Below are 122,500 nucleotides of genomic sequence, written 5' to 3'. Positions count from 1 at the left end.
TGAAATAGCTGACGGATGAAATTCTATGAATATTTCTTGATGATAATAAACACAGGAAGATGGCAGCGCTCTGGCCCTCAGGGATGTTATGATGGTGCAGAGAGAAGAGGACAGTTGTTTTCATTCATCAGCAACTGTGCATCTGTGAGAAGAGATCAATGGAGGATTCTGATATAGAGAAAGTGTAATATATATATATATATATATATTGTAAGTACAGTATGTATGACATAGGAAGTGTGTGTGTGTGTGTGTGTGTGTGTGTGTGTGTGTGCGCGCGTGTGCATGTGCGTGTGTGTGTGTGTGTGTGTGTGTGTGTGTATGTGTGTGTGTGTGTGTGTGTGTGTGTGTGTGCGCGTGTGCATGTGCGTGTGTGTGTGTGTGTGTGTGTGTGTGTGTGTGTGTGTGTGTGTGTGTGTGTGTGTGTGCGTGCTTCTGTGAGCTGGATGACAATGTAGAGCGTGTGTATATCCCCTTGTTTAGTACAAACGGTGCTGTTTAAAGCCATGTGCTGTGAAGTACTGACGCTTGATCTTGGGACAGACAGTTCTTAGCATTGTAGGTCTTCCTGTGTGGATGGTGAGGTGACGGCTTCCCCCTCCAGCTGCTTGTTTGTTGTTCGGTGTTGTCACATCCTTTGGTCTGGAACAAAATGGTGTTGTGTAAGTAAGGACTTTGAGTACCTCCGCTATAGGTAAAACCTTTGCAGGAAAGAGACAGTTTAAAGGGTCGCCAGTTCACCATCAAACAATGCCGTCCACACTGAGAATGTCCCGATAACAGTGAGGCAACGCAGGACGCGGATGTGAGTAGGGGTAAATGCTATGATGACCTTGACGGTTGACATTGGGAAGGCTTCGCAGGCGCGGGGGAGAAGCGGAGCCAGCATTGTGTTCTGTAAGGGCCGAGCGGGGCGGTACCGGCGCTCCAAGGTGAGCGGCGAGGGCAGGGAGGAATTCTGATGTGACAGGAGAGTCCGGGGGCTCAGAGCGAGCGGAGGCTCTTCCACTGGAATGCAGTGTGTACGCACTCACTGCCAAGTCAACATCACTCAGACTCTCTCTCTCTCTCTCTCTCTCTCTCTCTCTCTCTCTCTCTCTCTCTCTTCTTTCTCTCTCTCTCCCTCTCTGTCTCCCTCTCTCTCTCTATCAATCTTTTCTGAAAGCCAGCAGACATGGAATAGAACAGAACAGAACAGAACAGAACAGAATGCTTGCTTCTGAAAATAAACCTGGAACACTTCATTTTGATATTCACTCTTAATAACCTTGGGATATTGTGGTCACAGTGCCCTTGTTGCTAAAACATTTTAATCTCCAAAATGTCAGCTTTTCAGCAATGAAGAAAAGCAGCTGTGTTGTTTTTTTTAAGTTTATCTAACTTTTTTTTTTAAAGTTTCATGAACCCAATGCCAGAGAGTTTTCGCAACCTGTGAAGGAACATGTAATCCTTAGTTGAAGTTCGAACAAAATTGTTATGAGTTATTCGTTTTTCTCCTGATAGCAATGATAAGAATATGGTGAAGTAGGTAGGTTGGATGTGCAGAGGGAGTATGACTATAGTATAACATTATGAAGTATTGGGCTACTATTGACTACCGGTAGCTTACCGTACTTAATGGCCACAAATACATTGTGACTCAATAACCATCGCAATACAATTATTACAATTATTAATTGTTGTAGAAAAACCGTCGACCTGCACTTTTAGTGATTTTCATTTTCTACCTTTACATGAAGATTTGCATGATTTACTTATATATACTTACTTATATACACATATAGAGCGAGTTTCATGACTGCAGAGCTCATGAAAAAAAAACATAAAATACCCTTTAAAACCCATAAACTTTCAATAATGCAACAATCGACTGCTTTTCTAAATTCCAGCCAGCTTGACTTTATGGGGGAGCATAAATCATTCACAAAGAGGCATCCGAGATAGCGAGCTAAACGTGCAACAGATGAGTTTGGTCATTGCTGCTTCTTCTCATGACTGCTGCTTTCTCACACAGGAGGCCAAGGTGAAGAAGATGAGGGAGAAGAAGATGTTCTCTTCTAAAGATGACGAGCTCTTCCTGCTGACCGGGGTCAAGCTGGCAGACCGCAGAGGGTGAGCTTACACACACAGGAGGGTCTCTCTTCCTTCCTGTTGGCATTACAAAGTTATTACGTCTTCCCATGTTACAGCCTGTTGACAGATAGATAATGTTAGTCGACACGGTTAACTTTGACGGCAGGATGAGAGAAAAATAATAATTGTATAAATAAATGTAACATCTATAAATGTTTAGATTAGGTTCAACAATGATCTGAAACAACAAGGTTTGTATGGGGATTTATGAGTGGAGGACAGGTTGTATGTGTTTATCATGTCTTTTATGCGTGGACAGAGGCCAACAACTAGCCTGGGTAAACCCAGCCCCCAGTGACCTGCTCTCAGGCTTAGCAGGGTAGTCACAAGGTAGTGACTGAGAGCAGGTCTGAGAGCAGGTCACGTGGCGGCTGGGTTTACCCAGGCTAGCCAACAACAGCTTGTCAGAGCCATTACTTATGCACACTAGGGTTAGAGCGATATATTGATTTGATCAGGCCTTTTATTAAATATCAGATATCAGTGGGTCAGTGTGGTCCAGCTCTGATGTGATGAAGGTAACGTTACATTACATTACATGATGTTATTTAGCAGACACTTTTGTCCAAAGCGACTCTTATAAGTGCATTTTGTCAACAGTAGTGAAACCAGCTGTGTATAACAGCCTTCATTATCTAACTTTTTTAATAGGAAGAAGATTAGAATATGCTCACAAATGTATACAGTAACAAGGTGTCATGTTCTGTTGACATGAAAGAAACACTATAAAATCTTTTAAACATGTTTTAACCTCCAAGTCGCAACATTATAGATCAGGTTCCCCTGGGGCTTGAACCCAGGACCTTCAGACAGACGTGATGACTGCTACACTATGGAACCACTTAAGTCAGTGTAAAACCTGCAATGATTTTTTTTGTACAGTTTATTTAATTAATTTGGATAGTTCAGCATTTTTTTGTAAATTAATAATTTCTTCATTTAAAACCCAGAATTGAATTAAATTAAGGAGCTTCTATTTTTTTTAAATTGCCATAATGACTGTTACAGAGGCTTTTTCACCCTGCCATGAACACAATTCCAGGTGGAATCTGAATCCTTGTAATTTGGTCAAATTTAAAGATATTCAATATTGGTAGAAAATAGTGGTATTGATATCAGGGTTTGCTTTTAAAAACCCATATTGCTCGAACCCTACTGCAAACAAATAGAAAGAGAGGCAAATGCCTTCAAAACGTTCAGTAATCTTTCTAGTCTCTTGTCCCTTCACAGTGTTCACAGTGTTCAGTGTTCACAGTTGCCTCCTTCTCTGAGTGTGTTCACTGTGTTCACCATTTCTGGTTCACATCATGTTAATGGAGACATGTTCAGTGGCCATTACTGGTCAAGTGGGTGTAGGAAAAATATTTACACCCCTGAATGGAAATAATGGCTGCACGTCCAACCACTCATATTAGTTTACATACTGTATAAGATAGAGCTGCGTTCGCCAGCCCTCATCAGCTCGCCGACCCCCTTGAGGAAGTGGAATGTGTATGGAGAGGAAAACCCAAATAAATCACCCCACTGGGAATTCCTATATAATGGCTCGCTGTGTGTTTAGATGTCTGAAACACACCCGCTTCCCCTCCTGTCTCTTACGTCTTCACATTCCAGTATCCTGTTGTATTGAAAATGTGTGTTCCCACTTCCTGATTACTGTATATATGGGTATGCTGCAACTTTATGTTGCAAATAACTTGGACTATGGATCGGTCTCCATTCGTTTGTTTGTTTGTTTATTCGTCCGTCCGTCTGAAAAGTGAGTGATGACGTTCCACCGTTGGTCGGCCATGGCACACCCAGAGACGGTGTGAGTTGGTGCATGCGCGGTCTCCCTACTGATCTGGTGGAACCCCAGTGGTTGGACCAGACACTGACAGGGCAGGAATCCGTGCCAGCCTCAGACAGTGCTGCCTGCCTGCCCTGTAGGCTGCACATATAACTTTGCAAATAACATGCAAAAAATTGCAAAAAGATATATATATATCTATCTTAGTTTAATGAAGATGCAAAAAGAAATATGATAGATATGGCTATGTATGTATATGATATGATATGATAGCTGCACTGAGGACAGGCCGCCCACAGTGGGGCCGGGAACTGCCAGGGGATTGGCTCTCTCCTGGGGACACCACCTGTACTGTAGCCAACTACTATAATTGGAGAGTGATAATTGGAGTGTGTCCTTGAGTGCTTGGTTCATCATCTCCAGAGTCCCCACCCTAGAATTGAGCGCGCACATCGCACAGAAATTCTGTTAATCTTAATATACAGTAGTCTCAACGCCAGACCCATGAGAGTTCTTACGCTGATACACTACGTTACGGCATGCTGCAGAGCTCTCTCTGGGTCTGGAACACTTTCCCTCAGAGGGCTGGTTATGGGAGGGAACCGTTCACTTGGCCAGTCATATGCCAGTGATGGCTTCAGTCCTCTCCAATCGGTAACGACTTTGCGATCAGACAACACGGGAGGTGCAGCCCATTTTTCGAACCGCTCTCTCATCGGTGCTACGACTTGTCACTCATTCAATTTCAACCCGCCTTCAAAACCAGCAGTGGCTTTGAACTGGCACAGACTCATATGTAGTATGCGGAGCGCAGCGATTCAACGTAATATTTGAGTCTGGGGAGAGACTAATCTTAATATGACGTGAGGTTCAGTTAGCTTTGCACAGAAACAGCCAGTAGAAATACTTTTTACTTTTATACTTGATTGCATTTCAGAGCCTTGATTACATTTCAGAGAGTAAACAAGTTGAATCAGTAATTCTACTTTTACCAGTCTTTTTATGTCTCCGCCAGCGATAGCCAGGCCGGAGGCATTATGGTTTCAGGTTGTCCGTCCGTCCGTCCGTCCGTATGTCCGTCCGTCCGTCCATCCGATGTTCGTTAACGCGATATCTGAGGAACGCCTTGACCTCCAAATGTCGACTTGGACTCCAGGATGAACTGATTAGATTTTGGTGGTCAAAGGTCAAAGTTAAAGGTCACTGTGACCTCACAAACACCATTTGCAAGCTTGTTAACGCGATATCTCAGGAACGCCTTTACGGAATTTCTTCACATTTGGCTCAAACATCAAAGTATGGACAGCCATGGATGTCAAGTGCTCACTTGTTGGCGGAGGCATATATCCGCGGTGCAGTCGTTGTAGTTTTAGACAAGTAACTGTACTTCTATTTAAGTAAAGGATGTGTGTACCTTCCCCATCTCCGTCTCTTTGCCTGTTAAAGTGTGTACCTCTCTTCCTTTCTCTGCTGTTCTCTATTCATGGTCAAGATCTCACAAGAAAATCAAGGACGACGAGAAGGACAAGGAGAAGGAGAAGAAGGACAAGCCGGAGAAGAGCCACTGTTTCTGGGAGAGCGTCACCATGACGATGAGGCAGATCTCGCCTGCCAAGAAGCTGGAGAAGATGGAGGGCTGGGAGCCGCCACAGCTCGGGGACGGGACCGAGACGGTGACCGACGAGGCCCCGGAGGCCGAGAGCCAGACCGGGGATTCGCCGGTGTCCTTCCCCCAGTCCCTGGGTCCCCCGCTGGGCCTGGCCTCCTGGGCCGGCCGGGGCCTGGAGGAAGACTCCTCACGCTACGCTAACCTGTCGGACTCCAGGAATTCCACGGCAGTCAGGTGGACGGCCCGCGCCAAAGGCAAACTGGCCGGCATGAGCAGGCGGGGGCGAGGGATTGTGTCGGAGAGCTCGTGGGAGGGGTTTAAATAATAGCCACGGCCCCTTTTTAAACCTGAGACCACCGCCCCCTCCCCTTCCTCTGCTCCATCAGTTCAAGAGGAGGGAGAGTTGAACCAAATACCTGTTTGTCTCCATAGTTCCTGACGAAAGCGTTATTACTGTCAACTGTGTTGAGAAGCTGTAGCGTAGCCCTGAACGAGACACAGCTTTTTGCAGTCTGTCCTTACTTTATATACAGTATATTATATTTTTAACTTTACAGAAACCTTGAAAACAAATGTGTCAGGTTTATCTGTGGGCTTTGAGCTGACAGTTTGATGAGACAGTTGCCATCTTGAATCAATAAGATAGAAGCCTTACATTACTGTACCATTTAAGCTGTGATAAACACTGGCCTTTAGATATTTTATATTACCTACCAAGCAATGAGAACAATGATTTTTTTTATACTGTTGATCCAAAAGAGTTATGCAAACCATGCAAACCTACCAGCCTGCTACTGTCGACTTTATATTAGAATGATTTTCCACACTTTTCCTTCTATGCAGTTAAAGCCTGTGAACGAAGAATGTGAGTCTGAAGCCTTAACTTATACATGGGCTTACTGTAAGTGCTTTGTGCAATCATTGAACATCTTATGGAATCTTTGTTGGGCACTGGACATCTACGTGTGTGTGTGTGTGTGTGTGTGTGTGTGTGTGTGTGTGTGTGTGTGTGTGTGTGTGTGTGTGTGTGTGTGTGTGTGTGTGTGTGTGTGTGTGTGTGTGTGTGTGTGTGTGTGTGTGTGTGTGTGTGTGTGTGTGTGTGTGTGTGTGTGTGTGTGAGAGAGAGAGATAGAGATATGGGGGTGTCATTGAGAGGAGAGAGGGGATTTATGCAGTTGTGTTCTGAGGTTCCTCTTGATGTTTTGGGAGCATACGGGGGTAATGAATGTAATATATGTCCACTTACAGTATGTGGTCTAAAAATTAAGCCCCCCCCCCCCAGTGTCATAGATTGATACTCTTATAAATTTGATGCTGTTATTTATATAAACTGTACTGATGAAAAGATTAGAGCCAAATTCTGTTTATACCAAGACTACTATTTGTCAAGAACGCCGTGAAATTCTTATCAGATGAACTGCATCATGTGTTTTCTGTAAATTTGACCAAACTGCCTTCTCTGACCAAACGCCTGCCATGCGTCCTCCCAGCATGCACTTCTGCTGCGGCCGCCTTGAGACACTCCCCGCGTCGTTTTCAGGGTGCCGTTTGCTTCCCCAGCAGCAAGTGCTCGAGCAGAAGTTTGAAAGGACTGTGATTTGTGTTGAAAAAAGCTGGTAAGATATTTTGTGCTGCCTCTGTTCGAGTATTTGAATAATCCTATTATATGACTGAGATATTGAAGTGTGATTTTCTTTTCTGCAATGATTGTTTCGGATTTTTAACGCTTCCCACTTGCAGGTGGCCTTTTCTTCTCTCTTCTCTTCTTTTTCTTGGTTTGAATCTGTTTTACTGAGTCTGTCTGATACTGAAGTCTGCCTCGTCGCAGCCAAGAGTGTGCACAGATATGGTGTATTCACAAAAAAGCAGGTTCACATTTTCTCAACCAGAATAAAGATGTGCCCTGGACAGTCTGGCTTGACTTATTTCAACACCTTCCAGTCTGAACTGAATGTAGGCTTTGGTTTAGCGGACGTTGCTTTCAACACAGGGATGGTTTACACCGATACTGTGGCCAAAACAGAAAGAGTTTACCTCAGTCCATCATCACAAGGCCTTTAAAGCCAGCCAACCTCTTCCATAGCTTCAGACCATTTCAAAAAGTAAAATGGCCGAAAATGTTACTTAAAGGGACACTGCTGATTTTCAATGCTGATTTATTTTGCACAGAATCTCACACATATCCGAAAGGTGTAAACAGTTGTGTAAGCATTCATTTAGTTTGACAGTTATTGAGAGTTGATTTGTGTAAAGTTGTGGACCAGTGATGTCATTCATGCACAAATGACATCACTGGTCCACACCGTAACTGTGTGGACCAGTGAGGCGGAGTGTCCCTTAAGCATTATTTTTGCTAACATTTCTCAAGATTTTGTTTCCTGTTTAAAAAAAACATATTTTACCTGTACCAATATTAAACATACATGCTGTGTCAAAATGTCTAAATATTTAACTTAGTACAAGGATGTGACTGCCACTTTTGTCTTCTACTAATTAGTAAAGGGTCAACTTGTGGAGTTCAATTTATAGTAGCTTACTGTGCAAAGGTCTTAGGCACAAATAAGAAAAAGTAATTAAAATAAATCAATAAAATGAGAGGAAAAAAGGCCTAAGACACTTGCACAATATATATATTTTTAATTATCTACAGTTTGCTGAAGTCAGGAAAAGAGTCACAGCAGCCGCTCCAGGCTGCACTGGTCTGATAATGGCTCATCATCTTTCTACAGCAGTGGGTTTCAACCTTTTGCGCCTGTGGTACAAGACAAAATCTCAAGGCACACCTCTATATCTGTGCAAAATAGCCTCTATAACAGTCATTCAGGAATTAATTTGAAACTTTGTAAAATTACTATCAAAGCAACAACACAACCACTTTTTGTATAGTTTTAGGGTATATTTGCAATGATAATAATAATAATGTATGGTTGTCACAAAAATCCCAAGGCACACCTGGACTTGCCTGCCTATAGGCACACCATTTGGGAAGCACTGTTCTACCGGATAGAGTTGCCCTTAGTCACCAGTGCAGAATGTGTCAGAGGCCTTAGGAAAAAATATTAAGAAATTGATATTCTCATTGGACTGTTCACATTTCTTAGTTCCTATTGTCCACCCAGCTCCTCATACAATAACCAACAAAAGGTCAAATAATCCCCCCCCCCAAAAAGAAAAACAACCACACACATGGGCAGGTTTTTAGAAATATTTAATCATTATATAGCTAGATTCTGTCCCGTAAAAGTCATGACAGTAGGCTACCATCGAGTAGTGGAATGACAAAGGAATGTTACAAAAGTTGAAGACAGGATAGAAAATATTTTTTCCATAAATAAGGTTTTACATTTCTCCTGCCTGCCCACTTGACAGTTCTGACAAAAGCACATTGTAAAAACGTGTACGGCAAACACAATTTTGTACATTCTTTTCTTTTAGTGTAAATGCCTTTAATGTACACAGAGCACAGCAATAATTCACAAAGGACAATATACACTCACCAAGCACTTTATTAGGAACACTTTACAAATACTTGGTAGGTATCAGCTTTCAGCTCAATGTCAACCGGCTACGAAAGTGAAATTGCCTCCAGGTTTGACATGTTGCATTCTGAGATGCTTTTCGGCTCACCACAGTTGTAAAAAAATTTTTTTTTTTAGCTGAGTTACTGAAGCCTTTCTGTCAGCTTCAAACAGTCTGGCCATTCTCCTCTGACCTCTCTCATCAACAAGGCGTTTCCGTCTGCAGAACTGCCGCAGACTGGATGTCTTTTGTTTTTCGTACAATTCTGTGTCAACTCTAGAGACTGTTGTGTGTGAGAATCCCAGGAGATCAGCCGTTTCACAAACACTCAAAGCAGCCCGCCTGGCACCAACAACCACGCCACAGTCAGAGGGACTGAGATCACATTTTGCCCCATCCGGATGTTTGATGTCAACATGAACTGAAGCTGCTGACCTGTATCTGCATGATCTTGCTGCCACACGATTGGCTGAATGGATAATTGCATGTTCCTAATTAAGTGCTGGGTGCATAAACAGAGACTTGCACTTACACTTGACATGCATTCAGTTACTGCAGAAGAATATCACCAAACAAAATAGACCGACAGGCAGAGTAGCCTCAACCCCCTCAACTACACAATCAGTGGACAAATGGGTCCAATTCTTCTCCCAAGGTATAAATGCACACACCCTTCCCCATGTCCATCAAAACCCCAGATACACTGTTTACCCATCTCCAGCATACTAAACATCCTTTAACATTTTTTTTTTCCTTCTTTCCTCGGTCTTGAGTTGCCTTTCTTCTTGTCATGGAGACAAACATTTGTGCGTAAGGAGCAAAAACACGAAAAAGTCACTTTTCAGTTGAAGCCCTTTGTACAGTAATTGGGTAAAAGACATCAAAACCTCAGACACACAGTTCACTTGGGCGTGAGGGGTAAACGGCTCCTTAGGACTAGAACTGGAAGAGGTCGATAAAGTGCTGGGGAGAGACGGGCATGAGGCAGTTGTCTGGATCTTCGGCTGTGCACGGGTGGCCGCAGTCCTGGAACACAGTCAGGAACCAAATCATTAACAGGAAAACAGAGGATGTCTTCAAGTTCAAGTAGTACATTGAACATTAGAAACATTTGGCAAAAAAAATGGCGTTAGACAAAATGACAGTGGACAGCTTCTGTCAGACACATGGACTGAACGTTCAGAGGAATTTATGACCCAACAAAAAACAAGCTGTTAAATGTTTTAAAGAACGCAGTTAGAGGCCGTTAAAATGTCAGCAGAGAGGATGGCAGCGCTTGCTAAACATTCCTAGAACACACAATGAGGCCATGACGTGAAACACGGAGAGAAAGAGGTACAAGACGAAACTGCAGCACGCATAGAAAAATAAAATCAGATTGTCGAGGGCGACATAAAGACAAAAATGGCGACTGAAGAGACAGAAAGGCGTGATGGGACAGGAAGTACCTTGAATAATAACGCCAGGTGGCGATCCTTAAGGAATCAGGGAGAAGGGGATCAGGAAGAAGGAACAGAAGAAGAACAGCAAGGAAGGGAGAGAAGCATCGAGAGGTTGGAGGTTAAAGCATGTAGGGAATCAGCCAAGGAGGATAACATAAATGGTGTCACTAAATAATTCCATAAATAGTTCCTGTAAATTAGGTTTACTGTGTCACTGAGGGCAAACAAGCCATTGACACAACCTCCTACATATACCGTACAGTATGTATGAGTTCTCAGATTACCATTTTGTCCATGGGCAGTAGGGATGAGCATAATTAGCACATAGCCGTTAGCATTAGCGTTAGCCTATAAGTGCTGATGTGCGTCATCATCATCATGCAGAAACTCGTTTACCCCCTATGAATAGTTAGAGCATTGTATTGAAAGTGGAACAAATCATTTGTGGTGGCCTCAGGGATTTAGAGAGAATATTAATCTGTAGTAGTTAGTCAAAGTACAAAGGCAACGTCAAGTTCTTTTTTCTTTTTCTTTTTAGAAAGCAGAGATAGAAGGCAGGATTTTGATGATTTTCCTCAGTGCCGTCAGAGAAGACTTGCACTGCTATCAGTGTGAGAGAGGCTGTGTGATTGGACCAAAGTATTTTGGAGACTTTGACCCAGACTGCCAAACGATAATGGATGTTTTGTCTGTCTGATTTATGGAATAACAGCATGTTCTAGTACCAGATCTGACCGATGTACAACCTGAGAGCTTCAAGGCCTGTGAGAAACATCTTTCCTGCACATGCAGCACACCACACATTTTGTTTATTATACACACATTCTAACTTCTACTAAGCTGGCAGCTTGGATACCAGTGAGAGGCGATTAGAGCAAAAGCTTAACCCGGGGATACTCAACTTGCTTTGCCCGGGGGCCACTTTCGTGAAATGATAGAAGGCCAGGGGCCAGTTAATAAACAAACAATGTACATTTTTCTGTGGCGGATTGTAGGTTTTTGGGGTGTCAGCTGGAGTTTAGTCTGACAATGTTGTGCACACCGGATAGTTAGTTAGGTTAAGTTAGTTAGGTTAAGTACATACATAAGTGCCTGAGTAGCAAGCAGACGGCGGTATTTGACAATTTAGCAGCTAAATCATAGATTATTGAAAGATATTCCATATTCCAGACTGAAATGCTATAACAGAAGTGGAGTATTGGCCAGAATGACATGAACATTTGGACACTTATTCAGCGGGTATCTTGCATGTTGCGTTCAGGTGCACTGTCATTTCTTTTCTTTTTTTCAATTCCATCGCGGGCCACACAGGGGCCGCAAGTTGAGTATCACTGGCTTAACCCAATCAATGAAACGTGCATCGACCTGGGTGTGCAGAAGCCGTTTCTTCTATACCAAAGTGCCCTGCAGTGCGACGACACCTACTGGTGACGCTTATGTCATGTTGTGTCTCCTTGCTTACCTTCCAGAAGAGGATGCTACAGTGTTTGCAGAAGTGCAGTGTGTCTCCGTACTGCTCCCTCTTGGGGTAATACTTCTGTAAGGTGAAGTACATCAGCTTCCAGTCCACGTTGTTGCTCTCAGTCAATACCAAATGCCTACAGTACTGTGTTCATGTACGTACGCACGCACGCACGCACGCACACGCACGCACGCACGCACGCACGCACGCACACACACACACACACACAACACACACACACACACACACACACACACACACACACACACACACACACACACACAGTTTGATACAATTTAACAATTAAAACCCAGGAGATTAAAGTAATTATTAAAAAGTGTAATTAGAGAGAAATTAAGGACATTTCATAGTGGAGAGAGAGGGGAAAGGGAGAGGGAGGGAGATCCCCCACAAAGGAGTGAATTGAGGCGACTCTGCTCTCTAGTGGTCAAGGGAGGAATTACCCAACAGCAATCAATTACTGTACTTTAAATGAGAACTTTATCATTGATGCTTGACCAATATTACATTTTGAAGTATATCAGTCTTTAAAAACATTCAGCAGCAGATTGTAAACTACTATCCATGTCTCATGGATGAGCTCACCTGTTTCTCTGAGAAGTGAAACTGGCAAAGCGTCTTCCACAGCTGCCTGTCCTCGCTGAGGATCTGCAGTGTATATGTGGCCTGTCCCAGGTTGATGATGTCATTGGCATCTGATAACTTGTAGAGGATCTTGTTCTGCATCTGAAGGGGCAGGTGGGTGAACGACGCGCCATCGGACAGTTGCTGAGGAGAGAAAAATTGGACAGTGGTTTTCTTTTGGGAAAGGATCAAAGGGAGGGATGCACACATGCACATACTCGTGCACACACGCATGCACACAGGCACACACACACACAGGCACACACACACACACACACACACACACACACACACACACACACACACACACACACACACACACACACACACACACACACACACACACACACACACAGACACACACACACACACACACACACACACACACACTCACACTCACTCACTCACTCTCTACCTTGGGGATCTGCAGGTTGTTGAGCTGCTGCTGCCAGCTGACGATGTTCTCCAGCCGGCACAACCAGATGTTGACGGTGCCCACCAGGATAGATCTGCCCACACCCACAGTCAGGCTCTGCAGAGTGGAGCTCAGGTCCTGCAGCAGTTCCTTAATAAGCCGTGGATTGTAGTGGTCGTCCAGGACTGGAGCCCAACAAAAACAACATATAAGATGAGCATAAAAACAACCATGGCCAGGTGAAACATGACCATACAAACACAGCAACAACAAAAATAAGACAAAAAAATCTTTCCTATTCCAAGTTCCTCACTGAGCAGAACCCATATTTGTCTTAAAAAAGACTTATGACTGTTTTCAAGGAACAAGAGTCAGGAAATGGCCATGGAAAGGCTACGGTTTCTTTAAAAACGATTCCTCTCTCTACTAAACCCTACTAAGTTCACTACTGAGCAGGGCCTATATTTGTCTCAGAGACATACAGGCGTCCTCAGAATAGAAACAAGAAAAGGAAAAAAGGTTATTGGAAAAGGCTGATGAAAAAAAACAATCACCACAAGTAATGATTGACTGCAGTTTAAAATTACAAATCTACGTAGTATTTTGAAGCCATTCCTGAAGCAATGACAAACTCTTTCAATACCAAAGCAAACTAATCCAAGTTCTCCCAGCCAGATACGTGCGGCTGAATGGATTTCAGTCTAAATCTATCCTTTGATCCACCCGGAATGCCATCCCCATAATGACGGAGTGCACTGGTCCCAGGCATTCACTCCAGAAGGAGAGCCATGAATAGTACCATGAAAGCTGATGTCTCCCGGCTGCTCAGAGCCTAACCTGGTTTTGAGGGCATGGGAGATAGAGGGAATGTGAAACATGAGGCTGCATTTACTAACGTGGAACGATCCTAAACTAAGAATTGCTCTGGGGTTGACTAACAGGGTCTGAGGATGCTGGGCTGGCAATAAATATGGCGGCTGTCTGCCTGTATGTGCACAGTAAACGAAGTAATAAGTCTATCTCTCCGTTTCTTGGCTCTCCTACCCTTCCGGACAATCTTCTCCAGTATGTTGAAGTAGTTTTTCTGGGCAGCTCCACTCAAAGAGGTCAGCTGGGACTTTGCTATAAGCTGGAAAAGCTGGGAGAGGGAGAGACAGGGAAGAAGCGAGAGACACAGCGAGGGGGACAGAGTCACTTGTAGAACTGGTACAACAATTCCCAAAAATGATTCTTTATGAAAACGTGTGATGATCATTTGCTTACTTTTGCAACATAGTTGAATCTCCTCATGTCCTGGATGGCACTGGAAAAGTCTAGGCGATTGAAGGCTTCGCCGAGTGTGCAGTATCCGTGTCGCTGGGTGGACACAAGACAACAGACACAGAGTTTACAGAATGGTTTGATTCAAGAAAACCCCACTGTTTCCATCAACAGCCAATAAATCCTTCATGCGAACACTCGTGAGGTTCAAGTCACAAGATGAAACGGCTCCCGCTCCAGCGCTCACCTCTCTGGTGCTCCCCTTCTGCGCGTAGATCCATTTATCCCTAAAAGCAACTGGAGAAAGGAGAGAAAAAAACAGTGTTTATTGGGGTATAGCTGCTAAACGTCGAATAGCGTGATCCTCCCATGCGCTACGTCCTGCCAGTGAAACTCCTCGCTGTCAGGTGAAAAAGCAGCGTCTGGCAATTGCACATGTATCGGCGGAACCATGTGCTAGTCTACAACTCTCCCCAGATTGGCAGAGCGGGTGGAGCAATGACGGGGACAGCAGGGGAGATTGGCCAAGTACAAATTGGGGCGAAAATGGGAGAAAAATATTGTTCTTCTTTTTTGATGATTAAAAAAAGCGACATCATTCTTTAGGAGATTGAATTATAGATGGAAAATAGCCCTTTTTAGAACTTCCTTTGTTCACTCTATTCCACTTTTTCAAATTGTTTCCTGTCTTTTTTTTTTTACTTCAATATTAATAGTTAGCAGGCAGCCGCAAGGTTCAACTTTTTAGAACGCACATGATGTGGTCCACATGTTTTGGGGAGCAATCGCACCAATCACAGCGAATAGGAGATGTGGCTTCAAGCTGTGCTGTGCCATTTCCAGAGATCCCAGGTGGGCGGCGACGCACCAGCTGGATGGAGTTTGCGCTCGTGTTCAAAACAGGAAGCGCTGACAGCAGCCTCTCTACCGCCCTGTGACGAAAACTAGAAAGCCCATATCTCCCTCTCCCCTATCGAAGACAATGTGACGGATAGATCCTTTTCACAGAAATGACTGATGTACTTCCACCATGTCTTTGTAGTCTACAGATCGGTTCTCACCATTGCCAGCAATGTTAAGAAGCCAACTGTACACTACAAAGACAACGCGGATGTACATCAATCATATTTTTTAATGTACAGATCGTTTTTCACCATTGCCAGCAATGTTAAGAAGCCAACTTTCTGCCACCCCCTGACTGTGTCTGTTCCAAAATAGCGTGTAAAACAATCCAGGTGTTACAGCGCTATATAGAAGTCGTTTGATTGAGGGTCACACATTTTCCGACCTTCGATCAATTCACGTTTTTATAGTTGTGCCAGTTGTCTGACAAAAGAAACAGAAAGATGGCATGTTAATGGAAACACCTGTATTGTGTTACACCATGTTGGACAGAAAGTTCGCTCTTTATCATTGCTGTCAACGGTGAGAACCAATCTATACCCTGTGGAAGTAGGTCAGTCACGTTGGTGAAAAGGGCCTATTGCACCCCCCGGTGGAGGATTCCCTGGAGAACCTTGCACACTTGCATACCAGGCTCACACATACGCAAGGACGGTACCTTCATCTGCAGTACATGCCCCACCTCCTTTATCAATACAAGCATAACCCAAAGTTGCAAGGCCCACGTTTTCAAGCAGAAGTGAAATAGTTTGAACACACCCGGCGTCCAGTGTAATAATGTTTGTTTCACTATATACAGAGTGGAGCACACACAAAGTTGAAGAGGTGACTTTCTTGATATAGGTTTGTTTCACATCATGTTTTGTAAAACATTACAAATGTAATAATTTGAATTACTCATAAAATTCACAGATAGCTGTTACATAGGCTAGTACTGTCAACTTTCATGTTCAAATCTCAGGTAATACATTTGCGGATGAAAAGCTTTAGTCCAATTATTTGCTGTGGAGACAAACAGTCAGCGTTATAACAGGTGGCACTCTACTTTTTGCTGGGCCGTTTTCTCCAGAAAGGCTATTTTCAGACCACAGACCTTTGACATAGAGACCACCAGAGACAATGTGCTGCTGCAACTCACACTGAGATTTGGTGTTGTTGTTGTAGTAGTCCTTTTTCCTCTTTCTGGTGGCGAGGTCACACACGTCTTCAACAAACAGCTTTTCTTTGTTTTCACTGCAGAGCCTGTTTAGATGGAGAGAAGACATGGAGGAATGAGTCAATACTGTTGCATGACTGTCTGTGACCAATACGCTTTCGATACAAGATAATTGCATGGTACCCTGCAGAGTTTCACCACAGGGATCAATAAAGTAACACACATTAATTACTGATCAGAACACCAAGATGTCAGAAGAGACAGCACCACCCTGACTTAGACTTACTGTGCCATTTTTAGTGCAACATTAGATTACATATGACAATAAAAGTCAGAATTCTGAGATTATTAATGTCAGAATTCTGAAAAAAGGAGAAGTCAGAATTCTGAGGATAAAAGTCAGAATTCTGAGATTAGAGTCAGAATTCTGAGTTTATGGTCAGTATTTTGAGAAAAAAGTCAGAATTCTCAGATTAAAGTCAGAAATATGATTCAACAAAAAGTCAGCATTCATTTTAATGTCAGAATTCTGAGATTAAAGTCGGAATTCTGAGGAAAAGAAAGTCAGCAAACTGTTACATGATGTCACTGATGATGTCACGTTGCACCGGAATTTGAATGTCTGGGGTCCATAAATGTTTGTGAGTCAAAATGGGGTCACAAGCCCAAAAAGGTCGGGAACCCCTGCATTAGGTGTTAGTATGTCTCTGGTGGATTACATGGTAAGTCGGCAGGCAGAGGGCTGCAGTAGTTTGTGGTTGTCAGGGGCAGCATTTGTGTGTTTGCAAGTAATATTAACACAAATACCAATATTAATACCAATGATAACCACGATTAGATAACATAAAAAAAGATCACACAGATAAAGGGGGGGAAAGAATAATAATGCACAGAATAAAAAAACAAAAACAAGACCATCGTTCAAGCACAAGCAAATGTAAAAAGTGAGTACATTATCTTGTTGGACAGGTTGTTCCGAGCGCCCAGCTGCTCCTGCCTAGTTAGGTGGTCTTACCATAATGGTTTTTGGCAGCTGAGCTGACCTCAATTTGACAGATGTTGTCCAGTACCACGAGTGACATGAAATTAACTCCAAAAGAAACAGAAAGGAATGGAGTGTATATTTATTGTTACCTCCGCCAACAGTTGTGTGTTTTCGGCCCCGTTTGTTTGTCTGTTTGTGGGGCAGGATATCTCTAAAGGTTATGAACGGATTTGCCCAAACTTGGTAGAAAAGCAGGTCATGGGCCAACCTAGAACTGATTCACTTTCCATGACCACTAGCCAAAAGGGGCGTGGTCATGGCCATGGCCAATCACAAAAAGGTGCTTAACTTCCAAACGGATTCATGTTAACACCATGAAACTTTGTAGAAAAGTTGGCAAAGGTATGCACTCTAACGAGGGCCCTCTACTTTCTGTATGTATTTATGTGCATAGTTTATCTGCGTGCCTGTGCAGGTGTATCATGTATGTGTGTAAGTATGTATGCTTGCCAAATATTGCTCTGTTTCAGCTGTCATAGGCAGCCCGGCTGTGTGGAGGAGATGTTGCTATGTATACCCTTAGGTGCCCGTGGACTGTCTAACCCGTTATATTTGATTCCCTGTAATATTAATATAATTTGTGGAGGCAAATAAATAGTTAAAGTGTGTGTGCGTGTGTGTGTGGTACTTCAATATACTGAATATAGATGCTTTATAAAATGTCTAACTATAAATCAAGGCCATGTGTGCGGTGGATGGCTACTTGTTTTAGTTGTGTTATGTCATGGTCAGCCCTTGAACGATCCTGCAGTGCAGTGCGTTCTCTTCATGTCTCTGTGTAATTTGTGTGCTGGCACCGGTGGGCTGACAACATGCAGCAGTCCGTTCAGGGAATGTGTGTCGGCTTCAAGTGAACTACACACAAATACCATGCTCACAACATCTGTGTTGGTAGTTCAGGTTTATCCTGTTGACACCTGAGGCTCCAACTACAAAGTCAACACACACAGTCCGCTGTGCTTTTGCACTTGTTATGATGCCTTCTGAAATATCAGCAATGTTCTACTTTGTAGAGAGAAAGGTATTACAGTAGACTGGGTTCCCAAACTTAAGGATGCCACGGCCCACTTTGAAATCTGAAAATCTTCCGGGGCCCACCCAAACCTTTAATCACAACTCTGATCAACACACGACACTAAGATGATCTATTTCGCTATATGTTTTTTATAATATATATTTTTTATTTCATTAACAGAGCATGTGAATTGGGCATAAGGGAAATTAATAATCCCATCCACACAAAAACATTTCGGCAAAATCCCCAAAAGCAGATTGCCAACATTTTCTCCCCCCTTACTCATCAGAAGTATTTGGATGCATAACACATTTGTTGAGACAAAATGTGATGAGCAACAACAAGAAATCAATCCACAAGCTAGTAATGCTAGGCTGTGAAAATGCTATTTTATGGTAAATGGACTGCATTTATATAGCGCTTTTATCAAAAGCGCTTTACAATGTTCACCCATTCACACACCGAGGGCGGCCAGCTGCCACGCAGGGTGCTGGCACAGCCATCGCGAGCAATTTGGGGTTCAGTGTCTTGCCCAAGGACACATCGACATGCGAAGTGGAGGAGCCGGGGATCGAACCACCAACCTTCAGATTAGTGGACGACCTGCTCTACCTCCTGAGCCACAGCCGCCCCATCTTATGTGTAAAGGGGGGACTCATGGGTACCAATTTTCATTCAGCTAAATTGAGACGAGAGGTCAAGGGACCCCTTTGAAAATTTAACCTACATTTGGAGCTGTATTTAGACCCTTTGCAGACAAGCTAGCATATTATGCTTGGTTGGTACCAGTGGATGCCTTAGGTCTTCTAGTTTCTTCTGATAACAGGATCTCCGCTGTAGCTTTAAAAATGACCCTGCTACAGCCATGTGATTACCCGTGAAAATCGGGAGTGTTAGCAGACCACTCGCGGCCCACCTGCAGTACCTCCACGGCCCACAGTTTGGGAATCACTGCAGTAGAGAAATAGCAATGATTGTTCTCTACTGCAAAAATATATATATATTTCACAGACTAATACCACATGCTGCAGATGATGTATTATTCATTTAAAAGGCTAAACCATGAAAATAATATAATGCCGAAAGCTTAAAATCCTTCCACTTCTGTTCTGAAATCTCTACATCAGAAAGAGCTTTGTTACTTTGCCTGCATTTCATTACAGCACATTTGGCAGGTCGTTTGGTTTTATAGTCCAAAGCATTTCAGAGTAATAACACTGGGATGTTATGCATCAGCTTTGGGAACAATTTGAACAATCTGTTAGTATCGCTAAACAGATTTATGGAGGAGAAAATTCCTCTTGGACACAACACACTGGCGGAACTCCCAACCCTCTCACAAATATATACGGTAATATATATCTTGCCTAAAGCATGCAATGTGGAAAATATGTACATTATATATATATATACACACACACACACACACACACACACACACACACACAAAACAATAAAATAAGAAATATAAGAATAAGAAATAGATTGATGCCTGAAAGGAGAGCGATGCTGGTTGTGCTCTGATGAAACAATAGTGCAGGTCAGTGGGCTAGCTCTGGGTTTGGAAGAGGAAGCTGAGGAAGTGAACTGAGAAAGCTGCAGCTCCTCGAATGGCCACTTGAGGATGGACCCAAAGAGGAGTCATTCCCGTTCACCCCCATGTTAAAATGACCCACTTTTTAACAGGATTAAGCATGTTTACAGCCTGGGCCAAAACATGGTTTTGGCCTACTGTATATAGCTAATTTCACATTTCATAACATCCGTACGGGGGTGAATTTTTATAATAACTTAACACATTCACTGCCAGCCTTTTTTCAATACTGTAGTTAGCTTCTGCCAGAGGGTTTTTTTGAGGATTCTGGCTCATTTTACAAGAGCCGAGGATTCTTTTCTGCTTTGACTTTGTGAACACAAAGTTCACAAAAGTACTAATAGAATGTGTGCTTTCTCTGTCTAAAAGAGTTAGTTTGTAGAGTTAGTAGTTATGTAGATATTAGCCGTTGAGTACAGCATGGTTTCAGAGATTTTCAGAGAGTTTTGAGATAAATGGATTTTTAGAACCACCTCACGTGCCTGTGATTATGGGTGCCCTTGGGCAAGTCTGTATACTGTATTGTGTTTGTGTGTGTGTGTGTGTGTGTGTGTGTGTGTGTGTGTGTGTGTGTGTGTGTGTGTGTGTCTCCAAACTCCTCCCTCCGTCTGTGCTGCTGCTGCTGGCTCCGCGGCCGCTCTCGGGCAAGTCTGGATTACTGTAAAACGGGCTTGTTCGTTTCTTGGGGTGTTGGCTGAGAGCTTTGATGAAGCTTTTGCGATTCTGGTCTTATTTATGCTCAAAGGTACTCGAGTGTGTGTGTGTGCGCGCGTGTGTGTGTGTGTGTGTGTGTGTGTGTGTGTGTGTGTGTGTGTGTGTGTGAAATCGAAAGCGTTTTCGCCCAGCTATTTCCTTGAGAATGGCTTTCTCCCGTGGCTGTTTTTGCTGGCTTTCTCTCTGTCTGGAGAGCACTGTCGCCACTTAGCTGGTCGGTAAAATAGATTATACACATTCTCTTCCTCCAATATTGGTATAGGAGACGTGAAAGGGGTTGATCGATGTCCCACCGTCAAAAAAAAAAAAAAAAATTTTAAGCCGAGATATCTCGTCTTTGGCACTCAACGGTTGGATCCTGTAAGCCGAGATATCTCGTCATTGGCACTCAACGTGTTAAGAGTAAAATAGACGATATAATAGACTATGTTTTGGGGGTGACTGACAGGTCGCCTGTCCAGTGATCGCGCAGCTTGCCGATCACGGACCAATAGCAGGCGGAACTGCGCTGCCCTGGGAAACCCCCCCGTCTCGTGTCGTCTTGCGTGAGCTGTGCAAGGATCCCAAGATGGCTACAGGCTACACTAGGCTTCCAAACAGGAGTCCCAAAAACAACGGTAGGCTTCGTCCATGTTATTTACTGTCGATGGTGCAGGTACATGGAGTCAACTAAAGCTTCAATTAAGGTGAAAGGGAAGTGGACTATTCCTTTAATGCCGCAGCCACACTTGCCTTGCCTGATGTAGCCTGAATGCAGCCCATCTTCACCATGGTGAATTAGCCTGCTGGAATGTGGGATCTGTATCAAGATCTATGACTCTGTAATAGAGGTATTCTCTAATGACCTTTGCCTGGGTGATCAAAGTGCCTGGACTGGCTTGATAATTGACACTCCATGCATTAATAATCCATTGGCTGAAGTTGAGCACCTGACTGGCAACACAACGAGCAAACCCGACTTGATCACACTGAAATGTACACAGAAACAGAAAGGCACACAGATACAGAATAATGCTACTAACTTTTCTTTGTCTGTGAGCTTGGTCCATATGAGAAAAAAACACTTTCACACAATTAGACCACGGCAACACATTTGAATACTTCATAAGAGCCGAGTTGCTTCTTCATAGAGAGAATGTAGAAGATTGACAAGAAAATGAGCCTGACTTGAGAACAGTCTAGATCTCAGTAGGAACATGAAGTCTGATTCTTTTCACAACAGACTGCTGTTACGGCAAAATGACAAGAAAGATGGTTAGTGAGAAGGAATGAAGCCGATTGCAACCTAAGACCTTGGTGTTGTATGGTGTTCAACTTGCCACCTGATCCCACATGAGTCCACAGACAAGAGGAGACTGATTAAAAAGGTCAGAGAGAGAGAACGTGCTCGCCCATACATCGAATGGATTCTATTGTTTCACTTGCTCAATAGCTCCAACCAATATCCAACTGAGAGGTTGGTTTGGGCACTTTGCTCTCACACAATAGGCCTACAGTATGTTACGTACAATAGGACATTTATTCCAATCAAGAACAAATGCAGGGGCTGAGTTGTGTTCATCAGCTTGCAGAATCTGTGGAAACAATGTATTCGCCAAAACGACTCAGTCATCACATAGGCTACTGTCTGGAAGGAGAAACTCATTTACTTTTTCCTCAAGCACACGCAAAGGCTTGGCTTTGCGTGTCCGAGTGGGCGGGGCCTGTGAAGTGCAACGGATGGGATGAATGAGCTCTATGCTAATCCCTCTGTCTCTATCCATTTAACCAATCCCACATGCATGCTACACAAGCAGCACGCACATGCACACGCAACACACACACACACACACACACACGCACACACACACACACGCACACGCAACACAAACACACACACATGCACACGCAACACAAACACACACATGCACACGCAACACAAACACACACACGCACACAAACACACACATGCACACGCACACAGGAGGCTGTCGCAGTGAATTACAGGTCAGGGATGCAATAACCTAGCATTTCACACAGGATGCATACAGCGCAAGAGCCTCAAGACATAGCAAGCTCAGCTACCTTTCTGGAAAGCTAAAAATATTCTGAAATATAGAGCTATGAGGATGAAGGCTGCATGTAGCTTAACCCTAACCATATGCTTTTCTCTTAGAGAGATGGAAAGCATTCATAGTATAATTGTGAGCATTTGTTTGATCCTGCTTAAAGGGTCAAGATGAGATGACAATATCAGAGAGTGTCAGATAAACTCTCGGTTAGGGGTGTCAAAAATAATCGATTATACGATGCATCGCGATGCGGACGTGCACGATTCTGCATCGATTAAGAAATATCAAAAATCGATTATTAAAAAAAAAAAAAAAAAAAAAAAAAAAAAAATTATAATCAAATAAAATAGAATGTAAGTACATGCAGTTGTTTATTTTAATTATGGATCATAATACAATGCAATTCCAAATGCACTTTTATTTTAAAAGTAGCCACACAGTGAGAAAAAAGAAAGTGAGAAAAAATAAATCATGTATTGCGGAAAAAGTGATGCATCGATTTAAGATGCATCGCGATGCATCGTGATGCATCGTTTAATCAAATCGAATCGAATCGTTGACAGATGAATCGTAATCGAATCGAATCGGGAGGCCAGTGAAGATTCACAGCCCTACTCTCGGTCACAGGAAAATTTAGATTTGAGAACTTTCCTGACACCACAGCTTTATGCTACCTATCTGGCACTTGAGCAGACAAAAACAAAGTGTTTGCGAACACAAGTTGACCCTAGGTCTGGTGGCGTTAGTATAAGCTGCGATGAATGTACCATTCTGTATCATGCCAGTGGCTGTCATCATAACGCTATCTTTCTTTCAGCGAGTACATGTGTTGGTTTACCAAAAGTACTGTATGAAGTCATTGGGCCTTTCTGCATGAGGAAAGGCTTAGAGGACAGCCAGTGTGAAGAAGAGATGATGTCATTGGTTATTGTGTGATGCAGTGTCATTGTTTGTCTTTCTGTGAAGACACTGTGGCCTGCTCACAAGGCTAATGTGGCACTGTGAGGTAGAACAAGGGAGATATCACAAACTGGTACAGAAAATTCCTCTGAATACTGTAGCCAACTGCAATGAAATTCAATGAAAAGTCACATATAAATAAAATGAACAGTCACAAATAAATAAATAAATAAATAAATAAATAAATAAATAAATAAATAAATAAATAAATAAATAAATAGTGCCCCTCAAATGAACCAATTTGGCAATCATAATTAGCCTGTTGTCCATTTCAAATAAACACATTTCATGAAACAGGCACAGCTAATCAAAACCTGCACGCACGAGGCGCGCGTGCACACACACACACACACACACACACACACACACACACACACACACACACACACACACACACACACACACACACACACACACACACACACACTATGTATTATGAGCAGACAGAGAGAATAAAACTAAAGGATGGCAGCCTTCTCCTCTTTCCCTGTCTGATGCTGTCAGTACATGTTTCCTGCAGATAACAAGGCCAGCTCTCCTGCTAGGAGACAACCTTGACAAATGCCTTTTGGAAGCAGCAGTTATTTCAAAAGAGGCATAATAGGTATTGTTTGAACATTCTTGGAGCTATTGTGTTGGCCTATTCTTGTGTACTTCTAAAAACGGTTAACAATCGTCATAGAACTTAAATGGGAATGCTGATATTTATTTTTTATGCCACTGGGCTGTAAAATCAGGGGCTGACCATTGACAATGAGTGGGACGCTGACTCTGTGGGGCCATAAGATGCTAAGAGTTTATATTCTAGCATTGCTAACAGATAATGTAAATGAACCAGAATTTAAACCTCATTTGGGTGCAAGAACTCACAAAAATCAAAGGGTTAGTCCTCCAATGTCTAGCTTTAGAAGTACAGAGTGGTGTGTAAGTTCACAAGTACTGACTGAACTGTTCTGGAGCAGAAAAATGGGTGACGACCATTCCCCTTGAAAAACAGGATTCACACGTTACACTAACCTTGCTTGCAAGATGGATAACCTCACGAGATCAAAAGAGAATTCTCTTGACGTAATCCATCTTGTCATGCACAGGCAGTTAAGATGATTGGCCGAACCAAGCAGGCCAGGCCGATACGGGCCGACGCGTGTGCCGGCGTCCGAAGGGCGGCGGCGAAAAATTTGGGCTGTTTGAAGCTCAATTTGGGCCGTTTGAAGCCAGATTTGGGCCGTTTGAAGCCCAATTTGGGTCGTTTAAAGCCAGATTTGGGCCGTTTGAAGCCCGATTTGGGCCGTTTGAAGCCCAATTTGGGCCGAGTCCAATTTTACAATGAGATGCACCCACTTTAACCCTGAATAAAGTAATAAAACCACTAGTAAACCAGTATTCGGCGCCTGGACTGCTGTTCAGTGAGTGGCCTGGCCTGGCCTGCAAAAAAGATTTTTTTTTTTTTTTTTTTGCAGGCCAGGCCAGGCCAGGCCACCGGGCATTTGCCCGACGTGCCCGATTATGCAGTCCGCCATTGGCTGCCGCCGCAGAAGTGACAGGCAGTCTGAATGAAATTGAATGTAACGTTCCCAATTCTATGTATTCAATTCTAAAAAATTTAATACATTTGGGAAGGCTAAGCCACACAACTAGTTCGTTATAATCGAACGTCATGCTTCGAAGGCGACTTTACGACGATGATGACGGTGAGGACTCAATCATAGACTACCACGGAGATCTCTTACAGGCACAGCCACCTTCCTCCGGTCGCAAACGTGACGTCAGAGGCATGGCGATCTGATTGGTTGAAGTTAACACGCACCAGCGGTGATAGACAGATGGGTCATCCAATCACCTGCCAAGTAGCTTGGAAGAAGTGCCCGCCTCCGTCAGCGAGTTGGATTACTGCATTGCCAGATGGACTGGTTTAGTGAAACGTAATGTGAAGCTAACCGTCCATCTGACAGCGTCAGGTTAACGTTACACTAGTTTGGTCATACTTTGTGTATGATTGTGTATTGTTTGTTATGTGCATGAAAGGGTGGACATTTTGTCATTTTAGGGGCAAGGCCATCTGGCCTTCAGCATCGCACATTTTTTCAGGGCACAAGGCCACATGCCAGGGCACAAAGGCCATTGCTCTATTGACATCATGAAGAGCGATCTGAAATGTGTGTTAAAATGATTCAATTACACATGATGCTTTGCACAGGGAAGGCTACATTAAACTGAGACCACTGACACTTTTAAAGCAACAGACAGCAGCAGGCTGGTAGCAGGGCACTGCTAATCTGGCCTTAGGGATCCCAGGGCATCAGGGCCAGAGGGAGGGGCAACGGAGGCTCTGGGTAATTACCACCCTGGCGCATGACATGTACAGTATAATGTGTGTGTGTGTGTGTGTGTGTGTGTGTGTGTGTGTGTGTGTGTGTGTGTGTGTGTGTGTGTGTGTGTGTGTGTGTGTCTGTGTGTTTTCTAGCAGGGAATACTCAAGAATCTCACCAGGGAGAGGCAATTCTCTCAGAAAGAGAGAAATACAACCTGTAAATTCTTAAACTGGGAAAATAGACATTTAACATGTCACCCAAAAACATCCACCTCAATGAACGTTACTTTGAATGGTGTAGCACTAATAGGATACACTGATCAGTTTGCCTTATGTGAAATTACCCTCAGAGTATCTCAACTCAACCCTATACTCAAGTCTGTCAGTTGCCATGACGCCCCTGTGGCGACGACAGGCTGCAATTACAGGATGCAAATCACTTCATCAAAGCCTTCGTTTCTCTGCTATGGCCCTGATAACAGTTGATTGGACAATTTCCATTCCTACTCTGTACCTTATCAGTGCAGCATGGTTCAGAATGAACTGTTTTCATCTGCTGAAGGTTCTTGCTTTAAGGGTAAACACACCATCTATAGCTGCTGTTAACTGGTCAGGAAACATCAGAGTCAATTTGCAGGGCTGATGATATCTATTCTATTCTCTGCTGCATTTGTTTCAAATAAGATTTGATTCTAAGCAACCTTTGATGCAGGGTTCATATAAAATAAATCTATACTGTAACTACAAACACTAGTTGAAAATATTAGTTTTTAATGATGCATTTGCCTGTTTGTCCTTACTTTACTTATACATTGACTGCCATGATGAAGAAAAACAAAAGCAAAAGAAAACATGGCATAAGACGTCAAAAGCAATTCTAGTCAAAAGGGCGAGAGAGGAGGCTAAAAGAATGCCTTGAAAATGAAGGTATTCAGCTGTGTTTCATGTTATTATAACATGAAACACCCTGGAATGCTTAGTTTGATTGACATGTTTACTGCTGAGCCCTGTCCATGATGTCTCATTCCATAGTCTCCATATACAATGTGCATTAGTTCAGAAAACAGTTCAAGGATTGACATGCATGCAAGTTGATGCAACCTATTGACATTCCATCAGCTGTCAGAGGCACAGCTACAAGCCTGTTCAGTCTATGGAAAACAAAGAAGCCAATATCCAGTATTATGAAACAGTGCGGCAATGCTGACGATGATCCATAATGTGCTCAATCAATGACACTAGCTGGCTTTAAGTAAAGTATAATATACGATGCAGTGGCTGCTTCCACATTAAGAAAAAACACCAGGGAATAATACTAAGTACTTGTCAATCTAAATACTGAATTAGGTCATTATCTAGAGAGATCAGACAAATAATGTGTTTTACATTGCAATGCATGTCCCAATAATATTTATTGTAAAATATTTTATATGTAATATACAGTCAGTTGGTAAATAACAAAGCATTAGAGGAAAATGACCTGCTAATGTAGTGACTCATTATCTACGGTATTTAAGTTCACAGTAGTGACCTATAGTGGAAACAGGGTGGTGTGGCTGACAAAGGTAAATAGGGTGTGCTCTTCTTACCCGTTCAAGTCTATCTCCTTGTTGTCGTCTGCCAACTCGTGTCCAAAGAACACAATCCTCTTCCAGCCCTCCTCTGTCTTTTCCCAGCTCCATCCCGGTGACCTCCAGTCTTGGCCCAAGAAAGGCATCCTTCAGGCAGGGTCCGGAGTGTGCAAAGAGAGGGTCGCTGTCACTCCAAACACCTGGAGGGTCAACAAATGGTTAAATGACGTTTTGGATTCAACCCAAAACGTCATACAGATTCAGAATCTGTAAACCCTATAATGGACTGACAATGACAATGGAGGGGGGGAAATGACTTGGTTTGCCTGGCTGTATATGCTTCTGTGTGTGTAGTCATTCGGATCTGAGCCAAATTGCAATAACACACATGGCAACAACCAACGTATGACTATGAGCAATTAAGGGGGGGGGCTCAATTAGCAGGGGACATTGAAGCCTTTTTGGTTTAGCGTAATTAACACGGATGAGACGAAGCTGTCACGCAAGTCAACACAGATAGTCAAGACACGGATAAGACGAATCGGAACCGCACGAAAATACAATTAGTCAGAAATATAAAACGACTAAACAAACCTTTATTGTGAGCGACGTCTTTGTTGTATCGCTCTGCCTGCCTGTGCTTCTCTTCTGCCCTGCTGCTGGAGATATTGACGGAAGTAAACAGTAGGCTACAATACAGTGGAATGTGGCACCGCCCCCTTTGCACTCTGCGATTGGACAATACCTTTGTATTTATCTTGTTGCTACCCGGCATCGCGTCGGGGATTTGCTCCCCTCCACTGTCAATCATTTTCTTTTTTTACCCTCTCTGTTTTGTTGGGGCATTTTCCCTGCACGTGATGGCGATCTGCGCACATGTTCGTGTGTTTTGATTTTGAGATGGGGGAAGGGAATTTGACACTTGTCTGATTGAAATGTGCTTTATGCAACATTTTTTAAAAGATATGTACATGTAGCCTGATAAATCACTGTATTAGGAAACAGAAAGCTTCAGGTAAGACCTTTTTGCATACAATATTCACATGTCTTTTGTAGTGTTGTTTTCGAGACAGTTGTGTGAATGCAGGTTCATCTGTCACAGGAGGGACACTGATTAGCTTCAATGTTGGGCAAAGATGGAAATGCAAGACATAGACATGATTTGTGAAATAGAAAAAATGCATAATAAGCCTCCACACAGAGTCTGTGAATAGCAGTATTACAGATATACAGTCGTCTAAATTGTTCACAGCATAGACCTCCTCCAGGCTCCATCAACCACCACAACCTACTGTGGCCTAGCTCCTAATTATAGGCTCAGTTTTGCTGTTAGATACTGCCCTCTTAAGGCAACATACACTAATAAAGTTTTCAATCCGTACAGTCATTATACTGTATTTTTATGTGCACTTGGCATTGCACTTGGATCTGATCAATAAACTGAGATGTCCAACATTTTGACCAGGAATAAGTTGGTATTTGTATGGTATTTATTTGTATGGTGCTTACTCGATAACAAAGTAGGCTACTTCACAATCAAGACAAAAGACACACTTAACACTGACCCTGGTGGTGGTAGCCTAGTAGTAGTAGTAATAGTAGTAGTAGTAGGAGGAGGCTAGTAGTATTAATAATGATAATAATGCTAGTAATAATAACCTTTATTGGTATAGCACCGTTCATACACAGCATGAAGCTCAAAGTGCTTTACATCAATAGAATGCAGATAAACAAATATAAAATACATTTAAAATAACAAGCCAAATGCATTGCATTAAAGGAATCGAATCAAGTAAAATAGAAGAAAAAAATCAAGTACAATAGAAAGATAGAAGAACACAACAAAATTACTCACACTTTTAGATGCACATTGCAAGTGAACCCATGTTTGTTGTTGTTGTTCTTGTAGTAGTAGTAGTTGTAGTAGTAGTAGTAGTAGACTAGTAGTAGTAGTAGTAAGGGCCTGGGGTGGGTGTCACTTAATGTATCACCTTGTGTATCAACCTACAGATAAACAGTGTAAGAAGAACATCATAATACTTTCAAGTCCTTAACAAACACCCCCTCCCCTCCATAGACAAAATCTTTAAAAGACTGCCACAACACAATCACTAGCCTCTACAAACCATTACATTAATGCAGTTTGTTCCTACATTGTGCTGTTAAACCCTGATTTCGGATTTTCAACATTATATGCACGATACTTTTCCATAGGTTAATACACACATGGATACACTATAAAGCCATTGAAAAGTATAATAGAATGATTCTGGTTTGGAATTACAGCAGGAAGATCAGTTTCCATTCAGATATTTTACAGCTCAGGGTCCTAAGTTGCAACAGAAAAGTGGAGGAGGCAAGACAAGACCTGACTTGGTACAGTCAGTCAGGCCCCTGGAGGCGTTTACGGCATGTCGACAACATGACAGTACAGTGTGTGTAGGTGTGTGTGTGTGTGTGTATGTGACGGGTGTGGTGTGTGTGTGTGTGTGTGTGTGTGTTTTTGTGTGTGTGTGTGTGCGCGCCGCGCGCACACGTGTATGTGTGCGTGTGCGCGCGCACACGCATGTGTGAAAGAGAAAGACATCTCCATTACAAGCAAGCACTCCGTCAACAATTGTCCACCCTTTGCCCCCATCTGACTTCTGATCAGGGGGCCACTGCAAAGAAAAGCAGCTACGAGAGAGAGAGAGAGAGAGAGAGAGAGAGGGAGAGAGAGAGAGAGAGAGAGAGTGGAGAAAAGACTAAGCAGACAGAGGGAAAGTTACAAGGGGTCACTGGACCTGCCAGCAAGCTAGTGCTCAGATTACCGGGTAGGCTACATTCCTCTGACTGTTGGCTCATCCTTTAGTCTACAGACCCCTTTATTCAGGTTGCAAATTATTACTACAACCCACAGGACTTTTATCTGGCTGATACCGTTATTTCCAACACAGATTAGGGATCTTACCTGTGTAATTATTGTCCAGTGGAAATACACTATCACAGTAATCACATCTTTCACACAGATTGAATTCCTTGTGAGATTGAAATGCGGAACAGCTTATTTATTGACATTCTATATCCATCAGAGCAGGTAAAAATAAAGCACATGAAATAAAGTAGGTGTGTGTGTGTGTGTGTGTGTGTGTGTGTGTGTGTGTGTGTGTGTGTGTGTGTGTGTGTGCGTGTGCGTGTGCGTGCGCGTGCGTGTGCGTGTGCGTGCGCACAATGGAATGCACAGGCAGGGAGTCCAGTCACTAGATGGGAAACTTAATAGGCACATTAAGTAAATGTAATTGAAGCGCACTCTTCTCACTGTATGCTTGTCTTAGCCTAAAGGCCACATTGAGGAGCATGATTTATGACCGTTGTTATTTTTGACAGAAGACTTGCACTGAAATGCTTATGGCAAGAATCTCAAATCAATGTCAGAATTTGAGCGCTAAGATCTTGTCTTGAAAATAATCAAATATCTCATCAAGGCATCAGTACCGGCACTTTCGGCTCTCTTTTTTCCACGTTTTCCACTGCTGTTCTGGACATCAGTGCACTGCACGCCCTTGTTTGTCTGTCAGTGTATGTGTACAGACAACAGTGTGTGTGTGTGTGTGTGTGTGTGTGTGTGTGTGTGTGTGTGTGTGTGTGTGTGTGTGTGTGTGTGTGTGTGAGAGAGAGAGAAAGACTGTTTTTACTGTAGTAAAAAAAATAAAAAATGTTATGTCTGAACAGAAGCAAATTCGTAAAACTTCCAAAATATATGTAACATTTTCTGTAAAATTGGCTTAACAGGGACATAATGCAGGTGCACACAAAACCAAGAAAACACACACACACACACACACACACACACACACACACACACACACACACACACATAATACAAACACAATATAAATGGGGCCTTACAGTGCTTTACACACCCCAAGACCAGGAATAACTTCTGGCTGCTTGTTTAGGAAGAGCCAATTCTGTCAAAGCCATTCAACATAATGTCCACATCAGTCTCATTTACAGTATTGATGTATGGCCTGTGTTCAAGCAAAGTTATAACGAATAAAATGGATCCTTTATACAACAATCTTGGGTAAGAATCTGTCAAACAATAGACCTCAATGGCAAAAAAGCAGCTAATTCTCAATGAAGCTCTCGTAACTTCTTCCCAGTCTCTTTGGCATTTTTGCAGCTGTACAGCCATTTGATAATCCTTGCATTGCGCTCAATGACCGACGTTCCCTGGTGAATCGTCTCGTGCAACTCCTCCTGCAACAGCCCATCGCTGTCGCCGCTGCCCCTGGAGAAGCCGCCGTCCGACGTGGAGATGCTGACGCTTCGGAGTTTTGCGGCGAGGTCGTCCGAGCGCGCCGAGAAGTTCTCCTTGCCCAAAGACTCGATGACCTCGCGGTCCAGCCCGCAGTACTGGAAGAACGCGTCAAAGTCCGCAAAGCTTTTGGAGTACCTCGAGCTGATGTCAGAGTGCGAACGGCTGACCCCTGTGCGACACCTCAGCGACACCTCAGCTACTCTCCTGTGTCCTGGCTTTTTCTCAACAGCCACTGCCGCCTTGGTCCCAGGGTCACTGGTGTCTCTGACCGCTTGGTCCGTAACTTTGCGCCGTGCAATTGCCCTCAACAATTGCTCAGATTGAGAAGCAACTGCATTAGAGGTACATTCCTTTGCATTGCTGCCCCCTGACTTGCATTCCTTATCTGTTGCCTCAGGCAATGGGCCGTTCTTGAGAGGTACCCTGCGCTTATTTCTCTCACGCATTGACCCTTTCAGTAATCCACATTTCTGCCTGTAAAGTAAAATGGAATCCGGCCGTTTCTTGGAACTGGACCGACGCACCACATTGTCCTGTCCTGGTGAGCAGCTCTGTGTCCCACCTGCAGAGTTCCTCCCTGTGCCGAGCTTGCCGCTGCGGTTCGAGCTCCGGTTCGAGGAGCCGGCACTGCTCACAGAGGCCGATCCGAAGCTAAGCGCCGGCTCCTGAGTGGAGTTGACCACATGTGGACTCTTGACGTATTTGGGCTTGCTCGCGGCGAGCCTCTCCATGGCGCTCATGCCTCCTGCTTTCGCCTCGCTCTCCAGCTCCATTTGCTTTCGGAGGTATTCGGGACCCTTCTCCAGGATCTTGGTGGGGTCCACATTGCTGGTCGTCTCCATTGTGTTTGTAATTCAGCTCTGGTCTCTTCTGGTAATCCTTTCGCTTGCGTTCTCCCCCGCCGTTAAAGAGAATACATGAGAAATTCCGAGCAAGCCCGTTCTTTGCCTGAACACGTACACACAACAGGAGGATTTACCTTGTCTGTGCAAACACACAGCACATTACCCCACCCATCCCGTGGGTTTTAACCAAACACAGGCTTGTTCAAAGTACACCTGATACCAGCACAAGTGAGAACAGTGAAAGGTGACACTGGAGCTGTTTTTTTTCCCTTCTTCTTCTGCTGGTGGAGATGGGGGTCTAGAACCTTTTCCCTCAAGATGGAACAAAATCTTACATGATCTCTTCCTAACAAACATTGTTTCTGTGTTTGTCAAACACGATATTATCTCGTATCAGGCAAACTGACTCATAGAGGAGGCTGCGTGGGAGCTGGGCGCAGTGCAAATGTTTACCAGTAAATGTAGATCCCAGCCTCTGTCTCATACAGGGAGTGTCAGAAACACATGATGTCTCATTAACCGTAATTATTGTTCCACAATGCCATCAAAACAATAGTTTCTCTTGTGCAATAATGACTCAAAGAGGAAGGAAGTTGCTTCTGTTCTTATGTCACTGTTGGAGGAGTGAGTCCATGTGCTCTTTGAAGATCTGTGCAAAGTTTGTGTATGATACAATGTTTTTTTCCTATGGTATCACACCGATTGGCCAAAGGGGGGCATGGCAGTGGGCATGGATTGTCACAAAAAGGCTCGTAAGTTCCGGATAGATTCACACAACACCATGAAACATTGTGGAAATGTTTGTCATAGGGCCAAGAATTACTTATTAACTTTTCACAACTATTGGCCAATAAGGGGTGTGTGGCCTGAGTTCTCACAAAAAGGTGTTAACACATGATTTGCCAGGGTCTACCATTTCTTAATAATTTCAGAGAAAGGAATTGTTAATTTCTTAGGAAGTTTACTGAAAAGAACACTGATATTAACTCATTGAGTGCCAGCCACTTTTGGAGAACGGACGCTCCCAGTGCCAGAGTTTCAGAGCGTTTTCAGTGATTTCTCGAGGCCCACAGAATATTGTGTGATATTACTATGTAAACACCGAACACGCACAAAGAACGAGGAGACTCTCTTCTATCATCTGCAAAAAAAGGTTTATTGATCCCATTTTCCGTTCTTTAGTTATGAGCCGGAGAAGATAGCTTGATTTAACCAAAAACAGCAATTTTTTTCTAGAAGCTGAGATAATGAGCCTTTTGTGAAATTAAACATTCAAGCACATCATTGACTCTGAAGCTAATATTTTCTGATATAATGACACCTCAAAAATAATTTCCTTCAATAAAAGAGTGAAAACAAAGGAATTTTGTTTGGCCAAATAATATTTTTTAGCTGCAACCAGCAGCGCTGGCCCCTGCGTGCGCAGACCCTACACCTTCTTGCTGGTCTTGATTTACTGCTGGTGGGCATCAGATAGCCTATTCTAGCTTGTTTGCTCTCTATGCATCGAGCCTGCTGCCTGGGTCTGTGTGTACTGTCAATGGTTGTATGCTGTAGTGCCCTGCGTGCCCCACCCCCCTCCTCCTCCTCCTCCATGGTGGGAGGAGTGTCTCTGCTGCGGTTTGCTCTGAGTTTGATCTGCACTGAAAATTGCGCTGCATCCCCCCGCTTTTTTACAGCGTGTCGCCAGCTGAGAATAATGTAACTTTTCAGAAAGACGCTGGTGTCGCCGTGTCGGCAACTAAATCATATGGATGGGCTATCGCAGCGGACACGGATGGGGCTCAATTGTGGCAGCAGATTGGCTGCTGCAGGCACAGCTAACGTTACAGTATGCTTCATGCATATGGATGCATACGGATGCGATGCGATTTCCGTTTCCACAACGACTTCTTCTTTGTTTTTTACTCCACTTTCTCTCATCTGGACAGCACTGTCGCCACCTAATGGATCTGTAAAATAGGTTATAGACCTCCAATAGCTACAATATTTGTACAGGAGATGTATCAGGGATTGATCCACGTCCCACCGTCAAAAAACACAATTGACGACAATCGTCGTCTTTGGCACTCTACGTTAGTATTTGAAATGACGACAGCTGTCGTCATTGGCACTCAATGAGTTAATTAGATATTTAGAGTTGAGCATTTTTCCTGAACTGCTGAGTGGGCTGTTTCAAGCCAGCAGTGTCAGTTGTCCCGTTAGCTTGTTGCTGAGCGGCTTCTGAACTGCTGAGCGCAGTGGATTTTGTGAATGGACTATGATGGGAAGATGTTTTATTTTATTTTATTTAAGCTGATGTTTATGCCGGGGGCTTTTGCAATAGTGTTTGTGGGCTGCTGATGTGACACTGTTTTTCTTTTCTTTTCTTAGAATAGTGGTTAGGTTTAGTTTGATTTTTGTTTTGTATGACTTTATTTGTTTGTTATATATTTGTGGTTCTTTTGGTGTGTGGACTGTATTGTTTATGAAAATACGAATAAATAATTGATCATAAAAAAATGAACTGCTGAGCGCTGAGCAGGCTGTTTCAAGCCAGCAGTGTCAGCCGTCCTGTTAGCTTGTTGCTGACCGGTTTCTGAACTGCTGAGTACTGAGCAGGCTGTTTCAAGCCAGCAGTGTCAGCTGTCCCGTTAGCTTGTTGCTTGTTGCTGTTCGCAGGTTGGGGGCGGCGCGTGATTTCTATTCGCACATAGGTTACGCAATAACCACGCCCTGTGCCTGCCTACGCAGCAGTCAAGCGCCGGGATTGGCCAGGAGCAAGTCTTTTGTCTTCTTGTTTTGACAGCTGGAATCTCCCACCCCGGAGGGCACGCAGCCCAGCGATTTCATGAACCAACTGAATAGCTCTTGAGAACGGACAGCGATTTCGAGAGCGGACATTGAGAGCGGACATTGAAATGAATTATGGTCACCTACCTTCCTTAGCATAGTAATAATAATAAGCATAATAATTGTAATCTACACAATGTACACAATCTACAAAAACATGCAATAATATAAACGGTGTTGTGTTCACGTTCATAGCTCATATCATAATATAATGTATCATATCGTTAATTTCAAGCTCAATTCTTACCCACAGAAAAGGTACAGCATTGAAAATGTAACAAGCAACCCAGAGATATTACTCTTGGGGTTGATGCAGATTGATGGGATTTTCTCACAGGGCTTTCTGAGGATAAAGATAATTATTGCCTCAAATATCAGATTAAGACGAGATGAAAAAAGTTGTGCTATAAGAACAATCTAACTGTGTTAGTTTTCCTAAGAAGTTTTGATGGAGAAAAATTAGTTAAAACATTGTTAATTTACCCTTTTACCGAAATCATGTTGGCCGAGCTGCATGCAGGTTGAGGCCTTGTCAGTCTCACGGGAGCATGGGCGCCTGGCCAATCCCGGCGCTTGACTGCTGCGTAGGCGGGCACAGGGCGTGGTTGTTGCGTAACCTATGTGCGAATAGAAATCACGCCTATTGGCCCATTCAAACAACATGGGGGCAGTGGAGAGCTCATTTCCGGTGAATACAGATATAAAGTGCCAAAGTCATGCCCTCTTCCGCGTTCAGCATACAAACCAAGGGATTTCATCCGCCATTCATTTTTCCATCTACATTTCGTAATATGCTTATAAAAATAGTTTTACTTGGTCAAACCAAGTGATTCAGCTATATTTAGAATAGGGAGAGACCATATAACATTCCACTAGGACCGAAATTACAAAATAGAATTGATGAAGATTATTTTTAATCCGTTTTAGTTTTTAGTTCTGGTCCGGTGAATGGTGGATGAAATCCCTTGGTTCGTATGCTGAACGCGGAAGAGGGCGTGACTTTGGCACTCTATAGAGCTTTTGGCCACGTGGTGTTGTGATCAATGGCTAAAACAGTGACAGTTGCATAGTGTTGGCGGAGGTATGCGCCATCTAGTTTATATATCTGACTAATATTTATATAATAGGGCGGCAGGCGGCACGGCAGAGACCCACACAGACACAATCCATCAACTGAGCATGCAAACGTCACCGACTGATGATGTCATACTCATTGATGATGTCATGCCCCACAATTGTAGAGTGATGTCATACCCACTGATGATGTCATGCCCCACAATCGTCGAGTGGTGGCCAGAGCGAGGACGTCATCGTATGCCAGAATATCCCATTTACTGTAAAGGTCACGACCTTCCAGTGATGCAAAGGTTTGTTTGGTCAAAGCAATAGTGAAAGCAGCCAGATAAATGACAAACACCCTGACAGATTTCAACACTCCCACATACTTGCTGAAAAATATCATGTTCTGTATTTTGGCTCATTCTTCCACTGGGCGTTGATCCATTGATATGATATGTGAGGGTGGGTGTACTGTGTAGTGTGTGTGTGTGTGTGTGTGTGTGTGTGTGTGTGTGTGTGTGTGTGTGTGCGCGCGTGCACGTGCACGTGCGTGCGTGCGTGCGTGTGCTTACGAGTGAGCGAGACAGAAGTAGCATGAGCGGCTATCCATGTGTACTTGTGTTAATATAACATACCAGACTAATTTTGCATGAAAATCCACAACTGTCACAACATGATTATAATCATTACAAATCATGATTATATAAATTACAAACTTATAATCGTTTGATTGATCAACCTTTAAAAGTATAAGTGCTGGAAAATATTAGAGTAAAGAAATTGCAAGTTGGCAGTGTCAAGGAGATAACAACTGCTCCCCTCTCCTCTGCCTCCTTCTGTAATTGGAAACATGGATTCAATCAACTCAAATCAGAAACATCTGTGTGTGAGCCGAACTTGCAGTAAAAGAGATAAACGTTACCAAATTGACTTGTTCAAAAGACAGGGGGCAGCACTTGAATGTATAGTGTGAAAGTCAGAAGGAACAGTCTGCTTGCCTTTGACTGAATTGCCTGAGGATGGCTAGACTGCACCCAAATCAAGTCCTTTATCTCCCTGGTGGAAGAGGTTATCCAATCCATTTCAATATTTTCTTTAGGTTTTTAAGCATTTTTTGTGTGTTTGTACATAATTATCATACCGTGGCGTATCTCTTCCTCGGGCTGATTGCATTCATTCAACCGTATCATTTCCTTTTGATTGGCTTGCAAAAGAAGAAACGAGCAAAAACAAGCTTAATTGTTCATTTGGGGATTGCCCAATGTTTATTGTTCACATTATCCTCCCTGCCCTATGTTCCAAATGAATAATAATTTCCTTCGAGGTCAAGTGCTAGGCAGAAGTATGCGAGAGGTGTGACCATGATATCTCACGAGGATGAGCTCGTTTAAAGGCTTTAATCTATGACTTTTTCAATATTTTGTTAGTAATTATTCCAAAATGTAAACGGACATACTCAAAATGTGAAGAAATCCTGCGGCATGCACACGTATGCACAGCTATAGGAGGAGAGAGGGATATTTCTATAATGTGTGAAAGCTGAAACAACAACAAAAGTGTGCCAACTATTTCAGCTGGACTCCCCGGGCCGGGCTCTGCACGCTGCAGGAAGATTGATCAGGAGCTGGAGAGCAATGTTCACTTGCTGTCACCCCCAGGTTCCTTCCGGCCTTCGCACCTGACCCTCTGACCACAGCCAACTACTGTAACTCAGTGACTCAAGTTGACTGAAGTTCACTGTTCCCGGCTCGCCTCTCCGCAGGACATGTCCAGAACATCTGATTCCATTCTCCAAGTCAGAATACTATAGGCCAAAGTAAGGCAAGGGGAGTCTTTGTCAATGTACATTAAGATCTAGTCAAAACCAGTAGTTCGCAGCAGCAGAAGATGGTGTCCAAGGCACTTTGTCTTGTTGCAAAACATTTAAATGCCTTTATTTCACATGCAATAATAGATTAACAACATTCCTGTGTCCCTGATAAAGGCCAGACAATTTCCTGGGAACTCCTGGTTTTGATTGATCTTAATCTATATTTCTAAAGACCTTTCCCATCTGTTCAATACACTCCCTTCTGTTTCGGATTCTGTTTGCTATTTGTCATTACACCGTTGATACGGTGTTGTTGTGGATCACATCGCATTATGGAAAGATTTATGCACAGACATTTATGATTAAACCATTAGCATTAGTACAGTAAATTCATTGCAGATCCTAGTTTCACTGCTCATAGTCAAGTAAGAGGCTGTCACTGGTTGGTTGGGGGCAACATAGGCCTATTATTCATATATTACATATTTTAATAATGTATCTACTATGCCAATATTTGTGTCTTTTCTTAGCATTTCCATGTAAAAAAAACAGTCGGGAGAAAACTGTGAAAGCATTACTCCAACAAAAACTCAATACAAAAAAGTATCTGTTTTAACACAAGTTTATGTTCCAAAGTATGCAAACTCGAAATCCAAAGAGCTTTCAACAGTATAAGATTATGGTGCTATATACTGTACGTAAGAGTGATTGAAATACCGGTAATCAACACATCAGCATTTTGAAAGTGGGTGAAACTGAGTGATTGGGTTTGCTGCTCAATATCACATCATTTCTTCATATGGAATGCATTATAGTTGTTCTTAATTTAATCAAAACCTAAGTTTGATCATACTGACTTTATTAATAATTAATTTCATTTTATATCATGCTTTTCTAGATAATCAAAGCTCTTCACATGAACTCAACTCAACCACCACCGATGTGTAGCACCCACCTGGGTGATGCACATAGCCAGTTTACGGCAGAACGCTCACCACACATCAGCTATCACGGTGGAGAGTCGACGCCTAATGTGCCAATTAAGTAACGAGAGATGATTAGGTGGCCATGATTGAAGGAAGGCCTGTTTGGGAATTTAGCCAGGGCACCGGCTCTAGCGAAGAGTGCAGATGGGATCTTTAATGACCACAGAGAGTCAGGACCTCAGTTTAACATCTCATCCGAAGGACGGTGCACACTCACAATGCAGAGACAGGGACTGTCCTGTGAGTGAGCACCATCCTTTGGAGTCCCTGTCTCTGCCCTGGGGCATTGGGGAGATTATTCATGAGACCAGAGGGAAGAGCACCTCCTACTGGTCCTCCAACACCACTTCCAGCACCAGTCTCCCATCCATGGAATATCCACCACAGCCAGACCTGCTTAGCTTGACCAGGAAAGCCAGTAATGTACATGCAGGAGCCACTGCTGACTTGTGAAAGACTTTTTAAACCTGAGACGAATGAGGCTCCGGGTTTGCCATAATGATTATACTGGCCTCCAGTCTGAAGTAAAGTGGCCAATGGACACAGAATTATCATCTAATATAGTTTTCACATTATGACATTCTGTTGCACAATAATCACTGAACTCTGCCATCTAGTGTCTACCTACCAGTTAAAGGATGGGTTTACCGATGGGGACTTGTTCACAGCCAGAGAAAAAAATAAATGAAAAAAAAAAAAAAAAAATTGGGCCAGGTGACGCGTTTCGCGTCGAAACGCGTCACCTGGCCCATTTTTTTTTTTTTTTTTTTCATTTTTTTTTTCTCTGGCTGTGAACAAGCAATTTCAAAAATTTCAACGGATTCGAAATTTAAGATTTTTTAAGAATTAATATATATTCATATTCCCCATCGGTAAACCCATCCTTTAATAAATACTCTAAGTTCTCTTGTAACCAAGCAGAAAGCTATTCTGGGAGGATCCAGCACTGCTCCTGTACATCCCACATGGGCAGTGGTGGCCCAATGGTTAGAGAAGCGAGCTTGTGACCGGAAGGTCGTCGGTTCAATCCCCGGGACCGGCAGGATAAATCTGGGTGAGGAAAGCGAAAAGGCAGCGCTTGCCCCTCCCTCATTACCACCACTGAGGTGCCCTTGAGCAAGGCCCTTAACCCCAACTGCTCCAGTGGAGCTGATCAGTGGCCTACAGATCAGACTGTGGTTGTACTGGGCAGCTTCCAGGTGTGAATGTGTGTGTGAATGTGAACAGGGCACTCCTGAAAAAGAGAGCATTGCTCTCAGTGAGACTCCCCCTGTATAAATAAAGGTAAAAAAAAAAAAATCCCTGTCATACATTAAAAAAAAACAATTGGTTAGAAAATAACACATAATTGTCAGTGTCTTAGCACTGCTTGTCAATAGATATATATATAATAATATGCTGTCAATAGAAACTGTCTGCTCAACCGGATCCAAATGTTGTCTCACAGACTGGAAATGTAAAATTCACATGTGAGAAGACTCGCTGCAGCCAGTCCAATTGTGTGCCTGGCTGACCAGTCGATGCATGTCTTCAATTGTTAGCACACACTCACCCTTCCTCTTTCCACATACTTACAGATGTGCTGCTTTGATCCCTTTCATAACCTCGTCCATCACCGCCTCCCCTCCTCCACCCCTCTCTCCCCTCTCTCTCTCTCTCAGTCCCTTGGCTCATGACGGCAAGGAGACACAACCTCAAAAAACGGCCATGTCTTTTGCAATAAAAGTCAGATCTCAAACATAAAGCGGTAGTGGCTGTGTTATAGCCCATTTTCCAATTCATAAAATGGACCGGCGCTTATCTGTTTCTGATTATTGGAATTAAAAACAGATAGCGGGCAGCTGATGGAGGGAGGGGGAGAGAGAGAGGAAACATGAATGAATTCAGTGACACCAGGCATTTGAATGAATCATTTCTCCCTCGAGCCCTTACACTCTCTGTTTTTCAAATTGTCATCTCAAGGCGCTTGTTACAAAAACACATTCTCCACTTTAATGTGACACTGTTTGCATCATCGCCTAATTGTGTTTTCATTGAGTCATTCACAATAATTAGCACCCGCGTCCTCAAGACGTGAATGAAGCTGGCCGAGGCAATTAAGAACCGCCTCGCAAATTGTGAGATGGAATTGCTGCCGGCATCTTTTGCTTGCAGTCATCGGTGGGGTATTGTGTAAGTAACTAATAATTGGTAATTATGCATGCAGAGCTAATTGCCAGGAATATCAGGTCACCTTCAATTAGCCACAGACAGTGTCAATTTAACACAAGCTCATCTTACTGTATTACAGAAAACAACTGTGCGTGTTTGGATGATTACTGTTGCAGTGTTTTGAGCTGGACCGTACCCACGGGGCCAGCCCTATAAATGTGAATGTCGCTGACTGACTGAGTGATGAAGTTTCACCATTGGTTTGTTCGGAACATGTGGTCGGGTGAACACAGTCCAGCCATATAGATTTTAATCTAGTCTAGTTTCCAGGGCAGCAGACGGGGAGGGGGGCAGGGTCAGTTGCCCCAGCCCCTGGGACTAGGGAATTGTCTATAATTTAAGTGGATGGAGGAGGGTAACTTGGGCCCTATGGGATCATTTTGTCCCGGGCCCGAGCAAGATACACCCATGCCCTGTTTGTTTCATGGTAGCCTACAGTGTTTAAACCTGATGAAGGTCTAGTACCGAAACGTTGTTTTCCCTATTTATCTTCTAATAAAGAGTTTACCAGTAAGGTCAGTGTCTTGCGGGATTTTCTCTACTTCTAGTTCAATTTTCCATCCTACGCACCTGATTTAAAGTTTTTAAGGTGTGCAACAGCTCTTTCACAGCCTATAGTGTTTCCCAACCACGTGTACCCCTAGGGGTGCTTGAGCAGGGTGTACGTGGAAAGATTATGGATCACAATTTATTTCCAAAATTATAAAAAAAAAAACCAAGAGTGAATAGCAATAGCTGCGAGCACATGTGCAAAATTCCAAAATGCAGGATGGTAGGGGCAGCCCACCCTACTCTGCCTCTGCCACCCTGCATTTTGAAATCCTCACCTCCCCCTTTTAGCCAATTGGCATGAACACAAACACACCTTCACCTTCAGCCCTTTGCCTCTGCCATCCTGCATTTCAAAATTGCCCCCCCCCTCCCACCCCCCTTTTAGCCAATTGCCATGAACACAAACACACACCTTCACACACACAGGTCCGCCCATAAGGGGGGGGGGGTAAAGGGGGCTTCCAGGGGGGGCAGGGTCAGTTGCCCCAGCCCCTGGGACTAGGGAATTGTCTATAATTTAAGTGGATGGAGGAGGGTAACTTGGGCCCTATGGGATCATTTTGTCCCGGGCCCGAGCAAGATACACCCATGCCCTGTTTGTTTCATGGTAGCCTACAGTGTTTAAACCTGATGAAGGTCTAGTACCGAAACGTTGTTTTCCCTATTTATCTTCTAATAAAGAGTTTACCAGTAAGGTCAGTGTCTTGCGGGATTTTCTCTACTTCTAGTTCAATTTTCCATCCTACGCACCTGATTTAAAGTTTTTAAGGTGTGCAACAGCTCTTTCACAGCCTACAGTGTTTCCCAACCACGTGTACCCCTAGGGGTGCTTGAGCAGGGTGTACGTGGAAAGATTATGGATCACAATTTATTTCCAAAATTATAAAAAAAAAAACCAAGAGTGAATAGCAATAGCTGCGACCACATGTGCAAAATTCCAAAATGCAGGATGGTAGGGGCAGCCCACCCTACTCTGCCTCTGCCACCCTGCATTTTGAAATCCTCACCTCCCCCTTTTAGCCAATTGGCATGAACACAAACACACCTTCACCTTCAGCCCTTTGCCTCTGCCATCCTGCATTTCAAAATTGCCCCCCCCCCTCCCACCCCCCTTTTAGCCAATTGCCATGAACACAAACACACACCTTCACACACACAGGTCCGCCCATAAGGGGGGAGTAAAGGGGGCTTCCAGGGGCGTCGCCACTAGGGGGGGAGCTGGAGTCAGGCATTTTTTTTTTTTTTTTTTTTAACACTAAAATATATCTCCCATCCTGAAAATGCGGCGCCGGCAACTAATTTTTTGTTGTTGCAAGGAGTCAAACAAATACACAAAACACAGCAGCAGTAACAAGGCATGCTTGGGCAGGAGTGCTCCTGTGGAAAATAGTGCCATTCTGATGTAATCCCCCATCCGACCAGTGCAGTAAGAGGCAGCAATGTGCGCTAGGCATCTAGTCTGCCGGAAAGCCAAAAGAAGAAGAAGAAGAACAAGGCAGGCTTGGGGCGGACCATTTTGCTTGGGGCAGCAGCAGCTAGAGGGACCATTTATGGTGTAACACACAACACAGACAGGTCACGTGATAGCAAACAAAACAAGACCGGTGATAGCAAAATGCCAAGAGCAAAACAAAAGTCAGGATGCCAAAATCGCAAGGCAAAAAAAAAGCGGGAGCAGGCAAGGGCTTTAGACCCAAATAATAATCTGTTAACAAACTTTTTTCAGTCAGCTCCGAAAGCTGCAGCGTTGATATGAGTAAAACGCGTGTGGGGGTGCGGGGGGGGGGCAGGGGCACTGCCATCTCTCTGGGCGGCCCTGCACACACATACACACACTTGACCTCCATGTCAAATTTCAGCCTCCTAGGGCGAAAACTGTGCCCGCTAAAGGGTGGTGAACCTTTGTGGACCGACCGACCGATCAACCAATAGAGTGGCTTATAGAGCTGCTAAAATGGTAAGTGCAACTATTCCACCCTGGCAGGTATCAACTGTTGCACTACTCTGTGAAGAGGCCACCGTTCATGCATGTCAAAACTGCGTGCAAACCCTAGCTAGAGATACACAGTACACACGCACACACACAGACAGACACACAATGTCAACTTTATTATCTAGATTTATCAATAAAAAGCTTTCCTTTACATTAAGCAAAACATCTCTACACAATTTTCAAAATACTATGATATGTAACATTTCACAGTTTCACATGGCTTGTCAGTTTTGGTGATATATCTGACATTTTTATTTGTCAATGTGTGATGCGGTGACTGAGGATATTGATGATTATTCACAATTTGCTTCCAAATAAACCAGCAGACAAGTTTAGTGTTGTAAACAACGACTTAATTCCTCATTAACCCCTTTATTTCTGTCAGGCCAGATGATTTATGTATAGATTTGTGTGAAAACAATGAAAATGTAATATTAGATGGCTGGTTTACAGTAAGGTACAGATAGCTTTGCAGAATTATTAAGAGTTTATACAGCTGTGCAGACTGTTCTGTAAGCATGGAGTTTTGTTTGGAGTTTTGTGTAGCATTTTGGAAAATAGTTTTGCATTTTGAATGAAACTGGAAAATTGACAGTTTTGCAAAATTTTCAAGGGGTTTTCGATTGCTGTGTATGAAAGCATGAACCTTGGTTTGGAGAAATGTCAAATCAAGAGAAACTGTAATACGCAGTCCAATAATCATGTATATGTAAGTTAAGAGATATAGGATCCTCCCTTGTCACTTATGAAATACTATGTGCTCTGTTTTATGTACCTGGTCGGCTGATAAGAAAATGACTGATTCTCGTTCAAGTTCCTGTTACCTGGATGATTGAGATTGCAGGACTTCATTGCCTTTTATATCAGCAAGCTGGGAATGCTGGGAATTCAGCTGAAATTGTTCCTCAAAAAGGACTATTCCCTTTGAGCACGGGCATTAATATATAATGTGGGGTTTTTATTTGGTGTCATCATCAGTTTTATCACTTGCTTTCAACTCAGTTTAATTCCCTTTGATTCGGATATGGCAAGATTTAATGTGAATTAAGCCAGATGCCAACAGCAAATCATTCCATTTTTTTCCCAATTTAAAAACTGATCTTTATGCTCATAGTTCCATGTAGGGAAATTGCGAGGGAAAATGTGTTGTGTGTATATTGGTATGTGTATATTGATATTTAGTGCTTTTTCTAATGGTGCCTGTTTTCCTCATAAAGATGATTCCCTCTGCCTATCCATGTTTGATGACAGACAAACATGGCTGCTCCTGTTAGCTTTCTCCAGTTTAAGATGATGTTAAATTAGATTAGCCATCTTCTTTACTCCCCAGTGGGGAAGCTGATGTTAGTGTGCAGCATGATTTTGTCATGTGATATGGAAGGACATCAGGCACTTTAGTGTGAATGATTTTGTCATGTGATATGGAGGGACATCAGACACTTTAGTGTGAATAATTTTGTCATGTGATATGGAGGGACATCAGACACTTTAGTGTGAATTATTTTGTCATGTAATATGGAGGGACATCAGACACTTTAGTGCGAATGATTTTGTCATGTGATATGGAGGGACATCAGGCACTTTAGTGTGAATGATTTTGTCATGTGATATGGAGGGACATCAGGCACTTTAGTGTGAATGATTTTGTCATGTGATATGGAGGGACATCAGACACTTTAGTGTGAATGATTTTGTCATGTGATATCGAGGGACATCAGGCACTTTAGTGTGAATGATTTTGTCATGTGATATGGAGGGACATCAGACACTTTAGTGTGAATGATTTTGTCATGTGATATGGAGGGACATCAGGCACGTTAGTGTGAATGATTTTGTCATGTGATATCGAGGGACATCAGACACTTTAGTGTGAATGATTTTGTCATGTGATAGGGAAGGACATCAGACACTTTAGTGTGAATGATTTTGTCATGTGATATGGAGGGACACCAGACACTTTAGTGTGAATGATTTTGTCATGTGATATGGAGGGACATCAGGCACTTTAATGTGAATGATTTTGTCATGTGATATGAGGGACATCAGACACTTTAGTGTGAATGATTTTGTCATGTGATATGGAGGGACATCAGACACTTTAGTGTGAATGATTTTGTCATGTGATATGGAAGGACATCAGACACTTTAGTGTGAATGATTTTGTCATGTGATATGGAGGGACATCAGACACTTTAGTGTGAATGATTTTGTCATGTGATATGGAAGGACATCAGACACTTTAGTGTGAATGATTTTGTCATGTGATATGGAAGGACATCAGACACTTTAGTGTGAATGATTTTGTCATGTGATATGGAGGGACATCAGACACTTTAGTGTGAATGATTTTGTCATGTGATATGGAAGGACATCAGACACTTTAGTGTGAATGATTTTGTCATGTGATATGGAGGGACATCAGGCACTTTAGTGTGAATGATTTTGTCGTGTGATATGGAGGGACATCAGGCACTTTAGTGTGAATGATTTTGTCATGTGATATGGAGGGACATCAGGCACTTTAGTGTGAATGATTTTGTCATGTGATATGGAGGGACATCAGGCACTTTAGTGTGAATGATTTTGTCATGTGATATGGAGGGACATCAGACACTTTAGTGTGAATGATTTTGTCATGTGATATGGAGGGACATCAGACACTTTAGTGTGAATGATTTTGTCATGTGATATGGAGGGACATCAGACACTTTAGTGTGAATGATTTTGTCATGTGATATGGAGGGACATCAGGCACTTTAGTGTGAATGATTTTGGCATGTGATATGGAGGGACATCAGGCACTTTAGTGTGAATGATTTTGTCATGTGATATGGAGGGACATCAGACACTTTAGTGTGAATGATTTTGTCATGTGATATGGAGGGACATCAGGCACTTTAGTGTGAATGATTTTGTCATGTGATATGGAGGGACATCAGACACTTTAGTGTGAATGATTTTGTCATGTGATATGGAGGGACATCAGGCACTTTAGTGTGAATGATTTTGTCATGTGATATGGAGGCCATTGGAGGGACATCAGTGTGAATGATTTTGCCAACAACATATCTCATCCAAGATAATTCCTGGATTTTTAAACGATAAACTGCTACGTTATGCTTCTCAGATGTCAAACAAAACATTGGCTGGGGGCGGAGGGGATATGCAGAATAAAAACAAAAACAGCAAAAACAGAATAAAAACCTTGACATAGGCCAGTGGTCCCCAAACTTTTTTTTTACTTATGTACCCCTTGAGCTGTTTTGACATGCCAATAGTAGTACCCCCTCATTCATGTGATGACTCTCCTAAATGGGCTCTATTCAACTCACATGAAGATGTTACAGTGCAGGTTAAGAGGTTAGAATGTTAAGATGTTACAGTACAGGTTAAGAGCTTGCATGGCATGCCCACACCCCAGGTCAGATTGGGCAAAAAATGTACATGGCGGTGGATCTGGGCAAGGTCATGGGCAGGTCATCAAGTCTTGGAACCACCTGGAAAATCCTGGAAACCACCGAACACCCACAACCCAGGTCAGATTGGATTGAAAATGTGCATGGCGGTGGGTTATGAGCCGGGCAAAGTTATGGGCAGGCCATCAAGTCCTGGAACCACATGGAAAGTCCTGGAATCCACCTCACGCCCCAGGTCGGATTGGGCTGAAAATGTTCATGGCGGTGTGTTATGATCCAGGGAAGGTCATGGGCAGGTTATTAGTATAGTATAGTAGTGTATAGTCCTGGAAACCACTTGGGCTCCTGCAAGACAGGGCCAGGAGGGTTGTCACGAAAGCTAAAATCTTATCAGATGGGGGCCCTGGGACAAAATCTTATCAAATGGGGGTCCGTGGTCTAATTTGTGTCAGTTAAGGAGTCCTTGAAGTGAAAAAGTTTGAGAACCAGTGTATTGTCTTGTCTTGTCTTGTCTTGCATGTGTGTAGTTTTGAAGTCCGTATTGGTATTGGTATTTGGTTTTTCTAAAGACACAATCTGAAAAGAAATCAGCTCTTCATGTTGAGAAAGAGTTGTTCCAGCACAACACACGACTCCGCCTCGCTCTGGCAGCGATGTATTTCCCAGCCAGCCAGCTGCTGGAGGTGTGGTGAGGTGAGATGAGGTGAGGTGAAGTGAAATGCAGTCCCCACAGATCTCCAACTAAGCGGTGACTCAATAAACAGCCCATTTGTCCAAATCAACTATTTGGAGCACTCGGAGTGAATAAAGATGTTCAGCGTACCATCATTTTCTTTTTATCTTTACCTCTGATGATATCCAATAAATCAAAAATGGCAACACCGACTGCGGTCTCACAACAGGCAGCTTTCTCTACTAATCATGATGGATGCTGTCAACTTCTGAAAGGGAGAGCTTGAACAAGGGAGGTCTTTATCTGTAAATTGCAACTGTGGGAATAACAAATATATCTTACTGTATAAAGCCCCTGCCACAGTGCAGTATTAGGTTGCACAACTAGGTGACACGTGATCTGTTGCTATAAACGTATTATTCTGTCAGAGTTATCCTCAAGTCAAAGCTGGTCCAACTGGCAGTTTGCCTGTGTCATAATTTAACTTTCATACCAAAAATGCTGCTGTAGATTTGAAGTAACTGAGGAACTCGTTCTTTGGCCTAACATAACTTGACAGGATATTTATACCAGTTTGGATTGGACTGAATCTCTCACATAATTGCTGGGGCTTAAGTCAGTCTTACTTTGGGAAATCCATCCTTAAATGGGATAAAATGAACACTTGAGGTGCCCTCATGGATCCTTTAATAAGATGTTCTGTGCCCTATTTTGAAAGCTTTCGCTTTAGGATATCCTGACTGAGTAATGCCTCCCAGAGTCATGGTATGAAATATCATCAGTCATTAGAAAATCCTGAGAGACCATGTTCTAAATTAAACATAACCCCAACACTTGCCAACTCTGAAGTGACTAATCTGGCAGTAAAAGAATATGCACAGTTAGGCTAGTGGCTTCTCATCAATGTGTGTAACATCATCCACAAGAAATGTTTTGTACTTTCTTTTTGCAAAAAAAGTATGCTTTATATTATATTCATTTGCAAAACCAGGTCAGATGACTTGGACACTGAAAGGGGCTGTGTATTCAGTTTATTACTCGACCATGCTCTTTACTTGTTAAGTTGTGTTGTCTGACTCTGTCCAAAAAAATAGTTTTGTTCAGGCACAAATTGGACACCGCCTCAACTCCAGCATACAGGACCCCCTCAGAGCAACATGGCGGCCAGCAGTGGGAAGTCAGTTTCGTTCGTATGTTTGGGTAAGAAACGTCTATTTAAACGGAAATAAAACTCATGGAAATGTAAACAATAAACAGTTTGACTAGTAATAACAAATAAAAAGAAATACTGAAATGTCATTAGATTTAGCAACGACATCATGTTAGCTGCTGCTTAGGCTGTCAAATGAATGACAACAGGCTAACGTCAAGTGCCTGAAGTTAGCCTTAACCCTCAATAGGCTTATCAAACTAGCTAATTTAATGTGCTGGTAATTTTGCGACTTGGTTAATTTCAGCTAGGGTGCGGAGTTCATAACATCGATGTTCGTAGGCTAGCATGGGGTTTGATAACCGAACATATGACCTTTGCCCCGACACTTACGTTAACGTTACGTCACACTCCGTTGTGTTTTTACTTTTTAAACAATAAAGATGTGCAAATTGTGACAGACAATAACACAGCACCATACAAGAGAGCTATAAACAGAAATGAATGAAAAATGCAATAATACAATAATTAATGATTACAAATTGACATGTTAGAATATTAGAATAAAATAAATAAAAATAAGGATTCTTCTTGTTGTTTTATCTGGTATGTGTGATGTGAACTTCCCATTGCTCATTAGAAATAATGATAGAACCTGCACACACTTAAGCTCTAAAGAATGCTTTACTTCTTACGTAAGATGACTGATGAAGAGCTGAGGCTCGAAACGTTGTCTGATTTTTAAGAAGTGAAGCATTCTTTAGAGCTTAAGTGTGTGCAGGTTCTATCATTATTTCTACTGTATTTGTATCTAACCCAGCACCCCTCGTGATGTGCGTATTTTTTCATTTTTCATGAAACTTCCCATTGCTCCTCGGTCTTTTAGTTGAATAAGTAAAAAAACAACAACAGTGAAATAGCGCGAAATGAAGTATTTATATGCCGAATTTGCGAGTGGCCAACATTTCCAAGATTTCAAAATGGGATTTGACACGATGAATGGTACGGATCTTGGCTGCTAAGGATGCAGACGGTGTTTATTGCTCTTTTATGGCTTTAATGCTGTCAGCTTCAAATGGAATTACAGGATCCAAAGGTTGATTGTGCCATATCCTTCCAAACAGAGGATTGAGTCCTGGCTTAATTTGACGTTGTGTTATACTTAGAAGTTTTACCACAGTGTACTTTCTGCCAAACAGTATTGCATCGTGACGTGAGGGATGTGGATGTGGCGTTCAAGTAAACAGTGGTCTATGAGTGAACACAGAAACCCTAGTTTTATGGAAGTTGGAGAAAAAACAACTTTTCCCACATATCCTGTGCCAGTGGCCAATTCCTGACAGACTTTTTTGATGCAGTCTGCAGTGTTTTGCAAAAGTGTTTGACAAGGTTTCTGCTTAAAGGCAAGCCATGTGAATTCATTCATTTTTGCCAAGCTAAAAATAAATTTTCATATCGATGTGTGTCAGATTTAACAAGGTACATTACAACATCTGCTACCCCTGGGACTGATATACTGTATGTAATAATCATGTAGTACATCTATATATATATATATATATATATATATATATATATATACATATATATATATATATATATATATATACATATATATATATATATATATATATATATATATATATATATATATATATACGGTATATATATATATAGTATTACAGGTTGCTGTCTGACTGTGAATAAACTAATTGATAAGTGCAAATGTGATTAACACACGGATTGAGTTTTAACCTATTGTGTTGTCACTTGGTTTTGAACAGGGAATATCTGTCGATCCCCCATTGCTGAAGCAGTCTTCAGGAAGATGGCGACAGACTCTGGTGTTGTTGATAAGGTGAGCTCAAGATTATGCTGTTGACCAACTCCAAATTAGACTGTAAGTGCATTATGACAACTAAGCATTTTTCTCATACAAGTGAGAGATGTAACTGATGTTCCTGACGGCCATAGATCATTTTGCCTGCTAATATTCATTTAGAGTTTGCCCCTTATTAGACACATGCTCAGCTGCAGCAGTTTTGGCAGTTTATTTTCTATTACATCTTTTTCAACAGTGTTGCTGAATCAAGGTAATTGTTGAGCCATCACAGATTCAGAAACTAAACAGAATTAACTGTATCAACCAGCATGATGTTTAAGACACACTCAGTGACGTGACTTTACATATTTTTACGGTACATAAATGTTTTCAAAATATGCCTGCAGTAAATATGAATGTTTTAACACACTGTGTAGTGTATGTTCACTGGACAGTCAAAGCCAGGTTAGCGTCATCCCAATAGCATTAGCATTATGCATTCTAGTGTGCTGTATACTGGCTACTGGGACAGTCTTCACAAGGGTACAGTAATTTTGTGGAAGAGCTTAATTTCCAGAAGTTGGTGTAATAGTATAGCCTTATTATTAAGGCTTCACAATTAATTGTTTATAATGTATACCATGACTTTTTTCTACAGTTCATAATCATAGTTGGCTTTAATAGCAATATTGATGTTTCATTAAACATTAAAACATCTGCTGTAGTTGAACATGGTGAAGAGTCTTCACTGAAGACATTGATATAAGATTCCAAAATTGCAGTAAAATAACTTGGTTGGTAAAATGATCAAGGCTGGGGGAAAAAATCAAGACTTGGCTGGCGACTGCATCCTCTGAAGATCATGAATGAGTGCAGGATGTATTTGACTTTTTTTGCCTACTGCTGATTCTGTCCTCAATAGCACACCAGCGTCCTGCTTATGCAACGACGTTTGTATGTCTACGTTTGTATTAGGGATGCACATTTTCGACAAATTCCAAACTCATTCATTCATTGGTAACGTTAACGAGCATTGTTCAAGTGATTGTTGTTGTACGTGCGTCGCAACTCTTCCTCTTCCTCGCTGATGGTGGGTTGCTCCAGGTTTGAGGAAGAGGAGCCAGCCAATTTATCCGAATGAACACTGTTCAAGTAGAGCATCTTATAACTTGTCTGAAAAGGGCTATAGTGATGTAGCCGAGTGTCCGGGTCCGCCTATTACTTACACTTTGTTAATAAAACAATAAACGAGAGTCAGGCTGTAACGTTATAGCACGTTTCCACATTTCTTCTCAGACAGCTAGCGCCTAGCGTTGGCACACTAGTCAACACCGGCTCTTAACAACATAAGTCCCCCACTTCCTGTTTTACGGCAACTCTGAGGGGACATCCACAGAGCCTCGCATACACACTGAACAGTCTGTTACAGTGATATCATTGGGCCCTCTGGAGGATAATTGAAAAATGATTTGAAAACACCGTTCTACTGACAGAATGCACGTTGCTTTTTGTTTTGTTTTGATCGAGTAATTTTTCACATGCTCGAGTAAATCCTTAACGAGCGAGTAATCGAGCTTTGATTAATTGTGTGCATCCCTACTGTGTATCTGTATGTGCGTGTGTGTGAACCAATTTTGCTGTGTGTCTGTCTGTCTGTACGGTACGTGCATGCATGCATGCATGCATGCGTGTGTGTGACTGTGTGTGTGTGTTTCTGTGTGTGAACCAATTTGCTGTGTTGTTGTTCCCGGTGCTCTGCTCTGCCTAGTGGAGGATAGACAGTGCTGCCACCTCCACCTATGAGATAGGAAGCCCTCCAGACCACCGCGGCCAAGCCTGCATGAAGAGGCATGACGTGCCCATGAGGCACGTGGCCCGGAAGGTACGCCCACACACCTCTACTTCCTGTCTTAGCCGGAGCTAGCCCCCCTTTTGTCTTCTCTGTTGTTGCAGTGGGTCATAGACAGTGGTGCCACGTCTGACTGGAATACAGGCAGCTCACCGGACGCCCGTGGTCTGGCCTGCCTAAGGAAGCATGGCATTGAAACCAGCCACAGGGCCCGACAGGTACAGACAGATGTCCCGTGGGTTGTGGGTCCCCTCGGCTTTGTGTGTGTGTGTGTGTGTGTGTGTGTGTGTGTGTGTGTGTGTGTGTGTGTGTGTGTGTGTGTGTGTGTGTGTGTGTGTGTGTGTGTGTGTGTGTGTGTGTGTGTGTGTGTGTGTGTGTGTGTGTGTGTGTGTGTGTGTGTGTGTGTGTGTGTGTGTGTGTGTGTGTGTGTGTGTGTGTGTGTTGTTAAGAAGAGCTAGGGCACCAAATCTACTCACATCAGTGCAGTCATTCCACCACAAAGTAAATACATAGTAATTATTCCTGTAATTTTAATTAGTCGTCATAGTATGTCGTCATTCACCAGTTGACAAGAGAGCTGAAGAATTAGAGGGTGCAATTAATTGCTTAGTTGAACGTTGTCCAAAGTTTCAGAGCTCAGATAATCTTTGGGCCATGAATCGAGTTCAATATTGGTGAGAACCTGTCATTACTCTCAAACTCAATCAATCCTGCACACTGACATAAAAGTATATACAGTACTGTATACAATTCATGATGATATGAATCGCAGTTTAAATCACAATTGCAATATTCTGTCAAATAATCACAATAAGGATTGTTTTGTCAATATCTTTCAGCCCTAGCGGATGCTTTTTGTGTGTATGTTTGTCTGTGTGGCCAAGCCTACTGTACGTGTTTACATACAGTATATAGCTACGTACAATGATGGCATGAATGGTGTGTATGAAATATTTCTGGATGACAAAGCCGATTATAGCAGTCACGTTATCACCTTGCAGCAGCATGTGTTTTTACATCCTGAAACTGGCTTTAAATCACACCAAGATGTTTGTGCGTGTGGGACCTCCGGCCCTTATGCTGCGCTGGCCTGGCCCATGCCCAATAAAACACCTACTCCCCCTCCCCTACCCCCCTAAAACAGGGGGGGGGGGGGGGGGAGGCATTTTTCAGTATTTTTCTTGACAGCGCGCATGGCTTGGGATCTGCTGTCTTATTTGTCCATCTCTCTGCAAACACACTCAGTCAGACCCTAATCTAATTCTAATCTCCTCAAAGCAGGGATGGAGACACCCAACCCTTGGCCTAAAGCCAGCCCACAATCCACAAAATGAACTCTGACAAGCACCCTCTCTTTCCTCTTTTCCTTTATCACTTTACCTTTTTGTATCACTTGCTTTTTCTCCCACCCTCTGGATTTGTCCTCCCTTTCTGCTCTTTCACTCCCCCCCCCCCCCAACCCCTTTCCTCTGTGAACTTTGCTGAACTTCCACTACTGCCAAGCAGTAGAAGTGTCCAAGCAGGCTAGCCAAGTGGGAGATCATTTGGTATCCCCACATAAACAAATGTGCTTGTTTTGTAAAGGAGGCGGCTCTAACGTGCCCCATAACAGATGTGTGTAGACTGTAGAGTGTTTTATGGCTTATCAGAAATTGCACCTCAACGTTAGATTTAACATAGGTGAATTTTAACTTTCATACTCATGAGTCAACTAGGGATGCACAATATATATCGGTGCTGATAATAAATGATCGACTGATAATGGGAAATTAATATTTGTCGGCTATTATCCATATCGGTCTACTATATGCCTTTTGTCATTTTGTTTTATCTGCAGACTAAACCGCCATAAGCTTCTATAAAAGCCTTTATTTTATTGAGTGATCCACTTTACTAATAACCTCCTGTATTTAATACATTAACATGTCTGATTTGACAGATTATATCAAAGCATTTAATTTAAATTCTTAGGTCAAATGCTCTATAAAAGCCAATGTATGTTTGTGAAGTTTATTTTGATGTACTATGCTTAGGGGGGGATTACATTGAGTCACGACTGTTCTTTGTTTTTGTTGTGTTCACAATAGTGATGTCAGATTTGGTTTGGTCAGAGCTATGGAATATTACAGCATCCATCTTTGCTCATTACATTTGAGCCTTTCTTCCCCTCAGGTGTGCATAAACTACAGCATCTGAACTTCTTTTTAAAATACAAAAACATTGAAACTATCGGTTATCTTATCGGTATCGGCCATGAGAAGCAGGTCATTATTAGTTATCTGTATCGGCTGAAAAAAATCCATATTGTGCATCCCTAGAGTCCACCTTTGGAGAATGAGCTTTGCCTTTAGCTAAATTCCATCATTCTGTTGTCATTACATCTAACTTCATCTATCATCACTGAGGTCTTGATTTAGCACAGAGCAGCTTCTTATATGCTCCGAGCTCTATACCTTCCTCAATGCACTGTGGATTCCATTACCATATAAAGTGAAAATCCACTCCGCTAAAATCTAAATCAGATGTTAATCCTATGATTTCTAGTTCATTCAGCACCTGTGAATGTGAGCAACTCTCTCAACAATAGGAACCAGATGAAAGGAGTCTCTAAACCGTGACACCATCAAGAAGACACAAAACCTGTGAATACTGTCAAAAGTCAACTTTCTTTATTCATAAATTGTTTGTTTGAGCTTTTACATCCAGATGACTTGTAGTAGCAATGTAGTCTCTCCCCAGACTCAAATATGAATGGCTGTGCTGTGTGCTCCACATACTACATACAGTAAATGAGTCTGTGCCTGTGCCACTTTGCAGCCCGCGCTGCTGTGTTGAGGGCGGGTCTACGGCTCAAAATTGATTGCCCCAAAAGAGTGCCCCCTCAGCAAACGCTGCCCCTCCATTGATTCTGAAGGCCTTCTACATGTCGAGGGACGCTTGAAGAAGGTGCAGCTCATGCCCGAGGAATGTGAGCTAATCATCATTCCTGGCAGAGAGACCATGTCACATCCCTGCTCATCAAACACGACCACGACGAGAAAGTCTGCCATCGAGGACGGGACTTAACGTAAGGAGCTTTAAGGGCTGCAGGTCTTTGCGTTGTTGGAAAGCAGTCTGTCAGCAGCGTGATCCACAATTGTGTGATATGTCGGAGGCTGCATGGCAAACAGGAAGAGCAGAAGATGGCGGACCTTCCTGCCGATCACTTGAGCACAGATCCTCCGTTCACCTTTGTAGGATTAGACGTGTTTGGGCCATGGTGTGTCACCCCTAAGGACATTATCTTCACCCCTGCTATGCTCTTAACGCCGAAAGTTGGCATGCTTCCAGTTCCCTGTGGCAGTCTTGATGATGGTGACCCCTTCAGACTTCTGTGGCACCAAGTTAAAAGTTTAGCCAACACATTCTGGGAAAGATGGAGGAGAGAATACCTCAGCGGCCTCCAAGGTCGATGGAAATGGAGGACGGAAAGATCAAATCTGCTGGACGGAGATGTCCTGCTGAAAGACAACCTAGTCAAGAGACGGGACTGACGACAGGCCCACAGGACCGATCACAAGAACTTCTCAGAGTGACGATGGAAAGGTCAGAAAGGTTGATGGGAAAATTGTCAGACGGTGTGCCAAAACTGTTCTCAAGGCCAGTCTCTGAAGCCATTTGTTTGTTACAAAAGATACACAGAGACACTACCCTTGACTGAGTGCAATAATTCCATTGTATTGTATTGCCATTTGCACATTGCTGCTGCACATCTTGCCCTGACTGCACCTTCTGACGAGTGGTGCTATTTTATTTATTCTATTTTATTTCTTTTCGATTGTGTTTTTCACTGTTGTTTGCCTTATTTACATACTTGTATACACATTTACTGTTGTGATTGTGTTCCTACTGTACTTACACTATGTCCTGTAATGGAGCCCCCTAGCATAAGAATTTCACACGTGCGTACTTGTACAACGGAGTGACAATAAACATCTTGAATCTTGAATCCATCAGTAGCTAACGAATAGAGCTCTCCATGGTGCTGAACCTAGGTTGATTCATTTTGCCCACTAATTAGCCATTTTTGCCCGTTGAGTCGGCCCTAATGACCTAATTCAGAGATCTGGCTGCGTTAGGTCACCTGTAGGGGGTGTTCTTTACACTTCCTGAAAAATTCAGCACGATCGCACCTAAAATGGCATAGCTGTGACCAAACACAATTCACGGAGACTTCACATTATTATTATAGGATGAGTAAATTGATTGAAGTTGTATCTCTTTTGGGTTTTTGCCATTTGTGCGAGTTCTGTATCTATGGTAATTCTTGCAATATTCCATCACTCGTTGGGTATATAAGTCGGGATACGAAAATGCTGTTATCATAAATGTTAATTTGTTGTACACAATACATTTACACTAGATTTCTCTGTGTGAACGCCCAACCTTAAAGTTCAAATTGCGCCTATGGCTACAACATTGATATGAGATATCAATCATTATTAAAAAAAAACCCATCAATTAGAACCCCCTTCACAACGACATAATATCTCTTCTTCATGGGTACTTCAGGAGCGTTCTCTCAGTACCAATTCCTCATTTACAGTAACAGCCTCCAAGCTCACTGTCAGTGAGGCATTTCAGAAATCAAACCTAGGCTCATGTCTGCCTTGTGAGGGGGTTCGCATAAAGCACTGTTTTGTGTGTGTGTGTGTGTGCAGGGATCGCGGAACCGCCCGGGCCACCCGGGCCGCGGCCCGGGTACTTTTCAGTTCCCCCAAATTTTTTTTTTTTTTTTTTTTAGATTTTTTTTTTTTTTTTAGATTTTTTTTTTTTTTTAGATTTTTTTTTTTTTTTAGATTTTTTTTTACAATTAAACCTCATTTACTTATTACACTCGACTGGTTGTTTTTCAGATGTGATGTGAATCTAAAGTGAACCTAACAAGTCAGATCCACTATAAATGTTTTTCAGTAGATGCTGTGATGTAGCCACAAGAAAGGTGCAATATTAATGTTTTTCAGGAGATGGCGATGTTGCTAGCTATAGGTTCTAAACAAGAAATGTGGTTCAAATGTTTACAGTAGTTTTCCTTTCTTGCTGCACTACAATGTTACAATGCTGTGAGACAGGCCCGGCGTTGGAGGGGGGAAACTGGCCCCCCCATTCTTTTTTTTTCTTTTTTTTTGTGTGTGTGCTAAAAACGTTTTTCCGTTTTTCTGTTTTAAAGTTTAAAACGGAATCTGGCTGTCATTAGGCATTGATTAACTGAATGCTATTGCTAACTGTTACTTTGAACCTCCATTTGCAATGATTCTGGCTGGATATTAATTAACTATTGTAAATTTGTCACAATGAATGCAATTTGTGCACAATGTGTAAATACATTTAATATTAATTGTTTAGGCCTATTTGTAAAGTCACAACACATTAGAGATGTCTGTAGTTCCTCATAGATTTAGCCTCTTCCTTTTGCTCTCAAATGCACCAGTTTGACGAATTTTACTTTAAAATGTACAAAATCTTCTTCCGGGGGAGAATCCCCCCGGACCCCCCTTGGCCCCCCCAAGCTAGGGGCAGGCCCCCTCTGTAATTTGGTTCTGGAGCCGGGTCTGCTGTGAGACGGAGCTAAACACAAAAGATGCAATATTAATAGTTTTTCATGAGATACTCAGTATTTAATATTAATACTAATACTAATAATAGAAAAGGAGAAGATACTGAATAATGACATCACAACAGTATAATCCTAATGTTAATTTAAAATTAAATATTCTTCTAAATATGGATAAAAGTCCAAAAAACATAAAATTTTCTTCAGCGCTGCCGAGATTCCATTCCTTACAGCACCCCCTACTTAATAATAGTTCCAGCGCGGCTGCAAAAATATGGTGGCGCATTGTGTCAAGTGTACTGGCTCGGGGAACGGTCCGGCCCCCGGTCCCTTAGGTTTCTGACAATGTGGCCCCCTGAACAATTTAGTTGAATAGCCCTGCTGTAAAACCCAGTCGCCCTCATATTCTGGTTTATTTCAAGAAAAACATTTTGGCTAGTTGAAATTAATTGGCTCCTAACTTTAAAATCTAGCAGCCATATTGGCTGGTGATAAAAAAAAGTTGAATCTCAAACCCTGCAGTGAGAGCAGGTGGTGACATAGGAGTGAGTGAGAAAAGGAGCAAATATATGATTGTTAAGACTGAATACTGACATCACAAACGTCTAATCCTAATGTTAATTTAAAATGAGATATTCCTATATGAATCTGGCTTCAAACGACCAAAATCTTTATATGATGATAATAATAATAATCAATGATGGTGGTTCACAGACGTGTGTGTGTGTGTGTGTGTGTGGGGGGGGGGCACGCCCCCCCGACGGGGGGACACACACCCCCGACACGCCCCCCGGCCCCCCCAAGTTCAGATGCGTTCCGCTATCCCTGTGTGTGTGTGTGTGTGTGTGTGTGTGTGTGTGAGTGAGAGAGAGTGAGAGAGCAAGATGGACAGGCGTGGTAACTGCGGTTTCGCCGCCACAGACCACCCTGTGTGACGGTGTGTGTGAGAGCACATGTGTATTTTCATGCATTAATGGGGGAGCACATTTGTGTATCTGTGCTTACGTTGTAATGGAAAATACAGGGGTGAAATGCTAGCGACTGCAACCAGAAACTAATACAAACATGATGGATTCTGCCAGGTTTTAATAACAATCAGAACAAACAGATCTCATCCTATGTTCTGTCTATGGTTAGTCTCTCCCCAGACTCAAATATTACGTTGAATCACTGCGCTCCGCATACTACATAAATGAGTCCGTACCACTTCACTTGAGGGCGGGTCTAGGGTATGTTGAAACTGAATGAGTGACAGGTCGTAGCACCAATGAGAGAGCGGTTTGAAAAATGGGCTGGGCCTCCCCTCCCCTGTCGTCTGATCCCAAAGTCGTTACTGATTGGGGAAGACTGAATCCACCGCTGGCCAATCACTGGCCAAGTGAACGGTTCACTTCCGACCCCAGCTGGCTGAGGGAAAGTGTCCCAGACCCAGAGAGAGATCTGCAGCATGCAGTAACGTAGTGTATCAGCGTAAGAACTCTCATGGGTCTGGCGTTGAGACTAGTCTATGGTCTACTTATCTGCAGTTACATGAATTAGCCTAGCTGTCTGTCTCTGTGATCGGATGTGTCCATACTGTATGTAGACATCTAGAGCATAGCAGGCATCTTATCCATGGTTGCCTATCTCTTCGGTGGTGGATGAGTTGAGTTCCCTCCCCCTCCCTCCCCTGATATGTGAAGCACTTTGAGTGTCGCGAAAGGCGCTATATATAATATAAATTATTAATTATTCTTCTCATTTTCCACTTCTTCTGTCATTTGTCTCCCGGGGCCCTTGCCTCTGTTACATGAATTAGCCAAAGTGTCTGTGATCGGATGTGTCCATATGTAGACATCTAGAGCATAGCAGGCAGCTTATCCATGGTTGCCTGTTGCCTGTCTCTTCTTCTCATTTTCCACTTCTTCTGTCATTTGTCTCCGGGTGCCCTTTCCTCCTCCTGGTCATTCCTCCTTGACCTTTCCTCCTCCTGGTCATTCCTCCTTGACCTTTCCTCCTCCTGGTCATTCCTCCTTGACCTATCCTCCTGGTCATTCCTCCTTGACCTGTCCTCCTCCTGGTCATTCCTCCTTGACCCTGCAAAAGCCTTAAAAACTAGTTAAGGGGCTGCCTGTTTTTCATTGCTGCTTGTTTCATCAAATCATCACTGAGCATGTCAAACTTGTTGCACAAGCCCCTCCGCATACTTACAGATGTGCTGCTTTGATCCCCCGATGCACTCTTCTCTCTCTCTCCCCTCCCTCCCTCCCTCTCTCCCTCCCTCTCCGTCTGTCTCTAACCCAACCCGCTTTCCTCTTGGGCACCAATCCTGTCTGTTTCTTCCCCCCCTCACAGCAGATTTTTGGAACAATCTCTGAAGGACCAGAGAGAAGCTCTGCTCTTTTTAACATTTGTTTTGTGTCTGTGTTTCCCTCCCACTTCCAGGTGACCAAGGACGATTTCATGAGCTTCGACTACATACTCTGCATGGATGAGAGCAATTTGAGGTACAGATATTTTGGCCCAGAGCAAGTAGTGTTTATAGATCATAGTTGAGAAAAACTGGTTGCTTCCTCTTGACACATGCACAGTTGCCAGCATCTTCTTTTCACCTGGTGGGAGGATCACACTATTCCCACCAGTTCCCTTCCGCACCGAACAGGCACCCCGACCGACCAGAGGAGGCGCTAGTGCCAGGACACATCCCCTTAATCCGGCTTCCCACCCACAGACACAGCCAATCGTGCCTGTATGGACGCCTGACCAAGCCGGAGGTAACACAGGGGCGCGAACCTGCGACCCTTGTGTTGGTAGGGAATCTACCGCTACACTACCCAGACGCCCATGAATAGTTTGTAAATAACTACCTGAACCACATAACCCAAAGTAGTACTAGTACTTTGGGTCATGCTGAAAAAGCATAAAATACCACCTACTGCAAATTGTAGTTAAACTAGTCATTGAACTACATGTAGTTAACTACTCCCAACGCTGCTTAAAAAAGTGCTTGGTCCAAGGGAATTAAGTTATTAAAACGTGTGAAAAATGTGATTCTGCTGTTATTTACTCGTCCCTCAAAGAGCTTACACATAGTAATTACTGCTCCATCCTGCATATTAACGGTTGCCTTGGCTTGGGTCAAAAAACATTTGCCTTAGAGGAGGTCAAGCAAGGTGCCGTGCGCCCGCTAACTGACTTCAGAGGCATGAGTGCTACTCCTTCACATATAAACGCACACATGAAAGTCAGTGCAAAACATTGAGCTATACCTAACGCGTAGGTTAATGTCTCCCTTTAATGAGCAATATCCTTTCTTAAGCTCTTTCTAGAGGGCAGGGGGAGGGATATTTTTTGCTACTTTGAACGTTTTGAGATCACATGCCTATGGCGGATCTGATCTGTAAGCAGCTTACTGAGTTCTTTGGATGCCTCGTCTTTGCTCTTTGGGGTGGGTTTTTTCCTTTCTCCCTCTTTTTTTCTCTTCCACAAGTGTTAAGCTGGCCAGACTGAGAAAAAGACCCCGGGTCCTGGACAAAGGGGTACCCTGTCCGCGACTAATTCCCTCCCCAGAATCCATCTCATTGTCGTCAATTAGTAAGATTTGATTATTTGGTCGACCCCCCCCCCCCCCTGTTTGAGCTAGAGTTTTGCTGGATCAGGCCAGGTTTGAGCTCTGCTTAAATAGGTCAAGGTGTTATGTACATCCACCGTAGTGTCAATCACCTCTTCGCTCTCTTGAACCTAGGCCAGCTCCAAATGGATGAGACCAGTCAATGGTGATGCTTAGGGGGGGGGCGGGGGGGAATTAATCGTGTTTGGTGTCAGTATGATGGGAATGTTCTGTTGTCAGATTCCATCCAGTCTTGGAGCCTGGCACAGTTCCCAGTATGGTACCAGTACCTTGCTAGTGTTGTGTGCACCAGTATCCTGTGTGTGTGTGTGTGTGTGTGTGTGTGTGTGTGTGTGTGTGTGTGTGTGTGTGGGGGTGGGAGTGGGAGTGGGGGTCCGGGGGGGAATGAGGGCGAGGGCATGAGCGTGAGGCTGTGGTGCCAGCTTGTTAGCCAGTCTTAGCAATATCTTGTAATGTTAACCGGAAACAGTCAATATATTGTGCTTGTAAGACTAAGCACTTGAAAATAAGCCCTAATCACTCCATATTGTGCACTAACGACTTTGCTATAAAACCCTGTGCAGTTATTTCCCAAGGCCTTTCCCTGGTCGTCATGGCAGCAGCATAGCATATGGGATACGTTTGTGTTTTCAACACTTTCCATTTGGGTTATTGTAATGGTGGGTTAGATGGGTTTCCCTATCCAATGGGTGGATAACATGTTGAGAAAATACTATATAACATAGTCTTTATTTTTATTTTTTAAATCCAAAACACACACTTATGAATACACACGGTATGAATTTGGACACATTACATCCTTTAATTGTCTTAAAGTTGACTTGTTACCTGTTCTGTTGAATTGACCGGTTTTCTCTTGTCCACACAGTGACTTGAAAAGGAAGGCAAAGTCTGTGAAAGACTACCGAGCAAAGATTGAACTCCTTGGTTCATATGATCCTCAGAAACAGCTGATCATCAAAGACCCATATTATGTAAGTGTTCAAGTAAACGCTTATATTGAATATTACTGGAGCGGCAGGACGGTGCAGCGGTAACAGAGACTGGGCGGGGAATTAACCCTGTTTTCCACACAAAACACAATGTTGAATTGTCATCAGTGTTAATTAGCCAAAAGTACTATTTGACAAACTCTGAGAGTGTAAAACATTCAACACTCGTCAACTTCAACCCAAAATCAACCATTTTTAACACTGGAAAATTGACTTTGTGAAGAAAGTAAAACGTCCTTCAATAGCCTATAAGCATGATGTACACTAACGAAAACTGTAAAAATCAGTTGTAGAGACACTGCAGAGCGCGTCATCATTCAGAAACCACGCCCAAAACAGGGGAAAACAGAAACCCCCCTCCAATCCTGGCGTTCTCCTACATGGCTGCGTGTTGCACAAAAAGATCGTATATACGGAAAATGAACACTCCAACTTACTTCCTTGACAGCTAGATCCACATTTTTCTTCTCGCCAATTCTCAATGGCTTCCTTGTATTGCTCAGGGGTATAAAAAAACTTTAACTGATGATTTTTTACATTTGTTGTGTGCGCAGCCCACCACACAACAGCTTTTAACTATGTTTAATTCAAGGAAAATGACGCTGGTCTATGGGAGTGAATGGAGCGATTTCCCCCGTGATGGGCGTGGCCTATTTCATGCAGTGTCTCTATAGTTTTATTGAAAAAAAATGACAGTGAATTGTTCATAACTTATGAATGGAAACACTGCAACAGAAATAACTAAGTCAAATTTTCCCTGAACGTTTGTGCACCTGCTACTTAAAATATATTATATGAGGCTATGATTTGAGTCAAATGGAGCCCATGAGAAAGACCAACACTGTCAAGAAAATGCAAAGGAAATATTAAGTGCTTTGTGGAGCAACTTGGGAGTTGATGTTAAAGACTTTGGGTTTGGACCGGCATCAAACTTCAGGTGCATGTGGTGGGTCTGGACAACGTTGGCTGTCCGCAGGCAGACTGGATCAGGCCCAGGCCCGGTTCATGTAATAATAAACTTGACTCCACAACACATTGGAGCGGACCACAGAAGTTGACGTATGGTTTCAGTAGCTGTGCTCCTCACACCGGTGAAATCATAGCAGTCACTCCTCGCTGACTCTTTTCATGCGATGCTTCATGCATACAATTAAGACAGAAGGAATTGTGAGTTAAGGTCCCTCAAGGTTGGGCTGCTCTGCCTTTCCAGCCCTGTCCACAGTCCACACCACAATGCAGTACTGCTCCAAAATTGTTATTTAGTTACTTGGACATTAATGTACAATTTCTAAGGTATTCAAAATCACTATGAAAGTCTCTCTTGTGGTCCCGATTTGGTTTGCCATCTCATGCTCCATGGCTCATTGAACTAAAGTCTAAAGTGCTTCCTCTGCAGCTGGAAGTTCTGCCAAACGCTTCGGATATACAGTAGGTCCCTGAGTGCCTTTTATTTTTATAAGAATTATTATGATTGAGTTATGGTTATTATTATTGAGAATTGGTTATGATTGAGAAAAGCACAAGCGGGGAAAGTGGAAGGGGTAGAGGTTTGGCATAGGGAAAGGTTGGTTAAACATTTCAGAATTGAAGGTCAATTGTTAATATATATTAAAAAGGACGTCTTAAAATTAGAAATGTAATTGAGCTCTTATAATTCTGGTCTGCATGTGTGTGTCTATATGTGCTTCTGTTAGCCAAACGCACTGCAGGCCTGTCGCCCTTCATAGTCCATGTGGTTTTGGAACCATGTAAATGCTCTGGGAGACTTAACAGTATTGGGCTGTGGTCCCTCGCCAGCGACCACAAGGCATGACAGCCAAGCCAAGCAGAGGACGAGAGCCAGACAGCAACTGTCTGTGTGTCAAGACAAATGGAGACACAAGTTCCCTCGTCTCTCCGGTTTGACGATGATGACAAGCTCACACAGAGCATAGTGTGAAAACTGATACAAGGTGGATGTTGGAGCATACTTTGGTTTTAGATTTTTTAACAACAGTTCCAGGTGTGGTTTTACAGACACTGCCAGCCATTCCAATATCGGATGACTGGCTAAGTGGTGCTGCTGCTGTCATATGTCAGCTGATTTTGTGCTCAATTGATCCTGAAGTCGATCCGTTTGAGTTTCAGGGATGGGTTTAAACGGCGCATGCCTGGTTGGGCCAAAATGTTGTTCATTGTATAGCTGCACTGGGCCTCATATGGCAGTGAGAGGCAACTTTTAGAATTATTTGACTTCAGTACTACCTACAACCTTTAGACTTCAAGGATAAGGCCAGTGTTTTTTAATGCATTGTTTACTGTCAACAAATCCTATGAAAATAACAGAATCGTCAATGATTTTGTTTTGCCAAGAAATCTCGTCCATGTAGCCGGTGCCCAATGAAGCCATGTACCAGTGTAACCTGCATTGTGTTGACAATAATCAATAATCAATCATTTTCACTCACAGTTCGATCCACCGATCTCCCGCTTGCAAAGCGCATGCGCTAACCGCAATGCCAAGAGAGCAGCTAGCAAGCTACCTTGGCAGAGCTGGTTAACATGCCTTTATACTGGGGAGAGATTTTAACCAACTTAGTCGCTACCACTCGGGACTTACGAGGACTCACATTCACTCGGTTACACTAGCAGCCGTGAAAATTCATTGTATTAAAAAATGATTACAAAAAAACACAACATCAAAGAGCCTAGCCGCTGCACTGGGCGGCCTATTATTTCATCATCATCATGATGCACAACTTAATTACCCGGCTGTAAACACTTTGCAATCTCAGGAAAGTAGTTCCATAGCACCGAAAATAGTCCCCGGTGTATTGAATTTGTTCCCATTTGAATTTGATTTGGTAATAACTAACAGATAACAGTCTGAATTTTCGTGGTAACATTTAGAGATTTTTAAAATGGAAACTATGTCTTTGTGAGCTGTATTTCCAGGTTTTTAGCTTAGAATTGAGGGCCAATGACTTCAGTGTTGACGGCTATTCGGCTAAAACGGTACACGGGAAGTCAGAAAGTAACGAGAGTTGATCAAACACATTGTTGATTTTGTTATTTTCATAGGATTTGTTGACGGTACGGTAAGCAATGCATTAAAAATCACCGCCCTTATTCTTTAAGACATCATGCAACGTGCTGCCAGTGAAGCGGACGCGGCACGCTCATGTTTACCACGGTCATGGTCTGTGATCACTTTAAACCAAGGACACGAGAGAGGGAACAAACGGATCTAACGTGGAGACTCCAGCTTTCTGGCTTTTGCTGGCTTGCTGCTGTTCAGTTCATCCCTTCCTGTGAATGGAGATAATTATGTAAAATCTACAACATGTTAGTGAGGCCGACAGGACCATTCTATCTCGTGCAGCAACACTTCCTGATTTTTTACTAATTGGATTTAGTACAAATCTCTGGAGGGACACTTTGGATGGCTACATTTAATTTGACCGAGGATTGACAGACAGCTACTACCGTAATCTTTGTACATTGCCTGAGATTTTGCGGTGAACCGACTGCCGATATAATAGATGAATTAAAAAAGGCTATACTTTGGCTCTGATGCAGCCGCCTCTCTCTGTCTGTATTAGTCCACACTCTGTGGTCTCAAGCGAAGTCCTGCCCACAGCACTATCTGATTGGTTACGTCACAAGTAATAGCCTATCAACACTGAAGGCTACTGTACCACTAGTCTCTCAAGCCAGACTTTCTTCTAATCTTTGAATACTCCATAAACAGTCTGTACGTCTGTCCATTCAAATTTAGCCGGAGGCAGAACGAAAGGAAGTTCAATGGTATTGACTACACATGTAAACATAACCGAGGCAGGTGATTGGGGAAATGAGCGGATCACCCGCCTTAAGGCGATACATCGTTTTTGACCAAATTTCCCCTCAGTGAAGTACAGACGGGTAGGCGGAAGTATTTGAACATTTCGGGAGCCATCACGTTTTAAGAGACTACTGCGCCACAGATCTGCCAACGACAACGAGCTACAACCCAATCTTCACCAAAACGAGCCACAAGAGAAGTGAATCTTACCCAGGTGGCATTTCAAGGACACGTTTAAATGCATTCTCCTTTCATTACAAACACAAGAAAACAGGAAGTCATAAAGAGGGTTGCCACAGGACCGGAGTGCTAGAGGTGCCTGAGCAAAAGCCCCACGACTTTTGAGATGTCGAGAGCAGAATTCAAAAAGCACTGTTGCTACTTTTGGCAGCAGATTGTTCCCTCAGGAAATGTATTATGTTACCCATGTGGGATCTGCAAAGTCGAGTGTGGGCTCAATTATAGGCGAAGTGTGTGGTTGGAGCCAACTGGCTTTAGTCTTGAGTTCTGTTTCATTACGAACAGACCAAGAAATTGGTCCTCAGAAGGTGAGTAGAAAAGAATGTATTGGTCGAGTAAGAAACTGACATTTTATTATGACTTTGGCTTTTGTGTTTTCAAAACAGTCGTATTGGATGTCAATAGTTTTCTAATACATTGGGAAATATGCGATAGCGGATACCAAGGACATACTGTTTCAGATAAGGAGAAATCTAGCGCGGCACCCCAATATTGCTTTAAAAAAAAAAGCGGTGTTGGTTTAATTTTGGGGGACTTTTTTTTTTGCCACTCTCAAAGCATTGCCAAACAAAAATGATGGTTTGTTTGACTTTCAGTGCTTGAAGAATATTTGAAGAATTTGCCTGAAATTCACTTCATTGTGTCTGTTGTTTTTGTCTGATTTGTTCCCAAGGGAAGTGACGAAGACTTTGAACAGGTGTACGAACAGTGCGTGAGATGCTGCAAAGCATTTTTGGAGAGCAACTCCTAACGACATCTGACGTCACTTGATCTGTCCCGACTGTTGGATGAACTTCAGAAATCGCGTCACTTCGGTTGCAATTATGCTTTGGCCGTGTCACAAGCAACTCATCAGTAGAGACCACTGTGGATCACAGTTCTTCAGTGTCGTCATTGTTAGAAAAAAAATAAAAAAATCCTGCATATACAGTAGAGTTAGACTAATGCTGCTTGGAGGCATTTGTTGACTGATACTTCAGGTGATTGTTGAAAATAAATACATTGATGAAGACTATTACGGAGATTTTCTTTTCCTCCCCCCCCCCCACACAAAACATGCATCTTTACAAAGTAGATGTAATTCAGACTAGGGCTGGGCAGTATATCGATATTATATCGATATTGTCATGAGACTAGATATCGTCTTAGATTTTGGATTTTGTTAAATCGTGATATTGCATAAGTGTTGTCTTTTCCTGGTTTTAAAGGCAGCATTACAGTAAACTGATGTCATTTTCTGAACTTACCGGACTGTCCTCGCTGTTCTATTATTTGCCTTTGCCCACTTAGTCATTATATCCACATTACTCATTGTGTAAATATTTTGTGAAAGCACCAATAGTCAGGGAAGCTAACTGTTTGCATTTTATTTTGATCAGTCTTGTTTTAGTAAAAGTGCTTGTGACATCTCACATATGACTGACTTACAACTGAATATTTAGCCCACTTCTTAGAAAACACAGATATATCATGTATCGCCATTTAGCCTAAAAATACAGAGATAGGATTTTTGGTCCATAATCGCCCAGCCCTAATTCAGATATAAGCCTAAGCACCTTTGTCAATATGATAAGGCTTCGGTATGAATGCAGATGATAGTGCATGACCGGAGATCTTGGGGGTTCATGGTGCAGGGTTAAAGGTCACTGGGGGTCAAAGTTAACACCAGCTTTAATGCTAATCTTGATGGGTATTTTGTTGGGTGTTTGGTGGGTTGAGTCACTTTCTTACTACTGCTTTTAGTGTTGCTGGAATGCAACTCCTTATACCTGACCTATAAATGCTATTCTAAAATATAAGCACAATTATTAGATTACCAGCTTTTTCAAATCTCGATAAAATTAGTTTTAATACCTACACTATCGATTTCTTTGAATAAAGCAATGACCAAAACATTGAAATCTGTCCTCACTGGCGACCACTGAAACCCCTCCTCCCTATTCTACTGTGTCTCTACCACTAACTTCCGAGATGAAGATCACAGCACAGCCCATACAGAATAAAAGCTCATGATATTGTGGTTTTGTCATAGTGAAAATAGGGAAAGGGCTGTAAAACATGAAGGAGGGGCATAGCGAGCATATTAGAGAAGCGGGCTTGTGACCAGCAGGTTGTCATAACTCCAGACAGGCTGGGAATGACCTTTCAGTTCCCTAGGCATTAACCCCCAACTTCTCCAGTAAAGCTGCTCGGTGCTCAGCAGTAGAAGACTTTGATTCTGGGCGGTGTGTGTGTGCATGAGGGCGTTCACTAAAAAAGATTCTGTATGCTGAGCAAACTGTTCCTGGATAAAGGGAAATATTGATCTATTTGCTGGCCTAGATCAGTCAAAAGATAGTTCTTAGATTGGACGGTGTGCTCCAGTCTATGCTTATTTAGAGGGAATACCACTCAAATATGACATTTCAAAATATTATTCCCCCTGCCTTAGGACATTTGAGCCTGCATTTGGGAACATTCACTAGTAGTTCCCATTACCAGAAACAGGGAGGACATGTGACCTGCCCTTCATCCTATCGGTGTGAAGCTCCATAGAAACCAAATGGAAAAGATGCGAAAGGTGACACTATGCCTACACTATGTTTTAGTTCAGAACTGCTAGCAGCCTAAACTTGTGTATGCTATATGGATTATGGAAGTCCAAGTTACAATAAATAGTCTGTAAATCAACAAATTAGTGTAATAACACAGATGAGAATAATAGTTGTTTGCATATTTTTTTTAAGTTTGTGATGATAGTTCTTAGCAAATGTTAGATTCTCCTAGGCCAGAGGTTTTCAAAGTGGGAGGCGGGCCAGGCCTCTCCAGGGGGACTCCAAAGAGTTTCAGGGGAGGCTCAGGGAATGGAAGTGAGAAAATATTACATTAGTTATCAGAATAGCCCAACTGTGTGATTTGGTTAAAGAGATAGTTCAGAGATACAGTAGTTTTGGGGAATTTGACTGTTTTCCCCACTTTCCCAAAGTAACAAACAAGTAAATGCCTTCAGTCTGAAACATGTCAAACAGCAATATCAGGTTATTTTGGCTCAATTGTTGAGTGTCTATGGGATCCGATAACATAATCATGATGATCCCATAGACATCCAGGAATGTAAACTACAGTAAGCAAGTAAAGTGGGGAGGGGCTTTGTCCCCAATCTTTTGTCTGATGGGATGCCACAGTCGGACTAAAAATAAGTTAATTAAGTTGGCGTGGTATTCCCATTTAAGGCTGTGTGCAATGACACATTGAAAAGACTATTTACTACAAGAGAAGCTGAAGGAACATTTAGGAGAAAATATGCAGTTGAATTTCTAAGTGGGAGGTTTTAGTATCACATAACATAAGCATTACTAACAGAAAATTGCCATGCTGAAAGACTTATGCAAACACACCCTGGTACAAGGGAATTACAAAGCACTATTTAATTTTGAAGTGTTCCAAGCAGCATTAGTGTTTGCTTACATTATCATTTAACCAAAACAAATGAATATTTATGGACAAATAATTGTTACCTATTTTTTTCCTCCATTCTCTAGCAGTTATGTCTCATCTGTGGGGAATAATACTGTACGTAGCATTAACAAGACTTCTTCAACAAGAACCTCAATTTGAGTACAATTAAGGCTGTGATACTTTGACTTCCCGTCTGGGAAATGTTTGAGTAGATTTGCAAAATCGCTGTTACTAAAAAAAGAAAAACCATTCCCCATTCTGTGACACCATCTTTTTAAATGGTCTCTCTATAAACACGCCAGTGGAGGTTTGAGCAGCCAAAGACTCCAGTCCAGTCAATTTGTCATTCAGGGGGCATTTCAAATTTCCAGCTGAGAATGTAAGCGAAAACACTGCAAAAACAAACACCATTCATTTTTGTACCAATCTTATAATTTATTTAAATATATTTCATTTTTAAATATATATGTTTTTAACACCCATATGTTATATGTCAGACACTTTAATTTATGATAGTAAGATGGATTCCTCTTATGCTTTGTTTTACAATATGTACATATTGCACTCGGTTACAATGTTCATAGCCTATTCTGTACAGCGGAAACTTGTGACAACGAATATATAAATATATAATGTACCACACTCAACCAAGAGTCACAGGAGGGCTGTGACTTACAACGTTTTGACTGCAAACCAGAGAGCGTCTCTGTTTTCAATATGTATTTCAATAGAAGACATCAAGAGGCATGCGGTTAATAATTTAATCACAGTTCTCAGTGTGAGCACAAGTGGGTGGCGGAATGCCGTGACTGCCGGGGTCTGAGAGAGTCGTTTGTTTCACTATAGGTAGTGCAGAGAGAAGAGGTGGCGGGCTCAACCCAAAACATGAAGACACCACAACCAATTGCAGAAGGCATGCCCTGTACTAAAAATATGACTTACATTTGGATTCTGTTATTTGCTTTAGGAAATGAACAAAAAAAAATCCCTTTTTGTTTTGGCAAAGAAAAAGAAAAAAATATGGATTTGTAGCTGCTGCACAGCTGTGAGTTGAGGCTGAGCATTTTGAGGAAGGAGGAGTGGGAGGAGAAATATGAAGAGGAGGAAGACAAACGAGAGATACATGTACATGAGGGTCCAGCAGCAGATCTGTCCAGACCAAAGTTAGTGTTAAACGTTGAAATATATTTGAAATCATGTGTTTCTAATCCACACAGTGCAATGCCTGAGTAAGCATAAGTATTTGCATTGTGCATCACCCGGGGGTCAAACTCACAACCATTGCCAACAATGGCAAGTCCCTATCGAGTTGAGTGAGCTACCTGAGAAGCAGGCAAATGTGAGGTACCTTCACCATCAGACTCAGGCAACCACCAGGGTGCCAGATAACAGCTGTCCATGCATGTAAAGGCAGACAAACTAGCGTCAAAAATGCAGTTATCAAGACAAAATTCTGAGAATTTGTGTACTGTAGACAACATAGAGATGTTATTTTGACAAAGATTGATTGCTCCATAAGCCAAAGGGTGGTGTTTTAAAGATGCTCTATTTCCATTGACTGAAATAGTATATGGGGTTAGAATCCAAAACACACACAAAAAATCCTTTTTGAGATACAATTATGAAGTTTCTCTACCGTGACATCAAAATGTGGTCATTTATGAGATTTATTTAGCGATAATTTGCAGTAGCTGTTTATAGTATCGTTTACAGTGAAACATTTTGATGCACTGACGGCTACATTTTTTGACCGTTCAAAAGAGGCTGGATCATTTGTGGAGGACAGTCTGAAGATACAGTCTGAAGATACAGTGTAGCAAGTTTGGTGTCAATTGGGCAAAAAATGCAGGAGAGGATTCATTTTACAGTTTTTGAGCAGCATGATGGACTTCATCAATTTCATAATTCCTGCCAGCTCAAAGCATCTGAACATTTCTGCCCACTTGGGCGGTAGCACGTACGGTACAACTGATTTGTTATGAATTTTCAAAGTTTAAAACTTTAGACGGTTGCCGTAGCGCCACCATCAGAATTGTTAGCCCACAATGCCAGTTGAGGAAGTTTGGCATAGGACTGGACCTATGTGCAAAGTTTTTGTTTATTTTCATGCATGGGAAGGCAGATTTCCTTGTAGGAATAAGCATAATAATAATAATAATAAATATAACCGCAATCGCAACGAGCGGGTCCAAGTACAATATGGTCATTTGTCCAAAAGTATTTAGTTATCACAAACTTAGTGGAGTGAGGAGACACGTTACCCATGGTATTTGAACACAATCTTTTACAGTACATTGCAGACCAATGCATTAGCCATTAGTGCTACTGAGGAATTTTACTTCTAAGACCTCTAGTTCAGAAGTTATAGGCCAAAAGATAAAGTTGCTCATTATAGCGCCACCGTGAGGCCAAATGATGTGGGTTCCGTTGCCTGAGTAGCGGCTGAGCCACTGATGCTGGACCTATCTGCCAAGTTTGGTTGCTGTAGCTCTTACGGTTTCTGAGATCCAGATACTTTTAGGGCAGAAGAAGAAGAAGTAGCATAATAATCCTTACAAAAATAATAGGGTTCCAGCACCTGCGGTGCTTGGACCCCTAATAACATTGGCAAATACAAGAGGGAGTGGCACCAGAGCTGCCCGGCCCCTAAAAAGACCCCAAGTCGCTTTTGTCAACCACTGGTTCTTTTTCTTCTACCCCTTTGTTTTTCTTCTTCTGTTTCACCATCTATATCTTGGTCTGATGGTGCCTGCTGCTTCCGCCTGTGGGAACGTGTGGTGTCGGCCCACCGTCAGGCCAGGCAGGGCAGTGGGTGGTAGTAATCCATGCCTCAGTAGAACAGACCACTCTGGAGGAGAATACTGTGCCTAATAGCAGTCTGGGCTGGTCAGAGTATGTGAGGCTTCCCGGTTACTGTCCAAGGCACTTGAGTTTTCAGAGTTTTTTTTTCCTTCTGGATAGCTCAGGTTTGACATCAACCTATAATGAAGAGGAGGAGACATTTCAGTGCTGTCTCAAGACTTGGCAGCGCCCGAAAAATTCTTTCCCCTCTAGAAATGAATCATGAAAAATAAATCAAGAGGCAAAGCCATTTGCCAAACTTGGGCTGCGCTTGCCGTGCCGCAGCTATGTGTCGACGCAGCACGCATATCACTGCTTTCAACAATAGTCTTGATGTATGTCTAAGCAGTGAGAGAAACATCATCTCTACACTGAAAAACGTATACTAGCCTAGAAAAAACATGCATCTGTTTGTAGTTTAGGACACCGCAACTGCACTTTGAACAACATGTAACTATGCCACTGATTGATTCAGTCAGATGCACAATCATCTGAAATTGTGATTTTCTGCTAAGTAACCTCAGAAGAGATGTGTTAGCTCTATGCTTGCATAGGGGTCAGTTGTAATCTGTCATTTGTCTGACACATCATGCAATTTATTGGCATATATATATATATAATGCTATATTCCGATGGTGCCATATCTATTTCAGTTGGCAGGCCTTGTCACGTGCTCTTTTAACTATAGGTTCTTACACACACATGATAGCCTACCACAGATGCCTTTGGCCCCCCTACACTCTTTGTTTTCGTCTATCAAGCACAACACACAGAGATTCGTAATCTCAATCTCAATGGGGCTATTCCTGGTTAAATAAAGGTTAAATAAATAAATAAAACTCCAGGACTTTGACTATATGCCATGCACACACATCTCTGTTCTGTGATATGAAGCATTCATGACAGAATGAATGGGAAATAGACCTGGTATACCTTGTGTGCGCTACCCCTCTGTGCACTGTGGGCTGCCCGCTAGCCGCGTGAGAAGCCGCGCACATCTTTTGAAGTCTGAAAAGAGAACATGAAATGGAAGACACTTAGAAAACATACATGTAAGGCGGAGGCTTCTTAGACACGCTATATTGGCATGTCGTTATGGGGCGAGTGTGGCTCCAGGTTACTTACATGCAGGTATCGTGCAGTCCCTGGTGTTGCGGTAGAGTCTGTACACAACCTTCCTGCACTTGGGACTGAAGTACAGAGGACCTGAAAGAGAGCAGGTTTTCAGATGAGTTCCAGGTCTAGAGCCACCTGACCTAACATACATTACATTGCCATGCTATAACTCCTGACAGCTCCTGTGACCCCCCCCCCCCCCCCAACATCTGTCTCTCACTCTGTCATACATTTCATACACTCTGCTCTCTCTCCCTCTCTCTCTCTCTCTCTCTCTCACACACACACACACACACACACACACACACACACACACACACACACACACACACACACACACACACACACACACCAGTCACATATGCACAGTGCTACAATCCTAACCTTATTATATAAAAGGGAGCAAGTGGGCTTTGTCTGTCTGTCTGTTTCCACTTTTGTCCCACTGATGATGTCAAAGGCATTGTGACATCATCAGTCATGTCATAAGAGCAATTGTGATGTCATCAGTGATGCGAAGTTGGGCAATTGTGTGCTGCACATGCCAATAGCGCAGGCGAGGCCACGCAGTGGCCGAGCTGCGTATACGAACGAGCCCGTGCAGGGCGGGCGAGGTCTAGCGGAATTGAATGTGCGTAGCGCGAGAGATTTCTGTCTCTTATAAGAATGCAAAGTGTCTGTGACTGTGTTAACAGCTATGCCATTTTATGTGCGATAGGGCTGAATCTTTCAGGAAGTGTAGAGAGCACCCCAGCGGGTGACGTAACGGAGGCAGATTTTTTAATTAGATAATTAGGGCAGATTAATTGCCCTAATTACCTAATGATGTGATGTCACTCGAGCAATGATGACATCATCTGGTGACATCACTCACTGATGACATCATCGAGTGCTCGAGTGACATCACTGGTGGTGACATCACCAATTCAATACATGAGTGATATCAGTGATTTGAAGAATTTGAGTGTGTCCTGGAGGCTTTGGAGACCACTGTGTTCCAGAGGGCGGTCTAACTCCCGAGGGTGGGTTAACATCCTAACATGTTAGTGTGCAGGTTAAGAGGTTAACCTCTTAACCTGCACAGTAACATACCTCTTAACCTGCACAGTAACATGTTAAAATGGGGCTTGTGCCTTACCCGTTAAGTGTTGTATAAACTTCTGTTTCCTTCTGAGGTCTCTGCGGAATATTTCTGTTGAAGATCAGAGGATGAAAGGGAGCATCAGCTTCAAAACTGCATGTTCGAACCTTAGTCTTTAAACAGATTAGATCTGTGTAGATATTGGAATGACAGTGCGCAAATGCATTATTATAGTGATTACTCTTCTCAAAGTGGACTTTCACCACTTCATTAGTGGTAACTAAAAAGTGGATAAACTATGCCAATCCTGATGTCAATTACTAATTTACTATAGATCTGCAATGGTTAGTTCATTGATTCTCAACCTTTTTCATTTCAAGAACTCCAAATGTAGTTCTCATTACAGACCCCCCATTTGAGTTGATTTTGTCTCTTGGACCCAAATCTGACAATATTTTATTGTTAGATATGATTATGTCCACAATTTCATGACTATCTTGTAGGTATAGAAATAACAGTGATCAAAATAGTAATTCTCCTGCTTCAAGTGTTCACTTCTTGTAAATTAAATAATGGTGTTAATTCATCATTTTCCTGGGCACAACCTGGAACCCCCTCAAGGACCCTTTGGTGGTCCCCAGACCCCAGTCACCCCACGTTGAGAACCATTGGGAGCAAGAAAATTAATGGTTTTTTGTTTTTGTTTTTTTACAATCGTTTAACTGTTAAGACTAATTTTTAAAGAAAATATATAATTCCAGCTTAAATGTGAATATTTTCTTTAGTCATGACAGTAAACTGATTATCTTTGGGTTGTGCACTGTCGTTCAGGACAAAATAAGGCATTTGAGGACGTCATCTGGGCTTTGGGGAAAAAGTGATGACAAAATTAGCCTAGACCAAAACAACTAGCCTAATCGATTATCCAATAATGTAATGACAATGAAAATAATCGTTGATATTAGGCTATAAGGATACATTCCGAGTTTACAATTTCAACCAGAGAAAAAAGGTTGGTGTATATTCCTCTGCATCCTCTCCAAAACAGCATCATCATTCCTCTCCAAATCCATGGGTGCCGCCCAGATGCCAAAACGCCACTCACCGATAATTTGATCCCCTCTGTCTGACTTGATGTTGCGTAAATCCCTTGGCACCGCTGGGATCTGCCTCACCGGGGACGTCATTGGGGAAACCGTATTTGCGCTGTTCCGACCCCCCCGGCTGTCCACATGCCTCACGATGTCAGCTATCCTCTGCGCGTCCCTGCCGGACGCCGTCGTCGGGGCCGCCGTGGGCGCGCTCAAGCCACAGTGGCCGGTAAGAGTGCACATCAACAGCACCAGTCCCATCGTGACGGGCTTGCGCAGTCCGCTCATAGCTCCCAGTGGACTTGAGGGGGAAAGTGAAGTCCTCCTCTGTCGCTTTTTGGATGAACTTGAACCAGACACCTACAAGAGAAAGAAACGAGTCACACATGCGTCAGACCACCAAAACTTCCAGAACCCACTTCCTCTACGGACAAAGTGGATAATGACTGATGATGAGTGACGAGATAGTCTACTATTTTTAGCAGTGCAGATGGAGCCTAGGTCATCATGCTTGTCCTGGTTTTTTTAATAGGTTATCTTATGGCTCTCCATCATAATAGCCCAATAAAAACTACAAAAACAAAGTTGGACTTGTGCTACACTATTATGATATTGCAAGTGCACATACCTTGCCATACCCAACTGGCGCCAATGGAGTCAACCGCGCAAACACTTTCACTTAACTTTTAAAGTTATTCGCCTAATTGTCGGGCCCAGATTCTGATGATCTTCTGATGTCCCATTCATTTGCCACATCCCGATGAAATCACATTCTCTGATGAAGCCAATTTCACCATGGATTCTTAAGAATTAACGTTTAGATTAATTCACCGCAATTTTGACCAGATGTGGGAAAGAATAAATCAATATGATATACGTTTGTTGGTAGCCCGTGTGCCAATTGTCCATCAGGCATTTGTGTGAACACGTTTTTCAAACTGTGGATGAAATCAGAGGAATTGAGGAATAAAAGTGTTGCAAATCAGTCGTCATTAGCCTACCTTTCGGTCTCTTGAAATGTGGAAAACTTGTGCGTCCAACAGTGATAAGATGGGAATAAAGACCAGTTCAGGTCCTTGGCTCCCGTCCGGGCCCCAGCCGCCTACGTCCTTTTATAATAACTTATTCTGGTGGAAGAATAACAGCTTTTGAAGTTAGAAGTAGTTGGTCAACAGTCATCCTCTAATCCTTGGCCGACTGGGGAGAGGTTGTAAAAACAACCGAGTCGTCGTTTGTCCAACTCCTGTGCGCGCCTCGGCTATAGTGTCCGGTCCTTCTCCAAGGTGTAGCTCACTTTTTATTCTGGCTCGCAGACGTATCGAGCTGTCCCTTGTGGGTTACTCCTTTAATTACAAGATGCATTACGGGCACTCCTGAAGAGGAAAGTCCGTTAGTTCCCGACCATCACTTGTATGCAGTTTTATCTGCGCCCCCTCCTTTCCGTTACTCCACTTATATCGGCAATACGCGGTTACAGGAAGCGTTTTTCTGCTTTTCCTCTCAGAAATTTCCAATCAGCCCGACATACACCACCGACAGATACCGGCATCTCCAGTGTCTCATAAACTCCTTGCGATTCTCAGAACCTCTTTTCGATCCATGTTGCTCGTGTGCTTTAAATCCATATTGGAGATTGATTGCAACACAATTACGCACCGTTAGTGATCATTGTTTTGGAGATCAATTACGCACCGATTTTTTTAAAGCCTGTTGCGCTGGCAGTTTTCTGGTCGGAGCAGCGGACCGCAAAACTGAAGTTTACCCCCCAACTCCTGTGTGGATTAGTTTGTACTAGCCTACCGTCGGTACAACTCCCATTTGTGAAGGCGTGCAATTGGCTCCCACAGTGTTTCCCTCCCCCTCAAAAGTGACTGATAGCCTATTTTGCCATATTACAAAGAAACAACACAGAGCAACATAGTAGCTACAAAACAACGGAAATAAAAGCACCACAACTCCCAAACGCAGCACAGACTGCGTGGGTGTGAGATCTAAAACGCATGACAATTAACGGCTTCGTGAAAACGTTTCTCTTTTTGGAAATCCTCGTGGAAACCCTACATTCATTTCCCTCTATTTGATCTGATCACTAGATTTCACATACTGACATAGGAGACCTCGTGGTTTTGGCCACAGAGTTGCCTGACCGAGTCAAAACACTTCCCGTGCCGTGCGTAAAAATCTTGGTGCTGAAAGGACAGCGCGCAGTGGCACCCAGCTGCCAAAGTTACGCACTATGCCCTGCTCAGCGGTGTTGTGTGGTTATACTTGCAGTAATGTGTTATGGGGAGTAGTGTAACGGATTACATTTCAGTAAACATCCCTTTTATCAGATTGAATTTGAAGTCTGTATCCCATCCATCCCCAGATCTGTTTACCCAAAATAGTTGACATCCTCTCACACACACAGAAAAGTGAACTTTATGGAACTATTGGAAATATTCTTTGATTTTATCAGTGACAAGAGCATTAGACAGCGCTATATTCGATTTCCCTGATGACTCACCGCAGAGGTAACTGAGTTATCTTTATTTTTGAAGGCCATATTATGCTATGATGACAGGTGCAATTTTTTTTTTTACCCCAGATGAGCTACCAGATCCTGTTTCCCCACATAAATCTATCACATTATCATCATACTATTAAGATCATAGCTGGATTGTGCTGTTCCACACTGTGCTGCACATCAGCCGCCAAGTGCCACATCAAGCCAAGAGGCGGATTACAGATTTGTAGATACATGCAACACATTCCAACCCAACCCACCCAGTCTATCATTTGGCTCAGCTCAGCAAAAGACCAACAACTACGCATCATACTGTGAAAGATAGGCCTACTTCTGCTCTCAAACTAGACGTGCCTTTGCCATTAAATCAGGAAAATGAGCACAAATTACAGTAATTTCGCAATCTTTGTTATAATCAGTATAAGTTCTGGCCGTGCAGATGGATGGAAAATTCGCTTATAGAGCTTTTTATTTTTATTTTAGTTTAGATAGGCAAATTCATTTCAAACTGTTTTTTTATTGATCCCTTACTCCAGCCATTTAGTGAAAACTGCAAATGTAATATTGTCACATGCCATCAGTCCATGCATAACATTTTCAGTCAGTTTCAGCAGGGGGCGCCATACTGCAATCACTTAACCTTTAATTAGTCACAATGTTATTTTATACTGAGTTTAAACAGGCTTATTCTTTGCATGTTCATCTTGTCCCAAATACCACAACTTTACCCACCTTTTGGCTGGATTTAACTTGAATGAACTTGTATTAAGAGTCCAGGTAGGCCTATTAGGGAAGTGCTAACACTGCAGGGAAAGTGGCACACTCAGTTGACATCAAAGTGAGGTCAATGGGCCATGCCTGCAAAGCATGTCAGCCCTTTGGGCGACATCATTCAACCCTCCTGGTCCATTTTGCAGCAGACAACATTGCGTGCAACGTTTCTATTTAAGCTTGTGAGCATGGGAACAGTTGTCAAATCAGTCTCACTCGTATAAAACAAAAAAATAAAATAAAACAAGCAAAACCCGTGAGAGCAGAGACAAAAACATATTCAGGGGATTTACAAATGGGTTCAAATGATAGCAAATGGAGAATTATGAACTGTTTCACTATTGTCGATCAATCATCTGGTGAGCATGTGAATCAAGATGTTAGTGAGTTGTTGAAGAAGGATAGGTATGTATTGTAACTCCAGTTTTATGATCACAAGCGGAGCCCCTTGGTAGGGTCTGCTCCTATGTTTTGAATTTTCTCTTAGGTAAGATATACGAGTGGTCGAGACCTGTCGTATGAGTCACATACAATCAACCTGCTGCTCTGCAAAGAAAGAAAAAAAAACCATTAGGCCTACCTACTAGATTGTATACTCTGTCACTTTGAAGACATTTTTGGCTAGCGCAAGCGGGCCCTATATCTGGCTTTGTCCAGTCCAATTTGCGTGCCGATTTGAGTGCAGATGCTCGTGAACGCTTTATCGCGCTGGCCATATGCTAGGTTCCAACCTAGTCTTGTTTATTTGAATATATAAATGACACTGTAATGTATAAGCATGTTGAGATTACAGTGGTTATAGTCACTGGAAAAATAGTAATCTCATTAATAGCCATAAATAGCCTATGAGTGCTGCTATATGTATTGAATCAAATATTTTACCATTGTTATTGTTTTATGCTTGACTTGGTCTTGGTCTTGGTCTGGGAAGCTCGCTCTTACACTTGAAACAATGTATTATTCCAAGACAAAACAAAAACACTAATTGCCAGTTTATTTGACAAACACTCAGGTCAGACAAAGGCAGTTAGATTGCATTGGGTTGGGGAAAATACATTATAGAGGGAGATTAATCTGATTTAGGCTGTTTTACTTCAGTCAATAACGTTAATGTGGGCATGTGGCAATAAAATCTCTCACCGTTCCCTCCGCTCCTCCACCAGTGCAGGACGCCTCGCCCCTCCTCCACTACGGGGGCTCAAAAGTCGCTCATCCCGTTCGCGACTCTTCTCGTCCCTGGCACCTCAATGGTGGACGAGCTTCCACCTTCGGTCAGGACGGCCGAATCACTGCCGATCTTTCGGAAAAGACTAAAGACACACCTTTTCAGGCTCCATCTGGGCCCTTCTTGAACTAACTTCTTTCTCTCTTAAAAAAAAAAAAAAAACTAACCTGAACTAAACTTGTACCACTGTTCCTTCAGAAGTTGTAGTTGTCATAGACTGTGTTGCATAGTTGATTGCTCTATTGCTGACAAAAATGTGTTATTGTAAGTCGCTTTGGATAAAAGCGTCTGCCAAATGACGTAATTTAATGTAATGTAATGTAATGGCATGTGCAAGTGAATTTAAAGTTTCAAATGAGAAATGACATAGGCCTACACTACAGCATCTGACTGCTAATTACAATGTTTGATTTGGATGTTTGTGTTGAACAGCACAGGGACATAATGCTAATCCTACCTCCTCTTCCTCTCTCCTCTCCATCACCTTCTCTTTCTTTTTCGCTCAGTCTCCTCATCTCGTCCCGTATCTCTTCCTTCCCAAAGCTGACCTTTGTTTGACACGCTTTTCATTTTCGTCTCTCTCAGTGAAGAAAGTAAACACAGGGTCAATTGAGATTTATATGCAAATGTTGCTGGGATAATCTTGCAAAGAGAATAGAAATAAGTATTACCACAGCACAGGTAACTGCCAGCTAGCTCTCTGTAACTGTGAATTATGTCAAATCATTGTCTATATACAGTAGATATAGAATTTAAAACTTGTGTGAGAAGAGAAGCCAGGTACATTAGTTGACAACACCACCTTGGGAATTTCACCCAAAGAGTTCTTAACCAGAATTGAGTTATACATACCCTTCTTTTCAACCTCTGCAACCAGATGTTTAAAAGAGAAACGCAGGCAGCTGGTTTGGGTTGAAGTAATGAGGCTATCGACAGAATGTTTTCCCCACGTACAGTTTCAATACACTGATACAAGGATATACCAACAAGAAAAAGAAAAAAGAAAAACAGACAGCTGACAATGTAAGGAGACAGAGAAACACAAAGGTGGCATATGTCTACACATTCCAGAACCAGTACCTCTAAAACTAGAACCTCTAGATTTTACCTTCACATCAGTAGAGGATTGTCCTCTTGGGATTCGGCTGTGGTGATTGTTCTAGGCTGTGTCTCCACTCCAGTCATAATGATATATTAGTAGCAATTGGAAATAGTTCAACATAGAGTAGACTTTCTATAGGTAGCCAAAATGCACAGTCACTCACGTTGGGTGCCAGCATGCTCCAACCATTTCCAGGGAGAGCAATGGAGTGAGGGATGAGGGATGAGGGCAGCATAACCAAACCTGCCCCATGAGCAGCCCCTGTGCTCTGTAATGGGTGCTAAGCACTCTGGGGGAGGGCATCTTTAAGGACCAGGTTGCCCACTAAAAGTCAATCTGGCTACATTTGGATTGTTATATAAGATTGTTTAATCCAGAATCGATGTGCATGCAGCTGTGTGACCTTGTTTAACTTGAATGTGGTCACAAGTGAAACTGTGCTGTGTTCCACCCTGAGTCATATTCAGATGACCTCATGTTCAGATGAGCTCACACTTCCTCACTTTTCTTTGCTTTTCGCATGCTCACCTTACAGTTAGCAGATGGACCAAAAGCCTCAAGTGAGCCCAAAGTGTCAGCTAGATTTAGCTAAGACATATTCTCTGTGAAGTTCTCTGAGACATGCTTGTGAATTAGGGCTATACAAATAAACCTGACTTGACTTGACTTGACTTGACTTGACTTAAATAAGAACAGGGATGTAGCAGAGGTCAAGGACCTATAAACCCAATTTATGTTATTAACTTTCTGAAATAGTTTCCCCACCATACAGCTCTCATCTAAATGTCTATTCATTATGAAGAACTATTAGGCTGATGAGGGCTGGATACAAATGTATTTTTTTAAGATAAGAAAATCAACCATAAGCTCATGAATTTCTGAACATGTCGGTCTAATAGTTTTTATTGAGTTCATATACTTATTTTTTCATTCACCACATGTGGTGAGCCTCATATGCGCTGAGGTGGTCACTGCTATCAACATTGTGATTGTCTGGCTGGCTTGTCCATTTCTTGCTGAGTTTCTGCTATTTTCATTATTATTATTATTTATTATGATTAGAGTTCATACCTATTTTTTCATTCACCACATGTGGTGAGCCTCATATGCGGTGAGGCGGTCACTGGTATCAACATTCTGATTGTCTGGCTGGTTTGTCCATTTCTTGCTGAGTAACTTTCTGCTACTGTTTCTTTTCTGAAATCCAACTTCACTGATTACCGGAGGATGTGGCCCTCTCTTTAACCCGTGGACGTGTCTTTTTATGCCAGACCGCTCTGTCCGAGTTGAACATTTCCACTTCCTTAAGGTGTTATCCAGGGGCAGATTCTCATCTTTGTCAGGGAGCGAGGTCTTCTCCGGGCCCGTCCGCAGCAAAGGAACCCACTTCTGTAATCAAGGATGTTGAAATATTTTCATTTTGTGAGGGTCAGGCACACCGACACCATTCAGAAAAACAAATGGTGAATTGACCGGGAGTCTGAAACTTGGACACATCCTAACATTTAACAGTGGAGTGAAAATAGAAAGAGAGCTACTGGCTACTGGCTACTGGCTACTGGCGGCTGTGGTTCAGGAAGTAGAGCGGGTTGTCCACTAATCAGGAGGTCAGTGGTTTGATCCCCGGCTCCTCCAGTCCGCATCTCGAAGTGTCCTTGGGCAAGATACTGAACCCCAAATTGTTCCCGATGGCTGTGCCAGCACCCCGTGTGGTAGCTTGCTGTCATCGGTGTATGAATGAGTGACTCCAGGCATGTGATGCGGTTGGTAGACTGGAAAAGCACGAGCCCATATACAGTACTGTAAACGCAGGCCATTACATACTCACTGTATGTGCCCCAACCAGCCCCAACCATATTTTCATCTACTGAAAGGAACTAGTTTTGTCTGTGTGCCCCCCCCCCCCCACACACACACACACACGCACGCACGCACGCACACGCACACGCACACACACACACACACACACACACACACACACACACACACACACACACACACACACACACACACAAACAGTTGGGTTTCTTTGCAGCAAACAGCATGTTGACTGACATCCACAGTAAAAGGCCTAGTACAGTATGTCTGGCTTTGGGGATTGGCCCATCTCCCTCTTTCACAAGCTTGTAATCTTGTCGTTATTATACCCATTTCCTACATAAATGACTAACTGCTGTCCTGCCACTGGTCTCCAGACAAGACTTTCTCTCCATGTGTTTCTGCTCAGGGGAAATCCTGCTCGGATCTAATACAGACGCCTCCAGCTTCTTGCTGCTCCCGATTACTTTTCTCTGCCTTTTCCTTTCAGGTGCATGTGTGACTCTCTCTCTCTCTCTCTCTCTCTCTCTCTCTCTCTCTCTCTCTCTCTCTCTCTCTCTCTCTCTCTCTCCATTTCACTCTCAAACATCCGCAGAGTGCAAAGTCACTGACCATTATTGCACCAGCCAATTCACACAGCCTGTTGCTGGCCACTCGTCACCATCTATCACTAGCCTTAATCCCACTTTGGTGCTTTGTTTTGGTCTGCTTAGCTTAGCTCATCATTTTGCTGCATGGCCAACCATCTGCTTCTCTCTCTCTCTCTCACTCTCTCTCTCTCTCTCTCTCTCTCTCTCTCTCTCTCCTGCCTGTTCTCCACCTCCCTCTCTCTTCTTCACATCTCCTTTCCATCCTTTCACCTCTCCAGCATCTCAACTGTGTCACGCCCCTACTTGTTGAACAACAGCCTGTACAGTATGTTACGTGCTGACCTCTTTCAGCCTGAATCTCAGGAAAGACAACGTATATGAATTTCTTTACCTAGACGTCAGTCGGTAGTGAAGGGAAACCAGAAACTACAGTATGTCTTGGCTTTAGCTCTTTTGTTAACGTTAGTGTACAGTAACCTGAATTGAGCGTCCTGTGGACATATTCCACTGTGATGTGTCAGTCATGCCAATAGTTCGCTGCACTATCGACTTTGACAAGTGAGAATATGTGATGATGATTAATGTGTTAAGTGCTAAACTGTTTTTACTGTTGCCATATTAATTGCCATATTTGTTGTTGCCGTTATCAATATTGGACAAAGTGTAAAGCGGTATGCCAACAAGGCCAGATGTTCCCTGGTTTGATCATTTCCACTAAGAATAGATGTCTCATGTACCCGCCAGTGAGAGTTGGCTTCACCCTTTATCTCACATTCTTTCACAACATCCGCATTGATTGTCAAACATGCAATTGTCCACTATTTATACCAACAAACTTTAAAGTATCATTGTCTTATGTTGTCAACATGAAAAATGTGTGCATGTTTTCCTGATTGCAAAATTGCAGGTTTTTGGTTGCAAAGTTTACACTGCTGAGCCAATAAGAAATGTGTGCCTCACCCCAGGGCCATAGAATGTAGGGAATATGAAAACATTCCCCACCAGAGTAAAAAATAATGCTGGAAAAGAGAGAAATTGACTGCAGCTGAAAGGCCTTTATTTGCATATAGTCTGTGTTGAATCAAAATACTATACACCAAAGCAGGACTGCACACTTTGCGCCACCCCTCTTGTTCTGCCTGGGGGCAGCATCAGTACATTTACATAACATAGGCGTGGGGAACCTGCAGCAATTCGGCGGTGGTAGCCTCTTCTCAGCGCTGTCACTGCACACCAGAGATGCTCACACGTCAAGTCTCGAGTCTTTGAGCTAGGGTCTAAGTCAGGTCAAGTCTTTGGTCATAAGTCAAAGTCAAGTCTCAAGTCTCTTATGGGTGAGTGTTTTATCATCTGCTGCATGCCATCCGGTCTGCTTAGAACACACAGCTACAGTATATCTAAGGAATTCAAACTATCCTCATGCTTTATATACTAGCCTTTATATACTAGCATCTTCAGCATTGATTAGTTAGTTTAATGTTGATGCACCAAATAAACAAATAAAGATTGTTTCATGAGTCCCAAATCTTCAATCCAGGTCAAGTCTCAAGTCTTTTGAGGACGAGACTCAAGTCACTGTGTGCACCACTTAAGTGCGACTTGAGTCCAAGTCATAAGTCCAAAGCTGTGTTCGGAATGGTTCACTCATTCACTCACTCACTAATCCCCATGCAGTGTTGATCATATAGTGAACTGAACTATGTAGGGAACGATCAAAGGAGCTTCAGACACTACCTCAACCTCACTCTTCTTGTCCTTTGGTAAACATGACAGCATTGCATTGTGATAGATGGCAGGAAATGTAGCGTACATTCGCTGTTCATTAGAAATTGCAGTGCATTGTGGGTATTTTACAGTGGACTACATAGTGAATCAAATTAACATTCGGACACTAGTACAAAATGGCCAACACACTATATAGTCTACTATTTCTGTAATAGGGATCGGTTTCGAAGAGACTCCCCCCCACATAATTTCATTGAACATCAAGTCTTTCCTGTATAGTTGAATTAATACATTATGCCTACTATTATTGTGATGGCCCAATGGCAGATGCAGACATAAATAAAATGCTTTTCAAAATGTACACATTCACTAGGCAGAAAATGACTTAAATTTCGTTTATGTAAAACATGCTATATATTTTTTATATACGTAACATGTTCTTTCAAACAAAACTGTGAGATTCATCCTACTTAAACAGGCTTGGTTGATGCTCTCCCTGTGACAATTAGTTAAGCATCTGTTACAAACTTGGTGTGGTGAGGACCCAAATGCAGGACACGAAGTAGGCAGGATTCAGGATGAACAAAGGTTTTTACTGAAGTTCTCCGAACAAAGAATACAAACTGGTCTTCAAGGACTAGACAAGGCTAGGCTTCAGGCTAGGAAGGGAAGACAGAGACAGTAACAATGAATCAACAAACGAAGGAGGGACACACAGGCATACATAGAAGGGTAACTAATTAACTACATGAGGAACAGCTGGTGAGGGAGAAACCAGGAGAGCTGATTGGTAGGAGGGAAAACTCAGAACAGGGCAAATTGAGGGCAGGTGTGGAGGGAAGGCGCACACAGGGAATTTGAGTCTGGGGGCCTCTGGTGGCCAGGTGCGACAGTACCCCCCTTAAGGGACGGGGCCTGGTGGCAGGATCCAGGGGCAAGAGGCCCGGGAGCAGGACAAGGCAGAGCCAGTGACCTCAGGTGGACAGCCTGGGGGCTGGACTGACCAGCGTAACAGGTCAAGGCGATGACCTGGACACCAGCAACGAAGACTTGAAGAGGAAGACCTGGATGCTGGCAAAGCAGGCAGGACTGCTCAGGAGGCTGGCAACGCAGGCAGGACTACTCAGGAGGCTGGCGACGCAGGCAAGAGCCAACGTGTCTGTTTTAAGACACTGCTCGAGTCCAGCAGCTGGCGAGCTTGACTGGATGCGGCCGACGACAGGGGCTCTGGCAGCAGGCATGGCCAGAGGAGCCAGAGGAACAGGAGGCTGCTGTACAACAGGGACAGCAGGTGGCTGCAGCCCAGGAACGGACAGCCTGAGGGGACTGGTGGACAGACGGACAGGCAGGCAGGGGAAAGGGGCTGAAACCCCTGGAGCTTTCTTCCACACGAGGAGGTAGGCTTGAGAGCTCTGGGGCCAGAGGCTACTAAGAGCTGGACTGCTGAGAGCTTTCAGGCCTCATTGAAGAGTTCTGAACAGTTGGGAAGAAGCTGTCCTTGTGACGAGGGTTTCTGGTTCTGCTAGACCTCAGTCTCTTGCCAAGGGCTCGGCCATGATGAGACTGCTTCAGCGTCCTGTCGGTATGCAGGTCCTGAAGGGATGGCAGGCTGCACCTTTTCAGGAGAGCGGCTGATGCGCTCCAGTCTGGAGATGTCCTTAGATGTCATTAGATGGTCGATCTTCCGCCTGTACGCAGACTCGTCTACTCTGCATCAGAGATGAGCGCTATGAGGGTGGTGTCATCTGCGATTTTCAGGATCTTGACAGACTGGTGACTGGAGGTGCAGCTGTTGGTGTCGTGAAGACAAGGCCCCAGGCCACAGCTGTTGCGCCATAACCACAATCGGTGCCGAAATAATGACAGGAGATCAAGACAGCCAGTGCAGTGGTGAGTAAACAAACACAATCCTGAGAACAGGTCTGAGAGCAGGTCACGTGGGGGATGGGTTTACCCAGGCTAACTGAAATGTGCCTGTTTTCAACACACACTACCAAATTGTCCTGGTTTCCACCAAAATTAAAACAATAATAATAGTATTACACTATACTTGTTTTTCAGCGCTTACATAGACATTTATCATGTTCTGTCATGAGGAATGAAGTTGAATGAATCTCCATGTGAAAAAAGTGTACCGGTGAGAAGCAGACAGCAACCGCAGCGCTACAAAATGTAGTCAAAATCAAAGCTGTATAGATCATGACAAGCGATATAGCCACCCCATTACATGGTCTGTTCTGTAAATATTCCACTGAAGTTTTGGCCCGCAAAGCAAGATTGTAAATAATGTATTGGCTTACATTCTGAAGGATATTAACTGTGTAAAAAAACAAACAGATGTATATTGTGAGCAGAGTGATGCATCTTACCCTTGAGCTGATGGAGCGGTAGTGTGTCCTCACCAAGGGATTTCATCCGCCATTCATTTTTCCATAGACATTTCGTAAAATGCTTATACAAATAGTTTTACTTGGTCAAACCAAGCGATTCAGCTATATTTAGAATTATATAGATATATATATATATACATACATATATACATACATATGAATAGAGAACTGAGCTTCTGATTGGAATGCAAAGCATCAGAGGTTCTGCCCTTACAACACAAGTCGAAACCCATATGCAAATTCAAACCACATGTACTTTTTGAAAACGTTGGTTCTACATATGTGAACATGTGCATTATTCCATGTGAAAATGACATTTTCACCTGTGGATTGTCTCTTTGCGTGTGAAATTAAGTTTTGACATGTGGTGAAAAAAGAAAAGCATTTGACCTGCGAATTGAAATTTTCACATCCGAAGAATAAAAAAAATAAAAAAAGATCACATGGGAGGTCAGAATGAAACATGAAAGAAATGGTTCACATATGTGGCTTTGTTTTGTAAGGGTGGAAAAATTGAGGAAAGTGAATGAAAGGTGATCTGTCCTTATTGTGTAAGTGCTTTTTAAGACCCAACTGCTTCAAAAGAGCTGCCTATTGGCTTCCTACAGGCAGCTCCTATAGGCGGGCACAATGTCCCCTTAGCCATACTTTCTCAATGCTAAGAACGATAAGGAACATGAGTCAAACGAATTTCACCATGCTACATGGAACAGTTGCACATGTAGGTTTCTGTTTTGATGTTGAAATCCTAATAACCTGTGATCACTAGGTCAATGCATGTAGGCAGCTGTGTTACAATCTCTGTGGACCAGTGCTTTCTACAGTATGTTGCACAATGAAAATATTTGTTGCTGCTAACGTGCATTATCATCAGAACGTATGAGGGCATAGAGAAAATGCCTCTGCATCATAAGGGGATCTTTACACTTGCTTGAAAATGAGTTGAAAGAAACATAACTGAAGATGCACTGGGAGAAGAATGAAAGACATTTAGAGAGATCAAAATGTCAAGTAGTAGTTTTTTGTAATGTTAATTAATCTGATAAGGAATTTAAAAACACACACCCCACCCTCCCTCCCGATTGGAAATAATCCCCTCCATATAAGATATGGAGGGGATTTTCCCTCCATGTAAGATACACATGTTTGTTATTAGAAGTTTTGAGTCTGGGAGGGAGAGTGGAGTGAGATTGAGACTATTTCTTTAACACTGTGTCTTCAGTCAGACAAACAGCCTTTGAGGCTGTCTTTTGCACTTTATCGGTCCGACGGTAGGGGTGGGAATCACAGAGTAACTCACGATAAGGTACTTAGCCCCCTTGATAACAATGGCATCACGATACAGCGATTCTGAGATAATTGATACATTGTAAGAAATCTCACCCACAATACATCACAATATCTGTCTGCAGAGGAAAAGATATCCCTAAAAATGCAAACATACAACAACATGCATACTGCAATTGCATAGTGCCTCTTTAACACACACTGACTGCAACCTGCCATGACTCCACGTGTGAAGTGAAAATGTTTAAAGGAAGCACACAAAATAATGCCTCACAAAAATCTTTTCAATCTGTGCAAATGAAGTTTACAGAAAAAGACAAAAATTAATGCAAAAAATACATATTTCAGTGCCTAACAAGCATAATGAACTTGTTTTATGTAAACCTGGACACACTTCAGTGCCTGCATGTTTTAATAAACATATTGATATTTGGCGCCAGTGTACCGATAATGTATCGCAAGAGGAAGTATCACGATATATCGATATTTTCTCCCACTCCTATTCGATGATGACAGATTGTGATCAGCACCATTGGTGCAAAGTCATGAACCCTGTGCTCCTCCTACCTACAGGAAGACCTAGAGTACCTCTGCCACTGCAGCTAGGAAAACACGTGCTGCTGTTAACCAGGAGGAGGAGAGGGGCAAGTCAACAGCAAACAGCAAACACAACTGACTCTCGCTTTAAGCGGCGAGTCTCCCATCATCAGCATGCAAACACACACTGTAAAAACACACATGAAAAGCAGCATTTGAGCCCACACAGCGCTAACATGGAGCGAACATATGCTCACAATGGGTGAGCGGTGGTTGCATGTGTGGTTTCCTGAAGTGCAGCATGGAAACTATTATCTTTCACAGCATTGTAATAGCTCAGGAATGGCACTGTGCTCAGAGCTGTCATCGTACAGTAACGGGGGTTTGTGTCATATGTAATGACTGCAGCAACCTTTGGCACCCCTCGGTCGCCTTGACATCTTTATTGTCTCTTGACGGGAAAAAGGGTCCATGTATGTGCTGAATAGACAAGAAAATGGACTGCTTTGCTCTGCAGGTCTCCTCACTGGAGACCTGCCATGTACCAGCATGCTTGAAAATATCAACCATAATCCCCCTCCCAAAAAAGGCAAAGCCCTCGGCACTCAAAGACTACAGACCCATTGCCCTGACCTCTGTGCTCATAAAGTCCTTTGAGCGCCTTGTCCTGTCCTACCTTAAATCCATCACAGACCCACTCCTGGACCCCCTACAGTTCGCCTACAGAGCCAACAGGTCTTTAGACGATGCAATAAACATGGCCCTCCACCACATCCTCACACACCTGGACAATGCAGGAACCTATGCCAGGATCTGTTCGTAGATTTCAGCTCGGCGTTTGACACGATCATCCCAGCCCTGCTACAGGAGAAACTCTCCCAGCTGGGTGTGCCCGACCCCATCTGCAGATGGACCACAGACTTCCTGACTGACAGGAAGCAGCACGTGAGGCTGGGCAAGCACATAACTGACTTTCGGTCCATCAGCACCGGCGCTGCCCAGGGCGGTGTCCTCTCTTCCTACTTCTTCAGTCTGTACACCAGCAGCTGCACCTCCAGTCACCAGTCTGTCAAGCTCCTGAAGTTCTCGGACGATACCACCCTCATAGGGCTCATTACAGACGGAGATGAGTCGGAATACAAATAGAGACAGGAAGTTGACCATCTGGTGACTTGGTGCAGTCAAAACAACCTGGTGTTAAATGCTAAAAAAACAATGGAGATGATTGTGGATTACAGGAGGGACAAAGCCCCACCTTCCCCCATCACCCTGGGTGACTCCCCAGTCAACACTGTGGAGTCCTTCCACTTCCTGGGGACAATCATCAGTCACAACCTAAAATGGGAGCTGAACATCAGAGCTCTCATCAAGAAGGCACTGCAGAGGATGTACTTTGTACGGCAGCTGAAGAAATTAAAAGTGCCAAAGGCCACGATGGTGCACTTCTACACCTCCATCGTTGAGTCCATCCTCACCTCCTCCATCACCGTCTGGTATGCTCCTGCTACTCTCAAAGACATTAACAGACTTCAGCGCATCATCTGCTGCGCTGAGAAGATAATCGGATGCAACCTGCCATCCCTCCAGGACCTGCATGCAGCCAGGACACAGAAGCGGTCTCGCAAGATCATGGCTGACCCCTCCCACCCTGGCCACAAACTCTTTAAGACACCCCCCACAGCAAGAGACTGAGGTCTGCCAAGACCAGAACCACCCGAAACAAGACCAGCTTCTTCCCAACCGCCATCAGCCTCACCAACAAGGCCTGGAAACCCCTTCCGCCAATGACCTCACCAACAACCCCCTCCCCCCACACACAAACTCACTACCTCCTCCTAAACTTAACTGAACTCCCCCCCCATAAAACTGGAACTCATATCTAATTGAATGCCTGTCTAACTGGGACTGTAAATTCATGTACCGGTAAATTCCCTGCACATTTAATGCCTATTTAACTTAGCCTGTAAATTTCATGTACATTTCATGTACATTCAATGTAAACTCAAAATCAGATCCATCAAAGTACCGTCCCATATCCCTGCTCACCATCATCAGCAAAGTCATGGAATCTGCTGTTCACAAACAACTACAGTGTTACCTCCTCCGCCATGGTCTTATCTCTAGTAAACAATTTGGATTTAGACCAAATCACAGCACAGCTGATCTCCTCACATTTTTGTCCCAGACGTGGAACAACATCCTTGACAAAGGCAACGAAGTGGCTGTCGTTGCGCTAGACATTAAGGGTGCCTTCGACCAGGTCTGGCACAATGGCCTTTGTGCTAAGCTCACGGCAAAGGGCATAACTGGTAAACTACACACATGGCTACAGAACTATCTTCAAGGACGATCTATCAGAGTTGTGCTCTCTGGTCAATCCTCATCACCATGCCCCATCAACGCATCAGTACCTCAGGGATCCATTCTCGGCCCATTATTATTCTCCATCTTCATAGATGATCTTGTGGGACACTGTCAGAACAACATGTTTCTGTACGCGGACGACTCCACCATCTTCGCACCCATAACACCATCAAATGCGCCTGAGGTGGCAGTCAGCCTAAATAAAGACCTGGACAACATCAGAAAGTGGGCTGATGCCTGGAAGGTCACCTTTGAGCCCAGCAAATGTCAGGCAATGATTCTATCCAGAAAGAGGTATCCATCTTGTCCTGAGCTCTTCTTTGGGAGTACTAAAATCAGGCTCAGTGAGCAGATGGATGTCCTAGGACTTCGCTTTGACAGAAAACTCCAGTGGAACAGCCATCTTTCTAACATCTGTAAACGTGCTGGACAACGTCTCGGAGCAATGCGGAGGTTGGCCAACAAGCTTGATCCTAGAGGCCGAGCCAACATCTACAAAACCCAGGTCAGGAGCATCATGGAGTACTCCTGCCTTGCCTGGATGAATGCCTCACAAACAACTCTCAGGCAGCTGGATAATATCCAGAAAAAGGCAATTAAAATCATAGGTGTGGATGAGGACTCTGCCCATAAGGATTTTGCCATCACCAAGTTGAGCCATCGCAGAACAGTTGCTGCAACAACTGTTATTTTCAAAATGCACACTACCAAGTGCCCAGCAGACCTGAAAGCGCTGCTACCCCCCGCTCATGTCCCAGGTCGAACCACCCGGAGGCTCCCACCCAACCATGCCCTCTCACTGCCCAGGGCAAACACCAAATGCCTGGACAGGAGCTTTCTCCACTCTGCCATAGCAATATGGAACAGCCTTCCGCCCGTGGTTGTTGGAGACATTACATCAAGCAGTGTTGATGCCTTCAAGAAGAGACTGAACAAACACCTCCTCAGCACGAGACCCTAAAAACTCAAGGACTTCTATTTATCATACTTAATCAGTCTCACATGAGTAGCTGCAGATCAATGCTAGGCTCTCTGAATGTTGTTCATGAAGCATGTATCTGTAATAGCATAATAAAAAAACAAAAAAAAACAAATGTAAACTCTTATTTAACTCCGACTGTAAATTCATGTAAATCCACTGCCTATTTAACGTCTATTTATCTCAGTCTGTAAATCTCATGTAAATCCAACGTAAATTCATATTTATCATCCACAGAACACTTCACCACTCATGTACATATTGTATATTTACTCGATTTGATTGCACTTGCAACTTTGTGATTGTCTTTAGTTATCTTCCTACTTCTTATCTCTGTATATTGATGTGACCGCTACGCTGCATACAGACACTCCTCGTATGTAACTTGCATACTGTGGCAATAAAAGTGATTCTGATTCTGATTCTGAGAGAAAGGCTATACCATAGTATACCATAGGTTTGTATAGGATTTTTATAGGAGTGTTTATATTGGACTGTGATTTGTGGTGTCTTTGGTGTTGTCCCCTGCTGCAGGCCACATTTCCTATGTGCGACAATGAAGTACAGAAATGAACTGAATGTGAACTGGACTAAAAGAAAAAGCATTACAGTAGACGTGAGTTGTAGCCTGTCACACATATGATCGACACATAGAGAACTGCAGTGCTTAGTCAGTGTATTTCTCACTCTATCTTAGAGCAGCCATCGGCATCTTGTCTTTCGTCCAAACCACAATATACTGATGAGCTGAGGCTGAACTGTCACTCTCATATCACAGTCACCCCAGCTGCTCCAGTGGAACTCTGAAACTTTTATTTTTTTCTTATTACAAGAAAACTATGAGATTTACATGTTTACATGATGTTGTAAACATGTTTACATATTTTTATTTGATTGTCGAGCCACCATGGGCCACCCATATTAAAATGTATATGCACTCGTCATGGTAGTATATGACTGTTTGGATAGAACTGTCCACCAAATGGCATGTGTTGAACTTTCCAGCTACACGTGGGTGCAATCTGCACGAGCTTATCAAAACTACTGACATGCTGTAGCTTAACCTAAAGAAATGAGTGCTCCAAATATGGAAGACTTCCTAGACCTGAGATACAAACACGTCATGCTGGAAACGGACCTTTTGATATCTAAAGACATTCACTCTTCAACACTTTTGTTGATGTTTCTTATTTAAGTGGGATTCTCTTTCACATCCCCTTGTGTACAATTTACAATTTCCCCTGGGTTGAAGGATTTCTGAACTTCTGTTCCTCCGTGGGTATAAATTTACATCGTAATAATCTCTGAATCCAGGTCCAAGTCAAGCTCATGCAGTTTGATTTTGCTCCAAGTAACAATAGGACTCCAGGTCGCATGAAAACTGGAAAATTGTTTCCAGAAAACATAGCTTGGACATGGAATTGTACAGATATGATATACATTCCCTGTGTGTTGTGTGCTCACTCTCTCTCCATCTCTCGGTCTCACGCACGCACGCACACACAAACACACGTGTGTGCACGTACACGCGCGTGTGCGCGCACACACACACATACACACACACACACACACACACACACACACACACACACACACACACACACACACACACACACACACACACACACACACACCCACACACACACATTGCCCCTCCACCCTAATATTAACATTTGGATTCAGTCTTGTGTGTTAGCTTAATGCCTCAGTAGAATTCAGAGCTTGCTCCTCTACATTAGCTACATGACAGCGATGATCTGTTCTTCCTCATAAGGGGATTAAAGACTTTGTTGGAGATGTCTTCACAGCCTGGAACATTAATATATCTAGAGGAAATGTGACAGGACAAAAATATAGTGCGTATTTAGGCAAGGAGAAGAAGAGGGAGTTTGGTCGGGCGAGTGTCTGTGTGCGTATACTCTGTATACGAGCGTTTGTGTTTTCTCATGTAACAGTTGTGTGATCTAGACTGTCACTAATGATGACAGGGAGCGTATGGAGAGGAACTCCCCAAACTGAAGTGTAGGGAATCAGTCTGTGTTGTAGCTGCACTAACAGATCAGAAATGATCAAACCCATGTGTGATCTCATGGTTAATAAGAAATATCTAAATCTCTTTCAAACCTCTTAGATATATATCTATATCTATCTATCTTACTATCTTATCTTATCTTATCTTATCTTATCTTATCTGTCCGAATCCATTTATCTCCGCAACAGGTTAGCCAATCAATCTGAAAATGCATTGGAATAGGCAGGAAGTGACAAAGATTTCCCCCAGATTTAAGCTGTTTATGAGCATTTTCCTGCATTTCCTGTATTCCTTATGACATCACTGATGGCATCACTCACTGATGACACTCATCATTGTTCAGAATAAAAGTCCAACACACCCTTCACAAAGCCCTTCACAATAAAATTCAACACACACTTCACACAGCCCCCAAATGGGTTGGCCAATCAATCTGAAACTGCACATGGGCATTGAGCACTGGCACAGGCAGGGACTGATGAAGCTGATTGTTGCCTTTTCCCTAATTTAAGCTGTTTATCAGCATTTTTGGCAAGTCTGCGTGGAGTTGTGGTGCATGCTGCATCACTGGGGATGGACTTAGTATTGTATATTGGTGATCTAATATACTGTGTAGGCCATTTCTGCCACCTGCTAAAAAAAAAAAGCATCCGACACACATTTCTTATCAAGTGAGTTTTTTTATTTCAACATTATGTCAATAGTGTCTCATCATTATGATCTACCATCTCAGAATTATGGCTTATCTCATAATTATCAGTAGGTCGGTCGGTCCGTCTGAAGGGAGTTAGACTGCAGCCTCTCAATCCAGGAGACCCAAATTTGATTCCTGCCAGAGAGGCTTCCATCAAATTCAACACCTTGGAGCTGTTAGACTCTAGTTTTGTTATCTCATACATATGATTCAATGCACACATGGCTTTTTCTTCTTCTTTTTTCACCAGGTGGTGGAAACGGGCTTTCATACATATTTATTGAAGCTCTCAGGGTAATTTAAAGACCCCCTAAAGTCATGTTTTAAGATGTATGTAAAATACTCTACTTTGAATAATAATGTCTCTGATGGGTTTTCCCCCCCCTAAAGTTTAGGGGGTCTATGAAGTCAGTTTCATCTTGAGCTGAGTCGAAGATTTGGGCCGGTCCTCCCCCAGTGTGTTGCTCCCCTGTTGTCTCTGTGTGCTTCATTCTTTTTTCTTCGTACTGTTACTCCATTGTGCTTCCATAGATCAGAATCAGAATAACTTTTATTGTCACAATATGCAAGATTGCATACAAGGAATTAGTCTTAGTGTCAGTATGCATCTTAACGGTCATGTCAATATTCAGAGATATTAAGAGATAGGAAAAATAACTAAATGACCATCACAACGTTGCAAGTGCAGTCCAATATATACAATACATACATGAGTGGAGGCGTCTTCAGTAGGCATTAAATATGATTTTACATTGAATTTACATGAATTTACAGTCCGAGTAACGCAATTGTCCCTTGCTCCTGCACTAGCGGCGAAGTAACACGTTCAGCACGTGACGATCTAGGATGAGCACAAACACCAGCAAAGCTGAATGAAGGGCTTAGCTTACTCATGCTCAACACATTCTCCACAGGCTAAAATCAACAACATCACTGTTTTATGTCAAATATGAAACATTGACCAAAACATTGGAATCATGTTATTAAATCTTGCCTCTAGCATTAAATCTCCCTTGTGTTTGTATGATAGATTCCAAATAACCAAATCATGCCTTTCTTTCAGTTCCAAATGAGTGTGAGACTGCTTGCTGTTCATTCTCCACTGTCAACAAGTTGAAAGCTTGCAATAGCCTCTGTTGCCTGCTTTCCACTACAGGGCTAAAGGAGGAGGACCAGGCCGGACAACATTTGTGTGACTCTTCTTACACTTACACTTCTTCTTCTGCCAAAATGCAGAGGGTTTGTAGTAGCGCCAAATAAAGGGATAATGATTTTGATCGTCAGAATGAGTCTGTCCAGGCCCGAAAAAGTCCCACTTAATAATGAACACACAACCCTGGGGCCGGTTGCACAATGCAAAGATTTTCCTTCGAGTTCGAAGGTGTCCATAAAATAAGATCGGTTGCACAAAACACCCTTAAATCTTGTGCTTACGTTTTCCTTAAAATGTTTAACCTTAAATTCAGTGCCAAGGACGTCTGTGCACGTCCTAAAAAAAAGTAACGTTCAGTGCCAAGGACGTCTGTGGACGTCCTAAAATCATAATTCATATTATTCCATAATTCTGCTGTTTAAGGTCGTACCCAGCCAGTGAGCATGAATCCCTTCAAGGGATCACACGGCGCCACCTTAAACATCGTCACAGGAGCTGCTCCACCCACCTCAGATCCTTTACTTTGTACAGGAGACAGCGGAGAAAGCCGTGGAAACCGATGCATGCTTTCTGCCAGAGCCGTATATATTGCTCCGTCTACAGCGAGAGTGGGCTCGGCTGCATCCGCGCTCACAACTGAGCTCTTATGCTTCTATCTATCTCCACACGATTTCCTAGAAAGCCAGCATCTGAAGCCGAACGGGCCAAGCCTTTTCGTTCAGTCGCGTTTGCCAGCGCGCATCATTTCCTTGATGCCCATCAAGGAAATGATGCGCGCAGCAAAGCTGGGATCTGTCCGGGGCAAAAACGGAGTCGAGAAAGCAAACTCTGTGCGTGTGGGAGGAGCCCGCAGCTCAGAGGTGGAGAGGGGGGGGGGGGGGGAGAGGGGTGTGTGGCTGCACAGAAACCACACCACACGCCACCACATCAGAAAACACCAGCCAGAGTCAGTGAATGTGCTCGAAATTAGAGTGCAAAAGGTATTCATAAAAGGGGCTATATCTTGGAAAGAAAAAAAAAACGACAGAAAACCCTTGAAAGTGCACTTTTTTGAGAGGCTGTAATTTCATAATGGAACTGTCTAGAAACAAAATTTCTTCTTTGGAAGAAGCAGGAGTGTTCAATCTTTCATTAAAGTCCAGCCCCGTTAATATAGCCATAATAGAAAAAATTCTATAGCTGTTTTCAACTGAATGGAAGTGAATCTGGCACAGGCTCCAGACAATTTTACTGAAGCGCTGTGGCACTGAATGTGTTAAGGAGAAGATTTAAGGGTGTTTTGTGCAACCGATTTGGAAACCTTAAATCGGACTCGAAGGAAAATCTTAACTTAAGTTGCTTTGTGCAAGTGGTCTTTAATGAACACACTATGTGTGCGTAGGCAGGCAGGCAGGCACACACACACACACACACACACACACACACACACACGCACATGCACACACACACACAAACAATGATAATTCTCTTTTTGTCTTTCTCCATCACTTTCTCTCACTCTTGCTCTCTCTTATGCAGGAGTCAGTCTCTCTCTCTCTCTCTCTCTTACACACACACACACACACACACACACACACACACACACATGCACACACACACAAACAATGATAATTCTCTTTTTGTCTTTCTCCATCACTTTCTCTCACTCTTGCTCTCTCTTATGCAAGAGTCAGTCTCTCTCTCTCTTACACACACACACACACACATGTTTTTGTTTGTTAGTTAACAGGCGTGACAGCGTTGTTACGAGGCGTGACAGCGTTGTTATCAGCCGTGACAGCGTTGTTATCAGCCGTGACAGCGTTGTTATCAGCCGTGACAGCGTTGTTATCAGCCGTGACAGCGTTGTTACGAGGCGTGACAGCGTTGTTATCAGCCGTGACAGCGTTGTTACCAGGCGTGACAGCGTTGTTACCAGGCGTGACAGCGTTGTTATCAGGCGTGGCAGCGTTGTTATCAGCCGTGACAGCGATGTTACCAGCCGTGACAGTGTTGTTATCAGCCGTGACAGCGTTGTTATCAGCCGTGACAGCGTTGTTATCAGCCGTGACAGCGTTGTTACCAGGCGTGACAGCGTTGTTATCAGCCGTGACAGCGTTGTTATCAGCCGTGACAGCGATGTTACCAGCCGTGACAGCGTTGTTACGAGGCGTGACAGCGTTGTTATCAGCCGTGACAGCGTTGTTACCAGGCGTGACAGCGTTGTTATCAGGCGTGACAGCGTTGTTATCAGGCGTGGCAGCGTTGTTATCAGCCGTGACAGCGATGTTACCAGCCGTGACAGTGTTGTTATCAGCCGTGACAGCGTTGTTATCAGCCGTGACAGCGTTGTTACCAGGCGTGACAGCGTTGTTACCAGGCGTGACAGCGTTGTTATCAGCCGTGACAGCGTTGTTATCAGCCGTGACAGCGTTGTTATCAGCCGTGACAGCGTTGTTACGAGGCGTGACAGCGTTGTTATCAGCCGTGACAGCGTTGTTACCAGGCGTGACAGCGTTGTTATCAGGCGTGGCAGCGTTGTTATCAGCCGTGACAGCGATGTTACCAGCCGTGACAGCGTTGTTATCAGCCGTGACAGCGTTGTTATCAGCCGTGACAGCGTTGTTATCAGCCGTGACAGCGTTGTTATCAGCCGTGACAGCGTTGTTATCAGCCGTGACAGCGTTGTTATCAGCCGTGACAGCGTTGTTACCAGGCGTGACAGTGTTGTTATCAGCCGTGACAGCGTTGTTATCAGCCGTGACAGCGTTGTTATCAGCCGTGACAGCGTTGTTATCAGCCGTGACAGCGTTGTTATCAGCCGTGACAGCGTTGTTACCAGGCGTGACAGCGTTGTTATCAGCCGTGACAGCGATGTTACCAGCCGTGACAGCGTTGTTATCAGCCGTGACAGCGTTGTTATCAGCCGTGACAGCGTTGGCTGGTATTGTTTTCACCTTGTCAGTGTGTGTGTGTGTGTGCGTGTGCGTGTGCGTGTGCGTGTGCGTGTGCGTGTGCGTGTGCGTGTGTGCATTTGCATGTGTGTGCGTGTGTCACATCATGGCAAAATGTGGTCCTGTACCTGTAGACACTTATTGCAGTAGTGGGAACTACCACAGAAGTGGTTTTGAGTGCTTTGCCAGGTGTTTGTGTCTGTCTGTGGACAGATTTTGCGAACGCAAAGTCCACTCTTCAATATTTAGATTGATAAAAGTGCAGCGAACATTGTGTGCAGAGTCAAACTTCTTCACTTCGCCTTAAGTGACCTCAATGGAAGTATGCTCCAAATCCATTGCTCTGTGTTATGTCTGAGAGTTGTTAAATAAAAATAAATACAAATTGCCACTTGTGAAAATGTCTCCAGTGAAGGTTGAGGAACAATACATTGCATATTTGTTTATTTGAATTATCAAACAAATTCAATCATTCAATCAATCAATCATTCAATCAATCAATCAATCAATCAATCAATCAATCAATCAATCAATCAATATTGTATGCATACAGCCCCAGATGCCAGTTAAGTCATAAAGGAAGTTAATATGGTCAATACAGGAAGTATGTAAGTAATTATGAAATGCTCTGTGGATGAAGGCCTGTTGTCTCGGCTGTTTCCTGCAAAACACTACGAAAAGGGAAGTCACCGCTGCTTGAGCCAATTTGATCTGTTTTTCCACTCAACTGCCAGCCATTTTTCTTTTGATCATGCGGAGATCTTTTTGGGCCTCCCTGTGCATAATAACTCTTTTATGTGTTTGCCATTAGCAGATCATTATACAGCTGAATGCCTGCACGGGGTAGGCTGAACATCAGGTGTTGCAGTGGCCTGTAGACCTGACTGTGATTCTGTCTTTGGCTGACACTGAGAGAGCGCTCGCGAGTTCCCGGCACAGCGTTAACACACTGTGCTGATTATTTTTGCCAATTGCACTCCGCTCACTTTGAAGTGCTTCCCACATCTGCACGAAAGGTGAAAATGCATGATTTGTGAGTACTAATTTGACGGATGAAGGCCACGTTGTTTGTTGTTTTTTTCAGCGGATGTGTCTCACCAAAAACAAATGAGACAACACTGTGGAATTTGTTTGTTTGCAGAAGCAGGACGCTCCAGTGTCTCACCGCGTTCGAATTTCCGGCATTGTCTTGACTGATTAGTGTTTACTTATTTTGGAGAGTGGACGAGGTGACAGAGAGACAAGCGAACTGTGTGTTATGCTTTGGTAGCACCCTGTCTCGAAGAGGTGAGAGGAGCCCCCATGCCAGTCGAAGAAAGGTTTAATCCCCCACCTCTGCAGCAGGTGGGGAATTCGACATGCCCATCATCTCACTGCAGTCACTTTTGCTATCCCCCAGTGTCGTAGTACTCGAGTCCAGGACTCGTGACTTGCCTTGGACTTGAGTTCCACCTACATGTTGCATTCACGTTCATGTTCAGTAACTCTGGATTCGGACTCGGCCTCAGGTAATGAGGATTCGACTCAGACTCTTCTTTGATGACTCAGACTCAAAAACTGGGGACTCGAGACTCGACTCGGACTCGAGATATAGTGTGTAATGAATTTAAGCCTTATTAATATGTGTATCAAATTAAATCTGCGTATCAAAATCGAGGCACCACCCCGTTTCTGTAATTATGAATAATCACATTTGCCGTAGGACACAATAGTAAAATCAGAAGCTTTCTGAAGGAAGTAAGAGATCTTTGGTTGACTAGAACCGTACACCAAGCATATGAACATGTAAGCTGCAATGGCCTTCAAGAGCATGCCGTCTCTTGAGGCCCAGAAATCAATGGGCTACATCCTGAGTCAAAAGGGGGCTCTGCCGGTTCTAAAAAGTCCTTGTTGTGCCCCCAAAGTTATTTTTCGTCCCCGCAAGTTCTTATAAGTGACTAGTATAATACTGCTCTCTCTCTCTGGCGATCAGTGAAGATGAGTACCAGAGGTCAAGATTCCCGCCTGTGCTGTAGCATTCCTGGAAGGCTGTACTGTGTCTCTGTCTCGCCTACCAGGATCCAGTTGCTGGACACACACTGCGGGGTTGAGGGTGAGGAAGCCCTTCCCAGCTTTGCTTTCATTCCCCCAGCCAACAGTTGATACTAATGCACATTTCCCGCAGGACGTCCCACCACCAACATCCCTGACATGGGATCTAAAAGCTGGAGAGAGAGAGAGAGAGAGAGAGAGAGAGAGAGAGAGAGAGAGAGAGAGAGAGAGAGAGAGAGATGTGGAGTTCCAAGGGATGCGGTCAGCCCTGTGTTTGTAAATGTTTGACAGAGAGCGCTTATATTAGAGCAGATTGTTTTCTTGGAACAATAAATGGTAGGGTTTGTATTGGACTGGATGATATTATAAAGTGTGCTCTCAAGTGTCCACATGAGTGCTGCTAAAGAGGGAACAAGAGAGTCACAAGAGGACAGAGAGTGCGAGGAAGAGAGAGAGATAAACAAACTAAAGAAACAGGGGTTCCAAAACATTAAAAATAAGCTAAATACAATTCATTGCAATTCACAGCCTACATTTCAATCTAGCAAATCACCAGTTAATAAAATTCTGCACACATCTCATGCTCAAACACACACATAGTCACTTATAGAAGTGGCTGCACCGCTTAAAAAGCTATTTGGTATTTGATTGATTGATTCATTGGTTGATTGATTGATTTATAATTTTATTGATGGGGAGATGGAATTTCTCAGATAATTGATTCCCGAAAAGTCTGTTGCAGTGTATTTTCAAGAAAAGGCCGCACCATTGTTTACGCCTTACTAGTCGACCCGTGGGGGTTAGACCCCTCCATCCTGGGAGTTAGACCCCACCCACCCTGGTCTAGAACACAGTGGTCTCCAAAGCCTCATAAATCACTGATGATATGTATACAATTGGTGATGTCACCAGTAATGTCACGCGAGCACTCAATGATGATGCCATCAATGAGTGATGTCATCAGTGATGATGTCATCATTGCTCAAGTGACATCACATCATTAGGTAATTAGGGCAGTCTGTGGTTCTCAAACTTTTTTGGCTTCAGTACCGCCTTTCCCTGATTTTCTTAATCCAAGTACCCTCTTTATCTGACTACAGCGGAGAAAACTATAGCATTATGATGCAATGAATGATTGATAACCCACCTTTTGAAGAATAGTTGTAGTTTGTAACAGTTGTAATTAGTGCCTCCTGAGCAGATTTATTTTAATGTTTTATTTTCACGATTTATTCTTACACTTTTCCACGAATTATCTCAAGTACCCCTTGTAGTACCTCCATGTACCCATAGGGGTTTACGTACCCCAGTTTGGGAACCACTACATTAGGTAATTACAATGGCACGCACAATGGCAACTCTGCTCACTCACTCACACACACAGACAGACAGACAAACAGACACTTTGCATTCTTATTATTGGATAGGGAAAATGCACTCAGATCAATTACTGTAGCTGTAGCCATCAAATTGGAATCGGTTCCTTTGCAAAATTATAGTAATTACCATCATCCAAGATTCAAACTCCAAGCCACTGAACCTCCCATCTATCACCGCTTTCCAGGGCTCTGAGATTGAGTTTGTATCTCAATACAAGTATCTAGAAATTGTACCCGATGATTATCTCTCATATAAGACTCACATTCAGCAACTGGTTAAAAAACTGAAGTTGAAATTGGGTTTTTATTTGAGAAACAAGTGTTTCTTTTCTTTTGAGACCAGAAGGAGACTTGTTGCTGCTTTGTCTTTGCCGGACTCTGATGATGTTATACACATGCATGCCTGCATCTAAGCAATGCCTATGCTGGATACTGTCTACCATGGAGCACTGAGATTTATTACAATTTTTAAAGCCCTTACTCACCATTGTTGGTGGAGCGTGGATGTATGCCTTGTCCACCTGCAGACTTAACCATTGGCATATCCTTATTTATAAGGCTCTTCTTGGTCTACTTCCTTCTTACCTAAAAAGTATGCATTTACTCCCAGGACATTCCTACTAACTGTCCCTAAAGTCCACACTTAACTGGGAAAATGGGCATTTAGGTATGCTGTTCCCTCTGCGCTCGAAATCAGTTGCAAAATTACTTCAGGAGCTGATCTCACTGGATACATTTAAAGTGTTTCTAAATGACTTGGAAGCAAGCACATCTGGCTGTAGATGTTTTGAATGTTGATGAATGTCTGTTGATATCTTGTGATTCTGTAATTTGTTCTTTGTTTTCGTTTTTCAAATTGTTATCACAGTGGCGTGCCGTCCATTAGGCGAACTAGGCAAATGCTAAGGGCGCTTGAGCCGTTAGGGGCGCCAGAGAGGGTAAAAAAAAAAAAAAAAAAACATTTTTTTACAAATACTTTTTCATGATAATAGGCCTACTATTATTTTACAATAGTAAACAAAAAATAAGCAGAACAATGTCTTAAGTCTTTAAATAATAGTGAAATCATTTTTCTAATTCTGGCTTTCTGGCTGCCTGGGCTGCAGCACTTTCACCATGGTCCCTAATCCATACCACCCCACCCCCTGCGCGGCCGCCCCCCCTTCTACCTGCTCGGAGCTTTTTCCCAGAGTGGGGGAAGGGAGCTGGAAGGTGGGTGCTGAGGGTGCTGCAGCACCCCCTGGTGGCAAGAAATGGGATTTTCGAAATTGTTGGATTTGGCTGTCTTGTGTTTATACCACCAACAAGATGCATTAAAAAACAGTTTGTGCTTCCCAGCTCTAATCTTATTTCATACGCTCTCTCTTCAAAAGTGTTTGATTTTCATCATAATCTGGTTTTCCATAATAATAATAATAAGTTCAGTGTTTATGCCTGTGTTGCTGTCTGTTGTAGTGTAAAACGACTAAAGGGAGAGCAGGTGCTGAAAGTGAGTGAGAAAAGGAGAAGATACTGAATAATGACATCACAACAGTATAATCCTAATGTTAATTTAAAATTAAATATTCTTCTAAATATGGATGAAAGTCCAAAAAACGTCAAATTTTCTTCGGTGCTGCCCTCGCGGGCAGCACCAAGAGTCCCTTCCTTACAGCACCCCCTACCTAAAAGTACTTCCAGCGCCACTGGGGAAGGGCCATTCTGAGGCTGCACTGCAGTGGTGGAATTAGCTGCGATATAATTTTTATTATTATTATTTTATTATTTTCTTTGGGGCAGGGGGGGCACCAGCAAAAATGGGGGTTGTGAAGTTTAAAATGCATAAAAATTCACTTTGTGGGAGAGAAGGCTTCGTATTTGGCTTTGAGTGTCCTGAAAAATATATGTATAAATGTTAATTCTCTGACTCATACAAGAGAAGTAAGAGTAAAGTTTGGTTTCATTTCTACAATGACAAAACATGTCATGTGATTCGGGGTTATATAGTCTCCATCTGGTCTGTGTCTCGTTATTCCAAAGGCAGTAATTGATTCAAAGGGGCAGTTTTGGGATGGAATACTAATGCAGTAGCAAATGGAACTAACGAGAACAGGCTTTCATCCTCATCAATCATCATCATCATCATCATCAAAACCATCCTTCTTCCCCTCATTGTCAAACATGCACAGCATTAAAACTAGATGTGCTTGCATAACAGCAAAGGAGACATCACATTCTTAATGAGCGTTAGGGCAATGGGCTGGGGAACTGCCTTTTACATGCTGGTAATAGCAATGGTGTCACTGTTCCAGCAATGGGTGTGTTGCGCGCATGTGTGTGTGTGTGTGTGTGTGTGTGTGTGTGTGTGTGTGTGTGTGTGTGTGAGAGAGAGAGAGACACACACACACACACACACACACACACAGACACACACACACACACACACACACACACACACACACACAGAGAGAGCTCTAAATCCATCTTTGGGGAATCCCTCTCACTGACAGATCAGAACCTAGCCTTTGTTTGGCAGAGCCAAAAGTACAGTAGCAACATCTTCCAATCATTGTGATTGATTGATTGATTGATTGATCGATGATTGATTGATTGATCGATGATTGATTAATTCATTTTTTCATTCATTTCAGGGTTGTCAGTGTTCGCAAGCCTGATGACGTGTGCCTTTCGGGAGAAAAGTGAATTTACAGTAAGGCCTCATTATTGCGATGTAACCAATCCTTTTCATTTGGGGCGAGTGTGTATTTAAGGGATTCTACAGTGTAGCGATGCAAGTACAGTAAGTATATTATCTGCTTATGGTATGTGACACGAGGAGGCACACACAATTCCCATCATCCGCTTTGACGTGGGCACCATTCTCCCCAGTCACGTGTCGTTGTATTCCCGTTACATCCTCTCGTCCCGATGACGGAGCAGGATAGCCTGACCTCACGCGTGAAACCGGATACGGCCCGTGGCGCAATGCATACTCACATGCATGCACGTAAACACACACACACACACACACACACACACACACACACACACACAGACGCAACATGCACGCCACTCAACAGGGAGACTAATGCACACGAGACATTGCAGATAAAAGCCACATCCCCCCTCGTTCTATTCGATTCCTCCCTTCGTTTAGCAGGAACAGTAAGCCTATCTACTGAGAACTGTCCCTGGCTGTGGTGCAACACCAATTTCGACAAAGTGGCCAAAAACCACAGAAAAAGAGAAAGGGCTAAGGGGGAAAATGGTAAAGAATCTAGAGAGAGAGAGCAGAGAAACAAGAGGGTGAAGGAAAAATGTTGAGAGAGAGAGAGAGAGAGAGAGAGAGAGAGAGAGAGAGAGAGAGAGAGAAACGGGAGGAGCATTGATAGGAAACAAGTTGAAGAGGAGAGGAAAGAGGATCCAGGGGACAGATCTTTCTGGTTAGACAGTATTATGGTGTCCAATTTGTGGGTGATTACGGAAGCCAGAAGAACAGGCTAGTTGGGTCGCCAGTAAATGACGGCGCTGGCAGGAAAGGCCACTGATAGGAACAAAGCTGCTGAACAGAAGCAACAAAGTGAAAGCTTTGTTTGACCTCTAGGTGTTGATTTGTTTTAATTTTAGTTTTGTTTTTGATGCTATCAAATGGCTAGAAGTGCTTTTTCAAGTATCAAATAGCCCTATATGAAGTGTGAGGTCAAATGTCTTTCTTTCTTTCTTTCTTTCTTTCTTTCTTTCTTTCTTTCTTTCTTTCTTTCTTTCTATCTTTCTTTCTTTCTTTCTAAAGCCTAAAGCTAAACAGATCACCTTAGCTCAATATCTCAATCTCTTTAAGTGACACACTAACCATCTTTAAATGTCAAAAATCGATGTATTACACATTTTGTGGAAAGAAATAAGAAATGAATTGAAGAAATAATGTCAGATTTCCAGTTCTGTAACCTGTGGAGATGATGATATATAACAAGGCATCCTACTCCATCAGATTATTAGTAGATCGAGCGGATAAACACAATTCAATAATGAGAGACCAGTGGGTAAAATTTGACAAACAAGCTTTATTCACAAATAGCATGGTGACTAATTTTGGTGTAATGACTCCGTGGTAAGATGACCCTCTTCTTGTGCTGAGAGAGGAGGGCATCTGCTCAGTCTAGGATAGAGAATCCCCCCGTAGGCAATTCTCCAGGAGTCAAGATGTTGGTGGTGGACTAGGGAGGTGGGTGGGGCGAAACACAGCTCAAGAGATGATGATCAGCCCAGGTACAGCCACCACTGAGGTGAACGATCAGGGAGAGGATGATGACGCGCTGACCCTGGCTATATATAGTGCCATGTCATAAAAAAACTCTCGTAAAAACTCTCGTAACGGGACAAGCCCCGTCTTTTATTGTCACACGAACACCACAACACATGCATGCGGCCACAACACACTCATGCTGACAGTGGCCGGTGAAAAGTGTCCTCTGCATTTAACCCATCCAGGCATGTCCTTTCCTCCGGGGGGCAGGCCAGGAGCAGTGGTCGCTTTCTCGTACAGCGCCCGGGGATCAACTTCGGGTGTTGTCGTCACTGGTCGGATGACGATGACGATCTGATCTTCTGCATGTTTTTGGTGGGGGGGTTATATACGGAGGAACCCCCTGGGGGAGCACGGGGAGAACATGCAAACTCCACACAGTGAGAAAGGCCCTTACGACGAGATACCCCACCTGGGCAGTAGGCACTGAAGATATGGGGGGGAACACAACCACAGCGCCCACAGTGTCCCAGGCGAGAATCGAACTCAGGACCTTCTGACTGTGAGGCGACAGTTCTACCACTGAGCCACCATGCCCCTATAGGCTCAGCAGCGACGTCAAAAGAGACGTCATATTGACAGGGGCTGATTGGCTATTGAGGATGATGTGATGAGTCAGGAGACACACGTCATAACAGACCTCACACTTGACTTACTGTATGTTGAGAGCTGATTGCTATTGTGATATGAGGTAACGTGACTGGTCTCCATCTTGAAACTCGGTCGAGACCCCATTCATTTTGCACTTTTTGAGAAAGCATGAAATGTCTCACATAGTTAGTGAATACCATAAGGTTTATTTTCAGATGTGGAGAGAAGTCAGATTTGACATCAAATCCAAGATGGCCGCCAATCCCCCGGGTCTATTGTTGTCTATTTAAATTACATGTATTTGTAGCAGCCAACACACAAATGCAAGATAGAAAATATAATGATATCACACTGCTCGTAGACTCTCTGCACTGGTTCCCTGTAAATGCATGCAGATTACAAAGTCCAACTTTAAACTTGCAAAACATTACTGTATACGAGGGATCAGCCGAGCAGCATTTTGGTAAACAAACCGCGTCACTGGGTGGCAACGGCAATGGAACCCTATGGAGCCCAAGTGGCGCGATACTTGTGTTTTTGACTCTAGCCATCTAACTCTGTTTACATTTTAAAAACTGCGACAGTTCACACAAATTCAACACGACATGCATATTTATACATCAAACTCTTGAGCTAATTCTGCTCTCACTCAGAATGTCAAAATATAAGCGAAGTCATGTATAGTTTTTGAGATATTAACGTTTGTTTGGCACAACTCATACTATTAACTGCCGCGGGGTTCGGCATTTGTGGGTGTCAAGTGACGTCACGCTGATTCGTCCTATAGCATTGTACTACAATACATCACTCATTTATTAAGTCCCAAGCAACCTATTAGTTCTTTAGCTCACATGGTGCCAGTCTTTTCCCTTTGTCTCCTTCCCTTCAGTCTTTCCTTTAGTCTCTCTCTCTGTCTCTCTCTCTCTCCCGGTTGTCTGTCTGTGTGTGTGTGTGTGTGTGTGTGTGTGTGTGTGTGTGTGTGTGTGTGTGTGTGTGTGTGTGTGTGTGTGTGTGTGTGTGTGTGTGTGTGTGTGTGTGTGTGTGTGTGTGTGTGTGTGTGTGTGTGTATGTCTCTCTCTCTCTCTCTCTCTCTCTCTCTCTCTCAATCTTTGTCTCTCTCCAGGTTGTCTCTCTCTCTCTTAACTTTTTCAGGAACTTTTAATTCTGAGTGTCAAATATAAATTTTTGAATCCATGCATTAGTATACACGCACACTCACACAAACACATACGCGTGCATGCATCCACACACAGACACACACACAGACACACACACACACACACACACAGACACACACACACACACACACACACACACACACACACACACACACACACACACACACACACACACACACACACACACACAGTCCCACAGAAGGGTGTGTAAAGGGTGTACAGGGTCTAAAGAAGGGGAGGTTTCTCCACTCTCTTTCAAGAAGATTCATGAGATATAAATCACCTGATAAATTTCTACAATCTCACAACCTGTCCCCTCCACATGTCTTTGATGTGTTCATATTTGCAACCAGTATCAAAGGATATCATTGTGGTGTAGGTGTTCCATGTTGCACTTGAAAGGCTGAACTAAGACACACTAACTAAGACAAACTGATTTCAAAACAAGGGAGTTGACTAAAGTGCCATGACACCAGGGAATGTTAGGGAGTAGTATGACTCCCTGTCTCTATTTATTTTACATGCATAGGAAATGATTTTTTGAAAATTTGCAGTGATTTATTCTCTCTGAGGTAATGGGATGTTTAGTCAATATTCGATGGACTGACAGTTTTATTTACTCTGAACATGATATTTCCCTCTATTCATATGCTCATATGTAATAGTATAGTCTCTCATATGTTCTGGTGGGGTTTGTCATAGGGCTCTAACAGCTGTATTGGAATTGAATCCTAGAGTAACTTGGGTTTGTGTCCTCTGACATGGTATCACTCAACAACAATTGAATATATTCTACACGTGTCTGAAAGCCACAACATCAACAATCCAGAAGAAAATGCATCATTTGGTGTTTTCATGATGGTAGTGTAACTGTAAATCATTGCACCAGTCGCCACTGCAGAATCTCCCATAGGACCTGTGTTTGTTTGATCTGCGACTGGATGGCCATGGTGTGTACTGTACATCATTCAGTTTAACCATGTGTGCTTTGTGACTGGGAGGGCACTGTCATCCTCAATCTCATCAGGACCAAAATGTTCCACCATAGGATGATCATGATCACTTTGCATTTAGTGTCATAGTTAAGTTATCCTTCATTTATCCCCATGGGGAAATTCATCCTCTGCATTTGACCCATCCTCTACTAGGAACCTTCCTAGAACTAGGAGCAGTGGGCAGCCGCAGTGCAGCGCCCGGGGACCAACTCCAGTTCTTTTGCCAGTACCTTGGTCAGGGGCACTGACAGGAGTATTTACCCTAACATACATGTCTTTTGGTGGTGGGAGGAAACCGGAGCACCTGAAGAAAACCAAATTGAACACGGGGAGAACATGCAAACTCCACACAGAAGGGGACCTGGGACGGACTGGGGTTCAAACTCGGGACCTTCTTGCTGTGAGGTAACAGTGCTAACCACTGAGCCACCGTGCCGTCGCACGGCATTTACTGTACTTTCCTCTCCAAGCAGTTCAGTGGACCTGCTGCAAACTAAAACCCACAGATCCACCAGATGCCTTCATCGTGAGAAAGGCCTATTTGCTGTGTGCAACTCATCCACTTATTGGGAGCATGATGAAGGATGACTCACTTGCTGCCTATGTTCCAGTCTGCACCACTCGTAAAACTACAAGGAGTTACAGTATGTTGCAGCCCAACAATAATATCCTTCTCTGTGAGGTTCTCCATGCAATGTTAATGCCTAGTTCATATTTTTTGCTTTTCCTTGGGTGTGTAACAGTCCCGGCGTCATGAGGGTGCGTGAGGGGGCGTCGCCTCACCCAGACTATCCCGCCCCCTCAGTCAAGACATGGCCATTTACTCTTTTTTGTTTGTTTGTTTTCCCAGGACGGCGAAGGTAGATTTTCTTTCCCCAGGATGCCCAAGCATGTCACACCCTACTCTACCTGTGATTGGTTGTATGTAGGCATGAGGCAGAGCGTTTTGTAAAGCAGGTGCACTTGGTGGCTGTTTGTCTAATAACTTCTGTAATGATCTCAAAGAGGAGAGGCTCTTTGGAATAGCGTTATATTGGCATAGCAGGCACAATGAATTGCTTGGTGGCTGTGTCTGTAGCTTGTAATGTGTCTGTAATCACGGTAAAATTGCTGAATTGGTGCCTAGATAAGGCAACTGCCCTGCTCATGTTTTTTTTTGCTGGGAATAGTGCGCTACGTTGTTGGAATTTCAGCGCCCCCTCTCCTATAGTGAGCTGTAGCCGGGACTGGTGTGTAAAGGGCACCACACAGACCAGAAATCCCAATTGGGTTAAATATTATCTTACTACTATAATTGGAGAGCTGTCTGTCTGATGTTTGTCCGGAGAGCTGTCTGTCTGTTTGTTTGCCCGGAGTTTCAACGCGCACGGTTACTCTGTTTGCTTCTCAAATTTGCCAAAACACTTTTCAGGCGCCTGGAATCAATCTGGTGCAAAAAAGATGAAAATACACCCACGGGGCACTACAGCAATATTTAACATTTTTAGGCATTCACACTAACAGAGCCATTGTGACATCATAAACATCCCTTCCCTGCTTCCCACTGAAGATGTCCCCAATGGTGTCATTACATTGATGATGTCACTCGAGTGACATCACTGATGACATCACAATTGCTTGAGTGACAGCACCCTATCAGCCTAATCTTATCTTTCTTAAATAATATTGTCCTTCCTCCTGGGGGCAGGCCAGGAGAAGTGGGCAGCTTTCTTGTGTACAGCGCCCGGGGACCATCTTCAAATGTAGTCGTCACTGGTCAGATGACGATGAGCTTTGTATGTTTTCAGTGGGGGTCCATACTGATGTTGTATGGTATGGAGGTTCCTGACTCAGGAACCCCAGTCCCAGGGGAGCACGGGGAGAACATGCAAACTCCAAACAGAAAGACCTTTCAATGAGATAGCCCACCTGGGCAGTACTGAAGACATGGGTGGGACACAACGTCAGCACTTACAGTGTTCCAGGCAGGAATCAAACTCAGGACCTTCTAGCTGTGAGGCAACAGCGCTACCACTGTGCATGCCACCGTGCTTTAGGAACCTACAAGCAGGTCCTGCCTGTACTCTCAACTCAAGAACGGCACCCGGATGGTGGTGGTGCAGATGATAGACAAGGTGGTTGAATGTGAGATTTCTGTAGGAACAAACGAGGTGAAAGGATCTTCCTGCAAAGAATTCCTCACCATGACAGAAATGATGAGCTTCCCTTCATCTTTGTCCTAACGGCAATTCCCAATCAGATTGGCTTTCTCAGTTAGCATCAACAAAGGTCAAGGGCAAGAGAATGACTGAGTTGGCATCTACCTACCTCAGCCAGTGTTTGCTCATGGCCAGCTGTACACAGCCTTCTCCAGGGGAAAGCAAGCCAGCAGCGTGAATGTACTTATTGACGGTGATGATGAGGGAATAACACAGAACATCGTCTATAAGGAGCTGCTGTAATCCTGTACTCATACAAACGTTTCCATAACTGTGCCCATGGCGCATCATCTCCAGAGTCTCCACCATAGAAATCGGCTGTACTGGAGTAGCCTGGGTAAACCCATCCCCCACGTGACCTGCTCTCAGACCTGTTCTCAGTCACTATGGTCTGGATTCCCACCATTGTTAAACGATTTCCTGCGGTTGTTGGCCCCCCCCCGATAGACCACTCCATTACGCAACCATCATCCAACCAGTTTAGTGCACAGAGCACATGCGCAGTGCAGCAGATGGCGTCATCACTCTGCGACCTTTGTTGTTAGCGCATGAGCTAACACTTTTCATTTCAGTACTGCTAGCACGCAAATGGTTACAACCAGCTACAAGAAGAGAGAACATCGCGTGACGGTGGTCAGGGAATCCCTGCTGCAGATGGCCGCAGATCTGGAGAGATATTTGTGGCTGTGAAGAACAGTCATCATCTATACAGCTGCTGCCAACCTGATGAGGAAACAGGCGTGCTTGTTATGCTGGACACTGAATGCGAGTCTGCAGACTTCATCCTCCAGTGCTGTTCGCCTCAGGACTTGAAGGCCTAACGTTGTACCATGGACTGTATACATTCTGTGCTAATAATGCTAGCATGCTAACATCCTTTTCACACACACACACTGAATATACCGAAATGCTAGATTTGATCATGGACTTAACGCTAATGTTAATCAAAAACGGCCGCAGTCATAACGGTAAGGTGTGTTTGACCTAATTGAAATATTAACGTTAATGCCCTCACATTTCAGCGTGGTTACAGATAAACCTATTTAACGCTAGCTAGCTACAGTAGATTTTTGGAGGCGTTAATGTGAATGTCATGACGTAGTGAGCGTAGTATTATACTGTATATTATACATAATCCAGATGTAACCTAGCTATAGCTAGACGTTAAGAGGTTAGCGTGAATGCGACTGAGACCTGGTTAGACCTGACATTACTGGCTTGATATCATATTCCAGATGCAACCTAGCTAGATAAGCGCCACACTGCTGTATGAGTAGCTACAATCAAATGTATCAAGCCTTGATATCATATTCCAGATCCAACCTAGCTAGCTAGATGTTAAGAGGTAGGAATATACCGAAATGCTAGACTTGATCGTGGACTTAATGTTAATCAAAAACGGCCACACTCATAACGTTAAGGTGTGTTTGACGGGGTTCCTTTGCCTTTCCGACATGCTGCCACTCCGAACGTTAACTTCCATCATTCGGACTGGCGGTCGTTCACCTTAGAAGCCGCAATGCCGACCTTAGGTTTAGGCGTGGGGGTGGGAGAGGTTAGGTTTTGGGTTAGGGTCTGGGGGAGGTTAGGTTTAGGCATAGGGGGAGGTTAGCTTTGGCGTGGGGGTTGGGAGAGGTTAGTGAAAAACGGGGAATATAGACCCCCTTTCGGAGTGCCGATATTTCGGAGTGGCAGAACGTCGGAGTGGCAGCACGTCGGAGTGGCAGCATGTAACCGTGTTTGACCTAGCTAGAAATATTAACGTTAATGCCCTCACATTTCAGCGTGGTTACAGATAAACCTATTTAACGCTAGCTAGCTACATTACTGGCTTGCTATCATATTCCAGATGCAACCTAGCTAGATAAGCTCCACACGGCTGTATGAGTAGCTACAATCAAATGTATCAAGCCTTGATATCATATTCCAACGTGAATTCAGCTGAGGGGTTCGCTCCAGAACGAGACTGTTGCGTTCAATATTTGTACACGTTACTGTGCAGTAACTGTGCAACTGTGTACTGTGCAATTCTGTATATTATACATAATCCAGATGTAACCTAGCTATAGCTAGACGTTAAGAGGTTAGCGTGAATGCGACTGAGACCTGACATTACTGAAGTGAATACAAGTGACCTATATTTTTCAATCCTGTCTTTGAATAAAAGTTGTGTTATACTTGAAAACCATGTCTTTGCTCCCTTATGTGTTCACAATTACAACAAATCTGTATGGTTTATCTGTTGGCATTAAACCGTGGTATTTCCTTGGGTGATATTCCATATTTGTCATTAAACCTAGCTGTTCACATAAATTTGCAATGATGATCGACCACGTGAGATATCACAAGTAGCCTACTTTTATTAAAAAATAAAATGCAAAGAGAGGTTTCCTTCTCTAACTATTGGTGCGTTCACAAAATATTTACACGAGATTTTTTTTATAAATAATAATCAATAACGTGGATAATGATGACATCTGCAGCTGCTGGACGAGAGACAGAAGAAACTACGAACGAAGATTGGAGCAGAGGACATTGACTACAGAGAAACTTAACCGACCAGCACTCTGCTTCAATCAATGAATGCTTATAAATAAACCATACACATGAGAATTACCGTTAACGTTACAGCATTTAATAACATAAATATGGTGATATCTGGTGGTCTGAAATTACTCTCTATCTACAGTAGGGTAACTGGCTCCTATTGTGTCTTATTATTGTAACGTTTGAATCAGCGTTTCATAACTATAATAGCCTAATGTTACTGTAGCCTGGACCCAGCTAGCAGATCATGGGCGGGCCGCCGGCGGCAAGCCGGAGACCAATTCGGCGGGCCACCGTCGGCAGCCGCAGCGGCTCCGCTGCGGTCGTGCTAGTCGGTGAAACAGCGGTCCGCCGGGGTGGCTCGCTGGCGGTCCGCTGGCGGCACCAGCGTACACAGCCAGCGGCCCTTGCACGGCACGCTGATGGCATGCCGCTGGTATTGCACCTCCCAGCCCCCATATACATTGTTATGCTAATGTATGCATGCAGTGCTTCTCCACTGGCAGGGCTCCCTTCCTCTCATACTTAAATATGGTGGTAATTTCTGAGGTAGCCTATTTGGTTAAAAAAGGTTGAGAACCACTTCAATAATGCACATAATTACAATGATTTAAATGATAACATGTGAGTATTCATACAACAATAATAATTTAAAGGAGAACAGATCCGTGAACTTTTTGTTATTTTATTTATGGACATAAGAAATCAATCAAAGGATGATGATTTGACAACTGTGCATTGCAAATAGCAAAAAACTTGACAACTCTGTAGCTATATGTTGCATATTATGTAGGCTATATATTAAAAAAAACACATCAAGCCAAAAATAATGTATAAAAAAAAACAAAGCAAAGCAAAATCTGCCTTAAATAGTGCAATAGTCAAATAAAACAGTCATAAAGATACAAATAGAAAACAGGCATAAAGTCACGCACAGCAGCACATCATAGATATTCCTTTTCCACCGTGTTCCAAAAAGTAAATTTTATATAAAATTGTGTGTTATTATAGGTGGGTAATTATCAAGGACTGTAATGATTGTAAGTCAATACTAGCAGGGGGAGTCTAGTATATAAATAAACAATAGTCTCAAGATTCAAGCTTACTTAATAGCCATAATGAACATGTTACAAATGAGGAATTTGTCTTTGTGCAGTATGCAGCGCAGCAATACAAATCAGGCAGACAGAAAGGCAATTTTCAAATTAATTTGCATTAAAGTGCAAAGTAACAGACCTTGAAAGTGACATAGTGGAGTCCATGTAAATGTCCGTGGCGTGTAATAAGTCCATAAAATGCCCAGTAAGTCCTTAAGTGATGTGTAATGGTTGTGTCCATGGCCGTGGGATAATAATGTCCATATGAAAGATGTCAAGTGTCTTCAAGTGTCTGTGGGATAAGTCCATGGGGGGCATGGGCTTGTGGAGGCTTTCGGGTCTCATTGAAGAGGCGGATAGCCAAGTCCGAGTCACGAGTGCCTCGAGTCGAGTCACGAGTCCTGGACTTGGACTCCTGGACTCGAGAACACTTGCAGGCAGAGGGAGTCACAGGTCTTTTTCTCTTTGACGGCGTTGCACGTGGTGGACAAGGCCGGCTCCTCCGAAACCCAGCTATGCAGCGGAGAGAGATGGACGAGAGGTGAACAAGAAAGATTGAGGACATGAAGACTAGTCATTACAGTTTGTTGAAGTACAATTTTATATGTATTAAAACAAAAAGGGGGGCGGGGGGCACACACACACCTACACATGGAGGCATTGTGACATCACTGATGCAATAATATTTAGTGAGAGCAACACACACACACACGGGCGTGCCAATAGGGCAGGCGAGGCCAAGCTACGGCTAAAGAAATAATAATTTTCCATAAGAATATTTATAAAAAATAAAATAGAAACCTTACCTTTAAAACTATCTACGAGGTCTTGAAGTTGCCACTCCGCCAATGTGTCTCTGACAAAGCTGTCCATTGGCCCAACCTGAAACAAACAAAGGGAGCTACATTAGAAAAATAAAATAGCTATTTGAATGCCTTTTATGATGCTGCTAGGAGGGATTTTTGAGCTGATACCTATAACAGACAAATATCTGCTTCTCTTGTCCGATAAGCGATAATAATTTCACATTTTTGTATTTATGCAGCTGCTGGACTCTAGCAGCTTCATATGGCTCATCTCAAGCCTGTTTGGTCCAAAATAGAGCTTGCATCAGTGTGGGGGTAAAAGGAAATAAATAATACAAACGATTTACAGACTAACAGTCACAGACTGTAACGGTCTGTAACGTTAGTTTTGATCTCATCTTACATGGCCGTGCACGCAAACAGAAGAATATGCACGCAGTAAATTAACGTGAGCAGCAACACACTAACAATGGGCTGTACTCTGTAACGTTAGTTTAATCAATTGTCTGTTTATAGCCGCGAAAGCAAACGGAATTATGTACGTTAACGTTAAACGGCCGAATAACACCGTTAATGGTGTATTGATATATCCAGAATGAGCACAAAATAGATGTTTGCAACCGATGCCTTTTTACGTTTTACTCCAAGAAACGTGGAAGGTTTTTAACAAGATGTAGATGGCCCATGCATTTCTTCACTGGGTAGAGTGGCTAACGCTAGCCTCTGCTACTTGTAGGCCTATGTGTAACACAAAAAGCTGACTACACAACGACATTTAACTATTAGCCATCTAACTTGTTGTTATCTGCCTAACCAGCGAAATGGCTAATGGTAAGATCGCAGCAGAGCACAATAGGATTTACAAATATAGCGTTAAATATTCTTACCGATCTGCTTTTCAAAGAGCCCCGAAGTTTTCAGTGTTCTTTGTTGTCGTGCACGTCTTGTTTTTCTTGTGATGAAGTTGCAAGAAGGCAGCGGATGATCGCCACCAACCGGTCTGTTATTGTCCGTATATCGCTTTTATAATCAGTCCTGTGTTTTGTAGATAGGTGAAGACAAGTCATGGTTTAAAACGACTTTTTCAAAGATTGTTGCTATCAGTACTCGGCGCATGTTTGCTTCCTGAAATCCCATTCATAAAATGGCGCCAGGACACACGTAGCCTCAATGGCCTGGACGCAGACACAACGTCACACTACGGCAACGCAAAAGTGCCAAAATTCTTCACTTCCCATCGTCACTCTCAACCCCCCCCCCCCCCCCTCCCTCCCAATAATCTTTATTTCAAACTGTTAACATTACACACACAAAAACAACATCAGACAAATGGATACAGATGAGACATGGGGGGGGGGGATATATAGACTGCAGTGCAGACCTGACCAGTGTAATAAAGTAGAGAGAGAGAGAGAGAGAGAGAGAGAGAGAGAGAGAGAGAGAGAGAGAGAGAGAGAGAGAGAGAGAGAGAGAGCCATCATCCTGCATCTGGCTGAAAAATATAACACTGCATACCCAGTGAATAAATGACCCACGTTTATTCTTCTTGGACATCTACCTATTATTATTTGCACTTTATTTATTTATTTATTTATTTATTTATTTATTTATATTCCAGGGACAAAACAATTGTTCCAGAGGTTAAATTAGGCTACAACTGGGTAGACACAGCCCTGTTGTGCCTTAAATTTTGTGTAGGCCTATACAATATTTTGCCAAAAATATGTTGCTATCTTCTATAAACATTCCAAATTTGACATGTTCAAGTAGAAATGCATCAATGCTAGATTATCCATAAATTAAAATTAGGCCAATTATAAGTAATTTTGCAGGGGAAAAAAGTGATCTTTTGTCTCCACATCTGTATTGCAAAATTCATACAGATTCACATTCTACTCCTAAAATGATTTTTTCCCCTTTGTGTACACACACACACACACACACACACACACACACACACACACACACACACACACACACACACACACACACACACATACAGATCCTTTAAAAAAAATTGAATATCATGGAAATAACATGGATAACCGTGGACTTCAGCGGATTGTCAAGCAAAGACGATTCAAAAAATTTGGCAGAGATTCAGAGGGAGTGGACTGAGGCTGGAGTCAGTCATAACTGAGAAGTAACTGCTGATTTTCTTCACACTATAATACTTTCTTGAAATACTGTATTGGGGGTCTTCTGGAGCTGTAGGCCAAAATTATGAAAAATGAAACAAATAAAGGCTAGGAATATTTCACTTTGTGTGTAATGAATCTATAATCTATGAAAGTTTCACTTTTTGAAAGGAATTATGGAAGAAAACTTTCCATGATATTCAAATTTTTGGGAAAGGATCTGTGTGTGTATATATATATATATACATACTTATAGTGATCAACTGCTTATATTGATCAAAAACCTTGGTCCTGAATTATTCCATGCTGTTATGAATAATTTGCTTATAGTGATCAATACTCTGCTTACAGTGATCATTTTGGGCCTTGTCCCACCTGAGAACAATGGATTTTTTTTTTAATTACAGTAATTTTATTTATTTATTTATTTACTTACAAACTGCCAGAAATGAGCTTTTTGATTAAAAAAAATCTACAGAGGTTCTCAAAGTGGGGTCCAGGTACCCCCAGGGGTCCTTGAGGGGCTTCCAGGGGTATACCCAGCAAAAAAAGTAATTCATTTTCAGAAGAATTCCAAAGATAAGTAACACAATGACAGAATGCATGAGTATTTTGGTCATGGGTTTCATACACTTTATATTATAAAACATTGTGACGACCACACATGGGAGGGTAGTCACAAAAGCTAAAAATCATATCAGTTGGGACAAAATATTATCAAATGAGGCTCCGTTGTCTAATTTGTGTCAGTTTAAAGTTTGAGAACCACTGCACTAGACATCAAGTCAAGTGGCTAGGCCATGGATGCACTATCAAGCACATAAGCTATAGACCACTTTGCTTGGTCATTCAAAACCATTCAAAGTCCAACATCCATCCGGTTGTATTTTAATTTGCTCTGGTTTACGACTCAGGCGTGAACAATTCAATAAAGTGAATTTATAAGCTATTGATTTTGATTTCTGGTATTCAAAGAACATTCCAACACAGGTGATTAGAAATGTTTGTCCACTATGTTTTTTAATTCAAAGACTAACCCAAAAATTTGAGAGAACAACATAAATAAAAAGTAAATGCTGCACGGACAAAACAATTACTACAGAAATTAAATAGGCTACAATAAACTTCTCAAATACAATGTATAATTTTTGGGCATTTGTGTTTTTCATCCATAGGCCTATAGAGCTTTGGAAAATCTTGCTAAGTTCATTTTCGAATGCTGTGAAGGTATTTTTGCCTTTGTGTAGCCTAATAAAAACAGAAATCCATTAAATAGTCTCTTTCAAACAAAAGAGAACAGAACTTAGCCCATCGTTTCAAATTAGAGCTATAGTTTCATAATGCTTATGAATGCAGTTTAATGGATGGAGTATCTTGGCCTATCTGCCGACGGCCAGACACCAGCGCCCCTCCAGCGCTGATGTGGTACTTAGAGAGGGAAAATTCTTGGCGGCTTGCCGACGGCCTGCCGCTGCTAGCCCTCCAGCGGCATTCCGCCAGAGTGAAGGTAGCGGCATCCTCCAGTGGGCCGCCGGATGGCCGCTGAAGGAATGCCACCGCCGCCCGGCCGCTCAAAATGCGACCACGGGCCACTAGCGGCAGCGGCAGATTGCTAGCTGGGGATGACGTCAGCTAATGCTACCCAGCCTTCCAGCGTTTATCTTCCATAATGCATTAAATCATAATCACAATGCGAAGACATTAGCTGATCACCACAGAGCTGCACAGACAAGTTTATCAGATAATTTCGCCGTAAAATGTGTCCAGGTGATCAGCTCTGAAGCCCCGGCTTGTATGGTCCGCTAAAATCCGATTTCGATATAGGTGTTATTTTGATCAATATTGTATAGCTGGCTAGACAGAGGAGTTTATCTGGAATCAGTGTGACAAGATCCCTGCTGCTAGCTTGTCTGCCTTTCTGTGTCAGAGTATCTAGCTACATTATCTGCATTACATGCTACACCATGCAAATATATTTCGATATAATTCAAACAATTAGCCCACTGTACTACTGGACTGTGTATTGCTGTGAATAAGTTAGATTTGATTGTGTAAAGTGTTACATGTTATATTTTTAACTGAGCTTTGCAGAATTACCTCAACACAATTGTGTTGTGTATCAGCTTTAAATATCCAATATATACAGCATTAAACAAACGACCAGCAGCATTCAAATGTGCAAAAACGTTATATTTATTGAAATGTGGTGATCTCATGTCACATTACATAATG

General features: G+C 43.0%; 5 protein-coding genes and 1 long non-coding RNA gene across 7 annotated transcripts in view; 2 read left to right on the top strand and 4 right to left on the bottom strand.

Moving 5' to 3' along the window:
* LOC310782617 (testis development-related protein) overlaps positions 1 to 7,441 on the top strand; it is a 19,744-nt gene extending 12,303 nt beyond the window's left edge. Inside the window, exons 3-4 of the mRNA XM_083643301.1 lie at positions 2,015 to 2,112; positions 5,415 to 7,441. Of these exons, the coding sequence (XP_083499427.1) occupies positions 2,015 to 2,112; positions 5,415 to 5,856 (540 nt within the window). The 3' untranslated portion in view covers positions 5,857 to 7,441. The remainder of the gene's footprint in view (positions 1 to 2,014; positions 2,113 to 5,414) is intronic.
* A 1,328-nt stretch (positions 7,442 to 8,769) lies between these two features.
* On the bottom strand, positions 8,770 to 28,251 carry fbxo25 (F-box protein 25). The gene is made up of 10 exons (XM_083643105.1): positions 28,189 to 28,251; positions 27,613 to 27,794; positions 16,316 to 16,419; positions 14,522 to 14,571; positions 14,278 to 14,370; positions 14,059 to 14,152; positions 13,015 to 13,199; positions 12,561 to 12,743; positions 11,955 to 12,098; positions 8,770 to 10,076 (listed from the first exon to the last, which is right to left on the bottom strand). The coding sequence occupies exons 2-10, from the start codon at positions 27,738 to 27,740 to the stop codon at positions 9,987 to 9,989; spliced, it is 1,071 nt and encodes a 356-aa protein (XP_083499231.1). The 5' UTR covers positions 27,741 to 27,794; positions 28,189 to 28,251; the 3' UTR covers positions 8,770 to 9,986.
* Positions 28,252 to 30,668: 2,417 nt separating this feature from the next.
* Positions 30,669 to 32,782, bottom strand: fam110c (family with sequence similarity 110 member C). The gene has a single exon (XM_083642560.1). The coding sequence runs from the start codon at positions 32,737 to 32,739 to the stop codon at positions 31,711 to 31,713; it is 1,029 nt and encodes a 342-aa protein (XP_083498686.1). The 5' UTR covers positions 32,740 to 32,782; the 3' UTR covers positions 30,669 to 31,710.
* Positions 32,783 to 49,417: 16,635 nt separating this feature from the next.
* acp1 (acid phosphatase 1) lies at positions 49,418 to 68,368 on the top strand. Of its 2 annotated transcripts, none has more exons than XM_083642811.1 (6): positions 49,418 to 49,474; positions 51,209 to 51,282; positions 53,015 to 53,128; positions 61,113 to 61,174; positions 63,167 to 63,272; positions 68,027 to 68,368. In XM_083642811.1, the coding sequence occupies exons 1-6, from the start codon at positions 49,432 to 49,434 to the stop codon at positions 68,102 to 68,104; spliced, it is 477 nt and encodes a 158-aa protein (XP_083498937.1). In that variant the 5' UTR covers positions 49,418 to 49,431; the 3' UTR covers positions 68,105 to 68,368. The 2 variants fall into 2 exon arrangements, with proteins under 2 accessions (XP_083498937.1, XP_083498938.1); XM_083642812.1 differs by lacking the exon at positions 53,015 to 53,128 and adding an exon at positions 53,200 to 53,313 and having other exon boundaries at positions 49,426 to 49,474.
* Positions 68,369 to 73,671: 5,303 nt separating this feature from the next.
* On the bottom strand, positions 73,672 to 77,181 carry alkal2a (ALK and LTK ligand 2a; the record flags this gene model as incomplete). The annotated part of the gene is made up of 5 exons (XM_083643031.1): positions 73,672 to 73,770; positions 74,566 to 74,640; positions 74,758 to 74,838; positions 75,887 to 75,940; positions 76,935 to 77,181. 4 exons carry the CDS (start codon positions 77,179 to 77,181, stop codon positions 74,576 to 74,578), a joined length of 447 nt encoding a protein of 148 aa, XP_083499157.1. The 3' UTR covers positions 73,672 to 73,770; positions 74,566 to 74,575.
* A 39,745-nt stretch (positions 77,182 to 116,926) lies between these two features.
* On the bottom strand, positions 116,927 to 119,253 carry LOC310782726. Its single transcript, XR_014553041.1, has 3 exons — positions 119,018 to 119,253; positions 118,131 to 118,206; positions 116,927 to 117,837 (listed from the first exon to the last, which is right to left on the bottom strand). It is a non-coding gene; the product is annotated as an uncharacterized lncRNA (long non-coding RNA).
* Between the last annotated feature and the right edge of the window lie 3,247 nt (positions 119,254 to 122,500).

The sequence above is a fragment of the Poromitra crassiceps genome (assembly GCF_964638095.1).
Source record: "Poromitra crassiceps genome assembly, chromosome: 9".
Taxonomy (NCBI): domain Eukaryota; kingdom Metazoa; phylum Chordata; class Actinopteri; order Beryciformes; family Melamphaidae; genus Poromitra; species Poromitra crassiceps.
This window is presented reverse-complemented; position numbering and strand designations above follow the sequence as displayed.

Coding starts and splice junctions, on each gene's coding strand:
- fbxo25 (XM_083643105.1), bottom strand. CDS start 27,740: ATGCCTTTCTTGGGCCAAGACTGGAGGTCACCGGGATGGAGCTGGGAA. Junction 16,420..27,612: donor AAGGAGATAGACTTGAACGG/GTAAGAAGAGCA, acceptor CCATCTAAACAG/GCTCTGCAGTGAAAACAAAG. Junction 12,099..12,560: donor TTCACTTCTCAGAGAAACAG/GTGAGCTCATCC, acceptor ACATGAACACAG/TACTGTAGGCATTTGGTATT.
- fam110c (XM_083642560.1), bottom strand. CDS start 32,739: ATGGAGACGACCAGCAATGTGGACCCCACCAAGATCCTGGAGAAGGGT.
- acp1 (XM_083642811.1), top strand. CDS start 49,432: ATGGCGGCCAGCAGTGGGAAGTCAGTTTCGTTCGTATGTTTGG. Junction 49,475..51,208: donor AGTTTCGTTCGTATGTTTGG/GTAAGAAACGTC, acceptor GGTTTTGAACAG/GGAATATCTGTCGATCCCCC. Junction 61,175..63,166: donor ATGGATGAGAGCAATTTGAG/GTACAGATATTT, acceptor TTGTCCACACAG/TGACTTGAAAAGGAAGGCAA.